The sequence below is a fragment of the Cyphomyrmex costatus genome, unplaced genomic scaffold (genome assembly GCF_001594065.2).
Source record: "Cyphomyrmex costatus isolate MS0001 unplaced genomic scaffold, Ccosl1.0 scaffold666, whole genome shotgun sequence".
Taxonomy (NCBI): Eukaryota; Metazoa; Arthropoda; class Insecta; order Hymenoptera; family Formicidae; genus Cyphomyrmex; species Cyphomyrmex costatus.
This window is the reverse complement of record NW_017280229.1, coordinates 474,409-618,587: the sequence shown is the minus strand read 5'-3', so window position 1 is coordinate 618,587 and position 144,179 is coordinate 474,409. Positions and strand designations below refer to the sequence as shown.

The following is a 144,179-nucleotide window of genomic DNA, read 5'->3' as shown; positions in this document are numbered from 1 at the left end:
TAGTTTTTAAAATATTTATAATATTAATTATAATGATAGGCTTTTTTGATAAGTAAAAAGCTCATCTTTTCTTTCTTTCAAATGTAATGTGATTTTAGAAACAACTTCTATATAATTTTAGATACTGTATAACTTCTATTTTTCATGCTTTTAATTACTAGAAAAGTGCATCTTCTATTTCATTACCAGAGAAACTAATTGATATCGTTCAAAATCATGGCAAAATCTTACTATTAGTTAAGATACTAGCATTTTTGCAAGATTAAGATAATTTTTAACGAATTTAATTAGAATTAATAAAATAGTATTTTTTAATTAATTTTAAATGAATTATTTATTTCAATTCAAAGCTTAGTTACTGCAAATTGTAAATTTTTATTAAAGAAAAATCAATTGTAGATTAAAGCCATTGAAATTGAGATAACTGATTGTACGACACTCTATATTTTCATTTTGTTTCCTCCGTGAATCATTATAATAGCTATATATAAAATATTTGTTTGTTATAAAATTAGAAATGAGCTAATTCTTAAAACTACATTGGCAATTCTCAAATACTTTGCCAAGCAGAATTTGTCCCCTACGAATTACTAGTCCATCGATTAACGATGCAAGATGTCAGTCACTTATCGCGAGAAGAATGAAAGTCTATCTTATTTCGGAAGTGATAATAATGACGTTGCAGAATTCGGCGCGAAAGCATTTTCTCCTTTCTTTTCCTTTCCTTTCATCTTAACGGTATTAAAATTGCCTTGCTTATAAAATACATGTAGATTTTTCATAAAACTAAAGAAATGTTTGTGTGCAAATATTACGATTTACCAATGTGGCTTGAACAGAATTTTTTTAGCCGAGATGTCAATCGTTCGTGGCGGGGCAAACGAGAATCTATTTTATTTCGAAAGTGAGGACGGTGACAACGCAAAAATCGGCGGGCGCGTCCCCCGTCGGCGTCGAAAAGCGAGAGCGAAAAAGAGAGAGTCATTAGCCAGTTAATCATGCGTTATCGTGTGTGCTTAATGTTCCGTCAATGAAGGAGTGACTGGGGAGTGAGCATTGGAAAAGGGACTCCCTTGATATGCGCCCCCGCCTCCACCCCCTTTTTTGCCTTTCCTTGGCTAGCAGTCAATATTGTCAGCGTGCATAGCAGCGTGTGAGCAACAGATCACGCACTACCACACTCGACACGATCTCAACCCTCACCTTTGTCGCGGTTAAAGGGCCCGTTTCTTTTCTAACTAATGGAGGTGACGGGGTAACTTTGGTCGATGCTTTGACGCTAAAGGGCCAATCTCGCTACAGCTTTTACCGCGTTTCTAGGAAGCCCTGAGTGCTCCCAGGAAATCCGATGAGAGATTATGCTGATAAGTACCGATTTCTCGTGTATAACTATAATTGAACTTGAAACATTTGTTTATAATGATTTCGAAAGGTACATATCATTCATGGATCTAATGATCAAGAATTAGAAGAAACAGAAAGTAAAACAGGCTTGTATAATTTATAACTAAATCTCGCGATCTTTAAATTGATCGGTATATGTACCTTTTATATTTTAAGAATCAGAAAACTTAGAGAATACGAAACAATTATTATACATAATTCCATTTTTTAAAAATAAAACAAAATTTTTAATTTGCATATTTCGACAACTGAAAAGGTGAAGATTTAGAGAAATTGTAGATTTATAAGTATATATTTAGTTTAGAGCATTGTAAAATGTTTAGTACATTATTAGATATTAAAATAATTATTAAAAATGTTTATAATATACATAAAATAATTATTAACATATAATTATGATACATATCATTTATATTCATTGTTAATCGAAATTGTATATTTTATTAAAATAATGCGCTTGTAACTTAAAATTATATTATCGGGATGTAGAACGACGCGTAATGTGGAAGTAATTATCTGTGATTCAAATACGAACATTCACAATTGTTCGCAACCCTCCAAATAGAATAATATCTTTGCAGCCAAAGGAGTGCAAACAATAGGCGAGACATCTGCCACATTTTAGGCAAACTAAAATAAGGGATGATTTTGCAATACAGTGCCATCTGTTCAGAAGTTGAAGAAACTTGAGAGAATTTTGCACATAGAAGACAACGTTTCGCTATTGATTCGAAACAGTTTCGCTGAAGATGCTGAGGACGCTCGTATCCAATGCGCTTCCATCGTCATCCTCTTAACCGATCATCGTTAATGTTCTCATCACAGACTACCGACATTTCGTGATCATGTCACGATAAGATTTTTACAACAAGAGATATAATCCACACCATTATAATCGTCTGCAATAATCTGAATTCGGTTATTCAGAACGATTCATAAGATTAAGTTTATTAATTGTTTTGTTACAATTAACTACGATATAAGTTACAGTTGCATGTCACTTTTTTGAATTTGAGGATTGAATAGAACGCAACTTATTATTTAATCCTCGGATTTTGGGAACTTATTTGAACTATCCTTTTCACTTAGTAATAAAACTTTAACTTCAAATTCTGTTAATGCAGCTAGATTTTAATTTAATTAAAGTAAAAATTACGATTTTTTTATCGCAATATGTAAAAAGGATTTATTCAGTCTATTTTTACTTATTTATGATGTTTAATATTTTCTGACTCTCTTCTTAGTCTCTTTACCTTTAGTTTGGAAAAATTTTTTAAACAAGCTATAGTTTTTAACAAGGAGTGAATACTGCTTTACCGTTACATTAGTTCTCCAGGATACTCGGTATTTATCGTGCAATCAAGACCGCTACCGGGGTGCGAGAAAACGCCAAGGCATGCAAGCGCGGCGATCACGGGTGAGAATTAAAATTTATCGCGTAATACGATCTGTCGAGGGCAGGATTTACGAAATCGTGCTCGGTATACGTACGTAGATACATGCACCCTCTTGCGCGAACGCATAATAAACCGCGTCGCAAGGGCGGACCGCTCTCGCGCGAATTTCCGCCGAGTCACGCGGGGGGGATAAAACTTTCTTCCTCGTACTTATATTCTCTCTTCTTTCTTCTCACTGCTTTTCCCCGGTAATATATCTGCACTTACGTATAGCTGTCGTGGTCTCACTCCTTCTGCAGTCGTTCTTCCATATTCTTTCTTCTCTCCTTTTTCGCGGCTTCCCTCTCATGTCTTGCCCCTCTCGCTAGTAATGTTCCTACTAGCACGCTCTCACCAGCCAGACCAGCCGCGGCAGTTAGTGGCTTAACGAGGTTATTTCACGACGTCGGGTGGGTGGGCCATAGGTCGCGCGAGAATGAATAATGATTCGTTCGTGGGGCCGACAAGCGACCTCGCTGCTCCTTGACGTGTACGGGTAATACACGTTGGAAACGCGTGTGCATCGGAGATACGGTGAGGACACGGCGTAAAGCTATAGGGCCTTGAAACGGAAATCCGAAAATCTAGGAATTCCCGGAAGAAATTCACCGAACAATCGACCCGTTTACCTTAAAAGTAACTTCAGCGTAAATTACAACGCTGCAGTCGTGGAACGTAATTGCGATGCGGTTGTAACACTAGATAATTTAATCCGCGTTGACGCGATTTAAGATGCGACGATGAGACAGTAAGAAGATGCATACGAGTGCTGTAATTGATTTAGACACGTATTTACATCGTCCACGATAAAGAAGTTTTCTAAATATTTATATAGAATAATTTTTTAGATTTAATTGTAATATATCATAGTAATGATTGATTTTATATATGTATTTTTAAAAACGTTAGTCTTATTGATTGTTCAATTATTATCAAGAAAGCGTTAATTTTTAAAAATTATTAATGAAACAAACAGTTAATTTTTTGCGCGTGGAGAGCTCTTTGTTGTTAATTCTCAAGGTTTAGTTTTTAATCATATTATGCATACGTGCTATGGAAGCATTATTATTCATCAAATATATACATGTACGTGAAATGATCGTTTGAAGAAGTCGGAAAGAAGAAAAGGGAGAAAGAGAGAGAGAATTTGCGAAGCGAGAGAACCAACGAAGCAGTCCTATCGCGAAGATAAGTAAGGCAGCGGTAGGAGCAACCTGGCCCTTCAAAGCCTCGCGCTACGTTCTTTGTTGCAAAGCGCAATAATTGCGCGGGAGGGCGGCTTGCCAACAGCATCAGGGGGTAGCGGCCAGGCGGTCGACTCTGGAACAGAGAGGGTCCCGGAGGGGGTGACAGCACGCGCCGGAACCGGAACCGAGAGTCGTGTGTCCCCGCCGTTCCCGAGCGGAACTATCATGATTAGTCACGGGGTTTGCAACGAGCCGTAGGAGAACTACGCGAATAGAAAGACGAAACCCCGCGGGGATACCAGAATCGGCCGTGCGCGATCGACCTGAACGACATGAAATGAGAGAAAGGAAAAAACAGTGAGAGAATGAGAGGAAGGAGAGAGAGAGGAGAAAGGAAAAATAAGCAGAGTGACAGAGGGATAAATTATTATTATTTAATAGTGAGGATGTATTATTTATTTCTAATCGTGTGTGTGTGTGTGATATAGACTGTACATACCTATATAAAATTGATAAATTAAATACGTAGTTTTTCTTAAATGAGATAATCTTCCACAGACGAGCAACAAGTTAAATGTTATATATATTTTTTAAAAATTTTGTATCGTTAAAATCAGATTGTTCCACAATAATGAAAGAGAATGAGAAATTTAATTAATCTTAATATTCGAGTATTTTAGGCCGATCATTTGAGAACATTTAATTAATTAATTTAGTTATTAATAGTTCTGAACCAATTATTTGCACGTGTATATTAAACTATCTTAATATGTAAAAATCCGCATATTATTAGTATATCCAATTACTCTCGAGGGTAGAGTTTGCGCCTGGTCCAAGAAAAAATTCTGTACAAGAGCGGAAGTCGAGCCTCGTCTCGCGCCTGAGGGTTCTTAATGTATTCCTTCCATTTTTTAAAAGAGAGACAGTTACGATTCTCTGACCCTTAGTCACCCCCGAACGCTGGGAACGAGGGTGGACTAGTCGCAGTTACCGGTGCCACTGGTAGCGGAAGCGAAGGGGCTCGCAGAGGTTCACGGATAAAGGGCAAAAGGGATCACGCGCAGAGAAAAGCCGAGGGGGTCGTCGGATTGCAGTATAGGGTGTTCGAGACCCATAACCACCCCCTGGGTTAACCGATACCGGCAATTATCAACGCGTCTCGGTCACTGTGATCCTCCCTTCTTCGACGCTAAGTCATAACTACTTAAAATGTTCCTCTAACTTAGTCTCACAAAATTTAATTCTTTATATTTTTATATTATTATACTGTTTAATAAATTTGGAATCGATTTTTTTTATAGAAACTTCCATCAGATTACATATTAAGAACATGTATTCTTAAATACATTTAGCGATATTAGAAATAGGATGAGATTTAAAAAAGTAGAAGGTTCTTTTATATAATATACTGCTATAATACTTTCTCTCGTATAATATATGTACTTATTTTACACAAACTTATACCTTTTTATACAATATATAAATAAAAAACATATATTGCCATAAGATTAATCAGAAAATTTAAATTATAATAAAATATAAAAGCCAGTTTAGAATATAGATACATAATATAAGAAATTCACATGTGACTTAATTTTCAGAGTATTTTCTGACAGAAAATTGGTGATAGTGGAAGGTTATTAAATTTTAACAAATATCTCACATTTTTTATTTGATATACAATTCCATTAAAAAAAAAGCTGAAAATTTAGTTTATGTATCATTTCACGTTTAAACTTTAAATGCCAATGCTTAATATAAGTGAGAACAATGAAAATCAATTTTATCGTCTATAGACGAGTAAATTTCTATAGCAAGGGGTAGATAGGTGGAGCTCTCTTTCATGTAGCACCGTTTAGAACATTCTCTCTCATATATTCCGAGCAATTAGATAGATGAGAGGCAACATTACACCCATACGATACAAAATATCACCGTGTAGAAACTCCTCCGTTAAAGGGTGTTGAAGTGTCGGGGTTGACATCGTCGCTTTGACTTTAACGGTGTCGTTGAATGGTCGTACACTTTAAGTGTAACTACCAGATATATAATTAGCCGCTAATTAAAATAAACTTTTTGTTTTCTTCGAAATATTGTAAAACCAATACTGATTAATTTATTTCTCATTTTTACATATATATATATATTTTATATTTTATGTAACACGTTTAATATGCATGTATAAAATTGCAATAAGCATTTAAGCAATTTAACTAACTTCTTTAATTTGTTTGAGTTTAATGTGAATTTAACTCGAAATATTTGATTGAATGTGCATTTCGAGAGTAGAATAAAGGTTCATAGAAATTAGGCTGTACACCGCACTCGATCCGATGAAATGATGACCGCAAGAGTTAAATTCGTTACGTGCTCGATTTAATGAAATAGATGTGCACCCCTAAGTGCGTCATTTGTTGCTCATGTTAAAAAGGTTAACGCGTGTGCACTGACAAACACGACGTCGGCACGCGTGTCACCTCGTCTTGTCAAACATCAATTACGTGTGCAAACAAGCTATCCGAGGGATGGTGCTCGACCGGTAAACATTAAATACATGCATTACCCTGAGACATGCTGACACAATGACCGACACTTCCGCTGCCCCTCAACTCTGTTGGTGCTAGTGCAGATTATGTGACAAGTTAAAGAAAATAAACGCAGAAAATATTTGTATTTAACATTCAATTATTACTATGAGATGGCATTGAATTTCAATGGAGATGTTTTCTGAAATAATACGCGGAAATAAATTTTCGGCTAAAATTGTTCTGATTTTTTACACTACATGAGGACAAAATTGAACTTCAATTATTTAAGATAATTTTTTTGTTAATATAAAATGTATTATAAATAATTTTTATATCATAAATCATAAAAATAGCCAATAGTGGTAATATTAGCAAGTCTTTCTCTTTGTCTTCTCTTCTATTGAGATAATTAATATAGACATCAAATGAAAATTTGGAAAAGTGTTCACGACCAACAATTAACATTCGCCAATACTTTTCCAAATCTACTCGTCCAATTAAAAAATTATTGTATATAATAATATTGATAACCATTTACTCTCTTTTTGCCCATCTCAGCATTTCGTTTCTCAAGAATTGTACCTTATTTACTTTTCCTTTTACTGTCCCTTTAATTACCATATTAAATTTAATAATCAAGTTTCGCCTGTTTCCTCGACATTCCATTACTAGAGAATTACCGTGCAGCTAAGATACAACGTCGGAGTACATCATTTCGATGTACCATGAGTTCAACGAAGTCGACGGTTTTAATTCTAACGAGGCTTTTGTGCCGCGCGAAATTTGTACTTCGCGTTCGCATCGAAATTCCGTCGCGCGCGAGAGCGAGGGCCGAAATTTCACGGAGAATCCAGCTCCTTTGTCGGCACGTCTGTATCTAGCGAGAATTATAGCCGAGTTGGGTATAGGTGCACGGCACGAAATGGCTCGACTTAAAATCTAAGTAGCCGTGCATCCCCCAGAGTGGGCCGCAGATAGGGGAAGATAGAGCAAGCCCGGTGGATGTAGAGGGTTGCCCGGGATGGCGAAACGCAGGGAGTGAACCACGGGGTGGCAGTGGGTGAGTGAGAAGGGAGCATGCGGGAAGAGGGTAGAAAGGGAGGGATGCTGGGATGCCGAGGGGAGCATCCGGGATCTCGGAGGGTACGTGGGGCGGTCGGTCGTCATGGATACGCTCCCGGCTAACCCTGTAACCGCTCCTCCCTCGTCATTCTACATTTTCGCAACTACCCGCCGCCATCATCGACCCACCATCTTGTCTCGAACCCTACGAGTCCCGTCAAAATTTTGAGACCATCTTTCGAGACACAGACGTGACTAAAGGTTTCCCTTACATTCCCTGAATGACCGTACAGGATGACAGGGTAATGTACGATTGAATAGAATTCCGTGGCATGGACGATTGTCACGATAGCAAAGATGATGAAAAAATTTGAAGAGTTGTAAAGAATAAAATTCAATGTTATTGAATTACGATGCACAGAATTATCTATCTTTGAAGTATTATAACATTATATATTTGTAAGCTATTAGAGTCACAACATGTAATATATACGTTAGATATATGTTATACTCATCTTAAATTAAAAGTTTTTGTACTTTATCTATGTTTTATATAGGTATACATGTATAATAATAAGAGTAGAGTTTGCTTTAAGAAAATATTAAAAACTATATGACAAAAATCCAATTATTTAGGATTAATTTCACTAATAAATAACAAGATGAAATCAATTTTACTTTTATATTGTATTTTGAAATGTAATTTAAAGAAAAGAGAGATATAGCATAAGTTAAAAAATTAATTAGGCTGTGTTCCATTTGTTGCTCACGGTACTCTTGGAATTATTTCATCCTTGTTTATCAAGTATTAAACAATGATAAATGATACTCATAAGCATTGTAAGCGCTAAATGGAACGCACTCTTATGCCTGTTTCCACCAATGCAGATTAACTTTAATCTCGGTTTAACTTACTGTTCATCTTTTTCTAATTTTTAAAATTAGAAAAAGATGAAGAGCAAATAATCTGCATTGGTGGAAATGGGCATTAGTGTTAATAAAACTGTGTTAATATAACAGTTTCATCAATTCAACGTTTTCTGTGTGTGTGAATTGGTATTATATATCCTAAATATGATAACTATTTTGATCGCAACCAAATTATTGACTGAAAGAATATCACGAGTATTTTGCAAATTAATGGATTTCGCTTCGTGACTATGTGGACCACGTATTGTGTGTGACGTTATTGAATAATATAACGTTATCTCAGCCGGTTATTTCAGTGACCTTGCTGTCGCGGCGCGAGATGAATTAACCAGCGGTGAGGAAAAACGTGTTACGGAACGCGAGCGGCAAAAACCGTGCGGCGTAGCCAGCATCCTCGATCGGGATTCGCGTGCGATCCAGGAGGCGGGAGATCGATCGATCGCCTAGGTAAATGCGGGCGACCGCGTCGCGCCGTTAAACGTAGCAACCGGGCGAGACGAAAGTTTCGGGCGAGTCGCCGATAAATTTCGGGAACGGCGAGCAGGATATTGCTGCGGCCGTGGAAAGCAGTCCGACGTGCGCTTTGCTCGGCTGGCAGCGATGCAACACCATCGCATCGTGCAACACGATCCCCGCCGTATTCGAACATCACCTCCCCGATCCTCTCTCCTCCGTTTCCTCATCCACCTCATTCTCCTCCATCTCGTTCTCCTCCTCCTCCTCCTCCTCCTCTTCCTCTGTCGTACTCCCCTTCCGTTCCGCCGTCTCTTCACGGCCCTCGCGGGCGTGGGCGGTAGATAACGTGATTTACACTGGCCGGGTAATTAATGTCCTCGGCGACCGGCGCTTTAAAAAAGCAATCGGAAATCGGCGACAACGAAGAGCAACAGTCAGCCCGCCGCCCGCCGGCTGCTGCTACTGCCGGATGACAAATTATCGCGCGCGAGACCGTTACCCCGGTTTTTTTTTCACGTTTCTCTTGGCACGAGAGGGTATTGCAGTGTGACGCTCATCTTTACCGGTTCTTAATGATTTCGGAAAGAGATACCGTACCGTTATCGAAGGCCCACGTTGCACTTTACGTTTTCTATATAAATTCGATACTGCTTGGGAAAATAGAGACGAGTTAATTAACTCGGTGACTTTATATTACAAATTAGATTTTGTTGTTTGTGCAAAGATTCAATCGACAGAACTATGGCCTTTGTTGTAACACAAGCAAAAATTATCGCAGCATTTCTTCGATATATAACAAATGCATATATAACATTACAGACGGAAAGAATGGCTTTACTAAAATATTAAAAAATTTTATTTAATTTTGTTTAGATTTTAGATCATTAAAATAATTACACGGAAAGAAATTTTTTTCTTAAAATTTACCCTGAAAATATAGTAGTCGTGGGACAATACTGTATTTTGAGGAATTTTATGTAAATCTCTCTCATTAACTAATAAAACTACAATATAAAATAAGTTTGATTAATTTTACTGAATTGGATAGTAAAAATCCTTAAAATATTGTATTATATCACAAATATTATATTTTCAGGATAAATTTTAAGAGAAAATATTCTTTCCGTGTGTATATAGGCACCTTAAATTGTTGTTAGAATGTTAAGACTTTTTACAGCATTGTTGCCAATGTTTAAGTATATTTTACGCAATTATTTTAATGATTCAACAAAATTATTTTTAGATCTACTATCTAACTAAATTTTTACATATTTTAGTAAAACTGTTCTTTTCGTGCAGTTTTATGATAAGCGAATAGTAATATTTTTTTTCCTTATTCGAGAAGTAACAGAAAAGTTTATAGAAATGTTTAATATAAACAATTATCGTTACTCTAGTAATAACCTCTTTCCTATAGTTTCGTACATTTTTTACAAAAAGAGAGTTAAAAATTAGGTCCAAAAATAATTACCCACGTGTGAAAATATATCAGATTACATTTATCGGCATGAGACGAATACGCGAATTGCTGATTCTCAGAATGTATTCGCGATTCAACAAAATCTTAGCGTCGAGTGTTGCTTATCAATGTGGGAAAATAGCAAGGGCTTTTACTCTCATTATTAACCGCATTACGTCATCGCAACGTATATTAGGACCGATCGATGGTATCTCCGTGGCACTTATGCATGCCGGGATAAACTTGCGCGTAATCAGGTTGCGTGTCTTTCCGCACGTACGTGCGTGACTTTACGCTCGGTGTTACGGCAACTATTTTGCATCGCCACGCAATAAGTTGCACTTTTGTGCAAATCTCGCACCTGCCTACTTTCCGTTTGGCGAAGAAAATAATTTCAATCCTGTATTAATATTTTTGCTAGTTGAACATTTTTATATAAGAAGAACTGAGCATTCCCGGTTTTCATTTTGCAAGCTGGGAATATGAAACTTTTGATTTTTGTCTTGTAGATATTAACAAAGTGCTAAAGAAAATAGTGACACTAATGTCGCAATCATAATTTAACGTAACGGAAATACTGAGTAATAAACGGATGCGTGTTTTAAGATGTGTACACGGAAAGAGGACTCGAACGGACCGTATGCGAGAAAATATTCTATATATTTTAAAATCAATGAAAACCGATGAGAACATGCAGATTTGATTATTTTAAACAATATTGTTATAGAAAAAAGCATTCTTTTGAAATTACTCTCTATGAAAATTTATTTGGGCTGATATATCATATATGTATAGATGTATAACCGGTTTTTATGTTTAGGACTATTTTAAGCACAGTCTTAATATATAAACTAATCACAGAACTAATTAGTATTTTAAGACATTAAATATTTAATATTTACATTAAATACTTAATGTAAAATAAATACCGGCCTTAATTTCATACTTTCCAAAGTATGAAAGTGTCAAACTCAGACCAATGCTGAAGATCTCAGTTCCTTTTATAAAAAAGTTATTTGTGTGTGTTAATATAAGGGAGGAAGATTATATAGAGATTAAGGGAAGCTTCGCTTACCGGTGATGGAAGCGGTGGGCGAAATGGCGGACGGGTTGGCGCGCGGAGGCGGCGAAAACGCACCCGCCAGGTAACCACTGCGATCGGCGAGGGCCTGTTTCGCCTTGTCGACGCTTTCTTTGAGTCGTTGAAAGGTGCTGCCGCAAGTGAGGCCGCGGTATGGCCAGTTCTCCTGCTTAACGCCGGCCGCGGTTACACCAGCGGCGGCCGCGGCCGCGGCTCCGGCCCCGGAGGCTCCCTTTAATTCGAGCGCACCTGCGTACGAACAGCTAGCGCTGTCGTACATCACCAAAGAGCCCCTGCAATTTAAGATTGTTTTCTTGAACAATAGAAAGAGCCAATTATTGAGAACAACTTGTCATATTGGAATAGACTATTATACACTCCTCGACAAAATCAGAGCATCATCTGTTCCACCCTGCAAAAATAGGCAAACTTCGAGATAGAATAACTTCGTCAAAAATCATCGTTTTGAGATGTTTAAAAAAGCATTTTAAAGCTTGAAACCTGCGCTTTTCAGAACAGTTATTTAAGAAACGGTCTTGTCGATATTTCATCAAATTATACAAACAAAAATAAAGATGCATCAGATCTTAAAATTTTATACGAAATTTGTGAGGTTACACGGCGCGAATTAAAAATTGTGCACAAATGCGGTTTACAGCTTTCGAAAGACTAAATCTTTATCTTTAATTTGCTTTTTTTCTAACCTTTGTACGATTTTTTTTCACCGAGTTATTCAACGTTGAAGCAGAAGAGGTCATTTTTACTTCAACGTTGAATAACTCGGTGAAAAAAAATCGTACAAAGATTAGAAAAAGAGCAAATTAAAGATAAAGATTTAAAATACAAAATAATGTTATATTGTTATATAAAAGACTAATAAGAGTCAAGCAACAATAAAAGAACCTCCATAATTCAATTAACATAAGTGTATTAAATATAAATATAAAAAACTACAGAAAATAAGAAACGTTCAACGCTACGAAATATAATATATAACATGTTTTGGCTTTATATTTAGGCCCTCTTCAGATGTAGGTATACGAGAATTTTAACGCAGTAAACTAATATTAAGACGTCGACGGTTTTGTGAAATAATAAGATGAGTGTTTGGTCAGAGAAATGGAAAATTGCTTAAATGATTGAATGACCGATTGTGAAAATTTCTCATTGTTCTAGTGAGAACATAAAAAAACATTATATGTTATCAGAACTATAATATAAAAACAAGCACAACACGTCTCTCTGGTAAAAAAAAACTCACTTCTGAGTCTAACAATTGAAAAAATCCATATCAATGTTAAAATAATCGTCAATCAATGATGTCAACGGAAGCGTCCGAAGTATAAAAAAAAAACCGTCTAATTATCTCGACGAATATAACTGTATTGCGAAAGATTTTGGTAATGCAAAATCAAACCTTGTTTATAATCAGAGTATACGATTTATGAAGACCTTCTGTGTCTGTCTGGAGGATAAGACTGTTTCTCTGTTCTATAATATTAAGCATCTCTGAGACAAGACGTTTATTATAACACGGTCCTTTATCTAGAATTTGAATGTAATCGAGGTAAGTGGAGATCTCATAGATGTACGAAATTTCTATTTGTAAAAATCGCCATTAAAGCAAAAATAAGTGGAATTTAATATTAAACGTACAGCGGATAAAATTTCATCTTTCGGAATGTTAACAGATTTTGTTAAAAAAACTCCATTTCTTCGTAATACTATCAACGACCACTTCAATAGGAATATTTGTGAACAGAGATATAACGTCTAGTGAAATTAAAGTAAAGCCAGTTTTCAACTTTGTACCAGACAATTTCTGTATTAAATGGAAATTATTATCAATACTAAACTTTAATAATTATCTTGCTTCAAAATGCCGTTATGTCGATCGGCCGTTACAACGGACGGAAAGTCTGATTTTCGATCACGTTGCAGTGTCCGAGTTTCTTGTAAGGCTTGTAAACTAATGAAAATCATTTGATTTCTAATCAAAATCATGTCCCTGTTGTAATCCATGGTTATTACTGTTATTACCGATTTAGAACTAGTTTAATTCCATCGTATATGATTTTGATGTTCTGAAATCCGTGTTTTAAATTTTTTTCCTGTTTGTCCCACGTAAGATGCATTACAATTATTGCAATTTATCTTACATAAACAACATTAGACTTTGAAAAAGAGTCCAAGGGATCTTTATGCACTTTAATATATTTCCGTAGTTTATTAGAACTAAAATAAGAGACCTTATCGTTTCTATTGAATTTTTCGATTAATATCGGTACAAAAAATATAATAAATCAAGATAGAAAAACCGTTGATTCCTCGTTATTATCTAAATTATTTGTTCATATTGGTTTTTTTCGAGTGATATTTGATTTTATTGTTGATGGTGTTAAAAATAAATTTAAGTAAATAATCATTTTCTATTAAAAAACATATTTATAATAAAAGTTATGTTTTTAGTATAAAAAACGGAATCTGATAACAATAGAGCTCTATCTAAGAATTAAGCCTTTTTCTTGAAAGTCGGATGATTAGAAAAAAAATATTAAAATCTGCCTGAGAAGATGGGTTTATATGATACTAATCAAAAGTCAAATGATTTTCTTTGATGATGATTGAGACATTTAGGAAATTTAACGAATTTTTACCAACTTCTAAAGTAAATTGTAGATAAGGATGGAAAGAATTAAAAACGTTAAGAAAAGAATTTATTTTAGATACTGAAACTGACGCACATAAGTCGTTGACATAACGATAATAAAAAAGTACGTTATCTTTAAACAACATGAAGGCAATTCTTTTTAATCTTTACATTATCAACGGTGAGAAACGATGGTGAACTCATGGCCGTACCAAAATTCTGTTTATAAAATAGTATTGTCAAATATAAAAAAAGATACAAGATTTATATAGTCTTTCGAAAGCTGTAAACCGCATTTGTGCACAATTTGTAATTCGCGCCGTGCAATCTCAAAAATGTCGTATAAAATTTGAAGATTTGATGCATCTTCATTTTTGTTTGTGTAACTTGATGAAATGTCGGTAAGACCGTTTCTTAAATAACTGTTCTGAAAAGTGCAAGTTTCAAGCTTTAAAATGCTTTTTTAAACATCTCGATACGATTTTTGACGAAGTTATTCTATCTCGAAGTTTACCTATTTTTGCAGAGTGGAACAGGTGATGCTTTAATTTTGTTGAATAGTGTATCATATGAAATTGATCATATCGTATAATCCATCTTCAACTTGATAATAAGTCCTTAAACACGTGAATACAATTCTTTTACTTTGTCATTTTTCAGAAACATTTTCGTTCGCAGAATGTAAAAATTTTTTTAATTATATTTTTTTTCTCTTACTGATTTAGCTATATATTAGGAAGAAGTCTCAATGAGAAACATCTGTACGTCGACGTTGAGTCCGTTTCGTTCAATTGAGTACTTCCTGCTGAATATTAACATTGCAACTCTCAGAAATGAAGTTCACGTCACCGTACAAATCAACTAATAGTAGCACTATATAATAAGCTGGCACTTTTTATTGATGGAAACTCAATTCCAGAGCAAAAAGGAATTTTATTATGAACCGTAATAAATAAAAGTTTCCTTTCACGTTATTAAATTCTTTTTTTTTTTTATTAAAATGGACATGGCTAAAATATAATGCAGGGTCGAGTGAAGCAAGCCTACGTTACTTTAGGTTGACAGCACTTATACTCATGCAGATACCGTAGTTGGGATCATTAAAGGACCCTTGAAACATCCGGTAAAGGCATGATCGAATTAAAATAGATGAGCATATTATATATATGCGCGAATATTTCTCATTTTACAATCTCAACTGAAAGACGAATGTCTTTCAATTATCACATTCGAATAGTATCTTTTAATTTTGTTCTAAAATTATTAATTTATATATTTGATTAATTTGTATTAAAGAATTTTCAATTTAAATACGTATTCTTCAATATTAGTCAACTAAGATTATTGTCTCCTAATCTCTGATTTCTTATCATTAAAATCACTTAAATGTAATACGTTTTCTCATTTCGTAAGAGATAAGATAAAGGTTCTATCATTCAATCAATTTTTTTTGTTTTTATCGTTAGATCATTTATGAACCTTGTACGTGTGTTCCCGGGTTAACTGGTCAAAATAACACTTAATAGGTAGGTATATATATACGTCCACCTTCGGTTGCAGCTGGCCATGAATCAACCAAAGCTGCACACCATCAGGAAAACGTTTATTACATTAGCATTCTTATTCATCATTTTGGATGCGATATATATTAGTGGAGAACAAAAGATTACGTCGAATACGCTATTAATCCACAAGAATTAATATTTCATAGACGCTTAAACTGTCTTCTTCCCCTAATCGCAGATGCTATATTTTGCTTCAATTAAACACAGGTATTCTGATAAAAATTAATTTATAAAATTATTGGCAAAATTTAATTTACAAACGCAAATATGAAATGCTTTCTTTATAGTTTTACTTTAATTTGTTTTGTGATACACAATGCATTTATTAAATCTTTGTGTATATATATATATATATATATGTTGCAATTTGATATGCTTTGGATTTCGTTATCGCAAGTCTTTATGGTTCTTCGAAGAGAGGCACAAATACTAGAAACATACATTTGGGAGATAAGTATCATGTAACAACGGAGCACTTCTAATCGAAGTCGCGTAATCTAAAAAACATGCCAGGACGCCTATCATCTACATTTCATCGACGGCGCGGCCTCGAACTTATGGTCCTCAAAATTGCGAAAGCGATCCACAATCGAATTTGCATGAGGCCCGTTACGATCGTATCTCTCCGTAATTCCGCAACGCTAAGAGCGTTGAGATAAGAGACTACCTACATATAATATTGAAGCTTGTCGTTTATCGCGAGTCCGCTTCCGTCTAATCTTGAAAATCTGCCACTTCCGCTATCCCTTCCCATATTACATAAATCATTATTCAAACGAAATGATGCCGCACGATGTTGCCGATCCACGTGTGATTCGCTCAAACACGTGAAATTCTTATCGTGCTATTTTTAAAGTCAGAGAAAATGTGTAGATAATGAAAATTATCATACTGCTGATATTAATATTTAAAAATTATGAATTACGTATCTAGGTATTTTCATATATACTTCGACACAAATTATCGACCCGCTTTCTATTTGACCTTAGTTATTAATAGAAAGCTAAATAGCTACATTTATTTCTAAGGTTATCATTTTCTCGTTAAAATTGATAAATTGATTTATAGTGATTTATATTGCATAAAAAAAGCACTATATTAAGATCAATCCATACTCAAACTGTACGTGTTGTAAAACTTTATTCGAAAAATTTTATACTAAATAGTTAATTTTATATATTTATATTGTTCTATACATAAAACAATATGAATTAAAGACAAGTCAATTTCTAATAAAAACATACAATAAGTACGTATGTACCATGGAATTATTCGAAATGGATTCCGATTGGAATTATTCAATTATTCCCTAAATTTCTATTGCGTTTTCTAGGGAAATCAAAATAATTCTAATCGAGGAATCCATTCCAACTTGTTCCATGATAGATGGACTTCTCTGAAGTCTTTACGATAATGTTATTGTAATCGTAAAAAATCGGGGTTTTTTTTATTTCAATTGTTATTTATTTACCTTCGATCACCGTGACAATTTTCGCGATGGACCTGTACACGTTTCACTGTTGCTGCGTTGATCGTTCAAACATCATCTTTCTTTGAATTGTCCACCAGAATAGTTCAGCAGACAAGATACAGCCTTTTTTTGATTATCTCGAGTCACTTGTTATCGCGAAGCATTCGCTGACATTCAGTCGGGATGGTTAAGGATAAAAGCACTCTCGTGGGTACGTCCGGATGTCCAATGCGTATTGAGGTCAATCTAATCACAAAACTGTCACATAGTCACGCTGTTCCGCGGCACGATAAGCGCGCAGTCGGATTGTCTTTGCGGTTCTGTCTGACAATTTAAAAGCCGAATCGAGCGATCGATCGTCGGAGATACTGTAGTCTGCGGACTGCCTGGGCGGTCGCCATTTTTACGCTGCTAAGAATTTGTTTACTAAAGTGCACTATAGTGCGTGGTTCCCAATCAGTAGTTTCGATTCTAATCTTTTTGCTATTAAATTCTTATTGATATCGATAACGTTAATAAAATTTCCGCAAATATTGACGATGCAATATAAGTGCAAGCTTTAAAATCTACTTTAATTGTAAGATATCTAATTTAAGATAATTTCTTTTTAAAGTAAAAGAATTAGTGTACAAAAATTAAAAAAATATCTTGCTATATCACTCCGTTTCCCTTTCCGACGCGCGGTTCTTAATATTTTATAGTTATCGAAAGTTAGAACCAGCGTAATCTCGATGAACCTAATTTCCAATAGCATAGATTCAGAAAAATGTACCTTATGCCAGTTGTACGACGTCCATTGTCGCCTATAATTCACACTCATTATATCGAACAAAACAACGTCGTGCCAGCGGGCCGCGCGTTCATCATACGAGATAATTACTCTCCTTGACGCGCGTTGACGATTTCCCTTCGCACGCACTCGCACGCGATGGCCGCGTAGTATTGTTTTCCTTATTCGCGCTTTTTCACGACATCACTGCGCGGGTTTTTCGGTCAGGTGTCCGATACGGAGAAGGCTGGCCCACGGTATCAAGAAGAAGGTACTCCGGGCAGGTTGTCTCGCGCAACTGTGGCCGCCGCGGGCAGCAAATTGCCTGCTTCCGGGCCTCATTACATCACTCTGTTACTCTGTTAACGCTCGCCGGAAACCCCTCTGCCTACCTCGTCTAAACTCTCGTCTCGCATATATATGTATATATATATCTACACACACATATCATTTAAACGCATCGTCGCGGACGCGACACAGGCGCGCGATTGCACGCGAGAGGGAGAAAAGGCCGTCCGAGACCACCGGGAAAATGCATCCCGATGTCGTGTGAAAATCATGTCGCCGACGCTTTATTTCCTGTCAAAGAAATCCTCGTGGGGAAACCAAAGATCAATTTCTCAATAGAAGATATTCCTGTTGCAAGCAAAATAGAATAGGATATGAGTATTAAAAATTAAAAGAAATCATAAGAAATAGAAAATAACTGCTTTCTATGAAACATTTTACATGTGATTAAAAAAAAAACCGCTTATTTATGTATAATAAAATTGACATTTCTAGTGATTTATGTGTGTATTATAATAATGAGTTAATTAATGTAAAGAAATTATTTTTTTCGAAGAAGGTCCTTTCTGTATTGTACATTTTTGAGAGCGAAATAATATAAAACTGAGAGATATATGGGTATTTTATATTACATTAAATTATTTTAATTGTATATACTATACTTATACAAAAACCGGAAGCAGAATTATTTTACTTTATAAACAAAAATAAGTTTAATAGACTCGAATAAAATAATACTATTAAAAATACATTTTGATAATATAATGAAATTATTTACGTAAAAAAAGTTTTGCAAGTATTCGAATTATATATGGAAATGTGCGATTTTCTCAGTAAGAATGTTCCAATCATAAACGACGTGCGTATAAAATTGCGTTTTTCCTCGCATGCACGTAAAAAATTCGCGTTTTTCTAAAAGAAGAAAAAAGAATATAAACGGTAATCGCGGTGCGTAACGCGCTAAAGCAAGGGGACGACGTAGCGGTCGGTGGACACGCGCGGTAATTTTGCGTTGGTCAATGCGTGCGCTCGCCGTTTAGCCCGTAAAACGTGCGTGGCGACAGACGCGGAGACGCGTCATGCGTAAGGCACCGTGAACGGAATTATAAGGCCATGTCGCGATGCCGAAGTACTTCCGTTCGCGCGAATTGAATCCTCGAACCTAGCATTGGCATTTATACTAGATCTACTAAATTCTATAATTAATATACTTAAAGATTTCGCGGGTTTGTAAATACAGTTTTAATAGTTTAATTATAAATTTATAGATTATTCTTAAAAATGTTGGTATCTTTGTGTGTGTGCTTATCACATCGTTACCTATTCGGTTATCTTTTTTTATATGGTTGTTATTTGCTGCAGTTATGGATTAAACGAAGCTTGGAATTTCCACACAAGATAGAAAGTAATTACAAATATGACGATTAATTATGGTGCTTAGTATTATATTAATTTAAATTATATTTATAAATTTCTCTCAATTAAAACTATCAAAAAATTAATATGATAAAAATAAAAGTTTTATTATTTTACATTTACGAGATTTATCACAAACTTTATTATAATTTCTCTTATAAATTCTTATTATTTTAATTTAAACAACAACATTACTTAAGACCCTAAACGAGCAAATAATTAATATAAATAAGCAAATAAATTTTTCCATTTCCTTCTTGAATATTATTTTAACTTCTTGTATATTATTCTACTACGATTAGAGTTTTAAAAAGAGGATGGGATACAAATTGATCGAATAGCTAATACACAAAACAAATTATTAATTAATACTGATATAATATAGTAAGAAAAAAGTTACAAGTTCATTTTTATTATTGATATATCAAATGTTTAGTACGTATGTGATAGATTGATTAGTTGAACAACAAATGTGTAGATGAATACCGAATATCGAAGAAAACGCTCGTAAAATCGCCATAAATCCGCGTATAAACAATGCAAAACGATCGCGGTTGCTTTCGGTGTTATCGATATTGTTCCATCGGCGAGAGGCACCGTTGCGACGGAAGCGCGCAGCCGACAATCTTCGGTTTCCTCTTTTCGGGGTGTTTTTCCCCGATACGTTTCTCCAGTACGTAAAACGCTCCGATTTGTGCCGCACTAACCTTGAAAAACGAAACGTCAGGCACTTACCGTCAGTGCGGGGGCCTACGTGGTATCTTGTCCAGTACTGTCACTGATCCAGTTCAATCCCCCGAGATATCTCCCTCGATCACACCGACAATATATTTCGGTGGATCGCGATTCTCGCGTTTCGTCTCCACCGACAACGGCCTTCTAAGATCTCCTCGATCGTTCTAATCAGCTTCACGTTCACTTTAAATATTCACTGTGGCGTCCGTGAAGTCCGGAAAAAATCGAGAGGGATCGTTGACTGCGAAACCGACACTGAGAGTCGCGACGGATGAAGAGCGTGTAACATGCGGGGGAGGATAGATACATGTACTCGCCGGAGCGTGGCTGTCTCTTCGCGGGGATTACCAGACCGGTGACTTCGTTCGATCGCTCGTTCGCTTGCTCGCGGGGATATCCCGAGAGTTTGTCAGCGCGCGTGGACCATCGTGGCAGACTCGGCCGCGGTACGACGGACGCACATTTGGCAGCGTCGTTATCAGTCGCGGTCCGACGATTGGCTGTATCGGAGCCTGCGCCGGTACGTCCTCCGCGGGGGGGAAAAACCGAGCCGGGCGAGAGGGAGACGGAGATATAGAGAGGTGAGGGTGGACAACGAGGGTAGAGAACGGAGAGGGAGAAGAGGACGCGCGGGGTAGATTCCCGCTCTCGCCCCCGAACACGAGCTCTCCGACATGGAGCGGCTCCTTAGAGGCGGGATCATCCACCAGGCTGCTCCTTTCTCTGTCTCCCTCTCTCCCTCTCTCTCTCTCTCTCTCTCTCTCTGTCTCTCGCACACTCGCATACGTACATTCTCTGTTTCTCTCTCTGGTTCCCATTCTCCCTCCGTCTCTCTCGACCGTCTTTCTCCACCCTCGTTCCGCTACTGTCTCCTTCGGCCTCACCCCGCTTCGCGCGTTAGAAGAGCGTAGGTGGGAAACGTGGCGGAAGGCTTCCCGCGGAGCGTCATATGAGACGCGCGCGATATCCCACGGTGCTTTTATTATTATTGATGCCGTGGATACTGGCGTAAGCGTGATAAGCACCCGCAGAGACGAGCGAGAAATGGATTGACGCCGATCGCGCGGTACGTTGTCATGAGTTGATCGCACCGACACCGCAGGCTGGCGGAGTAACCGCGCGAAAAGCGCCTCCTCCGCTCGGAAGGTGCTGAAAGGTAATAATAAAGTACACGTTCCTACACGTACTGCGATCAGGTGCCGTCAGCGATTTTGCCGTAGGCGACACGGATGTGCTTTTGAGGTAACAGCGGCGAGTTTACTTCTTGGAAAAGGGTGGAAACTGAGGGGTAGAGATTGATGGCAATGGAAAGAAATTGATTCTTATTGTGACCGAAGTTTAGGCTGTAAATTAGGAGCTGCTAAAAGAAGAGATTGAGCTTTGTATGAAATTATTTTTCTCTCAATGCAATTTAAACTATTTTTACACATTTCTCTTTAAACTGCACTTATTTTCATAGCTTTCTTAAACTTTTGATTTATAACTATCAAAGTTATGGTATTTCTTGTCTATTACAAAAGAGAGCCACGTATACGATATTTTAGTACCATAGTTACAGAAAGTTAAAATAATTTTGAGATACATCTGTTGTCAAATAAATTTGTATTACATACAAACTCGTTAATTAGAACATAAAGTAAGTAAATTGGTGATACGATTTTGTACTTTGCCTGATCAGAAAATCATTTAACATTCCTTCTATGGACCAAATCCTTGGGTTCGATACCTTTTGCGATTTATTGTACAATGTAAAACTAACATATAAAAATGATGGAGAACAGAGAAGAGAAAGGCAAGCGGAAGAAAGACTAAAGAGACGACTATTGTATACTTTGGAATTAATGAAGAATCTCAGAGAGACAGGGATGGAAAGACAAAATGGATCCATGCCTAGAAAATTATCATGGCTGTTGGTCGATGACACGGTTGAAATGTCCAATTTGTTTGATTAATATATCAGTGATATCGCGTGATCTTCGTGCGAGATCGGTTCGCCGTGCGAATAGTGAGCCTATCTGCTTGTAGTGAAAATTATCTGATCCACGCGGTGGAGTAACAACGGGGGCGCGACAGGCCGGACACGTGCCTGGTATACGATTTTCAAAGGGCAGCCCGGGCATGGGGTAGCATATATTCATACATATCGCGATAATAATGTATCGTTATCGCCACCTTCGTTAACCAACTCGCGCGCCATCGGCAGCGGCGCGGCGGTGGCGATGGCAATGGCGACAAAATCAATGCTTTGATTTAATAGAATTCCGTTTCGTTATAACCCGTACATTGCATAAAATTCGCGATTCGTATAGACACATACGTGCGAATGAGAAAAATTTTCACATTGCTGAAAACCATTGTGTCCTCCACTATATGTTGATACGATAAAAATAATGAAGTTAAATGAAGACGTTTACTAAAAAAAGAAGCAAGAAAACAGAAAAAATAAAATACGGTCATTACAATGCAACGTTTATAATTTGTTGGCTCTAGTTAATTGCAAGTAAAAAAAAAAGGAGGATACCATCTATCGGAAACAGAAGGTTACTTTATCTTTTTAAATTTAACGATACAAAAGTATGTATAGACTAAATTAATAATTGCAATTTATTTCTTTTAATTCAAATTTTACCACATTTAATAAAAAATAAAATAAAATTTATATTTTAAATAGTTTTTCTTGTTTTATTCTAAGGCCGGTATTCATAGTCAGTTCTTATATTTGAGATCATTTTAAGCTCAGTTTTGAGATCTCATAAACCAATCAGAAAGCCGCGCATTAGCGTTTTAAGACATACTTAAGACGATCTTGAAATAAGAATCGACTACGAATACCGGCCTAAATTTCTCCTACTTTTAATAATTTAATATTATTGTATAATTTCTCCTACTTTTGATAATTTAATATTATTGTATAATAAGAGTGTGTAACAATTATATTTACAAGATAGTATCTGTACAGAAAATAATAAGAAATTATTAAATTAAATTATATGAAAAAATATATATCATAAAATGAAGAATAAGATTTATAAGTTAAATGATAAATATATTTTCTATTTCTTAGAACTAGAAAAAGATGAAAAATAAGTTAATTTACAATAGAAATAAATGTAAATTTACTATTTAATTTATTAGTAAATAATCTATTGATTATTTGTATTATTAACCAATTGCGTCATTTTTATCTTTGTATTTAAACTTTTAATACTTTGTATATAAACTTCCATTTTATGTAAAATAAAAAGTTGATTGTAAAATTGAAAGTTTTCCAATTCACTTTAATATTAGAATAGATTTGTATTTTACATGAAAGCTTAATTCTATGGAATTGTTTAAACGGTTCTGTCACAAGCTATTTTTACATATACTTCAGACACTCCTAACGACGGTCATCGCCGTTGTTCCGCTTCCTATGACCGCCATGAATAATGTCGTACCTCTTCGTTCATGCGTAAAGTTTCCGATCGTCGGACGAGAAGCGATGTCAATCGTGCGAGAAACATCAATGCATTGTACATACGACTGATCGTGATCTGCGCGATCCGAAATGCATTGTCATGTAAAAGTCTGATAGTTTTATTCTTCTGCAAACAACAACATGTCCAAGCTGCGCAAGCGAACCGCTTTCAAATAGAAGAGAACTTTGTTGAAATTCTTTTTATTATACAATCGATTTTTTATAACTATATTTTGTAATAAATGTTTTCTAACATTGAGACCTTACTTAACTCTGGACTTTATTTATAATTGTTGTAATTGTACTACTACGCTATATAGAGAAATTATTTTATAAAATATTTCATCTAATTTTTGTTTGTCTTCAATAATAACTTCATTTGTCGTTAAAAAAATATTATATGTCTTGTATCAAAGAAATGGTTTCTGAAGCAGTCTTTTGTATGCTTAACAGCAAAGATGATATACCAAATACATTAGATAACATAATTTGAACGCGTATAATATTATTTTATATACGCTGTTTTATATTTTTACCTTCTAAAAAGTATTTTCATTTATTGCTAAATAAGCGTTAATAAAGGAATTCTTATCGTTCTAGAGTTTAATTTTTTTGTAAAATATATATTTGTGAATCTCCAAACTTGGATGTGGTATATGCCGCGAAAAATATATTGTCCTCGGCGATGTCTTCACCAACGGTAACCGCTTATCACGCACGAGGTTCGCGTATAACCGCGAGGACGAGTCTATCGGCGTTTAGCCGGCTTTCGTGAATGTAAACTAGGCGTTTCCTGCACGTATCGTACAAAGTGCTCGATTCGCTGGTCTTTTTTCACCCAGGCCGATCGATAATGCCATTGCAAACACCCTGTATGTGCTCGGTTAATGTTAATGGCAGGGGCCGGCTCGGTCGAACGGGGTGGGTTGCCCCTTTGCCCGTGAGTTAGAGCTTCCTGAGGCTTTCCTCGCATCCACCGCTCTACCCCGTCCTATCCCGTTCAAGTCTTGCTTGGCTAATGGTAAGGGCAGGAAATATCAAAAGTCGTCTCCACGATCTTTCTTTTTACCTTATTTCTTTCTCTCTTTCTGTTTTTTTTTTCTGTTTTTATTTCTAGTTCTTTCTCACTCTCTTTCTTTTTTAATACATCTAGGTACCTTTACAGTACTTTGTACACGACTTTTAAAGGATAAAAGATATAGATTCAAAATGAATTTAAAATTAAAAATTTTTAATGAGAAAGTTTTAACGAGAGACAATAAACATATGATAAATATCTATCATTCTAATGGTCGAACAAATATTTTCTTATCATAATATAACATTATATTTTATGCGAATTAAGTATGAACAATGACTAGATTGATGAGTTTTTATGAGCGAAAGAAAATTTGTAATTTGAACAAAACGTGACCCTCGTATATTTAAATTAAAAGTAATATAGTACCTAAATATAAAAGGAAATAAAACATATATGTATGTAACAATATGTGTATACACAAATGTAAAGGAAACTCGATATATATTTAATTTATATAACTTCGGTTCATAATGATTTCCTTCTGGAATATATAATTTTTGCATATGCAAAAAAAACTTATGAAAAGATAATAATTACTAAATTAGAGATGAAAAAGATAGGGAGAAAGATATGGAGAAAGTGTGAAAAAGAAAAAGAAATATTACAAGCATAATTTACGTTTGATTTAAATAATAATAAAGATAGAAATTTGTGTTTTTAGTTGTTTTAAACTTATTGTTACAATTAATTAATATAATATATATATTGTTTATTCTTTATATTCAAAATAATTACTTATGTATAAAAAGTATTTGGCAATGTATTTGCAATAATTATTTAAATATTTCGTTGTTACTATAAGAAAAATATTAAATGCTGAAAACAGAATGGAAAACGATGGCGTTTTACAGTGAACCTTAATATCGCGAATTTCTTCTGGGAAGGTCGCAACAGGGTTAATACGCTTATCGTGCGCAAAACGTGATCGTCGAAATGATAAAAGAAAAAATGAATCTGACTCAGGAGAGCAAATGTAATCACTGTTTGTCACGAACAGCAACGCATTCAACAGGTTAAAGCAACACATTAAAAAGAACGCGAATTTATTCGCATGCTTAAAAATCTCTTTCGTATCTCGTGAATTCGGTCACGATATTTCACCGGGATGAACAGTACCAGATACCAGCGTATAAAATAGTAACACGTTAATCTTCTTCTCGCGTGTTCGTGAAAATAAATTACTCTAGAAATGCTACAGATTTACTACAACGGTTTTCTGACGTTACGTGAGTAATTTAGTCTTTTCTTCCTTGGAGGCGTTTATCAAGAATTCTCAGAAAGACCCTCAACGATGCTTGTTCAAGTAAAGAGCCATAATCTTTTAGAATTTTGTCTTTGTGTATAGTAAATTTCTTTTTGTATGATCAGAAATTTTAATAGCTTCTGTTAAAATCTTGTAGAAACATAATATAATGGAAAAATATTATTTAAAAAAGCTTTCTTTTTCTTTAATAAATAAATGGCAAGCACGATATATGTACAGTCTTGACTATAAATATAAAGCAACCTGAATTTATCGCATTTTCTTGAAGAAATAAAAATTAAAGGAAGGCTAACAAAATATTAAAATCGTTATAAAAATGAATTTTTTAGTAGAACTGTTTTTTAAATCTTTTATTAGATATTTTTTGTTAGAACATTCATATAAGTATATTTAAAGCTGTATAACATAGAATAAACAATTGAAATATTAAAATTTTCAATCATTTTATGTCTAAAAATAATTTTTATGAATTTTATAACATATTCCTCGTCTTTTTACGTTATCGAATCACTTTCCTTGTTTTTATTTCTCTTACTAAGTAAATAAAAGAACAGATTGCTTTCAAATTCTGTAATAAAAAACGTAGATGAAAAACGTATAGTATAAGTTTAAAATTTTGACAGATTTGTGCAAGACACGCAAATTATAAGTAGTTGGCCGATTGTTAAGGCCGTTCTCCAAATGTCCTCAACTCAGAGTGGCTGCCGCTTGGTACTTTTGATATAAAAGGAGTGCAATTAGAAGCAACGTGCACACGCGAGACGGGCCGCAGCGGTGAAAAGACGCACAATCGCGGCACGCTTCGTACGTAATGCACGTACGTAAATTCATACCCGAGGGATTCACCGATATATCGCCTGATTTAATTTGTTGCAATTAGGACCAAGGGTCGCTGGAGCGTACATCGATGCAGAACAGAGGAGCGGAACACAGGGAGAGAGAGAGATAGATAGAGGAAGAGCAGTCTCCACCCGTGGCTCACCGCGCCCTGCTATTAATATCAGTTAACGACACGATATGATCACTTGTCTATACCCAGACAGCCAGCTGCCAGCGGCGGCCGTTTGAGCCGAGTCATGACTCGAACCATGTCGACGCGCAGATCGCTTCGACCGTGATTCGAGCTCATCGATTGCGAGCTGACTCATCGGGACGAGCAGTTTCACCTCGATTAATAATTTCGCGAATTCTAATACGCAATTAGATAATCCCATCACGGCTCTCAAATAATTTGTGTTAAGGTTAACTCAGCCAAGCGTCAAATATTGCGCGCAAATGAAAAAAGATAATTCAAAATAGAGAATCTATGATCGCAGAAATGATTTAGGTATGTTTATTATTCGAAAGACATCAAAAACTGCATTTTTCAATATTTTCTGTTATAGCATTACGCATAAAGATACTTTTGAAACTCTTACGTTGCTGATATGCCAACAATAGCAAGTTCGTCCGCGATACGCAAGAAAACGTCATAGGGCCGTTATGGCAGTGGCATACGTACCGATAGCAATGGACGATAGGGAACGGGTTCTATCTAGCAGACATCCGGCCAGCATCGAAACAAGCCGACCGCGCGCGGATTACCATAAGCATTTATATATGCGCCAGCGCATTATACTTGCATACCCGTCGGACGAAGGTGCCCCGTTGTCGACGACGGTAGCGCCTCGTATTAGGCGCGGGTACCGCACAGGGGATGCGTGTAGGTGCCCATCAGACCCGGCTACTTACTTACGTGTACCAGCCGGCCTCACGAGCCGCCGACACGCGAGCCTGATTGACTTGTAGATGAGGCGACACAGTCGATATACTCCGGACTCTATACCGTCCGGCCTCTGGAAATGGCCCCCCCTGGCCGCCACCTACCATCATCGCGGCCACCCCCATAGTTCCATGGTTTGCTAACAGGGATTCCCATGGTCGGCTCATGGTTGCATCGCGCATTCTCTCGCCCCCTGTGATGTTTTCCATCCCTCGTCTCCGGAGCGTTTCTCTCGCTCTCTATTTGACTCTCTTTTTCTCCCTTTCTCTCTTTTTCACCCTTTTTATCCGCTCTCCTCGCCCTCTTTCCCAGTCACCGACCGTTATCTAGTTAATTAATCTCCGCCGACGACGGTAGTCGACTAGCGGGGCGGTAAAACTCCCACCGTCGCTGCCGCCGTAACGAGCCGCGGCGACGAAAGTGTCGAGCGGCCACAACCACCCCCTGTTCTCCGGCACTTCGTTCGCTGGCGTGGCGTTACCCTCCTTTCGTCGGGAAATTTTAATTACGGTGAAAGAAAAACGGACAGGCCTCGTTAGAGTCCGGACGAGTATAGAAAGTTAGTTAGATATTCGTGGGAGTTCGGAGATTCATACGATGGAAAAGATATCAATGGAATAAAGTACGTAAAATACGTGATCTTGAGATTTTAACGAATCTCCATCAGTAAAAAGCTAAATTCGAAATTCGGATGCTTTAATTATATTTTTTTCTTCTATCATATTTTAGCGTTGATAGTCTAAATCTAAAGGCTTAAGATGTTCGCATGGAATGCTAGAGATCCGGATTCAACCCCCGGCTGAGGTAATATTTTTCGCAATAAATTTTATTTAGAGATTACCAGTATATTAAGATTTCTTTAATAGATGCCTATTGAACATCAAAATTTAATTGTGATATTATTTCAGTAATTTAGCTGTGTTTTAATTCTGATACAATTTTTAGTGTGCAGTTTAAAATGACTACAAATATGATACATATGTAAGTACATATACATAATTTGCATTAAATTATTTAAAGCATTAAAGATTCAGCTTCGACCTTTATGGCCAGTATTTCTTATTTCAAATTTGTTGGATGTTTAAATATACAGTTTAATAAGATTCTCATCATTAATATTTTTTGTTTGCATTACCTTTAAGATTTACATCAGATGATTAGTAATAATGATTATAAATAGCTGATTTCTTTAGATGATTCTAAAAAGATAAAAATTAAAAATGTCTTATTTTATAGTTAATTTTGAATAGATTTTGCTTTAGTAAAAAATTTAAATGTAACGTTAATTTCCAAGAAATCTAATGTGATCAAAGCAAAGCAAATAATTTTGCTAAAGCATCTTTTTAAAAAGATTTATCTTCAAATGATTAAAAATTATTCTCTTATTATTAATACTAAAATATTTTATATTTAAAAGAACAATTTTTCAAATATAATTATATACGTATTGTATATTATATCATTATTTTTATAAATATAGATATTAATCGATTTTGAGAAAAATTGATTGATCGTATAATACATATTATAGGTATATAATATCTGCGATCTTTTCATTATTCTTAAATTTTGCAGTATTCTTGTAATATTCACGCCTCAATATTCATATTCCTTCCGTTGATTATTGCTTCGAGCATATATAATCATTTTGAAGACATATCAGTAGAGCTGTAATGACTGGGTAAGGGTAAAATCAGACCGACTGTGTACAGACCAACCCCATAGGCAGTTTCCTGCAGTATTCCTTACCATGGGGTAGAAATTTATCGATCTTGCCATCAATAATGGTTGGTCTACCGATCGGATAGTTAGAACTTGAAGTTTCCATATATAATAGTGCTAACAATTAAGTTTTTAACAATCCCAATTCTTTGAATATTTTCAAATTTTACAGGCTACTGTAAAAACGTACCTCTTCTTCGTAAAACGCATAATGATATTTTAATTAAATAATTAATAACTTTTTTAAATAGATATTTAATAAGATGTCACGCGTCTGATTCAAGTCAGGTTCTTCTACTGTGTGTTCAAATTTTACTCAAACTGTGTTATAACTATATAACAATAGTATTAAATTTGAAATTATTATAAAATGCTATTAGACGCGACAGTCTCGAGAGAAGCAGTTACCTCCACCAACATTTTACCTTTCAGAACGAGAATATCGATTTGCGAGAGCATCCCCAAGTCTCGACGTCGCTCGTACAGATGTCCGCGAACGTCGTCGCTGCGGTTGGCGTCGCCGCCGCCTCCGCCGTCGACGTCGACGCTAGGCGTCACGACGGCGTCGGCAGCGGCGGTGGTGGCGCACACGCTGCTCCCCCTGATGCGGGGTGGGCAAGTATTGATTGGTCGCCGTGGTCGCCGTCGTCGTAGGCGCCGTGCAAAAGGGTGGCGGAATCGCCAGGCGCCATCACGCGGGTCCGCCGCGACCGTGTCGTCGAGAAGGGCGTCTAGCCAGCGTCCGGCCGCGGTCTCGACTCGCCGAAAAGATGGTCATGATGGCTGGTATGGACGACCATGAGCGCAAAGTCGTCCTCGAGTTCTGTCACCTGCTCGAGAAGAGCAAGCAGCTGTTCAACGGGCTGCGCGACCTGCCGCAATACGGGCATAAGCAGTGGCAGGGTTACTTCGGGCGGACTTTCGACGTCTACACGAAGCTGTGGAAGTTCCAACAACAGCACAGGTGAGTAATAAAGATAAGGGCAAGAAAAAGAGAAAGAGAGAGAGAGAAAGAGGGAGCGTGCGCGTTTGTATGCATCCGCTTGTGTATATGTGAGAAAGCGAGGGAAATACATAACTTTGTAGTGAGGTTTCTTTGATCTTTTGGAGCACCCTTGGTACAATGATTTCTCGGAGTTACTTTACCAAGAGATAAATGTTTCTAAATGACACATTGATAAAAAGATCAAAAATATGTGCTGAATATTCTGCAGTGGAAGATCACATTAATTTAATTTCATACATTCGCATGCGTATGATTAAACGATTTCTGTCGATTTCTTTGAATGACCTCCATATCCATCCACGATCTCTCTCTCGATCGAGTAGAAACAGACACATTCGGCACGTTAGTAGTGGTGGCGCTCGACGAGGCATGCCGCAAGATTATGACCATCGTAGAAAATATCGTATGGTATTGTTCTTGGCGTTTTGATGTAGAGTACGATATATAATTTTAGCACGCGAACGTTCGCGATACTGCAGCACGATACTTGATCACGTTTCGCGGGCGCCACGACAGCCGATCCAGATGACGATGACGAAACAAAGGTCTGCGTGGCGAGGTCCACGTGACCAAGTCCTCGTGTGTTGCGCTTTAGACTTTGTATCTGTTCGCTAGTCAGTCTCACGACTTTGCGTTAGTATGAGATCGAATAAATCTCATTTCCGTTTACATAAACTGGTTGATATTCTCACAATAGAACGACTCAATTTCCGCGCATCGTATTGAAATGTTACATATTGGCGGAAAAAGTTTCACTTGTTTTTCTCGCTTCTGTCGTTACTTCATTACAACATGTCATTGCTAATTACGTTATCGTATAATACGTATGTAATGAGCGGATCTTCAATAAAGTGAGAAGCAAACAAAGAAAGTCTTTTAGTCTCTGTTCTTTCTGAAGTCTGTTAATGTTTCTAATTAGGAATGTTGCAATTTTGTGTGTGTGTGTGTGTATATGTATTAGAATATTTAATTTATTGTTTATTTTTATATATTTATTTATTATACATCTATTATTATATACATTTATTTTATTTTTAAAGATGTTAAATAAATTGTATTTTGATTTGACGATTGATCTTTAAGTCATGTAAATTTTATTGTAATGTTCAAATAGATTGTTCTTGATTTAAAAAATAAATATAAGATATTTAAAATGATTAAATTAATTTTGTTGTAAAAGTATTTATATATATTTGGGGAAATATTAATATTCTTTCAAGAAAAATATGTTCTTGAACTCGTAATAATTAATCCGTAAAAATATTTTGTCATATAAATTAACTCCAATGTTCTCAAAACACACATTTTTCAAAAACGATAAAAAAGATCATTGAAAATGAATACCTTAAATATAATTAAATTATCTATATACTGCAGTAGACATAGAAGAATGTATTATAAAAAGTTAATTTTTAGATTTGATAGTAATTCGGCGATTAAAAAATAAAAATAGCACGCTCACGTGTACAGTTTCGCTTTGTTTTTAGAACAATACTGGACACGAAGTATGGCCTCAAGAGGTGGCAGATCGGCGAGATCGCTAGCAAGATCGGCCAGCTCTACTACCACTATTATCTACGTACCAGCGAAACGAGCTACCTGCACGAGGCCTACTCGTTCTACGCGGCGATACGCGGTCGCGCCTATTACAGCCGCGCTGCTAAGGAGGACAGAAGCGATCTGATGGTGAAGAAGCTTAGGTATTACGCTCGCTTCATCGTCGTCTGCCTCTTGCTGAACCGTATGAAGCTTGTGCGGGAGCTTGTGCAGGAGCTCGACGCTCAGATAGCCGATTACACTAGCACCTACGAGCCCGATGATCAGCTCGAGTGGAACCTCGTCCTGGACGAAATCAAAGGCTTCGTAAAGGCCGAGTCCGCGGTCGGTGTCCTGCACTCGGACTCGAACCCCATCGTGCTGACCCACAGGCTCGGTCCGCAGACCTGCCCGCCCGTCGAACGATCGCCACCCATGTGCCTATCTCTCCAAGAGATCCTAATAGTCGGTAATTGCGCCGATCAGGTGAAGTTCAGTGAGTTGTCAATGGACATGTTCAGAATGCTGCAGACGCTCGAGCGGGAGCCCAGAGACGACCCGAATCACCTGCACGACGCCTCGCCGGCCGGCCGGATGCCCTTTAGACCCGGGCCCTATCCTGGACCGGAGAACGGCGCGCCGAGACGTGACAATCCGCACAAGTACCTGCTGTATAGGCCGACCTACAGCCAGGTGCAAGTGTTCCTCGCAAGTGGCTTCAAGGAGCTACCGGCGAACGGCGCGTTACTGCTGTACCTGTCGGCGGACGGCTGCTTCTCCACCGTTAAGCATCCCGAAGAAAGTGAGTGTTTAATCGAGTTTCATATTAACGTTCTTATTGTTCGTTTTATCGCTGTGCTGTCGCAAGTTTATAGGCGTTAGACGCAAATCCCCTTATTTTGTACGGAAGATCTGCTGAAAATAGATCTTGAAGAAAGGGTGACATGCATCTTCTATAAATCGTGCATTTAATTTGTCGCTTGATCGATGGGGCTATTAGTTTGAACAAGCTATATTATTGATAAATTATCTGTACATTACTTGGAAAAGTTAGAAATTTAGTGGCAATGCTTATGCAAATGGACGTTTAAGTAGCTTTCGCTTCGCTACCGAAGGTGACCTATCAATCATAGGTCAATTAATAATATGCGACAAATATCAAGCGGGAGAACGATATTTTTACAAAGAATAAAAATAAGGGATGGAGTATAAAGGGGGGAAGCGCAATCTTGATTGAAAAAGATTAAATTAAATAATTAGAAATCGTTAATTTAGATCATATTTTTATATGAAATTATATAAGTTATTATTCTTATGTGTTATTTTTTCGTTAATTTGATAATGGCCGGTATTCATAGTCGATTCTTGTATTGGAAATTATCTTAAATACAATCTTAAGATGACATAAACCAATTAAAGAGCTGTATTAGCATCTTAAGGAGTCATTTAAAATAAGAACGTACTATGAACATCAGTCAATGAAAACTTTTTATTATAAATATTAGAACGTTCTCATGTAAGATGTTTTACTCTGCGATTCTTATTTACGCGTTAGATATTTTAACATACAAAGGAAATTAAACACATTTTACAAACGTAACATTTAAGTACGCGAATGGAGTATTGATTAATCCTCTAGGAGCGAGTGTGTTGCAAATTTGCAACGTTCACTTTAAAATTAAATTCGGGATAAATTTGAGGTAAATTCGGGATTAGTTGCTCTTAAAAACTGAAGATGGAAATGTATGTGAACTGACAAATAATATTTCTAACTGACAGAAAGACCATGCTGATATATGTATATGGATATATGTATTGCTATTGTAAATATTAATAGATTCTTTACTTTACACAAAAAATCATAACAAAAAAATCAGTAAAAAAATTTTTTTAATAATAAAACAATGCCGTTCCTAGAGAGTTAAAATAAAAAATTATTTTTACATAAAAGTTTATTTATTATATCAAGATACAGATTAAATAATAATCAAGTAAACGCAAGTAGTACTAACATGCAATTAACTCTAATCATACTGTGAAATTGTTTTTTGTTGATATTTGTATATTATATGTGTTAAGAATTTTGTATTAAAGTTTGTAAGTTATAAGTGACAACTAATAGGTTGTCATTCTTGTCTGGACTTTGATACCGCATAAAATTATTTGACTTGCAAATCATTACATCACGCTTAAGCGCTATCAATCGCAAGTATCGAGTCCCGCATTTCACGCCCTGCAATCTCGGGTCCACCAAGTCCATTCCCGCTTTGCTTGAGCCGATTGTGCGCCAGCATAAACGGCGGTCATCCAAAAGTGACTACTGATACAGAGCGGCCCGTTGTACAGTCAAGCGGAGTTAAAGCGAATCACCCGCTCGATGAAGCCGAAGCCGTACGCGTGTCGGTCTTTTCGGTCAGTTTCCCCGGTCGGTAGTCCGGTACTTTGGCAACCGATATCATCGTGAAAGTGGCTGGCTGGCTTTCCCATGTTCTCTGAATTGGAATTGCCATGACACGATAATCCGTGCGACGTCGTTGAGGCCGCAACCACGTGTTTCGTATATACGTGTACGCGATCATCTCCCGAAACATCTCTTTGTATCGAACCGACCGTGTAAAGTGTCCCAGATTGACTGAAAATTTTTCGATGGAGAAAGAGAGAGAGATTCTTCAACAAACTCTGGCTTGATTTTCGCAAGTTTATAGAGGAACTTTTCTAAAAAAATTTTTATTCAATTTGTAGTGTAAATATGTCTTGCCGATTTACTAGCATCGTTGTTATCGTAAGAAAACAGGTTTTTTTATGTAAAAAAAGATTAAATTAAATTATTTTATGTTTTTAATTTTAGTTTTTTATTTAACTGTTTTACACTCATCTTGAATTTATGTAGGATGCATATTTCGTTCATTAATGATGATGAACTAATGATGAACTAATGATGAACTAATAATAATGGAATAGCGATTTCGTGGAGAAATGTTTATAAATGTATACATTTTCTTCTTGTTTATAGATATCGAGACCAGTTTTTGAAAAATGCATGTTCATATATTTTATGCAAAGTGTCTTTGGAAAAAAATTTTTATACATTTAAAATGTAACATATTTGAAGAATGGCTTGAGAAATGCGAACGAATGTTTAATTAATTAAAAATTTTTTAGATGATTTATCAACATTTTAATAGTAATTAATTAATGTTTATTATATTTGGAGATAATGCGGCATGAACGTCGAGTCTCAAGAAAGATTTGCTCTCTGTTTTAACAAAATTTATGTATTATCTTTTTGTTATTATTGTGTCTCATGAATTAGTTTATTTCATTTGCACGTTATTTATGCTGATGGAACAAAATCAAAGTTACTTACAAACAATTTATCTGCATGTAACTTTGACATTGGCTGCGATTTAAGGAGAATTGAACATTACGCCTTAGATCAAGATTACATATCGGTCGCCACTGCAGCGAAGGTCTTTAAAGGAAAATAAAGTATCGCCCTAATATCAAGGCTGCTTCGTAATAAAGATTCCTACGATGGCGAATCCAGCTTTGCAATCAATATCAATGTATTAGAAACCAGGAGTCCATCGATTACAATAATTGGCAAGATAAATAATGCGGAACGGATTCCACGGCTTTTGTTTATTGATAGAACTGCTTAGAAAAGCATATATGAAATTTTTAGAACGTTTGCTTATGCTTAGAATTAAAATAATGGTTGTGGTGAGTGATGGCAACATTGGGGAAAGACAAGTTTCACATATATAAATTGCTATTCATGTCAAGAACGTCTGAAATATTTTAGATGTTCTAAAACAAGAACATTTATTCGTTTATAATGTATTTTAACATGATGAGTATAAGTCTTGAATCAACGAAAATCAAACAATACATTAAATAAATATGAAGAAGAAATAAAGTTTTTATCATTTAATAAAGTCATTCAAGTTGCATCTCGTTTTGAGAAATACATCTGATTTTAATTGTACGTAAATCTTGCGAGATACTTTGTGTCAAATGAATACGGCCGGATTTCCGAGGTTTCCTCAATGTTGCCTAACATCCGTTTGACGGATCGGCGAACGCAGAATTGCACGATGTTGATAAAATTTTGCGATTTTGCAGTGGGGTACGACCTGGGCGGCGTGTCCACGTGCAGCAAGAGGGATCCAGAGCACGGGAAGAGGCCGGCCGGCGGTAAGGAGCCGCACTGCCTGTACCCGGGTGATCTGTATCCCTTCACCAGGAAGCCGCTTTTTGTCGTCGTCGACTCGGACAACAGCTTCGTGTTCCAACAGATACCGCGTTACTTCGGTCAACCCCTGATGGTGCTAATGTCGCCGCAGGACGTGCCGCCGACCCTGCGCGACCTGCGACACGGTGGCAGCCTGTTCACCCTATTTCTTCACGCCCCCCTCGCCGCCTTTTGCCTTATATGCAACGTCGGGAGCCTGCCCGTGCAACATTGGGAGCGCTGCCAGCGTTACATCGAGCGATTCCTTAACGAGGCCAGTCAGCTCGTAACGCGTTCCCGATGCGGTAAGGATACTCGCGACGCATCCAAATTGTCCAAAGCGTCGATCGGACGAAAAGGGCAAAGGAACGAGCGCCATAGTGGAGGACGATGAATGTCAGGAGACCGTCTCTCAATCAGTTTCTCGCTGGTCGGCTAAAAATTCGCATTATTAAAATTAAAAGATGATAATTGAAATTGTAAATTTATATTTAATATCTCTCTTGAAATAGGAGTAATTACCGTTTCATAGACATTAATCATCGAATTCAAATGCTTTCACTTACTATTATTTTAAGAAACAGCTTTTAAAGTATCTATCTTGAATGTTTACCGCAATAATTGAAGGTAGAATATTTCTGTAAGATTGTATCGTGTTCTAAAAAAAGCGCATAGTTATCGAAAAAGATTTATTCAACTTGACCAGTATATCGCGTGGTGCTTGATAGTAACGCGACACTGAGAAGGGCGAACAAAATTACGATTTTATCGTCAAAACGCGAGGTATATTCGTTGTGCGGCAGCAGCCGTCTGGCTTATTGAATGCGACTTACGATCGTGTTACAACAATAAACGCATTTGGCCTAGATCCAAATGAATTTATCGACAAACTCGCATTCTCCGATTTCTGTGTGTCTCTTTATTTTCTAAGTTAAGGGATATCCCTATTACTCTATCGAAATGAACCAATGTTATATAACACATGCTTTCTATTCTAAACATTTATTCAAAATATAATCAAAATATCTTTTTGTCATAAATTTCCTTGAACAAACTTAGTTGTAAAATCGAAAATTAAAGAGTCTCGGCAAGACTCGAAGACATCGCATAACTTTTACATATAGAGGAAAGATAACTGTGCTTTTTCTTTATTCGCCTCCGCGTCACTTCTAGAAAAGCCTGTTTGAAAGCTCGACCCGAGACATCTGAGAAAATTAAGAAGTTGGAGCAATCCTTCGAAGTCTCACCAACAAAGGACTAACTCCAAAGAAAAATATATGCACATTTATTTTAATGTCACAAATTATAAAAAGAACTGACGTTTGAAGTACATCTTCCTCCACTAGATCAAATCGTTCCCGATGTTCGATATCTCACAACTTGATTCGCGATCTTGCAACTCGTAGAGACCAGCGTGCTGCAGTTCTTCGGTGATGACTTCCTGCGGTTGCTGCTGGTGCGCTACGTGTTCTGCGACGTGGTGTTGAATCTGCACCGTTCGTTCAGGGGTCGTCAGCAGAGGCCGCGTTGTCATCCGCCTCTGCCAGATGCTGAAGTCCTCGAGCATCCCACCCTCCACCATCTGGTGCTCGATCTAGCTGCCTGCCTGGATGCCCGCGACCACTTTCCGGAAAGCAACGAGCTCGCCTGACCCCGGCATCTACCCTGCCCGGTCCCCGACACGACGTCCCTGTTACCATCTCACAACCACGATTACGATTACGACTACTGTAATTATAATTGCAACAATAAAATTGCAGCTCTCAGACCTCACTAAACCGCGTCTTCGCAGTAATCGCGTAATTGGCGGGATCGCGTAGCCGTGATAGTGAGAGAATCAGGGATCCGGAGTCCCCAAGAACTTGGACCACGGCACACCGGGAATAACGCGTGCGACAACACCGCGACACGACACAACGCGGCACTAAGGCAGGATAATCGCTCTACCGATTTCGCGCAATCGCCGGACGACGGAACTCGCCTACACCGTCCGATTATAACGACAATGCTGTGACATGGAGAAATCCCAGAGAAATACGATCGGCGATCGAGCGAGTGTTGCTGCTATACGTACCGACGCTTCGGACTGATAATGTAAAGATAAAATTACCGCTTCTGGTTCTTCAAGAGTTACACACTTGAAATGCGTTCGAATGCTTGAACTGTAACATAGGTATATATATACATATATATGTATGTATATGTATATATGTATATATATGAAGTGGCAATATAATTTTCGTACGAATAACACATCCACGATATTTGCATTCTCTCTGTCTCGTACTCGAATATCATGAAAACGCGCTCACCGTCCCCGTTTCGTGCGATTCAAAGCAGAGACGCATCATCTCCGACACTACGTCGCCGTCGCCGTCGTCGTCGTCGTCGTCTTCGTCTTCGTCTTCGTCGTGGTCGCTCGCGATCGGTCAAGCATCACCCACGCGCGCGCGAAAATGTCTCTTCTCCACCTCGCTCGTTTATTTATAAGCAAAAAGTAGAGCGCGGTTTACGAGCTTGACGAGGAGTTTGACGTTAACCGTACGGACGACTCGCACGGGATAAGCGAGCGGCCATGCGAGTCGGAAGATTATCGAAGAAATTACTAGGCGCTCACTTGTACATGCGATCACCCCTTCCTCCTGAATGACACCACACTATATCGGATCTTTAGCGGCCATACGAACGTCGAGCGAACGTCGTTATAGGACTCCTAGCGTAACACAATACATACATACACATACAATGTATTATATATTTACACACACACGACATATACACAACACGTGCTGTATATTCTATATATTTTATAAAGTATTGCAAAAGTATGGAGCGTTTCAGACCTACCGGACCATCTTTCAGTCGCGTGATCGTTGACGTGTTTTCGAGTGGAGTTTTTTCTTTAGCGAGAACTTAAATCGTGCAACACCGTCCGCCATTTAGTTTTATAGATTAAATATTTTGAACGAGCTGAATTAAAAGTTTATCTAAAAGTAAACGTTTACTTAAAGTTAGCTGAAAAACAGCACTTCGTTATTTATTCACACGTTCGTGAAACTTGAACTTCTCATTGTTCATGTCTCAAGAGCTATTGGCATTCTATACCGAGATTCTCTCTCAGTTTAACGTTGACAGTCGAAACGACGTGGTACGTCTGGAACACACTGTATAATACACGACAAATATCGAGAAAAGAATATTATACATAACGTTTATATAACGTTTTATACAGGGTTGTTCCGTAATGAATGGTACAATCGAGAAAGATAAGTGATTCTGTGCACGTAAAAATCAGAAATATAAACTAAACCTTTTTTCCTTTGTAAAAAGCTCTGTTTTGAAAAAAATGGCTTTTAAAAATTGAGGCGTCAATCTATGTATAACGCCTTTCTACTCTCTAAATAATCGCTTTCGATTTATTTTTGTATGTGAAATCAACCCCTCAGTTTTACCATTCGTTATCGAATATTCTGTACAGTATGCAGGGTGTCACAGAATTATCATCGCTTCTACTGCCACTTATTGATTAATTTGAAACCGTTTTTAGTAAAAATGTAGAGTCGTTAATAGTATTCACAAGTTATATGCCAATTTTTATATATTTGCTTTATTTATTGCGATTGAGAATGAATGTAACTGCATTACGAGGATGCAGTCAAAATTGTAGGGGAAGATCAGCTCTCGATCTTAATCTCTCAGTGTGTGTGAAAGATGTGCCGGTAATCTTGGGACACCAAATACACGTGTATATACTGCGGAACATCATCCGTATATACAGAATTACGAACCATATGTACAATTACAAACGTACAGCTTTCAAGAAGAATGCAACGCAGCTGCGTCTTTCTCTACGAATTATTTTTACATTGACCGAGGTGCATTAACAAAGTCGACAGCCGTCTCATCATTAAGCATTGTATCGCGGTGCTGGCATCGAGTGCCAAGATGTGACACAATCGCCGAATCCACGTTGTCGCGCATGACGTTCGTCCGCCTTTATAACTTTCTTTATACGCTCGCGTGCTGCGAGATAATGCGCGTCATTGCAACGAGATTGTTCGAAAGGAAAAAATTTCACTTTCAAATCAAATCACGTAATTTTCGTTTTTATCTCAAATTGAAACACTTTCCTGCTTCGAGAAACATACATATTTTTTATTCACGTTCACATCGAATCGCTCCTGTTTCATTCCAGCTGCAGCAAGGAGGAGGTGCCTCAAGGAATAGTTATTAGGAAAAATTAGTATGAGGAATTATTATTCCTCAAGGAGTAATTATCAAACAAAAATGGAAGTTTCTTATAGTTTGTACGAGCATCTTTCATGAGTACTCGTGTGAGAATTATTTATTTCATCGATTCTTTTTTAATTTCTGGTAGCGCAGAATTTGGTTTTTATAGTCACGAATACATATCGCTCGTGTTAACAGTGGCGAGAAATTCTTAAAGAGAAGTAACTTTTTATATAATTAAATAACAAAATGACTGAGTAGGGCGAAAGCGCTGCCGCCGTCGTATCTTCCTCTAATAATTAAGACACCAATAAGTGGCGCTAACGCAACATAGAATATCGCAGCTGTACCCTAATTTCCTGCTGCATTAGCAGCACTCATCAGCGTCATTTATCGCTGACAGATGCCGACGGTAGCAAGTCCGAGTATAGTTCCGTACGTTTCACAAGTCATGTCAATTCGCTTTCTTCTTATATTGAAACTACCAACGTACACGTTACAGAAATACCGTCGCTTTTGGTACTTAGCCAATCGCGAAATTTTTATTAGTGCAATTTTCTTTATGTTTTTCAAGCCGCTTATCTAACTACATGAAGAAGAAACATCCATCCGGATTTTCCCGCGATCGCGTGGGAATGCACCCGCGACATAATTTGCCGCGATGGTCCGAGTGAACCCGCAGATGCACCAGGTGATTCGAACGGTCCGAGACAGTGTCGTAGCCCGTTAAATACCGAAGGCTGCTATAAATAATCTAATGTCCGTCCCAGTCGCGCTCGCGATGGGCGGCCGAGGGTACGGAAGGGAGTCGCCTAGGAGCCGCTGCAGCGGGCTGCTCTAGCGGGCCGCTCAGCCTCCTCTCTACTCTATCTCTCTCTTTCTCTCTCTCTCTCTCTCCCTCTATCTTTCTCTTTTCTCCTCTTTTTGTCTATCCCGCTTCCCTTTGATTGGGAGGCGAAGGTATTTCGTGAACGACGTTCTGGGAAGAACGACGAAACGTCGTCGTCGTCGTCGTCGTTGTCGTCGTCGTCGTCGTCGTCATCGTTGCTCCTTGGTCGTCGTTCAGGTAGGCGGATAGAGGAAGAGGAGACTGGAGGTGGATTAGTGCCGGACCTCCGTGTGCGGTTGCGGCGTTTCTCCGGGGGTGGGGATGGAGCCGGAGCAACGAGGACGCACTTCGCGGGCGTCGTCAACGTCGAGCCTCGGACGCGAGGTCCGTTGCGGGTGTCAGTACTACCGGAGCGACTCGCTTCTGCCGGAACGACGTGCTCTCCTCGTCAGACCGTCATCCAGGATGATGCAGCAGCCACCTGCGGTCCGCTGCAGGTCAGTATCCCTCTAGACACCGCAATGTTCCGTCAAGTCAAAATCGACGGAAAATACGTTGATCCAGCCTCGGATGGTCAACTACGTAAAGTGGTCCATTCTAGAGATTGTTGTCCATTTTATTGTTGATATCTGTTGCGTATTGTGATAGGTTACACCGTGCGAAATTGTGTCGCGTACCGTCGCAGCTATTTAAGGTTCGCCCGGGTGGCTATAGATAGAAAGCTCGGTCAGCTCCCAAATCCGTCAAGTCCAGTTCCCCGTCCGCGACCCGCGTATCTCGCATCCGTGTACCGGTACACGCGCGCATGCTGCGATGTCCCCAGGGCGAAGCTGGACATCTGACGGAACTGTATCACACTGAACAGAGCGCGTTTACAGCGGATGTTGAGAGTAATGTATATAATTCAACGTCCGAATCCAGGCATTACGGAGAAACAAAATAAGATGTCACTTATTAATCAAAATTATCAGTGCAAGATATATCTCAAACAACATGAAAATATAAGAGAAAGATTGAGAGAAACGGTTTAAAAAATTTAAAACGTCTCAGATATTTTTGCAATATTTGTATCATTTTGGACTTCTTTATATTTGTAGTGCTAAAAATTAAATTCAGCGAACTTATACACACAGTTTACAGTATGAGAAATTTTTAGATACAGTCGTAAATTCTTCACATAGAAAAGTGATGTATTTTCAGTGATTTGTAAAAAGAGATAAAACATTATAGGAGGTCGAAGAGAAACGTGTGGAGTACTACATCCTTTAAAGCAACAATAAAAACATAATCAACTTTTTTGCTCGATTCTAAAAAAAAAATGTGAACATAACGCGAAATGACATGGGAACATGTATCAGTTGATGAGTTTCGTTCGATCGACATGATTTCGATAGGTATCCTATGTAATTTTGCCCTGCATTCGTTTACGGTCTCATGAGATCGGAAGGGGATCGAACATGTAGAGTAATACGTCATATTCGAATTAGAGGAAATAGAAGATATGTGAACAGAAGCCTAGACACATTTGAAATAATTGAATGATGAATTTTGCATTTGATATATAATTTGTTAATTATCGCATATCGTGCACATTGAGAAAACTTGAATTATGATGAACCCAGAAAAACTCGTCTTTTATCGTGCCATTTTCATTATAATTTTCGAATAAAATCTATTTAATTTAACATTTTCGATAGCTGCGATTCAAAAAACGATTCGAAGATATTTACTGTTAACTTATCTGATAATCTTTACTAAACGTGCATTACATTCGATTCCGATTGTTTATTAACTCTACGAGAATAGTAAATAAACTCTGCCTAGACGATAAACTCGAAAATACTGCATTACATTTCGTTAAAAATACGTTAAAAATTTGCAAATAGCAAAGTCATAAGAAGTGAATGTATTCCTTATCGTTATAGTTCTTTATCTAACACGTTGATTATTATAGTGATTATTTACAACCGACGTCTAATTTTTTAAACAGCTAGGTAATAATGTAAAGTAGAACGTTTTATCTCTCTATTCAACAATTAATAATTTTTATTTTTGATTATATTACACATCATTACATGCTGATGGTAATGGCGTAAGACATAGAACAATAGAATAGTCGCTGGGCGAACAACGGGTTAATGATTCCACGCGAGTATGTAGTTTTATTTATATACAATCGGTCTCACGCTATAAACGTGAATTCTCGCTGCAGCGAGCACGACTACGAACCGATCGCGCCGCCGCCGCCGTCGTTACCGCATCCGGCGATGGCACCGGTCGTGCGAATCACCGACACGGACGTGATGCCCGTCGCCGACAGCGACGACAGCATCGACGACCGGGGCCGGCTGCCACCGGAATTGACCGTGGACGGCGACGTGATCCTCCCCCTGGATGGCAAAATCGAGGATAGCGCGATGGAGGGCCGCGAACTCGGTGAAACCGGCGGTGATACCTCCGAGGAACTGGAACCCACGGCACAGCAATTTCAGGATAGGCTTGAGGAGCGATTCCTCGCATCCACTCCCTACACAGAATCCAGAACCGACGGCGAGGTCAACACTAGTCAGGTAGAGTCTACAGTTTGACCTGATATATATACGTATCCACGAGGAAAAAGAATTTATAAGAAAACTCATTGAAGTGTTCTTCTCGTTCTTTTCCGATTTGGATGAATTTTGAATATGTAGTTTTATACGTTGATCAAAATATCTTTTTTCTCATTAGCTTTTTTATAATCGCATTTTTAAAAGATGCAATACCTCTTTGAAGAAAATTGATTTTTCTCTTTAAACGAATATTGTCGATACTTTGTATAACTGTAAGAAAAAGAAAAAACTATTCTGAGTAAAAAATGATATTCGTTTCGAAAGACAACAACCGATTTTCTTTAGAAAGGGTGTTGCACCCTTTAAAAGTGCGATTGGGCCCTGAAAAAAAGAATACGTTCCATTATTTTTGTCTAGAAAATAACATAGTCAAAGTTCATCAAAATCAGAGGGAGTCGCTTATAGGCTTGGTAAATAGGTTTATAGGTCTATAGATTTGGTAAATATGGAAATATTTACGAAACGTGATTGGTAGACATTGATTGGTTAAAATTCATTTAACATAATGTGAGATATAGAATATCTCACATTAGAATGTAGATACATTTTTAAATTAATGAATACAATATAATAATCTTATTTCTCCTTTTTATAAAATTTATTCTTTTATTTTATTTATGAAATTTACGGTTTAATTTTTTTTTATTTAACACAAATTTAACACAAATCGGTAAATCAATATTCATTGGCTGCTGCAAAGGCTCCTCGTTCGCGAATTGAACAAAAGGGAATAAAATAAAAAACGGTTAAATATAGTTGTCGCACGAATCGATAGAGACCCCCGGAATTTAAAAGCTATGAGGCTTGCAGGGCTCGTCTTGTTGTCTTTGGTTTGTTACTCGTGTCGAATATACCGCCTATATTTAGCGAAACTCGCGTGTAAAAAGGAGGCTCAAACGCAAGCGTGTCACTGTCCGATTGTGCAACACCATTGGTTGCAAAACTCTCCAGAAAGCTTGAGCTTTTCCATCGGTGGCGCAATCGGATCCAAGAATATATATGGCGCCGCCAGAATATTAATCATCCCTCGACCTTGCCGATATTTTTCAATGAGGACGTAAAGTCGTTTGCGCGCGCCCCGCGACAGCTCACGAAAGTTTTCGCGATTTATTTCAGTGGATCCGACAATAGAATTGAAATGGATTCCGAATCTCACGATGGCTTACTTCGCGATTAGCTACAGTGGCTAACTACTTCACAGTACTTTAAAATATTCACTTTTAATGCACTTCGCGTGTTTCTAAACGGCATTGCATGTCGAATGCTTCGCACGACACTAATCCATTTTTATTGGTGACCTTAAAGTATTTGTAATATTTTAATTCTAATAGTTTGTTTTATAAACACTAACAGTTTTTGCTGATTATGTTAAATAATAATTTATGATGCAAATGTCTTATGTCTTTCAAATTAATGTATTATATGTTATACATTAAACGGCATAAATTTTAGCGGTATTTTATACAGGAGTATACTTGGAGGAATATTAAATAAGTATCTAGCACTCAGATGAGCTATAAAATTAATGTAGCTGTCATTGGAATGGAAAACATATAAGCACGTTTTATATAACATTAATAATCTAGAAACAAATATATATTTATAATTAATTCGCCCTAATTTAATTATCTTTATTAAATTTAAAATAAAAAAATTAAAAAAAATTTGATTCTATTTCTAATAATCTCTAAAAAAAATATAGTTTGTAATATAATTATATAAAATGATTTTTTAAGAAATAATTCTGAGTATTGCCATATGAGAATGTTTCGTTTCTTTATAGATAAGATACGTATTCCACATTATTTTTCAGAGAAGCATTTATCATTTTAGGTAGACTCGTCAATGGTGGAAGAGTTGCCGCTTCGACGCGGCGCTCGCGGCCTACCTCAACGCCTGAAGACGCAGGCTAGTAAGCTACGCTCTCGGCTCCGTGGTTTCCAGCGGCCCACGTTCTCGTTCTCGCAGAAACGGCAGAAACCCGAAAAAGTAACGACGACAACGACGACGACAAAGACGACGACGAGATCAGCGGCGGCTAGCAGTGGCAAGTCGGACAAGCCCCGTAAGTCCGTGGAGAAGCGGCCCAGCAGAATCGATCGGATAAGAACGTCCATCTCCGAGAAGACAGAGAAATTCAGCATCGATCGGCCGAGGTTCAGTCTGCCAGATAGATCCAAATTTCACCTGCCGGAGAGACCAAAGTTCAATTTCCCGGACAAGTCGCGTTTCCACTTGCCGGATAAGTCGAAGTTCAACATCAAGAAGCCCAACATCCGTCTGCCCGGCGCGCTCACTCGCGTTAAACGGCCGCCTCCTCTGCGCGAGCAGCAACAACAGTATTCGATAGAATCCACTGCCGGCTCCAAGCGTAATATCTTTGATTTCGCCACGTATCCACGCATCTTCGATAAAAAGTCTAAGAAGCGTGGCGAATATGCGACGTCTTCGCCCAAGGACTCTAGGACTCACTCGGAAGAGAGCGCGACCCTTCCTCGCACTCGGAAGGCAAAATCCTTTGGCACTAGGTGGGCGCAACGTTTTGGAGATTCTGCTTACGTTCAGGACCAAGATCGTCCAGAGGAAGCAGCAGGGAGCGAGGGCTCTCCTCCGTGGCATCAAAGTTCAATGGAAGAAGAACCACCGAGATTGTCCGCTAGAACGGAAGAGGAGATAATGGCGGCGGCTCGTGCGATTCCATGGGAAGATACAAATAAAAAGCGAGAACAGTATGACGAAGAGGAGATACAGTATATGGACTACGAACAGGAATCATCAGAGGTGTCGGATCGGCACCCCGCACCTCCGAAAAGATCCTACAAGTCGCGAAGACGGGAGGAGTCGTACGAACACGAGGAAGTAATGGAGGTGGATCCGAAATTATATGATCAAGAGATAAAACAAGTTCACCGAGATGACATCGAAGATAACGAGGATGCGGCAGTACAGGATGATTGGCGAGCAGAACAGCAGATGATGCACAAGGAGAAATTCAGACCGATTCCGAAATCGCGATCGTTGGACGAGGACATGCCACGAGTTCTGGAGCAAGAAAGGTACGAAGGAGCGTTCATGGCGGTGGATCCGAGGCGATTCGGACTGCATAAGACAGCATCCGATGAAGAGGAAGGCGAGGAAGAACACGAACCTTCCTCTATACAGTCTGATCGAGAGCAGCAAGCATCCAGCGGTAGTTCTTGTGATCGAAGGCGTCGTGGAGTGATAGAGGAGATCGACTCGGACGAGTTCTTTTTACGAGAAAGAGGCATCAGTCAGGATGACATGAACCTGGGCAATTATTTGACCGATGAAATTCGAGATGCTCTCAGAGCAGAAGTCATTAATGTATTGCAGGACGACGAGCTTCCGTCTACTCCGCCTCAACGTCCTATAAGAACGCGGACTTTGAGGAAACACAAGGAAGATTTAGCAGAGTCAAATGAGACAGTACCACCGGTCAGACCAAAACGAGAACGATCGGCAGCAGCGCGACGTAGTCGAGAAGTATCGATCGAGATGTTCCGTGAGCGTACTAGAAGTGATTCTAGAAGTGATTCTAGACATCGCGTGGTGTACCAGACGGAGGGAGAACAACCAGAAGCATTACAAGAACTCTTGGACGACATAGTCGTGGTGAAACCTGTGCGTAGAAAATCGAGGTCGTCTTTGCGTAGTCATTCGCAGCCACCAATGGAGACATCGATACTCTCTCCTTCGATACCTATTACTGCTGTACCTGACTCATCCGCTGCTCTTTCAACTGTTCCACCGATCGTACCAGTACGCAGAAAGCGTTCGCATCGCGAAACGGTGATGGACCGAAGAAACGGCGATGTAGACGCACCGATTTGCAACGGTCATCGCGACGACTGGGAAATGGAGATCGTTGAGTCTAGGAAGCCGATGATTCCGGTGAGATCGTCGCGGTCACGACAATCGCTAACCGAGCGATTTGCAAATGGTGACGTTATCATGTCCACGAGTCATGAGGACATCGAGAACTTAGACACACGATTTCAAAGGCAGGACACTGCGCCAGAACCGGTACCGATACCACCGAAAAGACGATCTCGTTCGAGGACTATGTCGGCCGTTGACGATGACAGAACATCGCACGGTGCGGAGTCCCTGCCGGAAGCTGGTTACATCGAGGAGGACATACCGCGAGAAGAGGAGAATAGTTCGGCGCGAGATCTCTTTGGTTATGCCATCGTAGAGAAACGGGAGAAGCCACCCAGACCACCGCCGCCTAGAAGAAAACGCGATAAGTTCGCTACGACGCCGAGACCGACCCCGCCTAAGCGACCTCAACGAGCGTATAGTACTCTAAGACCCACTACAACAAGAGACATTAGCATGACGTCGGATACGATCATCAGTATGACTCTAGCACCATCCGAATCTGCGCCATACATCGAGGTTGGCGCGGATGAGATTGAACATAGAGATCTTCGCAACGGCAAATTGCTCAACAAGATCCAAGGCCGCCCGCTTCCGGCGCCACCACGACCACCCAGAATAAGAAAGGAACATGCGATAACTGGACGACCTCGCACTCCGTTTGAATATGCGGAAACAATGGAAACGACGACAGCGACACAGACCGATCCATTGCCGGACGATATGGTGATTGAAGAAATCACTCAGGCTAAGCTTATAATGACACCTTCCAGATCGGGCTCGCAGATAATAGTATCGATGGAACGTATACCCAGTCCAAGCGGAATGACCACACCTCCCGTACCTCCGTTACCGATCTTACAATTTTTGCGAAAAGAGGAAGAGGAAGAGAAAGAGGAAGAAGAAGAGGAAGAAGAAGAGGAAGAGGAAGAACGGATTCCAAAAGCAGAAGACATTCGGATGGCATATGAGACTGTGTCACTAACGTCACCATCGCCCACAAGAGAAATCGACTTTTATGAGGAATCAAAAAACAAGCACAGATCAGCGCCTCATCTAGAGGAACGTGTCACAGAAGAACCACAATCGCGACCTCAAGTCAGAGGTTTGCTGTCCGATGAGCCACTGAGAATCAGCAGTCTCGAAGTCGGAGATTTAAAAGTTGATCGACTGAGCGTGTCACAGATAGAAGCACACAAGATCGTGGCGTCCGAGGTGGATGCGATGATGATTACAGCGTCGGAATTGAGAGGTGGCGATTCCATGGAGGAAAGCTTGTCGCCGGCCATCATCAGAGAGCTGATAGCGATCAGGAGTCACTTGGAAACCGTGATGACTACCCAAGCACAAGAGAGATATCGCGAGAGCGGAAAGGAATCCGCGAGCCACAAGATAACCGACATTCCCACCACGGATAATAGTTTAGTTCAAGAGCGACAACCTGCGTCGCAGGATGTTCCGACGGAAGCGACGGAGCCCAGCGAGACTGTTGTAAATGAACCAATGTCTACAGAAGATGAGAAGACTGATGCTGGCGAGGATCAAAAGGTTGTTAAAACAAACGTAGTAGATGTCAGGGACAAAGAGATATCACATCCCCTCTCAGTTACTCAAGCCAAAGAATTCCCTCCCCCACAGACACTTACGATAGATGAGTTAGAGATCAAGGGTAAAGAATCTACCACACACTTGTTCACGATCGCTCAAGATAAGTCCTTACGAATTTTAGATTTCGAACATCCCCTAACTTTGAGTCCGCGAACCACGTCGGGCACCCACGTGGATGAATCTCGTGCTTCATATCCTCCATTGGATACGTCTTCAACCCGGCCTTCCGAATCGAGAGAATATTCTCCGTCGGATACGCCTTCAACCCAGCTTTCCGAATCGAGAGAATCGGAGCGCATCGGCGAATCTCCGAGTATCTCTGTCCAGACTACTACTACTACTATTACTACTACTACTACGACTACTACTACTGCTACTACTACTACTACCGAGCTGGGCTCAATGTCTACGGATCTTCGTAGCAGCAAGGACGACGTGTTCGATAGTAAAGAACATACTCCTTGCAAGTCAAGATCTAGATCCTCCTCGCCTACCAAAGGTATCATGCGGCAAACTGCATCTCCGGTTCGTTCCTTGCCACCAGCCATTTCCGTGACCCCTGATACGTCGACTCCCGATTCAACCGTACCAGGACACGGTACCTGTGCGGACGCTAAACCACAGCGTGCCATTATTTCCTATTCTTCGGATACGAAACACGATGTCCCTAAAGACAGTCAACCACAGCGTGCTGTTATTTCCCACTCTTCCGACACGGGACAATCCCTTACTGAAAAGCAAAGGGAGTCCTCTCAATCGCCAATATCTTCCTTTCCTTTGAGCTCGACTCACTTCATCGCCTTTCCAGCTTCTGAAATTCCAGCTCAGTTCTTTTCTCTGAGTGAAACGCCAACAAGTCAACGTTCTGATATAGAACCTGGCGTTATAGATACTACGCAGCAGCTTCTTCGAGCACTCCGATTGGCTGGTATAAAAGCTATGAGGTATTTTATAGGATATTTAGCGTCTACGTTAAGTATGGACGACACGAGAGAGAAGATAAGAGATGTGGAATTAACGATATGCGCCTTGTTACTCCTGATCGCAGGCTTGTTGATATATTATTTCAGTAGCACACGGATTGTAACACATCATCATCATTGGGATTATTTTAATCCTCCTCAATAGCACTTCTACAATCCAGTTTGCCAAACAAATCCATTAATAGTTTATTGGTTTTTAGAAATTAAAATATCATATTGTATAAATCTGTTTTATACAACAATTTTGTCATGAAGGAAATACTAGGATATGACAAAGTAAGGAATTCGAATTGAATTAAAGCTCTTGTACACATGTCAGAATGAAGTGCCAAGTTTGTAAAAAATAAATTGTAATTACATTATTAATATATGCCAAATATACAATTAAAAACTTTAATATTTAAAGAATACTATTTACAATAATTCGTAGTATAATTTAATGTATTATATATATATATATATATACACACGTCAGTCAATAACGTATATAACATTTAAGAAAAAATATTTAATCGAACCTTTATTAATTTATAATTTTCGACAGAGAACACAATTTCTATTCTTTTCTTCAAAAATATAACTTGTTTTCTCTTATATATGTATATAAAATAACATAAATTTAAAGTTTTAGTATGTAGATACTTTCAATATGACTATTAATAATTTAATTCTTTTTTATTATCATGATTTTATGATTTAAAAAAGCTGAAACTATAAGCGAAATGAATGATATCCATTGCGTTTTTCATCTAATCAAAAGAATTGTTAACAAAAAGGCATTTTGTATATAATCTAATTAATTAAATCAATCAATGTAAGAAAACAAAGAAAATGAAAAATTAAGATTCAGCTGGTTTTAAAAAGATTCGTTTATATAATATTTTTTCTTACAGCTATATACTAATGAATATTTCCACACTATTATGAATTTTGTTATAATTATAATAATAAATCAGTTATTACATATAGAGTAGATGTTTGCTATTCAAATTTGTTGATAGATATATTAATTATATTTCTAAATAAGTAGAGATTACAAAATATCATAATATATCATAATAGTATATTGGTAACATAGGTATTTTTTATATACAATATTGCATTTAAAAAATTATTGCCAACAAAAATACCTAGTTACTGGAAGAGATCCTCTTCGTATACTTTAAGTTCCCGTCTGTCTTTATGTGCACTTTTCTGTGAATAATTAGCCGCTATCGGTGACCACATAGAACTGGACATAGTGTCGCTAACCGTCTCTATTATCGGCTGTCTCCTTGCTAATGATACTTTTAATTGGATGGATGAAACCATGCTACCATCCATTTCACTTATGGCTCTCTCAGCTGATTCAGCCTTTTCAAAGGTTATAAACCCATGGCTACACGTAAAAAAAGAACAGAATTGATTATTAATAATTGCATTGAAAATATCTAAAACTTTGAGTGGAGAATAATATAGGTATATAAGAACAAAATGACTTATATTTACTTTTTCTCTTGTTCCATGGAAATATGAACAATATTTCCAAAGCTTTGGAAGTGCTTCTTTAGATAATCCTCTGTTATTTTATAACCACATACATATATTGTATTTCCTGCACGTGGTTTAATTTCTTGTTTAGCAGGAGTTGGAATGTCACTGGTATTTCTTTCCCCAGTGTCTTGAGCACCAACAAAGTTATTATATAAATCTTTGACTTTGGGCCTTACTATCTCCGTTTCTTCTTCTTCCTGCATTGCTGAGAATGGTTGGTAAGAACTAATCGTCTTTTCTGTACTATTTAACTTTCTTTCCAGTCCACGAGATCTCTTGAAAGTTTGCTCCGGTCGCTTAGGAGTTTTTGGGGCTGTGATCACGCCAGACTTAATCAACTTCTTGGCTACTTCGCGAGCATCTCTTGCTTCCGTAGGCCGTTTTGGAGCCTGAGGAATGCGTTCTGCTTCTTGTTTAGGAGCTTTTAGATCTTGTAGCGCTTTTTTCTAGAAAGGGGGAGGAATGATTAATGAAAATCAAAAAGAAAGGTAAGATAACTATATATATACAGATACACAGAAATAATAATTATTAGAAAAAACGATGACCTTTGCATGCAGATTAAACAGAAATTCGAATTTTGCGTTATAAATTAATTGAGAAGTAAATATCTAACAGATAAATTAAATTTTATCGTATATATTTCATACAAAAACATAACCTGTACCTTTCTCTTCAGCTTGCTGAACTTAGTCTGCAGCATCAATTCTTCCTCTGTTAAGTTTGACGGAAAATGTAGGTACACCATATTTTGCATGTAATATGAGCAACAAAGTTTTTTAAGCCCGTTTTAACACGAAGATTGTATATATGTATGTTTTCCTGCAACGTGTACACACACACTTTACGACTCGACAAAATTAGAGAAACACGTTCTACACAGTTCTGCATCCGACTGGTCACTGGTGGGACTGGGATATTTGAATTTTGAATATTTCACCTTATGTACCATACTGCATATTCGTAACTTTTCCAGAATGAGGTAATTGTAAAATAAAATACTGTTTTAAAAAATGTTAAAAAAAATTAAAAAGTCTCATATGACGTAATATTTATCTCATAAAATATTAGCTCGCAAATGTGTATTTGCACCGTAAATAAGGAGCATATATCGCGCATTATTTTATTTATTATAATGTTTTTAAAAGTAAAAATGCAAAATTCAGTTCTTTGATGTCCGAATTTCTGATTGGTAGTCTAATGTGTATTCTGATTGGATGTCCCCTTCTAGGCTATGTTCAGATTCCCACCCGAGTGCCACTCAGATATCCTTCTATCCTTATTGTTTGCCTAATGTTAAACAAGGATGACATGACACCCAGGGAGCACTCGGGTGGGAATCTGAACATGCCGCTAAGTGAAGCAGCTTGTGACTGCTTTTGGACAGCGCGCTATCAGCGCCATTTGTGTATTACTATCCTTGTCTCATGTCTAATGGACGATGAAGATAGAATGACTCAAGTAGTACTACTTGGTAACCGCACTAATCGCAGTTGCTTACAAAGGCTGACAGCTGATACACGTGGTCGTAGAATTTGTATACGTTCATTGCGTGGTATTGTATTATAGTATTTATGATCCTTTAGTTGAGTCAGAAATCCAAGCAGGGAAATTTAAGAAGAATTTGTTATGCGTTTTTTTTTTTGTTACGTATTGAGAGTTAATTCATACGGACTCTTTGTCCAGCATTGATTCCTTGTCATTACGCTTTTACATTAATAGATTTTTAAATTAAGGTATTATTCTTGCTGTAATTTGATTTGTTTTGGTAAACAAATCTTATCGGAGTACGGAGCATGTTTAAACAGAGTTTATGTTTATAACATTGGAGCGGTTCAAATATATCGGCGGTGGAGGTGATGATTGGTATCCGGATTCTGATGGGAGACTGCCACTGGAAGTTCGATTTTGAATCTCTTCTATATACAGGATTCTAGTCACTCCTGTCGATTTTAAAATTTTTTGTGTGTCATGACTTTTCCACCATGCTTGGTAATTGACACTTGACAGTGGCATGATGTATTATGGACAGTGGCGCCAGTAGCTGAGTCAGTCCAAGTTACTCCAAGTCAGTCTGACATCTGACCAAGTCTGACTCTGACATCACTGAGTCCTTGAATGCGTTCCCGCATTTACCGGATTACACCAGATGCTTCCCGAGAGGTTGTCCTCTCGAGAAAGGGAGAACGGTCACGTAGAAATTAGACAAGTGTCAACGCGTGAGTCTCTATTCGTTTAACGCTCCCCTATACCTAGATAAGATGTGCGTATCGGTGACGGCGCTTGGTCGACGAGGATTTACCTCGAGGGATATTATGCGACTCAGCGTTAAACGACCGCATTGCTTCAGTTGCAAATCGTCGATGGATAGTATGCTATCACGACAGTGTCCCACATCATTGTGCGTCGCCGATGTCTCGCGAGTTCTGGGCTGGTTTCACCAGAGCTCGAAAATGTTCTCTTCGGTGAGAACTCCGATTTCCCCCGATGCCATCGTCGATGCCTTGACGAAGCAGCAAGCGAAGGAGTTGGTGTCAAAGCTCTCCTCGGAGGAGCGTGGCTTGTTCTTGACAGCATTGAACGAATGCAAATCAGCAGAGAAGAAGGCTGGTTATGAAGGTAGATATTGCTTGCTCCAATAAATTTGTAATCTTAGACAAACGTTTGATGTTTAACGAAAGGCTAATTCTCATCTTAAAGATTAACAATAAAATTACATATTGATGGAGAAAATATTGATCTCTTATATATTTAGCTTTATATATACATATATCATGAAGAAACATATATGTAAATAAAATTCTTGCATTATAGCAAGTACTTGCTATACTTAACTAGATGAGGCTAAAATCCTGATCTTAATAATGTATAGTAGAAAATAATTATACATTGATCTTCTTTTATATATATTTAGCTTTATACATATATCATAAAGAAACATATAATAAAATGCTTATATTAGACAAGCGTTTGCTTTTTAATTAGAGAATAATACTGATTTTAAAGATTTACAGTAAAAAAAATTTTTTACAAGATTATACACTGATAGGAGAGATATATTGATCTTCTTTGATATATTTAGCTTTATACATATGTCATAAAGAAACAATAAAATTCTTGCGTCTTTGCTAGGTCAATTAGCTGCTATTCGATGGAGGAGCAAGTTAGGTAGACCTAGCAAAATACCATCGTTAGGCGAGGTGGATCCTACAGGAACCTACTGCCCTATGCCAGATGATTGGTTAAACCGCAAGTATGGTAAGGACATTGTTATTTTTATATCTTTTTTTGAATTATACATGTCACGTATTCGTTGAATCATTGGTACTATTAAAGAAAGAAGTATAGGATCATTTAAAATGTCTTTAATGCAGTGTAACAGTTGTTATATTCATGAAACGTTATGAACATTAACTTAGATTTATTACCTATAGATCTCGCAAAATAAAATTAACCTCCCTGTTATTTAATGGTAACTTTGGATATAATGGAATATTTTTCCTGCAATGCGATCTCCATGGATGCTATTCTGTAAGTTTCTCGTTTTTTCTCGATTTCTCTTCAATTCTCTAGCACTCTCTGTGTCTCTTTTTTCCTCTAATTACACTAACTCTCTTGCCTGCTTCTATTCTGACATAACTTTTCGGATGTTTCACGGTCAACCACAGTGCCACAGTTAGGTAATATTTTGGACACTTTTCTCTCTCATTTTTGAAAAAATCTTTTTCTCCAATATGGAAATTAGTCCTTATTATAATTTCTCTCTTTTAAACAAATACATTTTTATAAATTATAGAATTATTTCTTTCATATTTTCTTTTGTATTTCCTGCAAATTTTATTTTTGAAGTAATTATTTGACTAGATTATTTTTCATCCTTAATTAGGCAAAATTGTTTGGATAAAATGATGATTTTTGTTAAGTTTGTTAAATAATTTTTTTTCTTCAATTGTAGAGCTTTTTCTTTATATTTTCCTTATAATAAATTTGTTCTTCATTTGAATTTTCTACAGATTCCTTTTTTATTCATATTCATTAAAAATACGTCACAATATACAATTTTGATGTTTACGAACAATAAAAGTAATTCACTTCATATTGCATTTAATGCTTGCTAGTTTCATTCAAGTAATTATATAATTTCATATTAAATAAGATTAACTTTTTAAATTGAATCTTTTGTGTTTTGCAGTTGAACACGTTGCAGAGCCATCCACGAAAGACTTGGTACTCGGTATGTATTATTTTTAATATCAGAGAATTTATATTCAGAGAATTTATATATTCACTAGCAAGTAATTCGCATTTTTATCTTATTTATCTTTTTTGCTGCTCGTGAAATATAAATTAAATAATACTTTTATTTTCAAAAATTTATCATTACTGCAAAAAGATTTATTAAATGGTATAGATCTATTTTAAGAAAATTCTAATTGGACAAAATATGTAGAAGTTTTACATATGTATAATAATTTAAATATCCATTCCGGTTAAAAATGAATAATGTAGAACGATAATTGTATTTTTGCAGTCGCGATTGCGAATGCAATTCCGTTCGTTGGATTTGGTTTTCTTGACAACTTCATCATGATCGTTGCTGTACGTATCTTACGGGTTTCCATCGTCTCCTATGTGCTGACTTCTTAAGATTGATGTTTCAGGGCGATCAAATTGAATTGATGCTGAACAGAAGGTTTCCTATCTCCACCATGGCAGCAGCAGCGCTGGGCAACACGGTGTCCGATGTCATTGGAATCGGTTCGGTGCATTATGTTGAGATGTTTGCCCAAAAAATCGGCTTTGAAGCTCCTAAATTAACCTTAGCACAACTGAATCTACCTAGGACACGGATAGCTGCGAATGTGGTACAATTGTTATTTCATTATATATAGCATATTTTTTTATTTTATTATTAAGAGTACTATGAAATTTATGTAAAAAAGATTTTTGGATAATTAAAAGGATGGTCTTTTTCAGTGAAATTATTCGAGGTAATTTTTCTGTTGAATACAGGGTCGAGTTATCGGTGTTACGATTGGATGTATTATTGGCATGACACCTATACCGTTAGCCGCGCTTTTCCGCAATGGTAACTGAATTAGCAAAAAAAAAACGACTGAGAAAAACGAATTAATTTAGTAAACTTAGTATGTAGGACAGGCCGCAAATATCCCACAATAAGTATTTTATTTTACACAAATGCCTACAAACTTTTATAATTTTAATGTTCAACTATCGTAAATAACACGATTTCCATCAAATTCAGTATTACAAAATATTTAATATATAAATGTATAGAATGTGTATAGTATAGAATTACATAGATAGGATAAAATTTGTGTGCAATATTATGATTGTTTTTTAAAGATGAAATAGGTTTTTAAACCTATTGTGTTTCACGAGGCTTTAATCCGATGCAAAATCTATTTAAAAAAAGAAGCTTATATGTGTGTGTGATCAGAGTTAAACCAGAATAAAAATTTGTTTTAATATCAGTCTTCCACAAAAACCACTTATTCATTCCCTAGTATGTAATTACTTTTAGATGTAAAACAACATTTGTAGTATGCGCCGACATCGAATATTTATTGAGAAAAACAGATCTGTTAGTATCGAACATTTCACTGCAAAACGTTAGTACAAAAAATATAGGTTTATGTATCTGTTTATATCCTTTGAAAAAGGTTGTCTATAACAGGCAAATTTTTATCAGCAAGCTAATAGTAAATTTTTAATTCTGGTGACTGAAAGATACTTTCGTAATGCGATTGTCTCCAGTTTTGTTCTAACCAGTTTAAAGTTGTGTCTAGTATTTCCTTCCAATTTACGTTGCGATGGTCTTCCGGTGCGAAATCTTCTGTTTTCTCTATTTTCTCCATCTTCCTTATATTTATAGCTTGCGTCGAATTGAATGGAAAGTCGATATTGATAATGCATAATTTGTCAGTGTAATTTATAACTTCGACATTGCTCTCTAAACAATACTCAGGCAGCCAAGTCATCGTTGAGTTTTGCCACCATTTCCAACTGGCTTGTACATCATCATCACCATCATCAGTTTCCACAATTGCAGAATAAACTACAATATTCTCAGAATCAGAAATCGGAAGACCATCATCATTAATTTCCTGGGATTGTGTATTTATCAATGTATCAGTTAGATCGGTTGACGAGAGATTTACTGATAAATTCGTTGGTTGTCTCGAACTAAGCGATATCCCGGGTAAGCAACTTTGCACAATAAAATTGGCAATCAGAGTTGATCCTAGGAGAGTCGCCAATCCAGCAGCATAAGTTGCCAGGCAGATCGAAGACACACTAATTAAGGTTTGTGCAATTCTAATCAACTGAACGGAATTCATCAAACAATTCAATTCTGTATATGTACACCATCTGCGCTTGTGTACTTCTCGAAATGCCACCTTTTTCTCTAGTTCTTGCAACCTTTCCCAAAAGTCTTGGTTCTTTACCAACACTGTCCAGTCCTATGATATAAAAATGACAAAATCTATTTTGATAAATAAATACATAGTCAATTAATAATTAAATTATAAATTATATAAATTTTAGATAATGTACAAAAGATGTTACTTACGATTGCAGCAAGAAAATCTTTTTCCAATTTATTCATTCGAGCTATAGTCACTTGTCCTGAATTTGCCCATTCTTTGTTGAAAACTTCATCTTCTTCACCATCATCGTGCAAAAATTTACTTGCTACCATCTAACAAGCATTAACAAAAATTCACTTAAATGATGTTAAAAGTTGTATCACATTGACATGTCAAAATACAAAAATAATAAATTACCAAAGAAACCAAAAATAGCTCAGACGGCGCTACTTGATGAAGATATTCTAGATTACAATTTTTTAATCTTTCAATATACAGCAAAGCCAACACAAGTGAGCAAGGAGAAACACATGTGTTTCTGGATATTCTGCTTGCTTCCTCGACATCGAGTCTTTCCAATGTATGACTGCTTTTCACCTCTGTAAAAAGTTCGGCTGCCAATTCTAAAAATACAAAAGAAATTAATTTATGAATTATGCTTTATTAATATGTGTATTAGTTAAGATATGTTGAGTTAAGGTAGTGAGAAATATTTATTTTGTGAAAAAAGTACGAATAACACAAGTTTACACATAAAATTAGATGAAAAGACAAGAAAGCTTTTAAACAGGAATTAGATACAAGAGAAAAAGTGATAAAGAAACTTTGAAAAAAAATGGAGAAGAAATTAAGGAAAGATAGAGACAAAAAAAGGAACGTGAGTTATAGATATATAAATTAAAAACAGAATAGCAAATAATATATATAAATACAAAGAAGTAATGTTACAAAAAAATGGATATATAACTATGATAGAAATTAGAATTGTTTGAGAGACAGATAATATATATAAATCAAATCGCTTTCTTAGCTATTGCATGTAAATAAAATTTTTTGTTATTCTTCATAAAATAAAATTATTTTTAGACAGAATAATATTTAAAATTAGAGCACGTATAATAAAATGTTATCAGACTATAAATTTATCAGATCAGATGTTATCAAATTTATAAATTTAATTTAATGAAACTAAAGACAAATATTGAAAATTGATATTTTAGGACTTTTTGTTCCTTAAATCTTTTTTTTAAAGAAATATTTGTATTCATGTAACACAAAAACACTATTCTCTCAGATAAAATAATATATTATAGTAAAAATAGTATATTTAATAACATAAAATTTCTTTTAACCACATTAAAGTGTTACACAAATTTTAATTTATTAGACAATAATGTATCAATTATAAATGATTGTTTATTAATATAAAAGATAACAATTTAAAATGACAAATTATTTTCATGTATCAATAGATTCTAATTGTTAGTTTATAATTTAATGTCATACTGACCTGTAACTGGTAAACTCAAGCAGTTAATCACTGGTAACTTGGAATAATATAATGACTTTCTTATACGTTTCATAAACTCATTATGTTCCAAGTCCTGCAGTAAAATAAATAACAAAATTTATCAAGAATTTTTTTTCCGTTTATTAAACAATGGAAAAAACGAAATTATTCTCAATCAATCTTCAAACATTTTTAAATTTCTGCTCAGTTAATTGTTTTTGATAACAACAGATAATTATTGCAATATATTATATATAATTGTATTTTAAATTGAAAATAATGTTTCAATCATAAATTTGTATATATGTAAGATTTTACCTTTGAATTTGTTGGCATGTTTGTGCCTCGCCAGCTGTTCATCATTGTCGGATATCCGTGAATTTCACCATAAACTTTCTCTGCAATATTTTTATGACACGGTTCGGCTGAAGGAGTTATCGGAAAATGTAATCCAGACAATCACTTCATCGATGTGACGTAAAGTTTTGCAAGAACGTAAATTACTCTGTATCTCTAAGTAGCACGCACAATTAATTTAGGTTAGGCTCATCCTACTCATCCTCGATCACGAACATACAAAATAACGAGATAGTGCAAACAAGCGTAGCAAAATCACTTGATACGAAAACGAATCAACGAATCGTCGTTCGAGGTTGTTATTGGATTTAAAGACGAGAACCAATCAAATACGAGCGACATTTAAAAGTAGCGATCTGTTCACGTTACTTGCACTTTCTGCATCTTCGTCCTTATTTGCTTTTTACGTTAAATATTTTTGGAGATCTCAAATAAAAAGTATAAGCAACGCCAACAGACGTAGTACATGAGTGCAACTACAAAAAATATATGATTAGGGTGCAGCCACAATAGAAGGAATAAGGAATAATACGTTTCGACTTATTAGAAATTGAATACACTGGAATACACGGTTTCTGATAGGTTTAAATTTCTTATTATTCCTAATCTTTATTTCTTCTATTGTGGTTGCACTTTACAGTTGATTACATTTACCCATGGTTGTATACATGTTCCATGATTTACAGAACTCACTAAAACTTTTGAATCTTTAAAATTATTAATTGTGCAAAACTTTAAAAAAGCTATTATTGTATTCATTGTATTTAGATACAACGCTGTTAATAAAGCATGGCTTATCCGTCATGTAATTTAGTGGAGGCGGTCGTTGATGAAGTTGCTTTGGAAGGCTTAGACGGCATTACTTTACAAGGTTATTTGATTTTACTTTTATATATTATATAAATATTATATTATTCTAGATATAAAAGATCAGATTATCATAATAATTTATCTAGTTTTTTTTATTACAATGGACTATGTTAATTATTGTTTAAATCTACATAGTTTTTAAATATATATGTATCTTGTTGATTTAGCTTTATTTTTATCTTTGCATGCTATTCTTTTATTTGTTTGTTATAAATAATGCATTAATACATTTTTTGTTAGTTCCTATTTCTTATTTTTAGCATTGTGGATGCGATTAGCAAACAGGTTCAATGATTCTCTACCATATTCTAAATCCTTCATGGAACAGATATGGTTAATATGCAAGAAAGTGAAGGATTTTCAGTTTTATGAATTGGAGACATCCCGAGATGCACTTGTGATATTCGATCGTTATGAATATGTACATCCTGATCTTGGTATTATACTTGAACCAGTAAGTATATTAAGGTATAATACAATAATTCTTGTATAAATTTATATAAAATATTTTTTTTGTGAAACTTTAAGAAATATTAAACTATTCGCTACTTCATTAAGAAGATTAAGTTATAAAATGATTTTGTGATTACAAAACAATTTGATATCTTAATACTTTAATTCTATTTCAAATTTGACTTGTATTTTTTGTTATTTAAAAATTTTTGTTATATTCTTTTAACTTTTCAAATTTTAGCCAAATGTTCCACTAGATATTTACCCCCATTGTCCTGTTCAAGATCTTAAGACAGGTGTAATGGGATCTTGTTCCACATATTACACAAGAAAAGATATCACAAGTAATGTAAAGAATACAAGTTTAGACAAGGTGACAGAAAAATATGGACGAGGTTTGATAATTGTAGCATCTCAGTGCGTTAGGTCACAAGCTTTGATGGGTGTTGAAGTAAGTCCAATATTGAAACTGAGTATTATGCAGTATTGCTTTTTAGAGAGAGTAGGCCGATCTCGTTATCATGGTGAAGTCACCCAAGGCAAACTCAGCTTAGCTGCGCTTAGACAAGATCCAAAAACCTTGTTCTACCATCGAAAGTTTCTACTGCAGCACAAATTGATCACAAAGCAAATACATCATCAAAAGAGCTCCGGCCATTGCAACAGTGGTAGTCTGTTACATCTACCACGATTCTATGTGGAACGAAAGCCAAAAATGATTTATCTAGCGGAACAGGTGCTTGATATTTTACGATTCAAAGACAATGGCGTGGCTGAGTACGATGAGATTAAAAAGAAGCTTGGAATTGAGAATTCTATCAAGAAACTGTTTAGAACTGCCTTTTTTCAAAAAATCGTAAAGACAGACATCTGTGTACCATATAGAACATTGTATCCTAATGCAGAGCCCAGCGAGTGGCGGCAAAAACAAGATCCTTCAAAAGAGAAAAAGATTAGAGCTGTGCAGGTATTATATCCAGATGTGAATGTTGCTGATATATGGAACAAAGAAGAGAAAGAAGATGATGAAGACCTTGTTGAATTGGATATATCTAATCATTTGGTAAATGTTCCATATCTGAAACAAACAAACGCTATTATTGAAGCTAGTCAAGCAGAAGGTATATCTCAAGGTTAGTAGTAAATCATAGATTTCTGTAATTGACTACATTTGCACAGCATCCTTAATCAGGTTCAATAATATCCATAGTTATATGAAATTGATCAATTGTATATTTATTCTTCTGAAGAATGGAATAACTGGAATTGACTATTTTTATATGTATAACTATGAATTAAACCTAATTAAAGATGTCGTATGATTTGTAAACGTTATTTTAAAATTTTGTTATTTGAGTTTACGAATTTATGCTCAAATTATTGTAATATAGTACAACTCTGTTTATATACATCTGAACATGTTAGAGTACAATTTTGATAACCAATTTGGATAACCAATTTGGATAAGATGTTCAATAACTTTTCTTTCTGTTCAGAAAAACTGAAGTAGAGCAGGTCGAGTACCTATTACCCCAATTATAGCGTTGTAATTTCGGTAATAGCTCAGCTGTAAGTTCGGATATTTAACATGAATTTGTTCGTAATGTCCTAATTTCTTTATCTCTAAATAATTTCATCCAGGAGATATTTCCTAGAAAATGGAGATATTTCCTGAATGAAGTTATCCGCAATTTATTTGGAAGTGAAGAAATTGATTATAAATGAAGTGTATGTATGTGTGTATGTGTGTAAACGGAGTTCTAGTGTATTACAAAAAAAATTAATATATATTATATTTTTTTATTTAATTTTCGAACTACAGGCAAATAGAAATTAAGAAATTTTATATTATATAATTTTTAGCTCAGTTAGGAAAGGAAATGGGTCTTACTAAATTACAATCTAGATCATTTATGAGAAATGTGGTAAAATCGGGTATTGCTGCAACATACATGAATGATGTAGGTCGGCAAAGGATTACAAAATATGTTTCAAAGAAATATGAAGAAAACAGCAAAATGAGTAAGCAATTTAATAAAGAGGTACATAAGATTAAGGAACTCTCCATGAAAATAACCAATAAAACTAAAGAAAATCTGAAGAATAAAACGTCCTTGCAAGCAGAAAATGAAAAGTACCCAGTGATCCATGATCAGACAAGTAAAAACTCCTCTTCTGACCATCACATTGATAAAGTTGATAATGTTGATGCACCAGTTATTGATAAAGATAAGATTCTTGATAAAGAGGAAGATAAATATGCAGATGAAAATTGTCCCAGAAAGGAAACAGAATTAAAGAATTTGTTTTATGTTGTCAATAGAATTCTACACAAGTATCGTTTGTCAAAAATTCGATCTAAATACAGATGCACGACGTCGAAATCTTTATTAATGAGGAGAAAATGTCTTGATACTAATGCGAAGAGAGAGAAGGAAAAAGAAAATTTCGATAATTTAAATACGTCTTTGCAGCAAATAATTAATGATGCTAAAGCTACGTCATTTTATAATAGTATAAAAACAAATTTGATAATGCAAAAGCCCATTCGCACTGCAAAAGGAATTAGTGAAATCTTTGGTTTTATGGAAATTGTGCAGAATAGTGAGAAGAGAAACTCTAATATTACATATAGGTTTGTATAAATATGCAAATAAGCATAAATAAATGGTTAATTAAATTAATAGATAGATTAAATCATTGTTCTTAGAGAGAAATGTATATATTAGTTAAAAAAGAATATATAAATGCTATCTAACTTTTGCATATATAATTTTGTTTATTCTTCTGTAATGTAAATTTTATATTTTTGTAATTTTTGAATATTTTTAAATTTATAGAAATACAAAGACAAATTTTTTCATTGTAGAGATATCAATATTATTAAATATTTTCTATTGATATGTATTTAGATTGTTAAGACGTGCCAATCTGATAATCGAGGCAGTGAAAGAAAATCAAGTGATTGATGATACCGCGAAACTCATGAAGCTGATTTGCGAGGAAGAAGATAAAGAGGGTTACGATGTGAAGATTGACAAGAAGTCTCTCATCAGACTGTTACAGAAACTTGCTAAAGATAACCTGGTGAAGAACATCAAGTTGACCTTGAGTGCAAATGGACGTGAAAAGAATTTAACATTTATTTGCGATCCTAACATTGACACTAATCATACTGTAATTAAGTCAGCTGTTGAGCAAGCAAAGGTCAAGTTTTGCTTATTAGCGTCTCAAAGGAGAGTGCAGGTGAAGAAGACAGATAAGCAAGAGAAAACAGACAAGTCACCTAAGGAGCAATTGCAACTCAATAAGGCAGCGACTAAATCATCTTCCATAAACTACAAGTACGATGCCAAAGCTGGTAGACGTTACGGTTTTAGTCCGAAATTTGTTAGGATGCGAACAATGCATATTCTGCTCTTCTATCTGGTTTACGATCATCCTGGTATACCGATATTATCTCAGGAAAAGCAGGTAGAAATGCTCAGGTCTAATGGATACGAAATCAGCGACGATCTCGTTAAAGAGTTTAGTACCATTTACAACACCGAAGTAAATTGGAAGATGTTTGTTCCACCTTTACCTAAACACAACGGATGGTCCGAAGGCTGGGCGTTGATGTGCGATATTCTGTTAGGGCTGCCCTTGTCGATTTTCACCAAGATACATAATATTACCTTCGTGATCCCGGATTTAGATCGTTATTTAAATCATCCAATCAGACAACATTACCTCGTCAAAAACCTTCCGGTGCGTTTGAAATTCTTGAGGATCTTATACATATTATAGTAAGATTAAAAATATGACTCGATTAAACAGTTTCGAATATTAGTAATCATGATTTTTATTATTCTGCGAATTAACTGAAAGTTAGATATGAGCTTCGATCTTTGAAGATAGAATGCGAGTTATTTTACTGACATTAATGGCTTTTATATCTTTGTATTAATTATCCTTGTTATAAGATTTATGTTTGTGCTTATTGTTTTTAACGATCTTTTTTAAATTTTATTAACAATGCTGATTTTGTTCAAAGACTTTTTTTAAATTTTTAGGTTACCATACGCAATAGTTTGTTACATGCACGGAAGTATATATTTAATATCCATGACACTATCACCAGATTATGCTACCTTGGTCTAGTGCAGTTTGGTCCACAACGACTGAAAGACAAAGATCAAGTGTTCATCTACATTAACCGACGCACAGAACTGATGGACACGACGTCTTCGGCACCGGGCTATCATAAGATCGAAGATAAGACGTATCCAGCGACTAAGTACTTCTTCGATCGCACGCGGGTAATGTTGATTAATATTGTCGTTAAGAATATATAAAAAATATTTAAAAAAAATGTTTAAATCTTCTAAATTTCTATTTTTAATTTTGTGGGATAAATTTAATTCTAAACATCAAGAAATTATATATGATTTTTGTTTTTTTATCTCGAAAAGTACTGCTGTCGAAAATGATAATCATTTATATTATAATCTTTGATTTAAAAAATATATATTGATTATTGGATTCTATTCATATATATCAGTAATCAATTTTCTAGTATAATTTATTTTAAAACTAATTTTTGCTTCATCTTATTATATTACAGTAATATTGTAATTTTTACTATTATAATAAGCAATACTATTTTGTATATGAAAGTCATACAGTCTTTAAAAAACTAAGATTTAATAGATTTAAGTAAATAAATAAAAAGTGTTTTCTATTAATATTTTAAGGACTAATCGAGTTATTCTACAAAAAATGATATCTCATTAATATCTCATTAATAATATTTTATTTCTTTACAGGCCGTTGAAAAATATTGGTATGAAATGTGGACTATTTGTGTTAATACTCTACTTGGCGGTAGGCTGGTGGTACATGGCAAGGATATCCTACTTGAGGATTTAAGTAAAAAGGCTGCTATGATCGAAGCAGTTGCAGCATGCAATCCTAAAGAGGCCGTAGAAAGAGATGTCGGTGTAGTTCCCGGAGATCATAAAGGAGCGGCTGGTACTGATTCAGCTCTCTTTGCTCATTTGAAACGCAATTGGAATTGGTCAAGCAATAGTTATAAACATCCCCAGGTAAAGAGTAAAATCATTTGGGATAGAAAAAAACAATTGATCTTTTTCTTTTTTTAAAGTTTCAGATTTTTTTAGACTAATATATTTTTAATATAAAAAAAAATTTCTAATAAATATTTTTATATTAGATAAGAGATATTTTTATTTATATATAAAAATTTATAAATCTATTGACTAATATCAAGATAAATTAAATCACTATCAGTATATAAATTGTATAGCAATATATTTACTGCAGTATTATTTATGAAATATTTTCTTTGTCAGCAAACTTCTAAGATTCAGAGAAAATCCAGTACAGGCCAACGGGATTTGCATCTATCGAAAATTCAAGTAAAACCAGTTAAGTATACAGAGTATGATGGTTTGAAGAAGATTTCGGGACCACCGCCACCGTCTGCCGTCAGCGCGATCGAATTGCGAAAGAAGGTACAGGATCATCTCAACCTTGCTGGACGGAAGTACGAGGCTCTACCGTCGTCGCATCAATCCAGAAGGCAGAAATCCTTTGTGCGGCATGTAGTGCCGCGCAAGAAAAGTGCACGGGTCAAATTCGACGAGGACGATTATCAGGCAATGCAGCGGATGAATAAGCTGCGAGTGGAATGGGACACTCACGAAGACAACATATTGCTAGTGTGCAAAGTAGCATCGACTTACTTGTCGCCAAATCCACGCAAGCAGATGGTCAGTTTCATAACGGTTCGAGATGTATTGCGAACATACTCTTACAGCTCGTACAATAAGACTTCGCGCGCCTGCCAGCGTAGGTTGATGTATATGTTACGACAACCACGCACGGTGAACAGCGTTGCGTTGGGCATCGAGGAAGTTAAACAGGATCCGTTTGTCGATAAACGATACGGCGGTGCGATAGACAGATTAAAGAGCGAGTGTTCAAGTTCAGCAGAGTATGAGAAGCGAATAATAGAGATTTTTAAAGAGGTTGTAGATTATATCATGAAAAAGTATTACGATATTGCAGAGATTAAACCAAAAAAGCATATGGCGATGCCAAAGACAGTGCAAGAATTTAATCTTTTCTTCGAAGTGGTCCATCCAACGAAGCCACATTATAATAAGGGTTTTACGAAGGATGTGCGAAGCATCACTGACATTCATTCGGCGATTATTAATTCTGTTATACACAGTTCCATGTGCTGTGGGAAGGATAGGCGTTCCTGGGCCTACCAACTCTTTTGGGTATGTAATATAAAATATTTTATTCATGAAGTTAAATCTTTAAATATGTATGTGTTGAATAATATAAAATTAACATTTAATTTTTTTTATCTATTAACAGATATTACACTTAAAGAATAATATTCTTTTTTTTATTTTTATTCCTTCTGTTTATCGTTTATTTTTAGGTAGAGTTTATCTAAAATACAATACACATATAATCAATATGTTAATTTTATATTGCTTACAACTTTCCAAAATTTTTAAATTGTATTACAAGAAATTTTTAATTGGCTAATAACTTATTTTGTTAAAGGTGTATCAACACTATTCGGACGCCCTTCTAAAGCAAGCATTGAATAAGGTCAAATCGGATCAAATGGTGACTGTAAAAAAACATCACTTGGCAACTATTAAGAAATATGGCAACTATATGCCGTTGAGCAGCTCACAGTATCAACTAAGCATTAACTATATTCATAGGTTTCAAACTAAATGGACTTATGATGTTTTTAAAGAATCTTACAATGTCTTTACGAAATTACTGCAGTGGTATTCGGAGCAAAAAAACATTGTCCCCTCACAGGAACAAGAAACATTTAACGGTGTTGAGATTCCAGTTTCTAGTGGCATTGTCGCTGCTATGCATGATCTTTTAGCAAACAATCAAATTGACTTCGACATTGAGATGCCGGATCAAATTATTATGTTAGATGCAAGATATCAAGGTAAAGATGAGACTTATTTCAGAGCTGCCCAAAGATACCAAGATATTTTAACAAGACTTTACCGTTTTAATCTTGAGAGTTTTGAAGACGACGATCAGAATACTGAAATTTCTGGAGTTGGAACTTCTCATAAAACACAAAAAAATTCTTTGAAGAGGAGGAGATCCGTCGAGAACGACAATTTTGAAGAACGAACATCGAAGATCTTTTGTAAAAACGAAGAAAGTAATAAAAGAAAACAAGAAAACCAATATGAGAAAACTGAAGATACATCACTTGACAAGAAGCGATTACTTGATAAAAGTAACAAACACAAAGAGACGAATCCGAAGGATCGTTCTAATGAGCAAAGTAAGAAGAAAACGCGTGCAAATCGTTCTTCAAGAAAGAGATCTAATATTGAGGAAGATTCTACAGACTGCGAAGAGCAGTCGTCGAAGAGAAGAAGATTAAACTCTCTTTCCGAAGATTCGATAGATTTCGAGGACTTAGAAGAAAACGAGGAATCAAAGATGCTTGAAGAAGAATTATGTGAAGATTTTGGAAGCATCGACAACATATTTTTCAATAGCTCCAAATCTCTTAAATCGATGAATGAATTAAAGGAGCAGATGAAGGATGAAGGTGTATTATATTTTTATGATTATAAAATTTTTATCTCTAGAAATAATTAGAAAATAAATAGTTTATATGCAATATTAAATTAAATTGTGATTTCCAATTAAACTTTATAATTGATTTGTTTAAAATAATATATATTGTTTTAATTCCAGATTCTTTGATACAGCCAAACAATATGACCGATATAACTCGGATTTCTCGACGTGTTAGTGAGATTATCAAGAACATATCGCCTAAGATGAATTACTTCAGTTCTTGCAACAAGATAGAGGCTACAAATGACGTCCAAAAGAAATATACTAGAATATCCATGTTGAGAATGAAGGAAGAGCTAAACGATCTTTCGATGACCGACAGTCATCACGCGCACGAATACTTTGTGGTTAATAGCTTCAGGATATTCTATAATTTGGAATTATCATCATCTTCAATTACAGAAACATCAAACAATGTTGAGAATTTTCAAGGTTATTCGGTGCCCAGTCAATTAATACCGCTGAAGATTGAGACTGTAAACGATTTTCTCAGCGAGTTAAATCAGATGGCTGTTTTTCCGAAGAACGGTATTTCTGACAAGGATTACAACGATTTCATGATGAAAAACGAAGAATTAACTAGAGCAATTAACTGGAATTATGTCGATGCAATATATAAATTTGTCCAGGAGAAGAAAGAAATCGGCGTCTGTTCACAGGAGTTGCTGGTAATTTATTCGTTACAGAGAGAGACAGAGAGAGAGAGAGAGCGCGCGCGCGCAATTTTTTTTCTTTTTTTTATTATCTTTCAGCGATTTTTTTACATTTTAAATCAACAGTTTTCCTAAAAATATTTTACTTAATTACTTTAAAAAATCGTTTTTCTTTTATCTTGTTTAGGATAAGTTCTTCAATGAGCAAGGAGAAGACTTGTATAACATCGTTTCGCTTTTAACAAAAAATCGTATATTTTTACGCTCTGGTGTTACTAAACCACGGTATATTCATCATAGTTATCTGGATCCTTGGCTAATTAATTCCTGCAAAATACATCGTCTTGAACAAGAATCCTTAATACCATTTAAGGATAGTATATATTCCACAATGCATCAGGGGAAAATAGTTGAAACAAACGCTGAGATGGATGCAAAAGATATAAATATCCACGATAAAAAAGATGCAAATCAAAAATGTAATATAGTATATTATATTTTTAAATTTCACATGTTTTGCTAAAGCATTTATTTTGTAATAATAAATGAATATTTCAATTTCCATTTATAATAATTATATGAATAAGATATATTTTAGTATTACAACTTCTATATATTCCATTTAAAAAAATTTTTTAAATATAGAGTTTTTATCGTACACAATATTATATTTTAATTATAGTCAATTTGTATTTCATGCTTTACTATACCTTATAGTGTTTCTTGGCATTATAAAATGACAATACTAAAAAATCAACGTCTCCAGATTTGTTGAATTGTTAAATGGATTAAAATATCTGCATTAAATATATTGTTTTTTTTTTAAGATTAACACTTAGAATAAATATATTGCAGGCGAAACAGATAATATGATAGCATCAACATCATCGGACAACCAAGATAGCAAAGAGAAGAAAAACGAGAAAACGGACAATGATATAATTAATGAGAACGATGATAAAAAGGAAGGTAGCGAGATTAACGAGGAAAGCCATTTACGTACAAGAAAAAGAACGCATAAGCAAAGGATACGTTTACTTCCACAAAAGGATATATATAAATCAGCGCAGCAATTAGATTTCACGTATGAAATCACGTATAAAAAAAAAAAGAATTTTTTTCAGAAGTTTTTAAAAAATGATATTTTCTCTTTCAGCAATTTTGAGGAAATAAAAGTTGCGATAAGACCATGGATACGTATAGATGGTGTACTAAATCGCAAAGTTTTAGATCGAATGTTAGGTGCAGTCCTGAATTATTGCATGCTTCATCCTGGGCTCACAATGGCGAAAATTCAAAACAAATTTATTCCCGTTCTACAACCCTATCATACACGTGAATTAGTTGAGGTTCGTTTTATTGATTGTCTATATACTTGTAAATTATATCAGAAGGTTTCCGGGTTATCGGTGCCATTTGGTATTAGCAATGGATGAAAACATGATGATAACCCTTCTGGTATCTTTAAAGATAGTAATAATCCATGAAAGCCTTAAAAGCATACTTGTAAATCGATATTTCTGGATTCGAGACTCGCTCTATTAAAGTTTAGATATAAGTATTATAGAACTTCTACAACTTATTAGTAAAAAAATATACAGTCATATACATTTTCTTCTTGATATTATTGCAAGAAGCTAATTTTTAATGAAAATAATTTTTTGCAGATGCTAATCAGATTGGGCTGTTTAGAGAGTAAGCTCTTGAAGAAAACGCGCGTTACTTTGTTCTCTGCACCACCTACAGTTAACATTAATAATCTAAGTATGTGATCATTATTACTAAAATTGGAAATTTTTAGATTCCTAATACTTGAGAATTGTTAATTAATGTCTGCAGCAACAGTAATATATTCGTATTCTTTATATTAATTATTGTATGCATTCCATGTGACGTTCTCAAAATATTGCAATCTATCTGTGCATAAATATTACTTCATAAATAATTTTTGTACCGACCGTAATATTACTTCATATTTAAAAATTATCTCTATTTTCCTGATTAAACATAAAAAGATGATAATTTATAAAAGATTAACGATATATCTATTTCGATAATATCTCTTGAACATCAAAAATATTTGTATACTAAATTAAAATAACTTGCTTTTTGGTCTTATATAATCTATAAAATTATTTTGATAGAGTACAATTTTATATAATATAATGCGATTTAATTTTATTACAAATGTTACACAGTCTCAGGTAGATAATGGGTACTTACTGTTTGTTGATACAAATTGATACAAGTATTGTTCTATCTTTGTTATTTGTGGAATCTCAAGAAAGATAAAACAAGATGATCATTTATGTCACTAAGTGGAAAATATCCTATGTTATCTTATCCAAAACTTTTGCTGTTTTCTGATATATACTATCTTTTTTATCTGATTTATTTTTTGTTATCAAATTCATTGTGATGCATTCTCACTATATTTTCCTTGTTTAATTTTAGCTACAGATACCGTTGGTTGGTCCATTGAAGATGAAATAATACTTGAACCTGCCATAGACGCTATATTGAAATTCAGTATACTCTTGAGTACATAATACGAGAACATGTAACACAGATTTTATGCCGTAATTATGTATTTTGTAATATACATATATATACCATACATTCAAGGTCCTCAAAAGTCCGGAAACAGTTGAATATCTCGAAAACAAAGTATTTTTAAGAAAAATATTTCAGGAAAAAATTATAGGGTTTAAAATGATGTATTTACTGATCTGGTGTAAATCCAATCAGGCAAACCTCCATGTGGTATACCTTGGGTAATGCTAATGCCGGTGATACTATAACTTTCAAGCTGAAGTTCAAGTTTTATTTACTTAAAATGCTGAACAAAAAACAATTTTATTGTAGTGTTTTGAAAAGCTCTTGACACCCCCCGACTATTATATTTTTGTTTGAAATATTTTTTTCAAAAATGCTTTGTTTTCAACCGTTTCTGGACTTTTTGAGGACCTTATGTTTCTATCGCGTATGTACATGTGTATTGTATAAATCTATAAATGCATGAGTTAGATGGAAACGTACTAGTCATCTATACATCTATTGTATAACTGCATTCAGTTTGGACGCTCTCAGCGCTTGTATCCTTGTTTTGCGTCTAATAAATAAATATATCTGATAAAGACAGAATGATGGTTATAAGCGCTTAAAGCGTGCGAGCATTTACGCGAAGCTTATCTGCTATGTATAATATTATTATAATATAGGAAGATGTGTTTATTTAATACCTTTGTATATATGATATATTTAGAAAAATATTTCCGCATGAAGTTATTATAGTACTTATGATTCTATATTTTTTTATATAAAATACTTTGTATTTTTATTATTTAATTTTTTTCAGTAATAAGATTGTAATAAAGATACCTTGAAGTTAATAGTAATGTGATTTTCAACAAAGTTTTGCGAAAACTTTTAAACATTTTGGATCAAAAGACAACCATTTTTGAAATTGCCGCGTATTCAATGTAACAGCAATTGGCTGATGATAGGTCAACCAATGGAATCTATTATGTTCAACTTTGACGGTTTTTTTACAAACACGCGCATCGCTTCGCGCGAAATCGTTTCTCATTTGTTAAAAGTGATAGACAGGATTCCTCTAATCCTCTTCTGCGTATTTTTCTGTGATTTCTTTTCCTCACCTTTTTATTCCTTTGGAATCCGAAAACGCGGTTACTTCCGTTTTTTCTTCTCCACGACGGTTTAATCTAACGGATCATTTGTTTATCTCCGAAAAGTTGCATAAAAAAGAAAGCGGGAATTGAGAAATGGGAAGAGCCGTTCGTGTATCGACAGGATGCGACGTGAAAAACTTGAGACGAATACAAAGTTTTATTCACGAAAATTGAAGGATTTATCATTCGTGAGTTGTTATAGAATTCACAACCTCCCTTCAAGTAATTCCATGAACAAGGTGTGTCATCTGCTGTCCTGATTAAGGTAAATATTCCCTAAAATTTCTCTCGCATTTATGGAAAATACAAAAAGATATGAGTGACCAAATCTTTACAAATGGCAGTGTATGTTAACTAAATTAAAACTTATTGTAAGATAATGCTTGTAAATTAAATATGCAATTTTATGGATAACTTGTAACAATTTTACACAGATTTTGTATACATTTGGAAGTAAGTAGATAAAAAATAGTAAGCAAAGCTGTGAGAAATTATTGAATGACAGTTTATTAAATTTGAGTTTTGCTGCTAAATAATAAAAGAATAATTTAAAACATAATATTGACTATTTAATAGAGAGAAATTAATTATATTTTAACAAATATATTTTGTGCAGTTTTTTTATTTATAATTGTGTTATTTCTAAGATATAATATTGCAGATCTTTATGTGTATTAATTAAACTGTTTTTTATAAAAAATTTAGTTTAATTTCTTAATAAATTCTTATTATAAAAAACTGACTGACAGTTATATGCTACTTATATATTTCAAAGCTATGTTATATAAAATTATATAGTAACATTGTGTATGATATTTTTGTGATTAAAATATTTAAAATTTGCAAATTAAGTTTTATAATATTAAATATAAAACTTGCAGACTTAAAAATATTAATATACTTTATTATATTAATTTAATATACTTTGTTTAATGTATAAAACATAAGATTAATAAGATATTTACAATGATTAAACTTATATTTATGCCTATACTTTAGCTTTCCAAATAGAAAATCAATTGCAGTGTGTTAAATAATATTGCATTAAAAAGAATGGATGGAACTGGAACTAACACTCGTTGGTGCTCTGCACCAGGTTGTATGTTGAATATAAAAATAACGAGACGACATTTCTTTCGATTTCCGAAAGATAGAAAAAGGTATTTGTGTGTATCTAATCTAGACCATAAAGCTTTCTGTCTACAATGCTAGAAATTGCTTTAAGATTTTAGATAGAAAAGAGATGACTAATTATACATAAGTTAATTGACCTTTTATTCAGATATAACTTGTCTTTTATTTCTAGCATCTATTAGATACAAGGCTTAATGTGATGCATTTATATGTACGAATTTTAACATCTCTTTTTTTACTTTTATATTCTTTAAAAATTAATTTTATGCTTGTATACGAAATAAATCTGAATATATCTTTAAATTTATGTTCTATAGTATGTTTAATATATAATATATTCATTGTCAGATTTATATTTAAAATTATATAATTTCAGATGGTTAGAATGGATTAAAGCATGTGATAGAATGGATTTGGTGACACTAGGCCCAGAATTATCAAATCGATATTATCGATTATGCCATTTACATTTTCGAGTAGAAATGTTTCGAAATATAGAAGGACGAATTTATCTCAGCAAAGAAGCTGTGCCATCAATATTTTTGAAACCATTACAACAGACAGGAGAGTGAGTAAATATTTATATATCTAGCTGTTACAATCTACAGTTATACGATATTGCTAGAAATCATTTTTAAACAGACTATCAGATTTTAAAATTATATTTAAGAATTAAAAATATAATTCTTTCCTTTTTTCTTTTAGTAATAATTCATCTACGACTTTGTTTCAACCGATTTCTTTTGTAACTATATTTTTGAAGCCTGAGAACAGAAACAAGTTAGTTCGCAAGTTTTACTTGAATTTTCTCGCTAACTTTTTACTCAAAGATTAGAATAGTTACTAAATGCTCGCGATTCTCTTTCAGAAACTGTATAGATTTATCACAATCCGAAGCATCTGAAACACATTCTATGAAACCTGATGAAAAGTGAGTTTCTATTTTGCCATAAAAATAACATAATATTAATAATTAAAGTAAATTTGTATATACATATATTATATACCTATATACTTAATTTATAACAGACATAATAAACGTTTTGTTGCATGAAATTATATTTTTTTTTATTTATTGAAGATCTTCATTTATTAAATAAAAATAATTTCTTGATGTAGAGACAAGGCCATGATTGCACCAGTACAAGCACTTTTCTCGAGAGCCACTTTAAAACAGACTTATGAAGATAGGTAACTTCCGTTTGCTTTGATATGTTTCTAACTCAGTTTTTAACTTGTTTTATGTTTTAACAGTTAAACAATTTAATTTTTATCAGAAACGTATCATCGGCTCAAACCGTGCTAGACATGAAGCCAGAAAATGATAACAGGTGAGCTAGAGATGTAGAGATGTTAGAAATGTATGTCAATTGGAACGCGCGTTTGAATATATTATTTCCAAAAAATATCTAACTTTTCAATTAATATTCAGCAATTTCTTATTTATTCCTATTTTATTAATAATAAATTTAATGTAAATAAAATCTTTATTTACAATATGAGAAAAAAATAAAATAACTAAATTAAATAACGTATATCCATATGTATGGATGGAACTGGAACTAACACTCGTTGGTGTTCGGCACCAGGTTGTATGTTGAATATAAAAATAATGAGCCGATATTTCTTTCGATTTCCGAAAGATAGAAAAAGGTATTTGTGTGTATCTAATCTAAACTATAAAGCCTTCTGTCTACAATGTTAGAAATCGCTTAATAACGTATCTATAAATAAAAAAATAAAATAACGAAAAAAATAAAAATACTAAAAATGCATTTTGTTAATAGGGATACTTCCGCGGAAATACAATTTATCAAAGAATCAGATACGAATGTAGAATCAGCACCAATGTTGTCACGAATATTTCCAAAAGACGAATGCAGTAATACGTAAGTTACGATTTTACAATCACAACTTGTATAGCGTCATTTATAATCGTTGAATACAAAAAGGTTTTTCTTTTTTAAATAGAGATATTATAGATTTAACGTCTACGGACTATCCAGTGCCAACAACGTCGAAAACAGTATCGGTTTGTACAACACCATCAAAAACAGTATCGATTTGTACAACGTCGTCGAAAATGGTATCGATATGTACAACGTCATCAAAAACAGTATCAGTTCATACAACTCAACAAAATGGTGACAAGTAAACATCACTATCAAGGATTGATATTATTACTAAAGATGCTAAAATTTTGTGAAAATTTATTTGAGCGATTAATGTTAGATTATTACACTAAAATAAAAAGAACCGATAAAATAATTAAAGATAAATTTTGTCAAATGTTACAGGACATCAAAAAGAAAACATTGGAATATTTCGACACAGACACCAGAATCTTGGATTTCTTTAGTTCGAGGGAAGAGACCTATGGAAAAATCTGATGCCGACGGTTTGGTTATAAAGCGAAAGAAAACGTTCGACGCGGAAAATGAAGATAGTTGCCTGAACATGGATCAATTTAAAACTGCGTGTGTAGACTTACTACCGCGTAATTCCGCCATGTTAGTCTCAGCGTGCATCAACGCTTGCGAGAAACCTAAGACTAAAAAGAGCTTTAAGGACAAACAATTCGCGCTCGAGTTATTCTTCATGGCATTGGGCGCATACAGATTTTACCGGCCGTTATGTTTGCTACCTACAACGCGTCAGTTGTGGGGACACATCCGCAGTTGGGACATACCTCCTGGCTTGAATGATAACGTACTTAATGCATTGCGTTTGAAGATCAAATCTCTGCCATCGGCAGAGAGACATTGCTGCCTGTCTGTGAATGAGATGCAACTAAGGCCACATCTCTTCTATAATCTGACGCGCGACAGAATCGTTGGTTTTCATGATATCGGTATAGAGAAGCGGCGTACGTTGGCAAGAAAGGTTTTGGTAATAATGGCGTGTAGTTTAGTTGGCGACTGGGAACAACCCATCGCCTATTACTTCCATGGGAACAAGTGTCGCACCGATATCTTGAAGAATCTGATATTCCAAGTAATAACTAGATTAAAGAGTATCAATGCGACCGTGCATGTTTTAATTACCAATACATCACCACCGTTTCTGCGACTATCACGACTACTAGGGATTTCTGCGGATCACCCATCATTCCTGGTGAACGACGAAAAAGTGTTTTACGTTTTTGATGTTGCACGACTAATAAGAACGACCAGAAACGTGTTCAGAACTCATGATTTCCGCTTTTGCGAGAAAAGGGCTTCTTGGACGGATATCGAGCTCTTTTTCAGGCGCGACAGTCAGATGCGATTGCCATTGGCCCCTGAATTATCTTTGAATCATTTAGAGCCTAACGGATGTCAAAAAACGGAAACTAAGTATGCCGTTGAAATATTCAGTAATAGCATAGCTGCAGGTCTAAGCGCGCAAATTGCATCCGGTGAATTACCCCTAGAAACGATCGGTACGATGGAGTTCATACGCAGTTTTAATCAGCTACTCGATATCCTCAACTCTTCTGCATCGACCAAATCAAATGCTAAAAATTTTGAGCAAACTTTTTCGGGTAGTATGCACGAAATGAGTTTCTTACAGCAATCACTTGACTTTTTAAAGTCGATTAAGATAGTGAACAGAAATGGCACGTGCGTCAAGTCGATCAAATGCTTCGATCGTTGGCAGATTACGATCAACGCGATTATTCAACTGTGGAACGTGTTGAAACAGCACCAGCTCCCTTCTCTTTATACGAGAAAATTGAATCTAGGGAGCATCGAGAGCATTTTTCGTTCTATTAGACGACAAAGTGGAAATCGCGTTAGACCCACGCCTATCTTGTTTACTTACGCATTCAAGAATCTTGTCAGCAAACACTTCCTTGAGCATTCAAGCAGGGGCGATTCTACTGTGAACGGACGGAAGATACTCAAGCGAATAGAGACAGCCTCAACCCCGTCGGTATCCTCTTTAGCTAACGAAGTCCCGCCAGCTACTCAAGTAGTTTTGAATATCTCGGCGACGAATTATCGTGATATTGATTTGCGGCTGCCCGAGAAAAGCGCATTTAAACGCGTGTGCGAGTTTCTGCTCAACGAGTGTCTGCAGACGCATGTTAATTGCAACGTATGCATTGCTTATGCTACCAAAGAGAACAGCTCGTCCAGCAAAGACGCATCAAGCTCTTTTCATCTCTACGTTTCCAGCCTCGAAGACACGTTCATGCACAATTTCGAGAAACTTTCTATCGAGGAGAATCTCGGAGTACAGATGCTGCAGCTCGCGCAGCAAGTCGATTATAAACCACCCTGTCCGGACTTCCCAGTCATCTTCCTGATCAAACTGTTTCTACGTATGCGAATATATTTTACGTTGTCGCGACATAACAAGATCTGCAAAGGCATAGAATCACGCAGCTCCTTAAATGTGATACAGTTATAAATTGGTCTGCCTTTATTGCATTATCTACGTTCAGGTTTTATTGTTTGTATTGATTAATATTTTATTAATTAGTATTTTCTTTATATATTCTTTATATATTATATGGCGCTGAAATGCAAAAATTTAACGTCGTATTTCCACGTTGAAAAAATAATCCCACAAATTTTCTGACTTCCATGATTAACAATATTCAATTTTCCATGATTAATTTGGAAAAAAGCGCGTTTCGTATTAAGCAAATAGATTCGTGTTGAATATAAATTTTCACTGAGAGTAAGTTGCCAGATGTCAACCTACATGTTTTAACTATAATTTTGTAGTAGCCCCTTTTGACATTGGTTTTATTTGATTAAGTAATCATTAACAATTATTCTGTTGCGTTTAATCGAATAGATTTTATTCGTGTATTATTAGATTATATATTAGACATATTTAAAGTACTTAATACGAAATTACGATTTATAGATCATTAATATTATTTTACTTTTAATTTAGTTGTTTATGAAAGAAGAGTATTCTTTTAATGGAAGGATTATATTGGTATTGAAAACTTTGAATTTTGTTTTAAATATTCAGAATAAGTTTTTAGATTTATAACAAAGTTACAATTTAGCAATGTTCAAGGAAATCTTTAATGCATGATTATCAATTTTATTGCAGAGAAAAAAGTATATTTTTAATTTTATATCTTTCGTTTTATTTTCTTCTCTGTTACGAGATCAAATATTCTTATATTTCCTTCATTATAAGAATAAAAAATAGAAGAAAATAAAACTGAAAAGTGCATACAATTCTTAAAATTGATTTTAAATTCTACTTCAATAAACTGAATTTTATATAAAAATGCCCGATTAATTATTATATCAGTAGTTTCTATTCTTTATTTATTTTATTCATCCATCACTAATAAAAGTACATATTTTTTATTTTATTACATGATTGTACAGGAATACGTAATTGACATAACAGTTAATATCTTTTTCAATCAGCTTGGAATCAGTACAACGACCAAATAACATGGTACGTGATGACCTTTTTTCGTCATAGAACTAAGGGTTAAGTGCCTCACTGTGTTATATATATATATATATATATATGTGTGTGTATGTGTGTGTGTATATATAATATATAAGAACGTCCAACGTTACAAGTAGGTCAAGCTATGACGCGCAACGGCAATCGATATAATCTAAATACGATGAGTATATTCGCGAGGGGTGAAGTAATGCCATGAAATAAACGTGCTTTGCTAAATACGGAAGCAGATTGGATTGTCCACCAGTGGTACCCATATCGAGCATTTATTGCTGTCGCGCGTTAACCGAATTTTAACGTGCAATATCATGGAATAATACATTTCGAGAAAATTCTAAAAGAACTTGCACGGTTTTTCTTCTTTTTTTTTTTTGTAGCGTTCTAAATTGTATTGTTTGAAGTACAGGAAATGTAGGGCACTTAAGTTGAAGGCGAACTCGTGTATGTATAGATACAAAAATTAGAATGTCTCCAGAACAATAAAGGTGAGAGAAAAGTATATAAATTCATAATACATAGATTAACAATATAGAAAAAAAAAAAAACGAGGCATAAATTTCTCAGAAACTCAATTTATCAATTCCATTTTTTTAGAAACTTAAATAAAATTTAAACCACACAGCATACATATAATCAATTTATAATTTTATTAATTTGTTCCGTTTATTATCGTATGAAAATTAGCTTTTTGGAGACAGAATATGCAGCAAGCAGAAGCTTTTCACTACATTCCACTTTTCTTTTATAGATGTTTTTATAGATGATTTTTTTTTTACAGATTTAATTGCTTCGTACACACGAATAAGACTGCAGGTATATTAAGACACGCAGATTATTGAGAAACTCTGTATCGAGGCAGGTGAAGGAATCGATCCAATACTCTCTTCGGTACACGTGATCCGCGCGCGCGCGCACGTTGTTCACGCGGACTCCGGCGGCGGGTTACCTAGGACACCGCGTACATACGAGGAGGGCCGCGTTGCGGGCGACATTTCCGGCACAGTCGTGTCCTCGGTGACGGCGTCGACGGGGCCATGCACGTCGACGTCCGCGTCGCGACGTCCGACTCGAGTGCATTGTGCGACAGTTTCACGAAGTCGATCCACAGGGACGAGTCGAGGATGTGAACGCCGTCGAGGACTCGTCGAGGAGCGTGGAACGTCGTGAGATGTGCGTGAGACGTTTCTTTCCGTTTTTCTGCGAACATGCGCTGAAAGAGGGTTCGAACGCTCTATGATATGTGATGCGTAAAAGACGCTTGAAGGATTCAGCAAAATGAAATTAATTTGATACTCCTAAATTCTTTGGAGTGGAATCCCACTCTAAAGAATAAAAATTGAGTCAGTTTTGAAAAAGAGTAACTTAATTTTAATCTTTAAGAGCGTGAGAGTCACTCTAAAGCCGGTATTCGTGTCTTGTAAGACAAATATATTCTTAGAATGTGTTACATGAATATTAAAAAGGATAAATAATATTCATATAACATTCCAGGAATACTGTGTGCTTATAGTAGTCTGTTTTTATTTCAAGACTGTTTTAAGTAATTTAAGATTTATCATGATATCTTAAGACTGTACTGAAGACAGTTTTAAATAGAAAAATCGACTATACTAACGTAAAGTTTGAGGACATATTTTAAAAAAAATTATCTTTTTTCACTTGAATTGAATCTTATTCGATTTCAATCCAGTCGCCGAACGCAATAATTTAAATTCTCGTTGTTCTTCAGATCGTTGTATGTTATCCTTTATAATCCTTATAGAAACCCTTATAGAAATTTAATAGATAGTATTGGCCAGTTTTTTAATTTATATTAACAATTATTAATATTATTAACAATACTTTTAATACTGAAAATAAGTGATTAACAGGCCAGTATTATAATATTAAATTTTATAAGAGTTTAACATGAATAACAAAAGTGATACCTGGACGACTCGGAAATTTGAACAGAGCCCAAGTAAATCGAATACATCGCGAGAACACCGAAATCGATAAGCCGGAAGGAACGAGGGAGGAAAACTCGACGTCGCTTTTCGAATCTTGGTTTTCCTAAACGCGCGGTCCTCTACTAGAATGAATCATCGCTTCTCTCTGGCGCGCCCTTATATTTCGACGAGATACTCAATGGAGTGTACACGCTTATCTCTCGATACGAAGATAAAATTATTTTACCCGCGCGCGCGCAAAAGAGAGAGAGAGAGAAAGAGATAGGGAGGGAGAGAAAAGAGAGAGAGAGAGCCTCGAGTGGCTTTCTCTCGGTTGTATGCACCGGTAATGGCGCCGCGAGACCTTGCCGCAGCCTTGCGTTTTCGCCCCGAGGCTGAGAACGCTATTTAAATATACACGTACATACCATGTCGCGCAGGTGTAGAGGGAACTATGCTCGTAACTCCTCACTCTCTCTTTCTCTCTCTCTGCAGCGTCGATAATCCCTTCTAGCAAGGTATATTGAGCGCCGGAATCACAGTCAAGGTGCGTGCTGAACGTTTAAAAACCGATCGTGTTCTTCTTTCAAAGAGTCATCATTTAAAATGAGTGGAACGTGGAATGTAAGGAGAGAGTGACAGAAGTGTAAACGAAGCTTCTAAGAGGCGAAAATTGAGACAAAGAAATATAAAAGAAGCATAAACATCTCTTTTACGTTTCCTTGTCTCAATTTTCGCCTCAGAAGCTTCTGTCACTTCCGCTACATTCGTATGTATGCTTCAAATTTTATTTTTGCCAGGGTATCTCAGATCGAATCGTCAGAATGGACGAACGAGAAATTCTGGATCGCCTTGATTCCCCTTGAGTTCCTGTTCCGTCTTCCTCAAGGCTCCTCCGTTGGAGTCAATGTTCTTCTCTTTCATCTCTCCTTTTCATTCGCGATTTTTTTTTTCGATAACTCAAACGAGACGCAAAAGGTCACGAAGAGGAATGGCTGCTTAGGAATGAAGGAGTAGGGATAAGCTTTTGTATTTGTTTATTCTTGATCCTTGAAGGTTTCCGGCCCCTCATTGTAGTCATACTTGAAGGAGTTGAAGGGTTAAATTTCTTGGAATATGATTATATTATAAGTGCGCAGTCCGTTGACCGCGCATAACGAGAAAACAACGTGTATCTCGGATCTGGAAATCGATTGTGTATATATCTGGGAATGAGATAAAAATTACAAGAGTGAACAAAATTTACTAGGTGTTGATCAATAAAATTATAAATATTCTAATTTTTTTTTGTGTGTGTTCACATGTAATTCACGGTTTAAAAAATTTAGGTTTCTTTAATATTATTTATAAATATTTCAGTGAATTTGATCATTTTTGTAATTGTTTAATTCCAAGTACACATAATTAATTTTCGGTAATTTCATTTATCGAATGAATATTTTTTAATTTTTTTTCATTTGTCATTTTATTACCGATATCTTTTATAGAAATTTAATACTAACCAATTTTTAATTATCTATTCTTATTTTGGACACTGAAAATACTAACAGTACTGTTATTTTGATTATTGAAAAAATATTGCTAACGATACTTTTAATGCCAAAAATAAGTGATTAAATTGGCCAGTACTGTAGTATTAAATTTCTACTATAGACAGCATCCAGAGAAAAGTTATGTTTAAATTGAAAAAATTATTTCTTTCCTTGATGTTTGTAAATTGAAATGAAAATAGGATCCTTGAGGGAGATAAAAATTTACTTGATTTTTCAAGAAATGACGTTCAAATAAGATTAAAGAAACTTTTCTTTCACCGTATAACAATACAAAAATTTTTTGTCATTCGAACTAGATTTTTTTTAATCGAAGAAACTTTTTTGGTGAAGACAGGCTACCATCGCGTCCCACGTCACTTTCGTTCTAACGTTGTTAAGTTGTTCGACGGATGTTTTCATACAGGTCAGCGTGAACAATCACGGGAACCTGAGAAGCGACGACCCGTCATTCCGTGACTCGACGAGCCGGCATGCTCCTACGTCGTCCTCCGGACTGAGCTTCCTGGTACGTGAGTCAGGATCACCGGAACAGCCGTGCGGCCCGGTGGCCTCGTGGCGAGGATGAGCGCCAAGATATCGGCGGTCGGCCGCGACAGCACGGCACAGTCAACGACGAGCCATCGTGCCGCGAGATCGTCGTCCGTCAAGAGATCGCTGTCGCCGGGTAAGTGACACGACACGTTGACAATGACAGGCGTCGCTCATAGATCTTCACCGTGGATTTTCACTCGTAAAATTAGATTTGCAGCTGACGCTGTTGAAACCTGGATTTTCATTAAGCGAACGATTTGTCTAATATCCTTTTATTTTCATAATCTAAATAGTCTATTTGAGTTGTAATAGTTTATTTGAGTTATAATGTGCTGTTAATAAAAAAGTTTGTTAATAAAAAAGTTTCTGTGACACACACCGTGAATAGAATTTAGGCAGACGAATTTATTATGTGACGTTTGAATTAGTGATTGTTTGACTTTTGTAAATCAAAATAATGTGTGAAGAATGAGAAGTATGTTTGTTTACAAAATATAAATCTTTTAAAGTGGACAAATTGGATTTTATTGATTTCGTTTTTTTTTATTTATTAATCGTTACGACTTTAAAGTTAATAATTCGTTCTTAAATTTTCTAGCTTTTTGTGTGAAAGTACAAATTTATTAATTTTATTTATAATACTATATGTGACATTTTGAATTCGCGAAAAATAATTTAGGCAGTAAAAGCCTAATGTTTCTTACACAATTTGTATAAAGACATCGTTAATGTAATAAGAAAATTATTGCTTTCTTTATTATTATTTAAATTTAAATATTGATTATTTTGAATTAATAATAGATAATCCATTAAAGTCTATCTGTGCACAATTTTGTAATTAGCATTGACAAATGTAACATTAATTATTATACAGAAATTTATCGAAATTAGTAAGATTTTTATATTATAATACATATTTTTTTATAATTAAAGATTACGTTTAGGTTTCCTTTTTTTTTTTAATTTGATAATTGCAAGTCATATTATAATTAACATTGATAACGTTTATTATACAGAAATATATTGAAATTGGTTGGACTTTTATATTAAAACAAGTTTTCCTATTTGTAATTCAAGGTCTATTTTTTTTAAATCGATAGTTGCATTCGAAAATCAAGAATACAGATTATTTTTTAATCACTAATTTTTTCTACTATTTTTATTAATGTTACTATTTAAAATTTTTTAGTTAGTAGATGTGAGCATTTTTTAATAAAGAATTCCATTTTTTTTAAAGAATGAGGTCAAGATATTTCATAAGTATTGGATTTTCTTAATCATTAATTGTATGACTCAGCTGCAATCTCAGATCACTGATGAGTTTTATATTGATAATTTGACATTTATTGACTACGTATACATATATTGTAAAAATGTATGATTCAAAACATAAGAAAAGACAAGATGAAAAAAGAAGAAACTTGAAATAAATAAAAAGTAAAATTGAGATTACACCGTATTATTCATTGTATTATAATTTAAAATAATATAATTGGATAAATTTAAGAAAAATGTTTTTATATAAAAAATGCAATCTATAATATAAAATTGTATCAAAAATTTGTTGAGAAAATTTTTTGAAGATTTTGAAATTTTTTCAGATATCTTCCATATATCAAAAACATGTAAACATGTAATCAAAAACATTTTATAATATATTAATAATTTATGCATAGAAAACAGTGTACCTCTCTAAGTTACAATAATTTATAACATTATTCTTTTGATTAAAATGCTCTGTCGCAATGGTTTTTAAAATTCAGGTATAAATAATGTTTTATTCGATAAAAGGATCTGATAGTGGATAATTTATAAATAGATACATATATACGGAAAGCATACAGATTCGGCTTGTTTGCTCATGTGAAAATATAGAGATTGTGCAACGATATCGACATTGATTATTAAAAAAAGTGCTGTCACACTAAGCAATATGTAAAGTTTTGCAATCCGCATACTGGAGCAATGACACACACGATGACACCTAATGATGACGCACCATCGTCCACGTCAGGAGATTGCACGCAGTCAGTCAACTCAAACAAAGGATGTATATACCTGGCTCCATGGTTCTTTTTTTCATTTCGCAGAGACCAGTGGCACAGAGAGATCGCCGAAGCGTGCAGCCGTTTTGGAGCTAAAATCGTCCTCGAACGGAACTTCTGGCCGATCGTCATCTGAAGAAGTCAATGAGATGCCGGTTCTAACGAGAGTTTGCTCTCCTGCGACATTACCGAGGCTAAAGAGAATCCGATTTCGACCCACTGATGGTGAGTCGTGTTTCTTTTATCAAATCTTCGTCGATTAGCTACATTTAACATAAAAAACAGTTTTACAACTGTTCTTTAATGTGGTTGGTTTATACATTTAAATTTAGTGAGAAACTAGAGAGAGACATGAACAGTTTATATTAAAGAATCTTAGCAAATTGCAAAGTTGCTTTTTCTGTTGAATGCAACCATTTAGTAATTTATAACTCTCGATTTTTTAATTTGACAAAATATCCAGTTTTTAAGAATTAAAAAAATTTTACAAATTTTAAATGCTTATATATATAATATATTCTTGTATTCTTCGGATTCTTGAACCTTTAAATATTTGATTACGTTTTAATTTGTCTGATTGTGACTTTATATGAATCTTTAACGTTAGCGTACATTGAATAGAATACTTATATTTTTAGAATACTTATACTTTTTCATTTTTAAGTTTTATTAAAAAAATATTAAAGTTTAAAATATTTTAAATACTAATGTCTTCAAAATATTGAAATATTATAATATTTAATAGTAATTTCGTAAAATATTAGCAATTAAAAATATCAAGTTTTATATTTTGACTAAAAAGTTGTAAAATCATTCCAAGCAATAATTGCATTATAACAAAATAAATTAGTTTTTGCTATTATTAAATCATGATTTTCCTTGAAAAATGACTTGCATTTTTAGAAAAAAAAAACTTGATAACATTTTTAAAGAGCGTATCATACACACGTAAGAAAACATTAAAGATCACCAAATATAAAAAAAAATTTAATAAAAATTTTATTTAATTCCTTTTTTGTAAAAACTTTCTGACGTTTTAATATTTTTAGCAAAAAATTACAAACTTTTTTTTGTATTAAAATTTTGTCGAACTTTTATGAAAAATGCGTCATTCCTTAAAAATTATTATGTAAATACATATATCTGCATAATTAAATATATTATGCACATATATGCGCATACATACGCACATGTACATAAATAACAATCGCTAATTTTCTTTAAAATTAAAAAAGCGCTTTTTTTAATTATCTGAATCTGTAATCTGGTTATAGTAACACATCAATTGAATTAGAGTGACATTTAATTATAATTCTGTTTATATGAAATTAAATTAAATCGTTTAAGGAAAAATCGAGAAAAGGACATTCTCGAAAATCGCATGTTACTTCGACGCTATCGATAATTGCGTGACAGATTATATTGCGCGTATATTATCTTGTATATCGTACTTGAACGAATCGTATTTTATCAAGCTGATTTCGTGACGTCTACCGATATAGTATGTACAAAGGCGCCTTATCAGTAACAGCAGCGGGTGTTACGTGTTACTATAAAGCTGCCGTATCCGAGCTCGTGTAAATCGCCATTATTCTCGGTAAACAATAAACCCTCGAGGCGATACGTACTCGAGACTCGAGAAAAGTCAAGAAATCAGGGCGTTTAACTTTTACGTTTGCTGGTACAATCATTACTTAAATAAACAATCAACACAAGCGTAACAATTAAATTTTCTCTCAAGAGCTAACGAGAACATCGCATCTCAACAGGAAAGGTTTGTAAGATACATTAAAGAGACTGTAAAAAAATTAGAGAAAATTCAGGAGATAAAGTTATACTTTTATTTAAAAAAAAAAAGGTAAAAGTTATAAAATATATATCTTGAAATTATTTTATCTTTTTCATATAGTTTTACGTCATAAAGAATATAGTACATGTAGATTTAATGATAAGATTTCTAGAGCGTTCCAAGCAAGTTTATTTTATCTGACTACAATAGTTTCATTGAGGAAAAACCGTTTCAAGGCACTGTTTCGCTTATTTTTCCGTTTTTAATGACATGACTTGAGATAACTGATATGACTGTCGGGGTGATTCCTAATTAGCGTTATTCATCGTTGAATACATCGCCGCCTTTTTGAAATCATAACAAGTCTTCGAATTTCAGAGCCAGAATATTCGGTCTTCATATCAGCGTCTTTATATCTTTGGAAGTCTTTCTAGTCTGTAAATCTTTGGATCTACACGAATGTTATTTTCGAGTCGCGCGAGAACGTTCGTAGTTACCAAACTGTTTACGTGCTTGTCGTCAATGTCATCTCGTTCTCATCTAAGAATTCGTAAAAAGATTAACGAGTAAGATACGCGCCAAAATTTCAGCACTACATAGTTATGTTAGTTACGTTTTTATAATTATAACTGAAAATTTGTGCTTCCTCGGCATGTCGGCGGAAGCGCGTAGCAAACACAGTCGTTGAGATATGAAGAGAAATAAGAGAAAGAGCAGAATCACACGCCCTGCGGCATCGGTGGGTGCATCGATCGATCAAGGCAGTTGTACAAGTGATAAACTGGAATCTTCCGCATACGAGGACACCGTGTGCGAGTACATATGTTTATCGCTCGTTCGACCCGACTGATGCCCGTGTGTATGATGTCAGACTCTATCTTTGGTGGACGGAGTAGATGAATATACGCACGAACACAAGCGAACGTACTTGCGTGCGCGGAACTTTCCGGGGAGGGCTGGACCCTTAAATTTCTGGATTCTTAGATTTTCTAGATGTTCTTGAGTCCCTAAATTCTCGAATTCTTAAACTTTCCTATCTCTTTTTCGCTGCATCTTCGATGTTTCAAACTTTACAATCGTGAAATCTTGCTTTTTCAAAAAGAGAGCATTTTTATATTATGTTTTGGAGTCCTCCTTTTATATATTTTCTGAGAGTTATCATTTGGACGTTTGTGTGCAATTTTTCATTTTGAATCCTTCAAGCTGCTTCACTCAAAATGATACGAAACATATTTTCATATTTTTAGGAATTTAGCGTCAACACCGTTATAAATCTTCTAGATTTTGTGAATTTTTAAATTGTAATATGACGTCAAATGAATTATTGTGAGAAGAAGGAACATAAATAACGAGATATGAATTTGCGTCAGAAATTAATGAAAGTGATTTCATCGTTTATTTAGGAATAATCTTTTTTTTTTGTTGAGAGAGAGAGAGAGAGAGAGCGTGCGTTGCATAGGCGTCGCGGAATAGTTGATTAAATTTTCAGAAACAGTTATCATGCGAGTACGAAAGCGTCAATGCCATCATATAACGCTAGCAATCTTATCTCTCTTGGTCAGATTAATGGGAACCTCTAAGAGAACACACCGATTAATTACATTAAACAGACATCCGACGCTCCATTCCCTCTTTGGAGAAGATCGAGAGCACGCATGTCTAAGTGAGGCTGCTGAGATAAAAAAAAAAGTTAAATAGCTATTACATAAATGAAATTTGTCGCGGATTCACCTGAGAAAACAATACATATGTGTTAATGATTGCTCTTGACTTTTTTTATCAGCTTGCACACACATAACATACGAAAAAGTTGTCTCGTTTGCGTGACAAAATTATCGCGCGTACCGAAATAAAGCAGTTGATTAACGTCAACAAGTGCTACACAATGTTGATTATCCGAAGTACATAATTGACGAATAATTGATTTACATTTATCGAGCGAAACCGAGAAACTGTATGATACACGGTAAAATAAGCTACTTCTTTACACTATTCGTAATTATTCATACTTCAGTCCTATAATACTTTTAGATCGTTCTCCCTATTTAAACAGCTTTTTTTATCTTTCTAGTTTACTCTGATGTATTTTCTACGATTACTTTTTTCGTCGAAGAGCACGAAATTGACATTGACCATCTTTTGTGCTAATTTTGGCTCGTAACTGGTAAAAGAAAATGTTTTTATATGCGTGATTTTTCAAAAGTTTAATTTGACATATTATATGTGATACATATAATAGACGAAAAAAAATTATATCATTAAGAAATATTTGAAATTTTGTGTTTCAATACTTCAATTTTTATTGAATCTTGAAATTCTTTACGCGCGCGGAATTCAGAATAATGGTTTGTTTTGTACTACTTATTTCTAAATTTAATTGATTCTTAAATTTATAATATGTTCGTTTGACGACACATTGTAGATCGTATCACTTATTTACGCAAGCCTGTGCACCGATTGTCACTGAGCAAATACAATGCACAATATAAATTCTGATACGAAATTACCTGAGAAGAAATTCTCTTTAATCACATCTGCTTGAATAACACTTTTCCGTCTCTCCTTTTGTACATGAAACGCTTCAAAATCTCTCAACTCTCTTGGTTATAATTGTACGTTAATTCAGAGAAATATCAAAGTGAAAAGCACTACGTGCTTTTTTTGAGTTAAATATCGGCGAAAAATCGTTAGAAACAGAAAGATGCTGACGCGATGAAGAACCCTGTGAGACTATTCGGTATTAATATTTAAGACGTTGGCGATTAATATTGTATTATCGATCATGGAAGTCTCTTTACGCTCCATTGCTATAGTTCTCACGCGCGATCTTAGTGATACTATTAATATTCAAAATACCGAGACTGACATCGATCGAGCGTGCGCCAGCAACTCTTTTCTCGGTACGGCAGTGTCGCTGTGGCGTAATGTATATCTCGAGACACCGGTCGTGAACGTACATACAAGTGTATACAATACGTGCGTGTGCATACACACGTAAAGCGCGTGTGCTTGCGCCGTCAACGGATGAGTCATCGCGCGCGCGTTGCGCGTTGCACGCACGATGGCGCAGAACTTCCTTTTTTTTTTTTTTTTTCGTTATTGCCGATAGTCAATATTGCATATACGAGTGTATATTATATGAGTCGGAAGAATCTGGATTGAGCAGTTCTAAGATACGAGAGACTTTTACTTTACGGATTACGTGACACATTTACGAGAAGCTTGAAACTCGAAAATTTACGAGGATCCTGCATTCACAGGACGTAATAAGGATGTTACAGATACGAGAATCTAAGAGTCAATTGTGAACTATATTAAGATATGTGAAGGTCATATCGAAAATTAACGATAATATTAAATTGAAATACAAATGAAATGGAAATATAACAAAAATAAAAGTTCCAGTACAGTTTTTTTAATCATTGCTAATAGATTTTCTAATTAAGATCTTAACACAGAAAATTGATTTTAAATTTAAAATTTATACGCAAATTTTTTTTAGAATATGAATCAAATCTGAAATTAAAGGTGAAATAGAAAGATGATTTAAATTGTGAAATGAAACTTAAATTAAAATTAAATTTTGTACTTTATATTTTTTACGAGTATATTACTCGAATATACAAATAATATATTAATATAAATTTTTTTCGTTTTCTGAATAACTTAACAAATTTTTAATTATCTTACTCAATCAGAGTTTTATTCACTACGGGTTTAAGTGGAGGAATCGATTGAAAACTTTATTACAAATGTGATTTTTAGTTTTCATGGATATACCAACTTATAATAGCAAAATTCTGTCAAAACAGGTATTTTCCATCAAAAGTTTTTAAAAAAGTTTCTTCCCTGAAGGGGAAATCACGCAGTACTGTTTCTCATACTTTCAATAGAGAAAATAGAATAAGAGAACAAATATATAAAATGACGAATAGTAGTTTAACCTCGTATTTAAAATAATAATTCAGAAAAATGTTTCAAAGTATATTATTTTTAATAAATAGAATATTATGAATTTTTTTTGTATAACAAATCGTACTTCTTCTGTAAATATTATACATAAACGATCTTTCTCGTTGAACAAAAACGGAATTTTTTTACGAGCTTTCTTCTCGCGGAAATTTCGAAACAGACGCGGTGTCGTATAATACAGTCAACGAAAGGATACAGATATAGGATCGCAATTACCTTTTTACGAAATATCGTATTTATAATATTGTTTTTTTTCTCCGGGAAAAAAAACTAGCGCTCCAAAGGTTAAAAACACGTATTGCGATGTGCGTTTGGTATGAGGGGTTAAATTACGCTCCTGCGCAGAGCTCCGGCGGTGACCCCCGTCCTCCGCCGCGCCGGCAGCGTTCTCCACTCTCCTCGAATGTTCTCCGCTCTCCTCGTCGCCGGCGAACTCGTCGTCGTCGTTGCCGTCGTCGCCGCGTTTTAGCGGCGAGCCAGGCTTCTCCTCAGTCTTCACTCGCCGGCCGTTGGCAGGGGATCCCGCATTGATCGCTCTCCCGCGGCTGTAGATCTCCCGTGTACCGTACACCTCGCGCATTGCCGTTCCCGCAGGGAACATGCTGGCCCGACGTGAGCATCGCGGGGCCCCCCGGGTCCGCGTGATCGCGCTCTCTTGAGACCCGTGACGTCAGTCCGACGGTTTGTCTCACCACGTTTCACCCTTCCTTATCCTCCCTCTTCTCTCCCGGTTCCTTAATCCTCGATAAGATCGCACACTCGCGGATGGTATCGTGTCGGGAGTGCGTAACCGGGGGGCTGTTCTTTCGAATGTAATATTCCACGGGTCTCTTCCGGAACGTGTAGACCGAGAACTAGAACTACTGCTTGGAGCACTGTCGCTGGATTTCTAGCCATCGGACCGGACTTCTCGGTTTCTGGATATGTAGATGCAAGGTGTGTAATCGTGATTCTTCGAGTTTTCCAATCACCTAGCGCCTACATGACGTAGGTTTTCGATTGGGATGCGTGTGTTTCTTGCATTTCCTGGATTTGTATATTGCTGTTTTGCAATTGAAATGCGTTTGTATATCTTTTGATTTATAACGCCTTTGATGGTGTAAGTCGGGAATTAAAACACTTGGGATGCCTCGAGCTTTAGATTGTTCTATTTCTACGTGGGCGTTTAATTGAGCTGTATCTTCGGATATTTTCCATGAGTCTCTATAAATTGCTCGTGTTACATAGATGTTTTTTTAATACGAAAGGGGAAAATTCATTTTTTCACTATTCTTAAGCTTTTATATCTTTGGATCTTGAACTTTTCGTAGGACTTTTTAAATTCGTAATATTTGATTCCGATACGTGTTTATGAGTTTTGTACAAATAGTTTTCCTGAACTTTTACACTTTCAGTAAGAGGCAATTTTATAGAAATTGTTTTTAAAAAATTCTGTTTCTTTTTGTAAATTTAACTGCAATCGTTATCTGTGCTATTTGAATTTTGCTGCTTCTAAAGTCCTTTGGTATCTAATTAAAATAAGTTATTTGAAATGCTAGAAAATTTTAGATAATAAAAATTTACATTTTATGTTAAGCATAAAAAATATATAACTAGAATAATTGTATTTTTAATTGTTTGCAAATGAACCGGATATTTTAATTAGTTGTGTTAGTTAATTGTTACCGAATGTAGATCAGGATTATAATAGTGATGATGTAAATGAGAAATCTAACCGATCTGCTTATGGTCTACTATTGTTTAAATTAAAATGTAAATTAGAATTAGAATTTTAGACGTATTTTTAAATTACTGAATTTTTTAAGTGACGAGTGTTTATATCCAGTTGTGGCAGTCGAGATAGATGTTAGAGTGTTCTGTGTTCTCAAATATTGGATTATGTTTTAATTCTGAATTTGCAAACTTTTAAATTCATGCATTCTTAAACTTTTTTTAGTTTATGCATTTAAAAATCCTCTTTGTACAAGTATATAACTTACCATATCTGCAATCCAAAATATTCGGCAAATATTACGATTATTCTTGAAGATGAAATAATGAGATGAATATATAAAAGATTCCAGATTAATCCGGAGAAACTATCATGTTTTTTTCAAGTGAATGGGAGAATGCAGAGCGACGTGTTCCGTACGATGGCAGGTGTCGGTGTTACACCTGTCCGCAGGCTGAATGCTCCGGTCAGGTTGCGAGTAGCGATAGTTTCAAACAAATATCTCTTTATCTTTTTATTTTAGTCAGTATGACTAAATAAATTACTTTATTTACGTCGTAACTCGTTCCATGAATATCGTGTTAGTTCTCAATGACGAACTCTTTAAAAAATGCGAGGCGGACTTTCCCTTAGCGTAAGCGCGTTCATTATACTTTGCGATTTGTAGTATATCGCGGATAGTAAAGTTACGATTATAAAGCTTGTTTATATAAAGCTTAATCTTTTAATTTTCATTGAAGAAAAATCAATAGTAAATTAACGAGAAAATTTAAAAACTTTTTTCGTTAATAAATAACACGAATATTTTTTAGATGGTTTATAACTTATAACGTGTAATAACGAAAATTATACCGCGTATATACTTAATGTAATAAAAATTGTTACAAACCATTCAAATAAACAAAAAAATATATACTGAGTTTTTAATTAATTTTTCTCTTATTGAAGTTATTTGGAAATGAAATAATTTATTTTCGGATTTTAAAGCTTTTAATTTGTAATTTTTTAAATTATTTATGAATAACACGCTTCAGTTAAATCTCTATTGAAATTTTTTTGCTAAAACTATAGGAAGCGAAATATATTTCGTATTCTCATTTTTATTATTATTGAATAATTTTATGTACGCTTTATGTACGTCTGTAAAAAGTAATTGCAATATTCAAAGACTTTTTTCTTAGAAAGTTTCTATATGTTGATTTTGTGCAAATTAAAATATCCGTCAATGATGTTTCGTGAGTAAACGTATCTCTTCAACGATTTTCTCGGATCGTTTGATAATACCTCTTTGTACGACCGCGTTTGCGAAAGATATCGATAGGTACTGCGAAGGTATCAGGCCCATCGCTAGTCGCGGGGTCCCACTTGCTGCTCGAAGCGTCGAATTCCACAGCGTTTACTCATACAAAAGAACGAACTCGAAGACTTCTCGGGACCGAAGAGAAACTTCGATGGCGGAAGAGAAGTGGGAGAGTGGTCGCGAGAGAGAGAGAGAGAGAGAGAGCGAGAGAAAGAGAGAGAGGAAGAGAGAGGGAAAGAGTAACCGATAGTTTCCCGTTTAATCGGCCGTTGATTCTGACCAAGGTATCATTTGATTCGATCTAATTCTATTAATATTTTAGAATTTAACGAACAAATCCGATTTTATTGAGAAGTAAACATCACATGAACGTGTAAACAAAAGTACAAATCTCATCATTGAATCATAATCTGATGTTTTCGAAATTTAAAGATTGAATTCAGATATTAGAATTCCTTTTTAAATCCAAATGACGTAGCAACTTGCGTATAATGGAAGTGCTTTTCGTAAGTTTATATGATTATTTTCGATATATGGATTTTAAGAAGTTATAAAAAAGATATCAAAGCAAAAATTAGTAAATGACTAAGTCCAAGGATCTAGGAATTTAAGACGAAACGACACGCGGGTAAAGTACGCGGCGTTATTTATAAAAACAAACAAATCGCATGCTAGCGAATCCCGGGTGTATCACGTAATTTCTAAGTTAGTACATCGTCGCTTACAACAGATCTTTCGTAACTCTTGGGACATTGGTCGACATCCAACTGCCAAATTAGAATTGTAACCGACTAAAAGAACGCAAGGATACGAGAATTTGAAGACATGGCAATCTATACTTGAAATATGAGTATGGAGCTATTTTCGAATTATTTAAATATTGTGCATAGAGAAATTAGAAGACTTTAATTCTGAGGCGTACTGAACTTTACACTTATTTATTAATTTTATTCAATTACTATCCTCCGTAGTTTTAAGTATTTGCAGCCAAGAGATAAGATTACTAACTTTTAGCATGTTGTAAAAAAAAAAACAGAACTTTTTGAATTCTAATCTATAATTTACATAATTCAAGAAAGCCTGAGAAAGCATTAGAAATTTTACAAAATTATTGTGAACTATAAATTGCAAATATAGAAAATGAAAGCGTGATAATATTAATTTTAATAAAAATAAATAAGATAACTGGACCTTATATAGCTTAGCACTATAATCTACTCGCTGTTTGTCGATAATTACAGTAAATTTAAGTTAATTTAGTAAGACTGTTCGTTTGACTTGATTGTATCAGTTTATTGCTCAATTTGTTTATTCTATTATTAGTAAAGCAAAATGCAAAACGTTGTAACGTAATATTTTGTAGGTAAGTTAGTTGCTTTCTATAATTATACTTAAAGATGATTATTAATTTTTATAATTTATATTACTATATATGTATAGCTCTGAATATAACGATTTTTTTTGTATACTTTTGTTATTTTAGATTATTGATTATAACTTATTTGCTAAACTCTGTTGAATCTGATCTTGTATCAGTTTTTAATTTTGGATTTAGTAAAATTTAGAATAAAATCACAAAGCTTAGGTAGGCCATACAGGGTCCGGTTAACTTATCATAACGAAGAGAAGTAAAAATATTGTTTGTTTATATATATTTATTTTGCTGTTACATAAAAATTACCCTATTTTTAGAACTAATTAATAATTAAAGATAATTTTTATTTCTTAACATTTATTTTAATATTTGCGAACATACGAATTTGTGGAAACCAATGGCGATCCGCAAGAAATACGCGAATAAGGAATGCGCGAATGGAGCGTCTATTGTATCAACTGACGTAAGGAGAAAAGAGTGAAAAAAACTGCTGATATATCTCGATCGTTAACGTTTCAGCGCCGACCGCAGGACCGTGCCACGACGTAAGCACTATCGACGTGAGCTCCAACAATCACCACCACCATCACCACCAACATCACTGCGGACACAATCAGCACGACCATCGGCCTCAAGACCGAATTCCATCGTCCTCCTCGATGTCTACCTTGCTATGCTGCGAGCCAGTATCGGCTGGCCGGCCTCGGGCCAATCTAAAGCTTGTGCTGAACCGCAGCCTGAGCGAGCCAGGACCGAGTCCCTGCGCCTTCCCAGCATCACCGACCACTTCGTCGATCGTTAACAACAGTAACAACAATCCCACCGAACCGCCCTCGATCGTGATCAGCGAGGAGGTGAACGGCGACGAAGACGACGACGTTCACCGTCGTGGCTTCCATCATCTCCATTACCATCACCATCATCATCACCACCATTTTCACCATCATCAGCATCTATCGGTGACTACGAAGCGTTGCAAACTGGAGACTGCCAGCCTGCCTACCAGCCCCTGCTCCGAGAACGGCCTTCATCGCCAATTAGTGCTAAGCAAGACTCGCGTCATCACCGCGGGCGACCTTGCTCAACGTCTTGTGCATCTTGAGCGATCCTCCGCCGTTCCACCAGTGATTCTGGATTGCAGACCGTTTACATTGTACAATGTCAATCATGTACGCGGTGCCATTAACGTCACCTGTTCGGATCGCTTCAACCGACGCAGACTCCAGCTGGGGAAGGCCACCCTCGCCGATCTCGCATCCGCTCGCGAGGGCAAAGAGCTGCTTAGGAAAAGACAGTTCAAGGAAGTCATAGTGTACGACGAAGGTACCGACAACTTGGAGCATCTAACCGCTCAGAATCCATTATTCCTGGTACTTGCTGCACTCGTGGACGACGATCGAGAGCCGGCTGTGCTAATCGGTGAGCACTTTTTAATGTTTTTCTTTTTACATCTTTGATCAATATGTTGATTTATAAATTTATACAAATGGAGATGTGCTCAAATAATCTCGATTATTTTTTTGCACCGAATTCCTCCATTGAAGAACAAAAGTTTTAATTAAAAAAGAAACCGAATATACATATTTATTTAAACTTATGTTATCTTGTCCGAAAGCAAATTACAAAATGAAACTGAATATTTGAATGGAAAACTAGTTATTTCTATATACAACTGCTATTACATTGGCTGTAATTTAATTTGTTAGCTAAGTATGATTCTTGTGCTATCAAATATAGTACAACTGATAGTGGCAAGATAATGGTATCCAAAGATATCCTACGCATGGATGACCCACACGTATTAGCAATACATCTTAGACAAATTTTTCAGTAGATATTACGTATTATTTTAAAGATACACAGTAATAGATATCGCGTATTATTGTTCGATGATACACAGAGCTAAAAAGTTTTACGATTCAAATCTGTTAATATATAAGATAATACGATAAATTGAATTGGTAAACCGCATTTATTAAAAGGGATATTAACACAAATAATTGAGAAATATAATCTAAAAGTCCTGAAATTTAGCGATACAATGATTCTTTGATCAGAATGAGGTTTACAAAGTTATGACAAATTATCACAATGTTTTTTACACGCAAACCACTACCGATAATCAATCTTCACTGGCCTGTCCTTCATCTTTTTTTTCTTATAACGCGATATTTGTTTACAAAAGCGAGAAGCGGCCGCGAAACAGCATACTGTTTGTCGTCTATCCGGTCCTCGACGTGGGAGTCGAGTCTCTGGTTTTCGGAAATAACGATGATGCGAGCGCGATATTTCTGCCGGCCGCCAATCGCGCGTCGAAACTTTTACGTCGATCATTCTCCGCTACCATTTTTGCATTTATATATTGTATACTATTAACTCTCTCTAGTCTTTCACTTTTTCGTTTTTTTGTGATATAATATTATTAAATCAAATTTCTCAGAAGTGTCTTCTGTAGTTCCCGTCAATTTCACGTTTTTATCATTAATCTTCTTTTTCTTCATAAATCTTGCTTTATTACGAAGAGCTGTTCAAGCTGAAACGAAAGAAGACGAATGGCCAAAAATAATCCGTTTAAAAAAGCAACATTCAGTATCGGAAAGGTTAAATTTACTTTTTTATAACCGCGCGTCTTGTGTGTTTTTGCAAGATAATTTTTTTAGTCTCTGATATTTACTGAAGGAAAATAATCGTGATTTAATATTATTTTACATTTCTTTTTCTCTCCGGTTGTCCTTTATCTGCTTCATATTTTCCACTTCACTTCTTTTTCATAAATCAGCATTGGCATAATTTTATTTTAGATGCGCGCGTCCTTCTGACGTAAAAACTGTTCGTGAGAATTTAAGAATGACGTAGATAGTCTTAACATAATTTAAAGATCCAAGTGGCCATTTACATGCAAAATACTAGACTTAAATAGAACATATTCCATTGAAAAGCGAAGGAAACGTTGTCTCTGTACGGAAAATCTCAATTGACATTTAAAGTTGCGTTGTCACGTAAATAACATTTAGATAGATTCGAGCGGACAACGATAAATACAACCTTCATCTATTATACAATAGACTCCTAGACCTAAATGTTATGCTACGCGAATGTGAAAATTAGGAAGATTGCTGAGGGTGGTGAATCATGTTCTCGTTGATCATTTTCCACGTGAATGGAATTTGTCGCGAGATAATGGGGACTGAAGATTCAGAGGGCCTCGAAGGAAGAGAACGCGGATGGAGAGATCCGTTCGAATGGATCGCGTGGCTACGACGACGACGACGACGACGACATCGTGTGCTCGCATCGTCGGCGCGTACGAAGGCGAAAGGTGGGGATCTATTCATAGGAGTGACTCACGTCGGAGATGACGCCGCGAATAGTCGGACAGATTTTGCGCGCCGCGATCTGCGCTTTCGCCGTATTTTCGCGAAGCCGCGCAGGGGGAGATGAATTATAGCGGAGCATTATGGCAGATTTGTCCAGAGTTTACACGCTAATCGTGTCGAATTAAATATTAAGTCCACATTTAACGTATATACTCATCGCTAGATATGGCCACGTGATTTTCTGCGACGTAACGTATAGGCTTCGCGATAACGGTATCGTCAACGCTCCAGCGATAAAATTTCCAAAGTTGAAGGATATAAATATACAGCACGTCACAATGCTCAAAATAAAGGATCAACACGTAAGAATCTAACGCTATAAAGACAGAGATTTTAAATCTATATTTTTACATCATTTTTTTTAAATTGTCGCCTCCTGAAATCCATTAGAATCGCAAAATTATTTTAATATAAAAGTTATCAAACCAATTAAAGGCACGATAATAATAAAATTTGAAGACAGGAAAAAAAAGGAAAAAAAATAATAATATAATGGACAATTTTATTTTTTTTTATTATTCTCACAGACATTTCTTTCTTCGTTATTCAGCAACGAGCACATCTATAGACGTCACTCTTGTCACTCGTGTCTGGTTATTACATAATTAGTAACGATTCGCGGCCGCCTATATAGGAGACCAAAGCATCGTGTGGCTCATTTTGGCGAGGCTAATGTGCGCGTCTGGTCTCCCGGTCGGTCCCGATCGCATTTTTCTCAGACAACTACGACGACGACGACGACAACTGACTGCGACGTTGAAGGCATGAGTCACCGTGTATATCGACCCTACGGCATGTTTACGCTGGCTAAGCGCACGAACAGCCATATGTCAAAATCACGATTGCATAACGTATCCCCTGCGTTGTCGCCGTTGCGTCTCTCGTTCTCTTGCGAGATATTTAGATGTGAGTCAGTTGTACTGGCTACGAGATTTTCCTATCGCCACGACCTTAACCCTTTCAGGTGCGTCCGCTCTTCCGTACCTCCTCCATCGTGCTGCGACTCGACTTTCGCTCGGGAAAGAGGCTAAAAAATTGCTTGAATAAAGACTTAAAAGGAACGAAGCGGAACGATTGCGTCCGTTTGTAAGATCGCGCATATCTTGGAATATTGTATTTTGTATTCGAGCACTTTCTAATAGTTTATTACAAGAATTCGATCGCTAAAAGCTATTCGTTTTAACTATTCAAAAATAGTAAAATGTACATGTTGTGCCATTTTTTATTAAAATATGTATGCATAAAACACAGTTGCAGCAAATGTATCACTACTGCAGTGTCAGTCTAGCCGACATTTCAATTATTTCACGGTTATATCTTTCTAGTTCTAGTTGTTTCAACTTCTGAACTACGTAGTATAACTTGTATTTTAAGACGAAGAGTTTTAAAGTTATACGATTCTATTTACAAAGTTACAGAAAAGAGAATGTGGATAGAAGATAATAAAAAGATCATACACAGAAATATTTTTTTAATGATATGCGAATCCATATTGATTAACAATCTAATAATAATTAATAATAATCAGAAGAAATTATAATATACATAAAATTTAAACTTTTATAATATATAATGAACATATAATAAATTAATTTAATAAATTTGATATTGTAACAATTATATTAAAAGTAATTATGAGATTACATATAGATTTATTATTGCTCTTATTATCTATATATAGATAATAAGAGCAATAATAAATTTATGTAAATTACATAATAATCTCAAAAAACATTTAAATACATATTTTAATATATGGGCAAACGTTTTGGAGTGTTTAGAGTTAATAAATGAAGCTGAATTCAAAGCTTAATGAATTAGTCATCGCTCTCTGAAGCCGGGGGTTGCTGTATTTTTTCCATTGTACCGCTTTTTCATCCCCCTTCCGTTTAAGGGTGCGACGAGAAGGTGGTCTAATCGAGGGGGAGCGTGTGCCTCAGAACAACGTACAACGCATCTGGATCAGCTGTCGATGACGATTATTACATATGAGTCATCCGATACACAGCTCGCTTTAAAATGTATCAATGACTAACGCGCGTCCAGCTCACAATCGCTTCAAGCTCCCTCCTCACCCCATCACCCTTCAGGTCCCTTTGTGTCGTATCGGCGTGATTCAAGTACTACTAGGATCGTGATGAAGGATCTAAAAATATGGGGTGTCCGATGACTCTAGCCGTGTCTCATAATCACTCGAGAACTTATTTCTATGGTATCGACGTAAATATATGAGGTTTCGATGATATAAGCTAAAGAGGATTTTCACAAGCGTGCTGGAATGATTCTATATAAAACGGTAACGTAAAAAACGTGGAGAATTTTTCTCTATCTTGATACTTTATGTTTAAGGGAATTGAATTTGAACATGCAAGGAGTGGTAATGTCACTTTATTTTTATTTTAAGCTTATATTGCTGTCACGACATCGCGTGTTATAGATTAATAAATTTGTTTCGACAACTATTTTATCGGTGTCGAGTGTAAACTTTCTTTTTGTTTCATACCGTGGTTGTTAAAATATATTGAATTTAGATTTTAGATCGCAAGTTAAATTGAAATTTAAACTTAATTTATAAATGACATTACAAAGTAAACACTATAATTTAAAAAAAAATGTGCTTTTTAAAAATTTCTTTAACTAGACAAAGTGTTTTTTATGGATTTTTAGATATTGAAAATGATGCCATAAGTCAAATTTTACCAATATGTCGGGTTTCCGAAGTAATCCAAGTTGTACCACAAACGACTTTTTCGAGATATTTGTCTTCTTTTATAAAAAAAAATAATCTCAAACGTTATTTTAAAATTCTGATCAGAAATAATGAATGTAGGTATTGTTCATCCCTTATCAAATGCATTTTTTAAAGTTCAATATTTTTTAACCATATTATGAAGAATTTATATACAGGATTTTCTTAAAATCCGGCTATATATATGACGATAAAGTCATATATATTTATAATTTCTAGTATGTGTACCAGTAGTCACAAACTAGAAATTATAAGTATGTGTATATGACTTCATCATTTCATGTTATGTATAGCTTCATATAAAAGCGACTCGTAACTGACAGGACGCAAGTTTAAATTCCGGATACTGTATATACGAAAAAATTTTATAATCTGTACTAACTTAGAGAGAGAAAAAACCTGATGTATTGATAAAATTTGGCTTGTGGTATTGTTTTCAGCATCCAAAAATCTATTTATAAGGAACATCTTCACTGATTCAAAGTAATGTTTTACTGCTAGTGTAACTCTTTCATGTTTTATTAGGTCAATCTAAAAGTTTCGTCCGTTTTTTTGCATCAATCAAAATATTGTCCATCGTTAGCAATGACTTTTTTCCATCGTTCGGGCAGCAAGCGAATTCCGCGGCGAAAAAATGACTCATCCTTGGAGGCTATTCAGTTAGAGACCCATTTTTCGACATCTTCATAAGAATTGAAGCGTTTCTCAGCAAGTGCATGTGCCATCGACCGAAACAAGTGGTAGTCGAAAGGGGCATAGTCTAGTGAATAAGCCGCATGGGGTAGCACTTCCCAGCGAAGTGCTTCCAACGTTTCCTTAAAAGCCTTAGTGACGTGAGATCGAGCGTTGTCATGAAGCAAAATCATTTTATGCTGTCTTGTTTTATATTCTTGTCGTTTTTCACGCAATGCTTGGCTCAAACGGATTATTTGTTCTCAGTAGAGATCTCCTGTGACTGTTTCACCAGATTTCAACAGCTCATGGTACATTACTCCCTTCTGGTCTCACCAAATACAGAGCATGGCCTTCTTCCTACGAATATTGTGTTTTGGTCGATGTCGATGGTTAGCCTAGATCGCAAATAGTTCTTTTGGTGTTTGGGATTATCGAAATAGATCCACTTTTTATCGCCAGTCACAATTCGATGCAAAAATCCCTTTGTTGCCTAGCAAACAAAATTTCGCAGGTGGTTTTTCGCCTTTCAATGGCTCTTGGCTTCAGTTCATATGGGATCCACTTTCCTTCCTCGTAGACCTTTCCTGAGGCTTTTAAACGATCGGAAATAACAGATTGAGCACAATTTAATGCTTCTGCAAGTTATTTTTGCGTTTGACATGGGTCTTCATCCACCAATGCCTGTAATTCTTCGTCTTCAAATGCTCTTGGCCATTTAGAACGCTCTTTGTCCTCCACATCAAAATTACCATTTTGAAAGCGTCGAAATCAGCATGTTTTATCGGAAGGAGCACTATCACCATAAACTTCTACAAGCATTCGATGAGCTTCAGCTGCAGTTTTCTTCCATTTGAAGCAAAAGATTCACGCAAAGGACGCTTATTTGGTTCAAATTTCGACATTTTTAATGCAGCAAGAAACAATGTTATTGATGCAAACGTATACTTTTATATACTGAATTTTAATGACAGATGGTGAAACTAAAAAATTAAGCTTGATTTAGACATTAGAGTTATTGACAGTTCCAGCTATAGTTACCCGCCGCTAGATAGACGGAACTTTTCGATTGACCTAATAATAATTTTTTTTAAAGCAAAATCTTGTACAAAAAGAAATTTTAGTCAACACGTTCAATTTTTTCTCGTTCAGATTGAATTATTTAATATTTATACACAACAAATGAATGGCGGCTGAAATAGAGTTATAGGATTATCACTTGATCCGCTACTGTGTATCTGTAATGTTCTTCCCTGAGAAATGTAAACAGTGCATTGGCAGTTAATGATACGACGCATGTTACAACGCAGTACACTGGTTTATGTTTCATGTGATCTGCTGGTTATTACGTATAGAAAAGTAAAATTCTTATAAATTGCGACACGGAATGTACATTTTACAAGGATACAAAAAATTGCAAGGACGTAAAAATTATAAATAAAAAGTCTAAATATTAATAGCAACGCAAATTTTAAAACTTAGAAAAGTAAATTAAAATTTATTGTAGTTTTTTCTTAGTTATTTAAATACATACCTGCATAAAATTATATTATACGTTATTTTTTTCTAAGATCTAAGATTCAGAAAATAAGTATGTAAAGTCGAAAGACTCAAAGCCGTTGCATAAAAGAAAAAATGTAAGTTGTAAAAGTGAAATTATTTAATAATTAAATTTAACATAATTGATCGATGAATTGATGATTCATAGAGAATAATAAAGAGATCACATGATATACGAAAAACTTGAAGTGGTAAACAATGAACGAATTACTCAATCATTTTCCTCGATCTGACTTACCTGTTCGAGAATGTCGGACTGTGAGTAATCTGTTTGCTTATTGCTTAAGTTTCATTGCTTACGTTTCTCTTATGCTTTTGTACTTTATAATAACAGTAAAAAAATCATAAATTTACAAAATGTATTCTTTAACATAATGAAATAGATCGAACGTGATAAACGATATAAGGCTAATAAAACATGTTTTGCAAGACTCGTATTTAATTTGTGCAATTTCGTCCTCTGTCGAATTTTCGCTGAAGTGAAACATAGCAAACTCCGTAGTAACCTGCAGATGTGTATCTTACACCATGGTATTACAATCGATACCACTATCCCCAGGCTCAAAGTGTTAATCGACCATCGCGAACAACACATTCAGACATCCGGTCATTGACTCGGATTCCCTCTGAAAATATCGGATGCAAGAGAGGGCTGGAGGGAGACGGATGGCCGCAGAAAGAGAAAGAAAGAAAGGGAAGAAAAGGAGAGAGAAAGAAATGAGGGTCGCATGGGGTTATTAGCGCGAGATGAATCAGCGCGAGCACGCGGACAAGACAAAACGAGCGACCGTACGTCCTTCGAACTCGTCGGAATTTCCTTGAGACTGGACGAGAGCAAGCGAGCGAACGAGCCATGCTGTGCCGTGCTATGGTTTCCTACTACGTTTCATGCAGATGAGTCAGTCAGTCGGTATGATTCCGCGGGTTATTCGTGGCGGGAGCGGAGACAGCGTGTAGCGCTCCCCGCATTACACCCGTCAGCCCAAAACGCCCAAAATAAGGCCCGCGGCCGAATCCACGCGCGAGTCTTGGGTACCATCTCTGCCAAGTTGAATTTCACCCTCCGACGCACCCTTCTCCCTCATCCGACAGACCGATTTTACGCTTATAGCAATATCACCATTAGCCAGATTGTCCGTGAAGTCGTGGAAAATTATCGTTTAGGTCTCGTGCCGGCGTTAGACTTGAGTTACAATCGGCATGACTTGCTCGCGATTTATCTGCGACTCTCTTTCTTCCTTTGTCTATTTATTAAGCTGCAAAAGGAGAAGATAGCGGAGTCGATTAGGTGTTAATGACAGTGTCATCCATGCGCCATGAACGAGGATACATTCCGATATTATTATCATAATGCCCACAATTGGCAATTAGATGACATCAGTCTTTTTGCGGTGGTTAAAGTTCTTGAAAGCGTACAGTACTTCCCGAATTCGAACGACTAATTGTAAACACGTATGATTAGTCATAATAATCACCGGTTAGGTCTTAGTCCGATTCGCCAATGACAATATTACTTGCGTCATACTATGGAAATTCATGGAAAAATACGTCGTATAAATATGGGTTTTACTGATGATAAAATAAAAGACGAATAATATCCTTTTTTCGAATCGATTATCCTTGAAAACTAAGAATTTTTTAATTTAAAAATACTAAAGAAGGAATGTATTATACAAATGTTCAAATAAGAGTAGATCAGACTTTTGAAGGTTTTAGAATTTTCGAGAATCTGAGAAAATTAAATCTAACGACAGTGGAATCTAACAAATGTAGAATTTAGAATTAACATTTTGAATCTGATCTAAGAAAGCTTCCACTACAATGCCTTACTGATGAGTCCAGTAGTGGAAGCTGGAACGAAACGCCAAAGTTACATGACATTCTTCGCAATATATTAGAATAATTTAAAAACATTTTAACGAGATTATTGGCTCATTGCCCTATTATTTCTTTATATATTAGTTTTAAAAACTTTATTGAGTCTTCTTATTAACAATCTAATCTAAGAAATTTCTAATATCTAAAGAAATATCAAAATGCTTTATTAAGAATATATATAATATACACACACACACACACACACACACACATTCTGGAATTATACACCCGAGAATATATAATTTTTAAATGATATATGATTAAGATTACACAATTAAGATTTAATTTTTGCTATAAAAAGAGACCTATGAAAGATTCTATGCGTGCAAACATTTTATAACAGATAAATTGAAATTTTATTTGTTTCTGTTGAATAAATATCTTTCTGAATTCTTCTCGAATAAGATACACAGAATACTTTAGGTTACTCGCATTTCCTTTTGTCTATGCAGTTATTCTAGAAGGAAGCAAAACCAAGATGATCTTAAGAAAGGCGTAAAGATAAAAGGAAAATCTCAAGCATCTCGTGTTTGCGATAAAATTTATGAATTAAAAAAATGCAGTAGATATTAGATACGTGATAATAGTTTTTATTAGCTAAATACTTATATATTATATACATTCATTGTGTCAAAGAAAAATATAATAGTTTTAAATTATATATGGGATATTCAGTAAAGACCGTAATAACATTTAAAGATAGATTTTTGAGATCATTTTGAGACAAAAATTCTAATACCAAAATGTTGAAGTTTTAATAACTTTAGAATTATAAGCACTTGAAGTTACCGAATTATACCGCCTATAAGTTTGCTTATTCAGATGTGATACAACGGAAAATCCAATTACACTTAAGCGCGCGAACTTTAAATCGTATGATTTATTAACTTTAAATGCTCATATATAATTCAAAAATTATTATACCATCGACATTTTGGTATTAGAATCTTCTTCTCAGAAATCTCAGAAATCTATGTGTTGTTGCGGTCATTAACGAACACCCATAGTTGAATAAACTAATATGCTTGATTGAATAAATTATTTTATAGTTACAATAACTGTAAAATATAATAGTTTATTCAAGATTCAACTAATTCTAACTGTGCATTAATTTTATATATAAAACTTGTATAGTTGTTATTTTTATAATTGATATCACAATGTTTCTTCTTTGAGTGTGTAATAATACAATATTTATTTAATACAAAGCTTATTTCTATCAGTAATGATTATATAATGCAGTTCATAAAATTGAGTTTTTCGAAAATGAGAGAAGCAAGGCTCGATGGACTGGGCTTAAAAGTAATTTTTCTATTTTGAACGTTTCCTTGTAACGTTAGTTAAAATAGATCATTTCAAAGTCGGTTTGTATGCGGATACTTTATTCTATACGTATTAACATTTCTGCAGGAGGAATTACATTTTTTTTACATTGTATTTACATTTCCATCTTTCGCGCGCGCTTCCGACATCATAATTCATTATTACGAAAGAAGATCCTTAACAATAGCGTGCTTTATATAGCATTCAGTGGTGTCATCGATGAGCGAAGGGTGACAATTGATGGCGTTCGAAAGATAGTTAGTGACTGTGTTGATCGAATGCGGACGATACGACAATCCGTAACTCAGGGTCGCACGTAGTGCTCCGACAGTGAGTCATGCTCAACCGCATCGGGCGTCGATATCAACGACATTTACGAGCATATGTTCGACACGCGTCCTTCCATTGGTCATCGAATGACGTATGATTGAAAACGATCGGAAGGAGTCAGGCGGGACGCGGGAAAGAACTTCATTTTGAAAATTCATCCTTGTGAGAAGAAACGTTTAGCCCTCTCCACGTGATGATCGTAAAGGAACGCACGTGCCTTCTCCGCGCTGCAAAAAAAAAAAACGCGTTTATGATCGCGTCAGCGTGCTGGACGTCTTGGCGCGTCCTTGTACGCGTGACGTGCGACACTCGCGAGCTGTTACTTTATTGTTGTTACGCCTATGATATGCGTATAACAATATATTATTACGTTGTCGCGTGCATACGATTGATATGTTTATGTACCTATTATATATCCATCTTACATCTATCTATTGCATCGATATCGACTTGTTTTTTTTATTGCAAACTGCGTCGTAATATGTTAAACGCTCTTGATAAGAATCCGCGCATAGAAGAGAGAGAAAAATTCAAATCGCTCTTAAATAATTTCCGCGAGTCTCTTCCGAGTTGTTCGTCATAAAAAATATTCGACTTGCTTAGTCATTAATTAAATCTTCGAGTGATATACGATTACATAATAATTTGCAATGGAAAAATGCGCGACTCGATGAAACAGTAGCTGGGAAATCGAAGAACTGGGCATTTATCTGTAATCTGTCTGATTCTAGACATATAGACGTTCGTCATATTGTAAACGGGACACTGTAAACAAAATTTTTACTAAATACCAGTGATTCATGATATATATCGTAATCTTGTCCCCGCTCTTTTTTTCTCTTGTGTATCTGCGTAGATACTACGCAGATCTTATCTTTGGATGAATTGTACGTCATTCCTGGTGTATAATGAATTGGCACTTGCTTCACGTTCGCCGTATTTTAGTGCATAGTCGTGAAAACAAATGCATAAGTTGGCGAGGGTCGGGCCTGTTAATTTTGTCATTGCACTTTCTCGCATCTAAAATAATTCACGAAATTCTCGATTATAGTCTCTCACTTGGATGGACTGTCTAAATCACGATATTTATATTTGTTTCGTCATTTGTTGTCTGATTTAAAATATAAATAATTTTACTATTAATCTAATAATAAGACTGAAATCTAAATGTTCAGAATCTAAAGTTTTTTTTAGAAACTGGACTTTTTAAAATTATAACAAGATCAATGATTCTAAAGCCACCAGCCATGATGCAGTTTTCTTGCTTGATCACCTGCATTCTAGTAAATCATGCGTTCTGTGTGGTGCAAAATTCTAGTAATTTTCTAGAATATAAGCAATTCAGCAAGAAAATATATGTCATGTGCCGCTGTTTTTAATTTTTTTTAAAATACTGTACCTTATAGTTTTTTTTGTTAAATATAAATTTACTATTTACTCATTAAATTGATATAGATAGCTATCATTTATAGCTATTTACTTAATTGATATAGATAGCTATTTTATTTATTAAATAATCGACAAATATTTACTTACTATAAAGTAATATTTACTTACTTAAATATATAGATTTATGTAAAATCTTCTTTTCTCTCTTTTATTGAATAGCAGTAAATTAAGTCTTTGAAGATTATTAACAAATCTTTATTATAGATACAGAAATAGATTTAATTTTAATAATTTGCAAATCCAAGACATTTCTTCTGTAGAAGAACTGTGCATACTGCAATATTTGAAATTTATTCTTAGCAAATAATTTACCGAGAGGAAAAGGAAGATAGAAGCGACGAAACTTCCCGGTAATAAAATCATATGGTGATTGCACGTTTTCCGGCTCTCGTTAAACTACTCTAGACATTTAAGAATCCAAGATCCGTGAACTTGAGAACTCAAGAAGGGAAAAATCCTAAAACTTTATCCTGAAGTTTAAAAAAAAAAAACGATTTAAAGATCTCTCTCTCTCTCTCTCTCTCTCTCTCTCTCTCTTAAAAGCTGTGAAAATCTGTAAATTTGAAAATGCGCAAACATCCCTTCAAGAAACAAATTAACTGCAGTTTTTATAAGCAAACAAATTGCAATTTATTTTGATATTGAGAAAGATAAGAATCGAACGTTGAATAGGGAAGACTATCAAGATTCGTAAATTTTCTGTAAGACATCCCAGAATCTGGGTTCAAAAAATCAAAATTTGGTACAGTTGTTACACAAGATAATTTTCTGGATATTAAAGAAATAAGAATCGACCATTTAATTAGGGAAGAATGTCAAGATTTCGCACTCCTTCTGAGAGAACTCCGAATTTGGATTCAAGACTCTAAATGCATATATACCGTGTGTCACTTGAATGAAACGTGCATGCCGGAAAGGTTTACAAATTCCGCTCTGGAATTGCACGACGTCACCCGCATGTATGCAATGACGCGATCCTAAGGATCCTTGATCACCGATCGTGATCTAGCGTCTCGCGGAAGACCTTGAAATTGCGATAAAAAGAAAGAACAGGATGACGTTTCGTCGGAAGCATAATAAACGTTTCGCTCTAAGCAAACGGTTAGTCATTGGCACCGAAGGAATTTCCATGTGTGTAGATCTTTCGATGTTTAGACCTTTAGATCATTCGTTCCTGGAGTCTGAATCCGCAGGCTTAATCCGAACGGATCCGATTATCTGATTCCGATGATGACAATGTGTCGCAGCTTTGATATTTAAATCATTTCTATAAATAGAAGAGACGTTTGTGTGAAATAGAAAAAATAAGAATCTCGAAAGTTTGGAAATTTTATTTCCATACGCGGAAAGAACAATTTTAACTGAAGTATCTAAAAATTCAGCTACACATACAGATCGGAAAATAATTTTATTGAACCATCACACACACACATACACACACAAAGTAATTACATAGAAAACTCAAGCATAATAAAACGCTGCGAAAATTTTGATATTATAGCAACCATTTTGAATCTCTTATACAATTGTTATGATGGTCTAACAAAATTATTTTCAGATCTAGCTAAATTTTTAGATATTTTAACAAAATACAATACTTCTTTCCGTGTACGGCACAGAAGCTTGCATCAACATTGTTGCAACGTTTGCAATATTATTGCAATATTACTGGAACGTCGCAATGTTGCTAGAATGATCTGTACTACATAAATTCCGACGAACAAAAAATTTCAAACTATTAATATTATTTTTTTCTAATAAAAATAGTGTCTTCGCAAAAGTTAAAAGCATGTTATACTGGAAAAAAAATTTGCTACTAAATGTTGAATGAAATAATTTCAATCCATTATTCGATTAATGTAACTGAAAACAATTTTCTAAATATTTAATAATCATTACCGAACATGGTAATATAAGTAACTGTTCGATAATAATTACAAAATATTGAAAAAAGTACAATTATTTTTGGTTACATCAACCGAACGTTAGATTGAAATGATTTCATTCAATATTTAGCAGTTATTGCTACACTCTTTTTTTCGAGATGCGGGCAAGAGGCAACGCCGTATGGCACGGCGTTTGACGAACCACCCAGTATATCGATGCATGAAAGAATCAACTGGCCGCATCGTCGCGGCACGGCACGCGTAAAGAATCGTCGTACACACTCGCCATCACGTCGCGTACGTTCGAGAACGATCGGCCACGATTCACCAACGTCACGGAGCGGCGGCTACGGCGACGGCCGTCCAATCGACGTGCCGCGTGGTGACTCATCTGCGGACGGGGCCTCATGTAAACTCTCTCGTGCCGTTCAGCTCGCAGTCTCCCGCCAATCGTGGTACCGTCGCGAGAAGTGCTTCGCACTCGAGGAAATACGAAGTAGAGAGCGCGTTGAAAAAAAAAAATTATATATATATCTTGCGCCACGCGATTGGCGTGTCCTTGCACTGAAGATTGTCCGTCTCGTTGAACGTTCTGTGTCAAATGGTGCGGTGAGATCAGGCGGCCGGGACAGTCTGCATCCAGGATTAATTTTAAATAAACATGAGGATCAGGAAGGACGCACCTTGCCTCGTACTCCGGCTGGTGCCGCTCGAGAATCTCGATTCTTGGAGTAAGTTAGATTGATTCCCGTTAGTCACGAACCATTGTTATTTTTTTTTCAATGGATTTCCTTTTTGAATATGAATATAAGATACCGTTCGCGCGCATAAGTGTGCGCATGACATCATAGCGCCCCGGGGAAAGTCCCTCGAGGACTTGTGATAAATAAAAACATAAAAGTATTTCAAATGCATCGATACTAATTGTAACTCTTTGAGATTATTAATCATTTAATAAAACAACCGGACCAACGACGAAGAATGCAATCTAACTAGGTAAAAAAAAGTGCCGTTTGATCAATTAAATTTTGATTGATCAAAACGCGACGATTTTTTTTTTACTTATGATTATATTAATTTACATTCTTCATCAGTTAGTTCAGTTGTTGTTTTGATTGTTATTACTAAGTGATTACTATTTTGACTTTGTATTTCTGAATCATCGTCTTGATGATGTCATACTTGGTCCAGCGGAATGTGGATATTATTTTGTCAGAGTTTTTCTAATATATATAAAATAATGTTTCTGTTAATTAAATTGGCAAATTCTTTACAGGATATCTCCAAAGTAAGGTATACTAGCAAAAATATTTTATTTTTTGTGTAATGTTTATAGCGAAACTTGCATGTAAATTTTAAGCACTAAAATTTGTGGATAAAATTTGGATTATTCGTCTAAAAAATTAAAAATTTCTATTTTGGTTGAATAGATTTAAATTTTGATACTTTCGTATGTATAATTCTTGAAAAATTATAGATCTTGTCTTTTAAGGTTGTTTCAAAAGATTTTATTTTTACGTATGTAAAATTTTAAATTCTTGAAGAAATTTTTTGTAAACATGTTTATACAAATGCTTATCGTTCTTCCTTTCAACTTGTTTTTGATTCTTAATCATTTTTGACGATGATTTTTCCAATTAAACTGTATGATTAAAACTACAAATTACTGAATATAGTTGGCATATTTCAATTTGTAAAGAAAAAAAATTTATAAAAATATATTTATTAATATCTCTCAATCAATACTTAATTAACTAATTATGTCATAAATGTTATTAATCGCAAAAAGCTGCATTCGTTTATTCTACATATACAAAAAATTAATTATGTTATTTATTTATATTGATTTTTGCGTAAAAAGCATGCTAAAATTATTTCAGATGGTTTTTTAAAACTAGGTCTTATATTGTATTATTTTTTCTTTTTTGTATTAAAAAAAATAATGATAAAAAATATTGTTTCCAAATCTCAGATTATATACTTCTACTAAAGTTAGCAAAAAATTAACTTCGTTTAAAAACTGTCCTTTAATTATTCAGCTTAATAATTATCAACATTAAATCAATTGCGTTCTCTTATTAATTTTGCTGTTTTTTTTGTCTGTAATTTTGACTTGGTGTTGATGATCATCGAGCTACAAAAAATTAGCGGCTCTTTATTATTAACCAAACTTCTTCGCTAACTTTAGCAGAATCTTAATCTGAGAGAATTATGAAACTGATATTTTTCTTGTACCTACTTACTTTGTATCTCGCGTAAATATTCGATTACTCTTGCTTTCATTGGGATTTCTTCACGGTTGTATTCTCGGCATTCTCCCTTTTTCGATAAGATCGTAATATAATCGCAAAAATTCTTGGGATCAATAAAAACTTGAATTCCACAGCTGTAAACGAGAACGTTTCCGCGTGTGAAATCGCTGTTTCAAATTCTTGCTTAAGAACGTTGTGTTTAAGTAACAGGATTTCCATCGGGTGCGACGACCGTTGCGCGATCATCGTATAAATCGCACCACCGGCACCGTCTCGATCGCTATACCGACCTAAATAAAGTAACCCACATTTGACTTTTCCGTGACGATCATACGACTTATCGCTTTGAATGTTTAATCTCTTATATTCGATTCAACTTCATCCTCCAATTTCTTCTTTTTATAGCAATATGTCGTTAAGTTCTTGCTTTTTTATTTTTATGAAATGTCACATCTTACTCGCAATAAATGTTTCAGATATATCACTAAAAATTTAATTGAAAGTTTATATTTAATTGCAGACTTCTTGCTTCCAACATTTAATATCTCATTGCTTAAGAATTTTATATTAATTTTATTAAATAAAGTTTAATTTATTATGCCGCGCGAAATATTTATATTAGCAATTAGATTTTGTTTAATAAAGTTAATTAGTAATTTATGAAATTTGCGATTTATTGCACATAAATTACAAAGAATGCGTAGTATCAATAATGTATGGCGTCGTAGCATGAAAATTCACAGACCAGTGAAAGCTAGATATACGGAAACTAGATCAATGGAAGTTGCAGAATAGAAATTACATATATGTTCTTTTAAATAATTATTTTTTAAAAGTGATGTTTTATATGTTATATATCAGTATAATTCGTTTTTTTAATAATAATCTTTGTCGCGCGGAAATTATGAAATCGGATTTCTGCTAATATTGGAACAACGAAATTTTCTTCTATTTTTGGGAATCTTTCGGAAAATCGTTTCAAAACACAGACCATTTTGCACAGTATTAGTCATATAGTATCGCGAGCTGGATTTGAAATCGGAAAGGAGCTTTGCCAACGTTGGAATAATGATTGGCGACGACAGTTTGGGGTTGGTGGCCGCGAGAGCCAACCGACTGGTGGGGGGGAAGGGAGACGAGAGGGGCTAACGAGTGAGTCATCGTTGAGCCAGGCCTTAGCAGCCGCAGGTCAGGAGAGGAAGACACTTTTAGCCCACATTTCTTCCTCGCCTTCTCTCTCCTTTTCGCGTTCACGGCGTTTTTTTATTTTTATCCGCCGCCGTTTATTCTTGGCCCGTCGTTTCTTCCTTTCCGCCCATTTTTTCCGCGCCATCGCGTTATCTCACTCCCTCCTTTTTATCTGTGTATCGCTGTCACAAACTGGAAGTCTTCAGATGTATCACCCTCTGAGATTCATCTTGGATCTTGCTTCTGTGACTTTTACAATTGACGTTTACGTAAGCCGTAGAGAATAATTCATAAAAGTCTAGCACTTCGGATTTTTCTTTTGTTATATAAATATATACATACATTTTGGAATCTTTTATTCTCTTGATATAAATATATATATATATATATACATTTCGGAGTCTCTTCAAGTTTCCAAGATCTCGTCTTGAAATATAAAAGATGTAAGCTAAACCGTTTTATGAATTGACTTTCCACGAAATGAAAGATAATTGCGCTACTATTAATTGTAATATACGCAACAATTGCGACGTAGACTCTTCTTTTCTCCGTATTTATTAATTGCGGAGTGCCTTTACTGCAGAGAGTCCTCTCTCTGCGAAATTTATAGCTTTTCTAATCCGTTAGATATCCATATGAGACTTTGCACTCTGCTCGAATATCTCGGTCGTTTGATCTCGAGATAATTAAATTTTGACTCTTTGTATTTTTAGATTTCTAGAGTCTTAATCGTTTCTTGTATCTTTTGATCTTCTTCCAAATGCTTCACATTTCTAGAATTTCAAACAATGAATGTCAGGTTTTCAAGATTCTATAATTAGCGCAATGACTGACTTTCTGAAGTTTTAGATTCTTTGAGATTTATAAGGATTTTCATAGTCCGTTCTTATTTTAAGATCGTCTTAAGTAATATCTTAAGATACTAATACAGTCCTCTGAGTGGCTCATGATATTTTAAAACAATACTTAAGACAGTTTTAAATATAACAATCGAATATTATGAATATCAAGATTTTTAAGATTTCTGATTTTCTAGATATATAGACGAGACGCTTAAGATGTGTCTTTATAATCCAATAAATAAATTAATTAATTTATCTCATTGATCGTTCATTAAATATTTATCTTGATTTCCATATGTGGTTTAAGATTATACACCTTTCCAGATATACAAATAAATACCAACGCGAGATAACGTCAAGCTGACGATGCGAAAAATTGATATTGTTTTTTTTCTCTCATATTTTTTACCAAAAGAAAAAAACATCTATATTTGTAAAACTCTGAAGATTATGAATGATGATTCTCTAGACGATTTATAAGATCTGCAAATATATATAGCGAGAACCGCACGAGTGTGTTATAATTATTTAGGAATACGGAACGTGTATATCCGAGTTAATCAATAAGTTGGCTCTCGACGTTTCTCCTAGTATTTGTAACAGATATAGAATCGTGACCGACCATGTACTCATTGTTTATCGACGACCAGCGTTGTATATGTTCCATATATACTTTCGAAAGCAAGTACGTTTGACTTCGTTCGCATTAATTTTCGTATTGTGCGAATTTAGGAATGGAACTGTTCTTTTGAAAACGCAAGAGGTACCCATGGAATATTTTAATATCCTTCAACAATTGAACCAAAATAAAAAAGATATTCTTAAAAACGAGCTGCTTACGAGACTAAGTAATAGCCTTCTTAAACAAAAATTAAAAAATATCGATCGATGTCTCATTTTCTCTCACATTTATCATGAGTCTAAATTTTAAGCACTAAGATTTTGAATCAGCATAAATATATATCGACGTATATTATATATTGTATTATTATATATATTACATAAACAACAAGAATATATGAAGAGTCACTAAAAATACGGTCAAACATATTTATATAATATACATAATAAAACGATATATCTTTTATTAATTAATTATCGAATATTTTAGGTGGACACCGGGAGTTTCACAGGCGGCACCGAGAGCTGTGCGAGGATACACTTCTGCCAAACGGCGCCGCCGCTGCTGCAGCTGCTGCCGCCGCAGCCGCAGATCCGTCGACGACGACGGTGAGCGGCTGCACGAGCCCTGGACCGGGTTGTCCCGTGCTGAGCATCTCCGGCCCGCCGACGCCGCAGCCGGCTGATATCGACAGCCACCCGGCGTCCCGCGTGCTGCCGTTTCTGTACCTCGGTAACGGCAGAGATGCCGCCGATCTGCAGCTACTACGTGCTCTCGGCGCCACCCGGGTGCTGAACGTCACCTCACAATTGCCCGGCTACCACGAGGAGCGGGGTATCACGTACAGGCAGATACCCGCCTCGGACTCCGGCCATCAGAACCTCAAGCAGTACTTCGAAGAAGCGTTCGAATTTATCGGTGAGTGTAAAATTTGTTGTTTCGATTGTTTTAAGTTTTTCTCTTTTATTTAAATAAGAGTTTAAATTTAAACGAAAAAACTGTTACTTTTTTTAGAATCCGAAACGTAATAAATACCCAAATAACAAGTATGTTCAAAAAGGAGACATAAGATGTCTTACAGATGTTTTGAGGATATTTTTATATGTTTTGTTAGAAAACATCTTGCTCCATTAGAGAGAATTGAACATATCGTAGTGTCTCTCTTCAATTCTATCAACATTTTTCGTCTATTTTTACAGAGAAAGCTATTTCTTTTTAAACCAATAGTGGTAACTTTATAGGAATGCGTAGACTATTTTCACGTGTTTATACTTCAATTGCAAAGCATCACGATGGTATTTGACATTAGTGTCATTTCTGTTTGATTTCTTAAAAACGACAGACTTTGTAATTTGAAAGAATTCGAAGAAAGTTGTCGAGAAAGTGACTGTCGTTCTACCAATTGTTCAGGAACATTTTCTTTCTATGTGAAACGCAATTTAAAAACATTAACTAATTCAAAGTCGACGCGCCATTCCTTGATTCACGATATCGCGAATCCATGCGATGATCGTCGCAATTTCCACGATTACACAGACGGCACACTTCCTGCCGTCCTTCTTCCGGTCGCTCTCTCCGTTGCGTTCATTCCGTTATTTTGCGGCAAGCAGTAGTAGGCCCATGGACGGAAACAGGGTGTAACCAGGCGTTTCCGGTGGACCATTGAACCAGAGCGCCCGAACGGCAGGAGACCAGAAGAACCTTCCATTCATGAAGGCATGAGTCATGCGCGCGCGCGCGCGCATTTGTGAAACGTAAGAGATCTCCCCCTTCACCCTTTGACCCTGCTGTTTTCTCTCTCTTCCTTTATCCTTGATGTTGATTCCTTCTCTCGTGCGTTTACGCGCTGTTCTACGCGTGCACCGCATATCGTGGAGAAGAGAAGAGAGGAAAGGAGAGTGAAAGGAATTACGCATGGAAGGGAAGCAGAGCGGCAGTCGTGCGTGGCGATTGTAAGGGCTCGAAAAGGGACAACAGAGAGAAAGAGAGAGAGAGAGAGGGATGGAAACGAGACGGAGAGGGAAAACTGGCCTCCCTCTGAACGTGCAACTGGTGGAATGCCGGTTGAATAAACCGACTCTGCACCCCGTTGCTGTCGGCATTCGATTCTGAAGTTTACTTTCGAGAAACTCATTCCTTCACGCATCGTGATTCACTTAATCGCAAATTCGAGTAGTCATTTTTTTTTCTTTTCTTTTGTCCAAACTTGCGATTTTTTTACTGTATATTTTTTCACGTGTTAAACACAAATTAACAATTACATCGATATTATAATTTTCTACTCATCGATATAAATATGATATAATAATATTAAAACGTAAAGAAATTTAAAGAATATTTTTCTTCCTCTTTTATTACAATAGACTTAAAAGTATTCAGATTATTGTTAAAATTGTAAGTCTAATAAGAGATTCAAAGTTACGTAATTATCTTTCTTCCTTTTTCATTTTCTAGACCATGTAATTTTTTGCAACACGTGGCTGTTCAAGAAAACGTAGAAAATATCTTTTTTTTTTAAGATTGATTTAAACTTTATTAGAGGGACTCTATTTTTTTCTTACAGCTTTTGCTTGAGTAAGATTTATTATATTTTATTGTATTTCTCGTCTCAAAATATGATACTGTTTCTCAACGTCACTACAATAGCTTTCCTATCCTGTAAATATTAAAAGCGTTCGGATTGTTATCAAGGTCTAGTAAAATTTCGAAATGCAAGGTTAAAGTCTATCTTTCGAAAGATGCGGTCAACTCTTGACATATGCAGTCGAATTTTCTCGCGATGCGAACGACATAACGTTTGCATAGTCTGCATAGGATCCGGGCGATGCAGTGACTCACGCTGGCGATACGATAGCGTCCCCCATATATTGCATAACCTGAGTCGGTCGTTCAGGTTTCATGACTGTTTCGCTTCAACGTTTATGAGCTCGACTTGTTCATATTTTTCAAAAGTATGCGTTGCACAAAGCAATCCAGTGAATCTTGAAACCCTTTTAAATCCCAAACTAAACATAAACGTAAACTTTCAACACTGCAATAAAGCGACAACGTATATTTGGTGTTATTCTACGTCTTGTAGATTAACGTCGAATATATGTTCTTAATCGCTATACATGTATCTTGAATAATTACGGATGCAATAAAGCATCTGAAAATATTTATTACTATTTTTTATTTTGGATTAAAAAGAAATTAAATCCAATAATTTCCAAATGTATACTATTGTTTTTTTTCTTTGTGTTGATTTTTTTAAGAGAAGTTAAGATTATTAAATTAGAAATAAATCATAGCAGTTACTTTTTTATTGTAATTGAAAATTGATAGTATTTTTTAATTAGAATTTTGATGGGTTTTTTCCTTTGATGCTCGAATAATTTTTGCATTAACATTGTTATCAAAAAAAAGAAAAAGAAAACACGCATTTATATCATTTCGTAATTTGTCTTTTATTCCAGAGGAAGCGCGGAAAGCCGGAAGCAGCGTATTGGTGCACTGTCAAGCTGGTGTGTCGCGCAGCGCAACAATTGCGATTGCTTATATAATGCGACACAAAGGCCTGTCGATGGTGGAGGCGTACAAACTGGTGAAGAACGCGCGTCCGATCATCAGCCCGAACCTGAACTTCATGGGTCAGCTGTTGGAGCTCGAGCAGGGTCTGCGAGCGTCCGGTGACGTCGTTAACTCTGCGCCAGAGGAGACCACAACGACGACGGCAACGTCAACGACGACGACGACGTCGACAACGACGACGACGACGACGGGTAGTTGTCACCAGTGCAGGTGGAGTCATCAGCCGAACAGCGAGGAGGTGGTCACCTCTGGCTGCAGCGTCTGAGACCACTCTCTTCTCTCGTATCTTCTTTTTCTGGTTTCTCTCGAGAGTACCGGAATCGGTGCGTCGCGAAGACGCAAACATATCCCGAATGAACGAATGTTGATGTCTTTCCTGCGTTTCTTCGCGACAAACCTGAATAATGAATGCAGTTCGCGGGATCATCGATCGCCTGAAGATACTGGATTCAACTTTAGGAAGATTCAAATATGAACACTGGTGCCCTCGGCATCTTTTCTCGATACCCCGAAACGCGGAATTTTCAGTTTTCCCAATCTTCACGTTGCACAACATTTGGGTTGTCACATTTTTCAACTCAGGCTCTTTAGCCTAGAAATTATTGGCTCTTAAACTTTTTTTTAAATTAGTACATTTTTTCCCGAATTCCGGTCTTCGAAACGACCATTCAATTAAAAATGGTGAAGTCAAACTGCCGAACTGACAAATCGCGACTTATTAAGGGACTCGAAGGGATACAAAGTGTGAAGAAGATACTCGTATTTTTATAAAAATTTTGATTTCTCTCTATGAATGATTATATTATTTTTTTATTTTCTATTAGTGCCAATGCAAATTAGTCCGTACGATTCATATACAAGAATAAATCAGTTTGTAAACGTTACGAAAATGCGATGTACCTTCTTCATACATACATTAAAAAAAAAAGATAGTTACGGGTTAGATTCTCTACTGCGGAGAGACAAAATATATGGCAGGGAGCGTATTTCACGTAAAAAGAATTTAACCACGCTCGCTTCCAGCTTCGATAACGAGCAGCAGCGCGTCGCGATTATTTATTTTTAAATGACGTTCGCGCGAACAGTGAACATAACTTGTACTTACGACACACAGTGTTCCATAATACCTGGTCGAGTCAATAGGGAGGCAAGTGAAACGTATATAATGCTCGCCTACGAGCTTCTCATTAAACGATTGACTATCGTCTAGCATTATTTATGCAAGAAAATGCGAGGAAGGAAGATACGAAATCGGCGGAAATGACTATTCCAATGATTATATAGGCAGCTCGTATACCACTGAAAGAAACTCAGGACAAAACGTTAAAAATTTATTTGTATGGTTTCTAATGTCGATCGTTAGAAATTTCTGAGTTTCTATTGGAATAATATATTAAACATACATAATTATTCATGAATAGTTAGCACTGATTTCTTACGAAATTTTTAAACTTCAAAAGTGTAATTTTTATATATTAATGTAAAGAGACAGGTTAAGTCTCTCTGCGTAGCACGCACAAAAAGTAAATGAATCAAAATTGGTAAAACCAATGTTCTTCATCTTCCTACTAGGCGTAATATACTTTTACAATTTTTAATTAATAAAACACACGCTTGCCTCTCAATTGACCCCTGCAAATCGGGCATGAATTTTTAGTAAAAGAATTATTTTCCGTATGGAGAAGATAAAATCGTCGATATGTACGGGGTGTCGCGAGGACAATATCGCGAGATTCTAGTCTCTCGACTAACAATAATGCTTTTGCAATGATAGTCTCATCTCAGGTAATTCTATTTCCGGTATATGTATTTTCTATTAAGTCACGTTAATGAGAACAGTAACAATTCAATTAATTTTCAATGCCGGATTGATAAACGTGGAATCGATAAACGTTAAACATGATAGATACACGACTGCATGTTCGAAGAAATTTTGTTAGAGACATATTTCGATGCAAAAACAATATTCCAAGAGAAATATATTTTTATAGTATTATAGTTGTTCTTAGCTGGCATTTTATTTTGTGTGGACAAATAAAGAATTATTTTGTATTATTTTCAAAAATTTTATTTAGAGTGGAATGTATCTCATAAAATATGAAATGTATGCGATTATGGCGAAGAAAGCAGAATTTTTTTCGAGTATGCGCATTTCTGCTACTATTACAATATCGCTCATAAATATTTGCCCATTTACTAAATTTTTTAATTACAGTATCTCGCTGTGCAATATTACAGAAATATTGTAGAGATGGAATTAAAATATCCGAACAAAGCAGCAGCATTGCAACATTGCAATCTAATAAAAAAAATATTTTACCAATTTTTCTATGTTTAACGGATATTTTTCTCAAAGGCGAGGACTTTTTACCTTAAACATCTTTTTACCTGACAGTAAAGAGCAATTGATAAATGCAATTGATACTTTATTATCTATTTTATTCTTAAATAAAGTACGATTGTTTTTTTATTCTAAAATAAGATGATCTATATTTAGAAAAAAAGGTTGTAAATTTTGTAGTAGGCAAATACTTTTGAGCTGTAGTGTATTTCTTCTCTCGAGGCACCCTGTACATCAGTATCACGTAAAATGGAATGTTAATTTATAATGATAAGTCTTCTATGGAAGAAAGGAACTGTTCGAAGTAAAATCGAAACAATAACGTTAACAATTATACATGCAGACAAATTAAAAAACGATGGTGAGAGAAAGAGAGAGAACGCTATGATGGCGGGAGAAAAGAACAATAGGTATAATAAAGCGTATCGATCGAGACTATTAATCGAGAGCGAGGGAGTTCGCCTGTCCGCGTCTGCATTTTCGATTTGCGGCGCGGTTGATATTTGATAAAGAAGAAATAATAATATATCGTTCACTGAGAATAGCTTAGTTCGTTAAGCTCCCTTAGCATTTAAGGATCTGGTTGAGGTCCAACCATCGTGATCTAGTCGTTTGTTGGGATGATGATACGTACGATGATGCGAATGAGACGAGCACGTGAAGTGCCAAGATGCTCTTGTAGTCTACGATAATGGGAAGAGTAATCGCGTAAAACGTATGTAATTATTAGACGGTAAGACGCAAGGAATTCTGTTTGCAAAGATAGGAATTGAAGGACCAGTTTCTAGTTGGATTTGTACATGAGCGCTCCATGCACATTTGTCCAGACAAATATTGCTCTTAAAAATACGACCAAACACGATGCAAGCGAATGCTCCAAAACGAAGGTGCGTCAACTTTTACAGCTCAGTTTGCAGTGGTAGACGAGAATTACTGCCGTGCAAACAATAATCTCGCGATTCGACCAATGAAATATCACGTGGTCGCGGGTGGCGCCTTGTTATAATGACTTAATTACAGCCGACAATAACTTCGTGATGAAGCTAATATCGCGAATCGCGGGAGGAGAGTTGCGAATGACGATGGAAAGAGAGAACCAAGTTCCTTAGGATTTTGTCTACGAAACGACGAATTCGGTTAATTAATTCAATCTTGAAACAAAACGGTACATATCAGCGAAGCGTTGCCTTGCGATAAACGACAGAGAACTGAAAAAAAATAGTCGTAGAGGCGCACGGTATAGACAATTAAACGATATAAACAATTAGTTACCTTGCCAGCGATACGGAGAAAAGATGGTTGATATAATAGAAGCGTAGTACCTGTTGCATCACAAAGTGTGCATGTGTTTTATCGAGACACTGGCAATATATAATTAGTACGACGACTTGTGATAAATTATAGCGTTTTTCATTAATCGAACGGCAGCGTGATCAAAACGGTTAATTATTAATCGACCGTTTGAATTCTTTGAAACGCGATTTATTTCTCCCTTGAAGCTCGTTGTAGCGAATGGACAGAATAACTGGAGAATAAATCAGATTTTTTTTAATTTAAAAATGCACTTGTTAATACTTTTGCTTATTTTGTCGACTTTTAGTCGATAAAACTCATTTTTTTTAAAGGTTTTTTCTCAGTCTGATTTAATTTCCGGTTTCATTCATTATTATTTTTTATTACGTATCTTATTTATTTACAAATTTTACTGGAATTTTATTTAGTCTTTGAAATCCAATCGACATTTTTGCATTAACTGCTAATTAAAAAATTATAGTCTTCTTGAGAGGCTTTAGAAAATATTTTAGAATTTTAGTATCAACCTTGAAAAATATTCTTTTATAGTTAGATACATTTGTCATATAAACAATCAAACTAGCAATTATTTATTGCATGTCGTCGTATTTTTTTATTGTTAATAAAGGATGTGTGCGAAGGGCCGCTTGCCCTTTCGAGATGTTTGCGCCTTTTGGAAGTATCTTCTTGCGAACCAATCGATATATTTCTCTTTAAATGCGACATAAAGTATTTTAACAAAGTTTTATACAACGTTTTGGAAAATCATACGTCGTAAAGCTTTACGGGTCGAACTGTTTCCGGGGTCTTTTAGTGAAATAAGTTACGATAACGGGATACACAGATCCCCGAAAGATCAAAGCGTACATTTCGAAAGGATAAGAGCAAAGGGCGAACATATAAGTATATAGGGACGGATTTGAGGGTGAGAAAGACCCCAAATGTATGATCGGATCCCAACGATTTGTAATGTACAGCTATATATGTAGTGATTAGGAAACATTAGCGTAAAGATGTAACTATATTGCGTATGTGCGTGCAAGTATTGTATTATATTAAAAATTTATTTAGTTATTTTATGAATAAAAAATGCAAACTCTTTTTGCCGGTTCACATTGGGGACTGTTTCAATGCCACATTTCCGTGTACGTCACTGATCGGGCGATTCTCTATCTTATCTCACTTTAAACCATACAACTTAAATGGAAATTAAATAGTTAAAAGGCAATTATTCATGCAGAATGATTATATCAATGAGTGTACCAGAAAAACAAATGCGAGAAACTTACCTCTTTTTTAAATGAGCCTTTACTTATCTTTAATACGTCAAAGGAACGAGGACTGGAGTACGATAAATCACTGAATGGCTGGCAATAAAAGTTTTTCTTTAAACAATTTTACATATTTTCGTTACATTGTCCCGCGTATTACATACAAGTTCATCGCGGAAGTTTCTCCTAATCAAATGCATCGCTATAGAATTATCTGCGTGTCTATATGTACATAGAACTTTGTACGGCTCGTGGTATAATAATATTAATAGTAATAAAATAATAAAATAATTAATAATCTTACATTATATCATGTGTTGCAAGTATAAAATTTACATAGAACGTACATTCTTAATTATTACAATAGAAAACAGTTCAAATTGTTTATGTCGTAATCGGCACTTTCACATGATTTCAATATATATCTGTTGCATTTATCTAGCTTTTGCTTGATTGAAAACATATTGAAACAAAAAAATGGCAATTAATAGGCAATAAAGATAGCAAATATATCAATAATAAACGTGCGATCTGTGCCTGCGATTGAAGCTCTGCAAGTGATTTAATCGTCATATAATATCTTTACAAGATCGAGGATTGCTATTGCTTTTTACAAAATGTAACTTGCATTGCAGCTTGTAAAGACATATTTATACTTTCTGCAGCTAACATTGTGATTAGAGAATTATCTGTTTATTTATAATGACTCAATTTGTGATACGCACTAAAGTTAGGTTTACTCTACTTAGGTATAGCTTCCTTATTGCCTAGGATGATCCATAAATCATGCATCAGAAGAAAAGATCAATTACCACGAATGCAATGCAAATATATTCTCTTTTAGTTTTATTAAATTAGATATCTCTAAATTTTATCACTATCAATTTAAGTTTCTTTAACTTTCATTACACAAGCTAATTCGCGTTTACATATTTTAAATTCTCAGCCTTTTATTAAAAAAAAAAAAAAATAGGACTCGATAATGTATTACTTTTAGTTATCTTACGGCTTTATAATCACCAATAAGAGGAAAAAGAAGCATGACAAAGAATTTTTCTGTACCATTTTTCTTCCTCATTTAGACTTCACTTTTTATAAAAACTGAAAATATAAATCGTACATACATAAAAAAAGCTTTAAAAAAACTTGATAAAGGAAAAATGAATCCTTAAATAATTTTATCGAATAAAAGAAATCAAACAGTATATCACAAAAATAATTTAAATATTTGGTGTATATAATTTTTACTTTGATAAATTTGATGATTTTCCATAAATCCAAATGTATAATGAGATTCTATTATTAATTTAACATTGAATAGAGAAAGCAATACATCATTCTTCAATTATTTTGTATTTCATATTACATAAATATACTATATGTATACAATATCAACAATGATTAAAATAGTTAACGTAATACCGAATTTTCAGTCATTCAGCCTATGGCTGCTGCTAACAATCAAGAATTGGGATACGATGCAAAAATTAAATTTCCGTAGGATAAGAAAATCGTTTTTGCAAATAAAACAAAAATAACTAGGAATAATAATAAAGGGATCAGCAAGGTGCGCGACTTATGGCTCATCCTGCAGCTCGGCGATTATCGTAAAGAGCAAAGAGCCAAAAAGGCGTGATCTTTACTACGAAGAGGATTAGTTACTGGCTAATGCTGCCATTGCGCGAATCAACGTAGCATTTTCCTCGCGAAGTCGATCTCGTTCTAGAGTCAACTCATGCTGTTGCTTTAAAAGACGAGCCTCGAGCGCCATTATTTTATGGTCCCGATCTTCCAGAAGAGACAGCAGCCTTCTGTTTTCCTCTTGCGCTCGTTCAATCAACTATAAATCGCATATTTGATTATCGTTGTCAAGCTACACGATTAATTAATACAATAGAAAACAAGTCTAGAATAATAAAATTTCGAAATGTGTTCCTTTCGTAAAATTAATTTAGTTTATGCACGATTGCGCATATTTTGTCTTAAGTTATTAATGACTCACTTCGTGCGGGTTGTCGCCTGTTGGCGTTGGTAATCGCGGTCTAACAGTCGTATTGACAGACGTCTGTGGTTCATGATTGCCATGATCCGATTGATTAATGCTGTCGGATTGATTAAGAGAATCGAACTCTTCATCGTCGGCCTCCAAATCAGAATGACTAAAACGTCAATGATCGCATGTAAATCATATTTCATTTATCGTACCGATATTAATTATTAGTTTTCATTAGTATCATTTATACTACTATTTATAAATCGCATTAGGCACGACCATCAATGCAGATACAAAGAATATTGCAATTACAAATATTGTATTTTATTATGTGTTGTAATTTTAGTATAAATATATGTTGCTTTTTTGTTTATTTCAAAACTTTTAAAGAATCTCGTAACATTGGTATAGTAAGCACATAAGATTTTACAAGTAAATATCTGACTGAAGATATTAATTATTACTTAAAATATTTGTACTAAATTATATATAAATGAAACAAAAAAATATCTCGTAATTTTGATTTAGATGACTTAATATATTTTATCCTGAGCTATTCATTTTATAATTACTGCAATCAAGTTTTCAAAAATTTATTATATTCAATTTATGATGCTAATAGAAAAAAAAACGAGTAATTTTATTTCTCAACTATTACAATAATAATATAAACTGACAATATAAACTGTTACATAACGTGACTGTTAAATATATTTCTTATTAATTAAAGAAAAGTTAAACTTTTCTCAACTCTTTTTGTCTTAAATACATTTAAGATCAATTATCTCGTGTTTTATATTCTTTGTATTGCAACAAGTCTTTTACATTTGAATTTTACTTTTGTGAATTTTACTTTATCATGTTACTATTACTGTTTTATATTGCTGTCAATATATATTTGGAGTATTATCAGTTGAGAATGCAAATTAGGAATGCACTTGGGAATATACATTGGTTTTCGGAAAATGTATTAGATTAAGTAATTTGTTAGTCAATTAATCAAGCATTCTACTAGCTCTATCGTACTTCATACAGGTCGTGCCTAATTATGGTTTTTCCGATACGACGTAGCGCACTTACCAACTGTGCCTAACTATACATGACCTGTATGAAGTACGGTAGTGCCTAGAAATCAGTTAAGATTCATTAAAAAAGATAGTTAAAGATAGCCATTGCACTATGATAAAAATGCTAATTTCTCAATTATCATTATTATTAATTACACGTGAATTTGAGTGAAATACCTTTTGTTTCGCCTTTGTGTATATATTCTGGCATTCCGCTCCTGCAAAAATGCATATATTTATAAATAACTTTAAAACATCAATAACTTCGTAAGAATAGGAAATTTTAATAAGAATTTTAGCTTGCTGCTATTTTAGTATTTCTCTTTGCTTACCATGTATCATTACATATATCGTTAGTTTTAGAAAAGCCATTATTCGGAGGCGTTATTAAAAGTTCGCGTTTTATTGAAACTTCTGTTGTGCAATTTTTAGTTGCAACTAAATTATTTCGAGATAGTCAGAAATTGACTTTTTGACTTAATGACTTTTTCTCGATTGTTTATAACGACAATACATAAAATAAATAATAATTTTTAATAACAAATTAACTCTCAACTTTTAATTACAAAAAAAAATGTACATCAAAAACTGTGTAAACTAATTTCGGTCTTCTCATACAAATCTTTTCCAATGTGCGCATTTGTCAGAACATTCTGCATAAAAAGTAAAAAATGGAATTGACTGCACTTACTTCTATTAATTCGTGATCAAGAAATTCATTGTGATGCGTGTTGTGCTTAGTTTCAAGGCAAGTGCCGCTAAGCTCCTCCTCGTCTTCCCCCGTACTACCTCCAGTGCTCTGAGAAATTATGCGTTTTACCAAATGTCCGAGATATTTTTACAATGTTTAAACATTCAAAACTAATGATCTATATCCCATAAGTAGTAATGATGCTAAACTTACTATAATTAATGACAAATTTTTACCTATTTAAATTAATATTTTTATGAATGTAACTACAAGAAATTGCAGTAACCTGACGGTTATTTCATTGAGAATTTTATGACCTAAACATAATAATTTGCTTTCATCTATGGACTTTTTCTAATACATGAGATCAATTTTTCTTTATTAAAAGCTTGGTAAGCAAAAAAGAAAAAAATAGCAATTTGAATATTTTTTTTTTAATTATCAAATATTTTAACTAAAATGCTAAAAATCTAGAATTTGATTCTAGATATAAAAGAACAAAATTGTGTATGTGTATGTATGTGTGTGTGTGTGTGTATCTGTATAGAAATTTAAGAATAACTAAAAAAAAATCTCAAAATTTAAAAAATCTAGAAATACTAGATCGTAAAATGCAAAGTTTTAATAACGTATGTATCCAGAAGTTCAATAATTTACAAATCCGCAGCTCAGTATAAAAATTCAATAATTTTGAAGACCAAATATAATTGAACAATTTTTTCAAAATTTTAGAAGCATTATGATTATTATAACTCCCGTTATAATTTGATCGGTTACTTATGGGCTGATTGATGATAACAATGGCGAACCTCTGTCGACGGTAAATGTACGACCCCTGTGCTACGCCGTTTTTCTCGCAGTTTCCGTCGATCACGTTGCTGCTTCCCCTTGTTTATATGCGTTGGCCTGTGCAAACAGGATACGACACTAAAGACACTAGAACCAGATCCAGAAAGTATATTAGGCAATTACGTAAAGATCCGTGCATCAAAGATGCTGTTGGCTAATGGACACTCCAAGCGCGACAATAAGTTTCTATTGGTTTTCTATCAGCTTTGTAAGCGCATGCGATCGCGATTTACATACCGGCCGGTCACACGTTTATCCTGTTTCCTTATTATGAGTTTGCTTTGTGGGTTTTCATGTTCGGGCAGAAGCACGGGGTTTGTATCGTAAGCGCCTTGTGATTCCTCCACATCAGGTGTATTTTCTGTAAATAGAAAACACCAGAAGTAGATTTATAAGATTATACATTAATATTTGATTACACGTGATTTCTTGAATCATCTTTCTATTGAGTCAAATCATTATTGAGTATTTAGCTCGTATTATTGATATATGCATAGAATTATTCCAAAGCTATTAGCACTAATAACTATTCTAATGAAAATAGCTGTTTGATTACCACTTTATACTGTTACGAAATAAAATCCAAACATATTTTCTTAGTGCTAAATATGCATTAAGAATAGATACTTTTTATATTTAACTTTTAGATACCTAATTTAAAATAAATTAATTTGTAAAAATTTATATTAAAAAAAATATATATGTACACTTTTGTGAAGCTTCCACAGATATTTATTTTAAAGAGGGTTTGCGAGTTATCGTGATGTTGTGATCCATTGCTAATTGAATTAGCAATGGATCATGACACGATGACCCACAAACCTTCTGATACCTTTGAAATTTATATATTTTATTTATATTTTAAATCTAATAAAGACGTTTATTAGATTTAGATTTATTATCATATAAAATATATATGTACTTATTTATTTAAATTTTAAACAATCTAACAGAAATCTTAAATTGTATGTTCGTAGATACTTCGGCAACCATCAACACGTACTTTGAAAGCTTATGGAAGACGCATCTCCTGTCCTCGCCGGGCCCACCCTGGCCCTAGCAGTCCTGATCCTAGATCTTCTGGACGTCAACTCAAAATCGTTGTCGAAGTCTTCCTGGCTGACGGAACTAGACGCCATGCCGGTGATATCGCTGTAATGCAAGAATCCGGTTTATAATGCATATTTATCGCGCGCTCATGGGACGTAAGCAGCACTACCCGCTGTAAGAATGTGCGTGTCGTGCAAAGAGAAAAAAAAAAAAGAGTCCTTACAAAAAATACCTGGACATCTGAACAAAGGGTAGGTTGCGACGTGCGCGGTATCTGCGGGAGGGCTTGGTCTCGTTCCGTGCGGGTGTCCGTGAAGTTTAATAGCACTCAATCTATGCTACTGTCTCGTGGGATTCTCGTCTGAGAAAAAGGGAGAGGAGAAGAAGTCGAGAGGACAGCATCTTTGAAAAACGAAATTACGAGGAGAGAAACGAAAAAACGCAAAAAAAAAAAGAAAAAAGAAAGAAAGAATAAAAAGAACAGGAAGACACAACGTGCGCAGGTAGTGAAATCCGTAACCGAGATAATCGAGGGATCACCTGAGGTGGTCCTCGGCTGCCGATTCGATGACTCACTGATGACTCGAACAAGGGATTGACAGCTGTCAGCCGACGTGAACAACGACCATAAACATTGGCCGGAACAGGCGCATAGCTGGAGCGTGGCCGCGAGTTCGGCGTATCGATCGTCGTGTCCGTGGCAAGTAAATTGAAACCAAAGAAGCTGTCTCGACAACGATATTCACCGTTCACCGTCCGGCTGTGATTCACCGTCGACCGTGGGGCTCGTTGAGTTGCTAGCGAGAAGCACTGATGACCGCAACACCGCAAGTAAGTAGTAGTAACTGCTATGATGCTCTCTTTGCTTGTATTCAGTGCACTAAACCCCCCCCCACCTTTGGCATGAACACGATGCGTAGTACGTCAGGTGACAGACAGCACGGAGACTGGGAAATTGGGAATGCGTTCAGAAAACGCAGCCAATCGTGCGACCGCTTCAGCCATAGACATAACGTGAATTGAGAAAGGATACGAGAGTCGAGAAATGTATAGAGAGAGAAAGAGATATCTAAGCTTCTGAGAGAGATCCTCTAGTAAGGAATGAGACAACGCGTGTGCAAGCTGCGGATTGGTCGCCACCATTCGAAGGACACACTTCCGTGCTTTAAACGAAAAGTGCTCGCCAAGTTGATTTGTACGTAATTAGAATACCCCTTCCCCCTAAAACCTTAATAAAAATGTACTCATTCGACGCGTATTCACTCAAAACGAAATCTGTCATCCCGCCATATGATACAGTGCTATATAGCTCGAATAGCGCGCCGCAATTCTTTCAGGCCCTCGAATGGCGGCACATCCGGCGCGTTGTCTCATTCCTTACTAGAGAATCTTTATGCGTTTTACACCCATCTTTCTTTCTTAGATTGAAGAAAGAAAAATAAGACCAGTATTCATAGTCGATCCGTTCTTATTTTAACACGTTTTAGGTAATATCTTAAGGATTATTTATAATGACCGTAATCTGTTAACTTATGTCGTAATCTAGAAAAGACTTGACCAATCACAGTCAAATGAAAAGGGAATAATCAACTTCAATTTGTACAAATTATCGCCAGTATAAATGATTCTTTAAGTGTTGACAATTTACGGTCGATACAAAAATTAGTTAAATACTTAAGATGTTATGAACTAATTAAAAAGCTGTATTAGCATCTTAAGATGACATCACTTGAAACGGTCTTAAAATAATAAGAGGGGATGGGAGGGAAAAAGACCGCCTAGATTCCTACACTTGGTTTAGCTTTGCTTTCTTTAGTGAGCATTGTTACCACAATCAATTTCATACGTCAACTTGTTTGATCAATTCATTTCCGACCGACTACATTCAGAAAATATAGCAGCTGTGCCATTTTGCTCTCATTTCGTAATTTAAAATGGCTGAAGCAATGAAGATAAATAATTTAAATTTTGTTTGCAATAAATTGTGCGCTATATAAATAAATTTTTTTTCAATTATTTAAGAAATACAATTATCAGAAGCTAATATTGACAAATAATTTAAATTTAATTATTCACATTTTTTATACTGTTTTTACATTTCTTTCCTTCTTCTCCCCTCATAAGATTTTACATATAATATACATATAAAATAATAATATACATAAAAGTAAAATAATTATAAAAAAGTAAAGTAAGTCCATAACATTTATTCTTTTTTAATAAAAATAGAGAAATAATTATTAATAATTTTACAAATATAAACAATGTTGCATATAATAGTATTATGATACATATTTCATACGCAAAAATGTAACAATATATAATATTTATGTAAAAAAATCTCTAATTTATTTTAAAGAAACTTTATTGTTTACACATCTAATGTTATATCATTTAATACAAACATTCACAAAGGTTTCTCTCACATATAATTAAGTGTCTAAACGTTAAATGTCTGCTTACAAACTTTCTTTAAATGTAAACTATATTGATTGTATTTTTTATCTAATAACACATAAAAAGCTTTAGTGTTACATTAGAAAAAATTAATCTTTTTTTTATAACTAATTCTTACAAACAATAAATAATCAAGCTGACATGGAATAGTTTAGATAGCTTTAAAATAAAATATTGTTAATATAAAAAGCATACATATCAGAAAGCATGGTAGTGACTCGGCACTAGGATAAGCGTGTTATTTTAAAATATTGTTTTTTATAGCAATAAGATAACACAACTTTAATTAAATAAATTCTTGGACGAAATTGAAACCAATTTGTATGTAACAAAAAATAGAAAGCATTTCGAATTAAAACTTGATAATCAAAAGTGTTATTTTCTTTTATAAAAGAAAAAGTTTAATCTTGTGTCACAGAAACGAAATTTCATGGAATAGATAAAGATCATACTACTTGATTAACTTAGAAAACGGTCTCCTTTTTTGATAAAATTTTAATTTTTGAAAATGTTAAAATATTTTAATGTTTAACTTTCACTTTTAGAAGGAAGTATATTTCAACGAATTAATAAAATTTAATATTTTAATATATATAAAATTAATAATTAAAAAAATAAGATCAAAATGGGTACAGTTTATCTTGTCTACTGCCACCATCATTTCTAAAGAATTTTTATGCCGCATATTGTTCTTGTTCATTATTCATTTGCTCAAACATTTTACCTCAAAGTGATTTGGTTTATTACATCGAGAGCATGTGTGTCCTTGCGCAGGGCACATAGATATAGCGTGATTTTTACCACATCTAAGACAATTTTTTACAATAGGGATTTTACACAACCAAGAGAAATGGTTCATCTTACCACAATTTACGCATGTTTGGCCGAAAGCGTAACAACGTGACTGAATGTGATTCATTCCACATTTAGTACAGTTAGACACGTATTTTCCTTTACACTTATTCGTAAAGTGATTGTATCCTTTACAATTATCACATTGTAATCCATGAGCTGGACAACGATTCCTATTATGACAAGTACCACAGCGAATGCATTCCAATTCAATAAACTTCAGATTAGAAGAAGACTGCATTTGTGTATCTTCGTCATTCCTTGGTGACATTAATTTTTCGCAATGTTTCCAAAATAGCGTAATTTTATGAAGCTCCAACAATTGTAAATATGATTCTAGACCTTCTCCCTTCGATTGTATAAAAAGCATAGCTTGTCCCGTAAAATTGTAATTTTTAATATCTTTTATGACTTTCTCCTTTACAATATTTACAGGATTACTGTGATTGCTTGTCTGTGCAACAAACTATAAAAGAACGTACAATATTTATGAATATATATTATTAACAAGAATTAAAAAAGAAAAAAAATACAAAAATAATTTTATTTACATTTTTAATGTTTACATAAGTAATTAGTTATCATTTCTTTTAGTCATAAATTCTTTTGTCAATATGATTAATATCTATTATACTTTTATAAAGATATAAATAATTTATGATTACATGAAACGATTAGAAAACTTGGAAGTTTTAGGTAAAAGTAAATTTAAGATATATAAAATAAGAAGACAATAAAAAAGAAAATATGATTTTTTAGAGAGAAAGGAAGAGAGAGAGAGTTTAGTATATTACATTTCTTATAACTATTTTAACTAAGTATAAAATACATAAAAGTACAACTAATTCTGTATTTGTTGTGTTGTAATTTTAACATGTTATAATCGTATTTTAACAATGTGCATTGTAAAAAATTATTTCAATTTACCATTAAGCTGTCAATATATTGGTCGATACTTTCATTTTTCTGCTTTTCTTTAAATCCAAAAATGAAGAATGCATCTAATTTAAGTAAAACTGTTTCTAGCTCTTTTGTATTATCATTTTGAAAAAGTCTGTTATAAACTTCTTTTCCATGTGGTCCAATTAACATTAACAATATAACTATCCATTGATTCTTATATATTTGTTTGGCATCTTCTTTTTGCAGAAAAGATAAAAATTTCTGTTTCCATGCACACCAATTTCTACCAATGTCACATCCTGTGACATCTAATGGTGGAAAGTTTTGCATTTTGTTAAATATATCCAATGTTTGAATTCCATTGTCTGCTATAAAGATAATAATGTATAACTTATATGTATTATCATATTGAAAGAATATTGCATTACTTACCCATATTTATTTTATAAATGTTTTTTTGCTTCTTTATATTTTCTTGTTATATTTTTTTCTTATTTATTTTTAATTTCTTTTACTTGATAGTGTAAATATCACAATAACTCTGTGTGCCATATATCATTTCTTTAATGGCTTAATAAAACTTTTTTTCTTACATTTATTTCATTATCTTATATAAAAAATATTGTATAAAAACAATAAAATTAATTATATATAAATTAATTCTAACCAAATATTATTTTTACAGGAGAAATTTTTTGCTGTAAAGAGAAGAGACAGTATATATAATATACTCTCTAAAACTAAATCAGTATATTATCACTGACTTCAGTGCTATATACTTATAACTGTAATATTAGCGAATATTTACTGTTTTTCAGTAATAATACACTGATTCATTTTGAGAAATGATGATTCATAGCCTTGAAATTATAACCTCTAAGAGTAAATTAGTATATTATTACTGAAAAAACAGTAAAATATTCACTATAATGACTACATCAGTTATAAGTATAGCACTGAAGTCAGTGATAATACACTGATTTAAATAGAGAATATAGTTTTAAGATGGAATTAATAAATGTGTGTCATTTAAAAATATATGCTGTCAGTAATGACAATTACATATAAGAAAACAAAATTTTAGAAATCAAATCTATTTAAGACTCAAATGCGATTAATATCTGTTATTTTTTTATATTAAAAAGCTTATACTTACGGAAGTCACAAAGTGATAAATTCAGCCGCTACGCAAATGTCTGTCGGGGATTCCTTGAAGAGAAATAGAATATCACACGTCACGTATTGCGTCACATCTTTAACTTGATCGCGTATTATATTAATCTTTATTATTGTTAATACTTAACGAAAGAGATGTATTATTATTAATGATATCTGTGTTTTTTCACTTTTAAATAAATCAAAATAACTGCTCATATGGGTACTTTACAGTAGCTTTCACATCAGTTTCTTCATCACGTCGGAGGTTCTCCATTAGACAAAAGAACTTTGCTGATCTCAACTGAGACTGAGGGCTTTATCGTTTGACCAGTGTTGCCAAGTTGATACATTAAAAATTTTTATCAGTAAACATCTTTACACTTATAACTATATGTACACATATATATATATATTTCTAAACGCAGAAGTAATTAAACGTCTCACAGTTTTTGAACATGGCCGGAGACGCTACCGCGTCTCCTGATAAATGTTTTAATTGTTTTCATGTATTAGCAAATTCTTTTAAATATTACGTTCTTGTGATTTTATCACAATTTGATAGTTTATTTTCCAATTAATGCTTTTTGTTATAAATATTAAAAATATATAAATATTCATATAACATTTAAAGAATATTGTATGCTTGATCAGTAACTTGATTAAAAACTTTTATTTCTGAACAAACCTTTTATATTGGTATCTCTTTCTCTCTTTATCTCTCTGTTATACACACACACACACACACCAAACAAAATTTTTTAAACTTACTTTCTGGATGTTCTTTTAATGTTTACAGCGTCTTTGCTTTTTAAAAATTTAGTTTTAAAAGATAAAGTAGATGGAAATATCCTACTTATTAATTAATTCTAAATAAATATTAAAAAAAATGTTAATTGTTATTTTTATAGTTATATTATAAAGACAATTAATATATGTTTAAAATTTAACGAGTTTAATAAATAATAACTTTTCTTGGTATTTTATGAAATAAAAAATCGAAATGAAGTATTACATTCTTTCTTGTTTATACTCGGGGGACAAGAAAGAATGATCCATGATGATTCATGCTACGTTCTTTTCGTTGAAACGATAAGATTATAAATGTAAACGCATACACTATATTATACGATGATCAATGGCATTCGAGAATAATATTTGAAGCTTTTTTATATGTTTTTATACTACTCAGATAGCAAGCAGATGTTATTGTTGTCATTTAAATTATTTAAAATGTCAAAATATCGTTATAATAGTGTCATTTCATGTCAGCTTGCTGTCTAGATATGTTTTAACAATTTAATATTATAATACAATTATAATTAATTAAAATGAGAACGTTTCTAATATTTCGTCATTAACATGTTTTTTATTTTATTTACTGTAATAATGTAAAGAAACAAAAAGAACAGACGTGACGCAAAAAATGAAATCAATATATTAGATATCAGAATTAAAAGAATTAGAGGCAACAAAAAAATGAGAATCTTAATAGAGAGATTAAAGATTGTTACACCAATAAAAAAGACGTTATTATACATCAACGTCTTTCGAAATATACACGTAACTGCCCATCATCCGAGAATGGATTAAAATCGATTTTTATATTTCATTTTATCTATTCGAATTCGTATTTTAAACAGCGAAAACTTTTTTTGGATTCAATTGGATTCAATTAGATTCATTGGATGCAACTGGATTGAAAAACTGCGTTTCCTATTCAAAATTTCGAATTGTACAGTATTCACTATGGTCACAAACGCATTGAAAAAGCTGATATTATTTAAAATGTTTGTGATAAGGCTCAATATGTATTAAACAACTAATATAAAGAGATAAGGGCAATGAGCCAATAATTTCGTTAAAATCTTTAAATTAATCTAATATATATTGCAAAGAATATATCACGTAATTATGGCGTTTCGTCCCAGCTTCCCCAACTACTGGACTCATCAGTAAGGCATTGTAGTGGAAGTCTACCTTAGACGCCTGTTTAAGTTATTAAATCGAGATTCTATATATACAGATATACGCGTATCAAAGCACTTGCGAGAATTTTTGCGAATATCTATAGACCTCTGATGGCGGGTCGACGTAGTAATATTCTTCGCAATATTTATTTAAAGTAATATATGTATTCCCCTCCCACCCCCCATGGGGTGATATTATTTTTTGATTGAAAGGTATACAGATATGCTCCATGCAATTCCTATAAATGAATAAAAACATATTCGGATTGAAAAGAATTCATTTTAACATTCATGAATCCGTATTTTTGAAAATCTGAATCCATTTTAATCCATTATTTCAATCCATTCTCAGATACTGGGTCTTGAGTAATTTCTGAACTCGTAAATATTTCTTTGTACAATAATAAGCTTATCGCTTTTACATTGATCAGAAAAGTATATAATCCTACTGACGGTAAGGATGTAAATTTTTTTCGTATGGTTATATATACAGCATATATTTTTGAAATTTAGAAATCGTAACATTTGCAAGAAACAAATATAAACAGGTTTCGAGCGGTTTGTCTGCAATAAAAATAACTATTTTTATTATAGACTCAGATTTTTGTAATGTAACTTTTTTTAGAATATAATTACTGCGTTACAATATTATTTACTATTTTATTATCGAAAATTAACATGAATCTGTGAGTACGAATGGTTTGTAATCATGGAAATAACTTCATATCGCTTGAGGCGGAAGTGTGGTTTGTACTAATAATTATTTTAATGTGTATTTCTCGTTAATTAAGACACGTCGAAATATTATGATACGAAATAGAAGCACTACGCACTTCAAGTAGTTCTCTAATATCCACATTTGCCTTCGCGATATTATTTACTCTGCTTTTATGTTTACACATGCGCTCGCAAAGTACATAATTCAATCTGCTCTTAAAATTGTATTACGACTATTAATTTCATATGATGGCAAGTAAGGTTGCAGCTCGTTATGAAATTACTCGATGTTGATTATTGCGCTTTAGATCAGTAGGACTATAGGTCTTGTTGTCCTTTTTAGTTAGCTGTCAATTTTTTTTAAACAATATAATATAGAAACATTTATATAATTTATATAATTCGCAATTTTTTTAACTTTAATTAAAAATTCAAAATAGATAATCTACGTAAAAATAATTTTAGAAAATATATTTCATTAAAATTCTTATTTTTTGAGGAACTCAAAGAAACATTATTTTATTAATTTATGATATATCAAGATAATTAACATTAATATAGATAATATAAAAGCGTTGTATGTGTTCATATCGTTTTTTTAATTAGAATAGAGTTTTAATATATAAATATTTAGTTTATTATTCTCAAACGATATTATCTCAATAAAACCTTTTAATTGGTCTCGACATATCATACTTTCTATATTGCACCAGAAGTGTATTTCAACTGTTATTCAAAGTGAAACTCTTCATTAATTCTGTAGTCCATCCTTGTCACGGATTAGGCGCTATTTGCCACTTGAAATGAAATCTCTATTTCTCGAAGTCGCTGGGTTCTCTCCTCTCGCCGGCCCTGGTCTCGCGGGTCGATAAAGCCTCTCACTCTCTCCCGCTTCCACATCGCGCATCCTCGACGAGAGACGAGGAGGACGAAGAACAGCCGAGTAGGACGGAAAATCGCGGAGTTCTGTCAGTGGCCTCTCGGACACGGTAGCATTGAAAGTGGAGAACGTCTGCGGTAGAACGTTCTTTGTGTCCCTTGATGTCCCGAGGCCGCGCGCACGGAGATTCGCGCGATAATTAATTAATCGCGAACACGGATCTCTCTCGCGGGCTCGCGGACGTTGATGTGCGCGGAAAACGTATACGGTTAGTGGTAACACATCCTGTTCCAAGCCACGCTCGACGTACCGCCGACGTACCGTGACGTTCGTGTGCGTTCACGTGTCGACATCGTAAGACGTCGAACTGAACGTTCGATCAGTTCTTTTTCTTACAAGCACCCCTTTTCCCGCACGAGAAAGACGCAGTTATTTTCATTCCGAATTAATCACGGATCTGTGGATGTACCATTCCTCCCAGCATCTCCGAAAGACGTCCGGAAAAACGTTCGGCGTGTGTGACATCCTCAGCATGACATAACGGATCACGAGGTGTCATTTTTGCCAAAGTCAATGAGAGCATGGCGAGCAATATATATCTTTTATTTATTCATGTTAGTCGATTTTCTAGTTACTATGTCACTCAGATTTTTATCTTCTTCAATACTAGGCACTCAATGACAGTCAATATTAGCTTGATGTGCAAGAGCTCTTTGAAAAATACTTTTAAAGGATAAAGGAGATGTGGACATCGACATTGCGCGTTGACGCGATCTCCTTACAAGCTTCTTCTACAGCTCATTTTACACAAGAGTATCTGAAGTTTCTAGCATTTTCTTTCATCTCTTTGATCAAATATATAATCATCTTTTCTTTTACACTTCTTAGGCACAGGCGCGTTGATATTGTTATTTCACAAAGAAGACAAATATCGGAATATTCACAATTTTAGAATTACAAGCAATTAAAATAAAAATCTTTGATACGAGAAATGAAAAAACAAGGAAGCCTTATTTTCAAGTTAATCTAGATAGACCAAACCTAATTAGTGAAAATTTAATTAAATGGTATCAATTTCCAGAACTTAAAATCGCTTTGACAGTTTAGATATCTAATATCTAATAACTGATCAAAATATTGAAATGTGTAAATAGAATTAAAATAGAATTATTAATTTCTTTTTTTATTTTATAGAAGAGCATAATTTTTTTAGAGAAAATATTGATTGATTTTTAAATGCGCTTGCATCTCAGAAAGTTGATTGTCCAATATTTTTGTTAAAAGAATTCGGTTGTAATTCAAGAGTTCTGAATGAAAGCACACGCTAAAAGAAATCCACTATAAATACTTTCAAAAGGTTTTCATACTTTGGCCGACGACTTGAGAGAGTCATTAAAAACAAATTAATTGAGAGTATATCGCGTGACACTTCTCAATGCTGGCAAATTGCAATTTTATACAGCTTCATCATTTTCTTCATGCTTTTAACACATGCCAGTGAACTATTTGATCGTTATTTGTGCCCTACAGAAAAATGTTAACGGCCAGCAGGTCACGATGTCGCGGAGCTGCCAAGGCTATAGATCCCTATTATGCTTACATATCTATTGTTAGATATGGGTATTTAATTCTCATGACATTGACTGCGATTTTCACAGCAACCGAACAAAGCTAAAAACTCGGACTACTGCACCTGGCATTAAATGTGAGATACAAATGCGGGCTGTCTGTAAAGTCGAGTGGAACATATGCTCGTGAAAATGAAGCCATTCGTTTTTTCTGTAACTCTTGAAAATTAATATGGAATATTAATGACATATCAACACATGAAATGTCTATGAAATTTAATTTAGTCTTTTGTAAAATAAAATGGAATAAAGTATTTTCATAATATTTAGCTTTATTACAGTAAAAAGGTTATGAGATACATTGAATATTAATGTAGAAGTAGAATATGTAGTGATAAACGTATCATCTTTTTTTTTACACGGTTTTTAACTCATATAATATAATATCGCTCTTTTACTTCAAAAGTGACACAACTCAAAGGTATGAGTTTCGAGTTTTTATAATGAATAAATTCAATAAACATTATCCTATCAATCATTAAAAGTGAATTAACTTAACTTCACAAAAAAAGTCATCAAAATTATCATAATTTAAAAAGAATGATATTTTAAAGATTAAAACAAAAAGTATATTTTATCATTTTGAAAATATATTCTTTCTGCCAATATTAGTTAATCATTTTCTGTTAAGTTAAAAAATAATTTTTTCATATTTTTGCGAAGTTTAAGTTTTTAGTTGTATTATTACTTTTATATTATAAAAGAATGATATTGTTAATGTTTTGATCACACATCCGATATTAAAGTCATAAGATTACGCGCCAATAATTAAAGATCAAATAAAAAAAGTAGAGAAAAATGTGTGGGTACATGTATAATTAATATATCATCGTTAATTTTTAATTTTAAAAGTTGTTTATGCATGTTGTATTATTTCAGCTACCGTTAATAAGGAACAATAATAATTAACATAAAAAGATCAAAGGTGTAGAAATTTGCAAAAGTTTTTTAATCAGACGCGTTATTGATCCTAACTACCCGAAGATTCGTTCGCGCGTCTTAACTTGAACTCGCTCACCTTGTGGGGGAACTTATTAAATTCATAACGAACAAACGGGTGAAAAGTTAAATCTGAAATGAAAATATGGCGCACCGGACGGACGCGAATATCGGTGCACTGAAACGAAACTGATAGCGCTGAAACGAGGTTGTGGTTTATCGCCTGCGTAAAGGTTACCGCAAGTTCCGCGAGTAATTACGCCGCTGGAATAACTTTGCACAGATGATCTAAGAAATTAGGATTGAAAATACAGATGGGGTCGGTCAAAATCGCAGTGAAATCGGTAAAGTCTTTTGCGTGCCAAAACACATCGAGAAAGTGCAATAATTTTGTTTTCGTACGGGATATTTGTTTTCGAGGAAATTGAGGACGCGAGTGTTAATAAAAGATACCATACATATATACATATATATATATATATATCTCTCTCTCTCTTTTTAAAAGATCTTCAATAAGTTTATGTAATACATTGTGTTTCACTGAAATAAAAAGAAAAATAAGAAGAGAATAAAGAAAATAAACTATTGTTTTCTTTTTCAATAAAAAGTTGTTTCATATATTGCTGAAAAAGAATCTGAAAATGGGAATCCTAAAAAGTAATTCATTTTATTTTTCGAACGAGACCAGACAGGCGAAAAATAGATCTATATGAGTATTGAGATAGAGATGCCCCCGTCTTGATTCAAGAATATGTTTTTTTGTATGATTGCTTATGCGCTTTGACTTTCAAATCAAATGAAATCTTTCAAATGTCAAAAATATAATTTGAAGATCATTCATCGGTTTGATATTTTCTGAAATAATCCGACCGTTAAATAACACAAACTTTTGAAATTGTAATATACATTTTTTGTCGAGAATTTATTCAGATGTATTTTTATTATTGAGCTGACTAAACCTACGTGATCGGATTAGAAGATATACACACACACACACACACAAATGCAATTTACAGAAGCGATATAACAAACTGTTTAAATATGTATTAATAAAGTTGGTGTTTGCATTTTTACTTTGATTATTGCTGAAGACTTTGAAAATCCGTTCAAAAATAACTTCATATTTAACATAAAGCATAAATTAATCGAGATAAATAAAAATATAGAGGAGATAAAGAAAACATAACACGTACTTCGAAATATATTGGGTTTTAACTCACGTTTCAACTTACTTGAACTTTTAGAATGCTTCATTAATTGTGTTTAAGTTTTTAATTGTTTATCAAGTTGAAACTAAAGTATAGTTCAATAGTTTTTTCTTTGAAAAAGAAGTACTGTACAATATTTATCATTAAATTTAGAAGTTCAAGAATTAAATATCAAAAATAAAAAATAAAGTTTACATTTTTCTTTCTCCAAATATTGTATTTTACAACTTTATGTTCTCTAATTTAAAATACAAATATTTACTAATTTTTATTTTATTTTTCTGATTTCTTAATTATTTTTATACTTGGAATATTTATATAGTAAATTATTTTTCTTTACTTTTTATGTGATATCGATTATCACTAATTTTTATTCAAGTTTTGCATTATGAAATTAAAGTATTCTTTGTATATATTAATGCATCAGTAACATGCAATTACGCGTGGAAAAGCGTAGTTAAAGTAATGTGCGCTGGCAATTACTGTAATTAAACCTGTGCGCGCGACAGTATGGCGTGCTTTCTATTGATGGTGTATATCGATCGATTTGTTTTAATTATTTGATAAATTTTTACGGTTTTACGACACTACACCTGAAAAACTTTCAGAATTTCTCGCGAAAAAATTATATTTTTTATAACATCTCAAAATTATGACGCACAAAATTATACTATTAAC

The 144,179-nt window shown here is 34.7% G+C and overlaps 10 protein-coding genes across 17 annotated transcripts in view; 6 read left to right on the top strand and 4 right to left on the bottom strand.

The window, feature by feature from the left end:
* Ets65A (DNA-binding protein D-ETS-3) overlaps positions 1–11,829 on the bottom strand; it is a 46,418-nt gene extending 34,589 nt beyond the window's left edge. Inside the window, exon 1 of the mRNA XM_018547653.1 lies at positions 11,538–11,829. Within this exon, the coding sequence (XP_018403155.1) occupies positions 11,538–11,823 (286 nt within the window). The 5' untranslated portion in view covers positions 11,824–11,829. The remainder of the gene's footprint in view (positions 1–11,537) is intronic.
* Positions 11,830–30,493: 18,664 nt separating this feature from the next.
* On the top strand, positions 30,494–38,173 carry LOC108780073 (protein SCAI). Its single transcript, XM_018547660.1, has 4 exons — positions 30,494–30,687; positions 32,217–33,067; positions 36,391–36,804; positions 37,906–38,173. Exons 1-4 carry the CDS (start codon positions 30,494–30,496, stop codon positions 38,148–38,150), a joined length of 1,704 nt encoding a protein of 567 aa, XP_018403162.1. The 3' UTR covers positions 38,151–38,173.
* Positions 38,174–41,826: 3,653 nt separating this feature from the next.
* Positions 41,827–51,029, top strand: LOC108780072 (uncharacterized). Its single transcript, XM_018547659.1, has 3 exons — positions 41,827–42,055; positions 43,771–44,128; positions 46,001–51,029. The coding sequence occupies exons 1-3, from the start codon at positions 41,880–41,882 to the stop codon at positions 50,801–50,803; spliced, it is 5,337 nt and encodes a 1,778-aa protein (XP_018403161.1). The 5' UTR covers positions 41,827–41,879; the 3' UTR covers positions 50,804–51,029.
* Positions 51,030–51,714: 685 nt separating this feature from the next.
* Nelf-E (negative elongation factor E) lies at positions 51,715–53,155 on the bottom strand. Its single transcript, XM_018547647.1, has 4 exons — positions 53,132–53,155; positions 52,859–53,013; positions 52,147–52,637; positions 51,715–52,036 (listed from the first exon to the last, which is right to left on the bottom strand). Exons 2-4 carry the CDS (start codon positions 52,946–52,948, stop codon positions 51,793–51,795), a joined length of 825 nt encoding a protein of 274 aa, XP_018403149.1. The 5' UTR covers positions 52,949–53,013; positions 53,132–53,155; the 3' UTR covers positions 51,715–51,792.
* Positions 53,156–53,953: 798 nt separating this feature from the next.
* Positions 53,954–57,433, top strand: LOC108780051 (uncharacterized). 4 transcript variants are annotated; one of them, XM_018547637.1, is made up of 8 exons: positions 53,957–54,410; positions 54,542–54,810; positions 55,324–55,449; positions 55,860–55,871; positions 56,384–56,425; positions 56,723–56,790; positions 56,853–57,056; positions 57,205–57,433. In XM_018547637.1, the coding sequence occupies exons 2-8, from the start codon at positions 54,555–54,557 to the stop codon at positions 57,286–57,288; spliced, it is 792 nt and encodes a 263-aa protein (XP_018403139.1). In that variant the 5' UTR covers positions 53,957–54,410; positions 54,542–54,554; the 3' UTR covers positions 57,289–57,433. The 4 variants fall into 4 exon arrangements, with proteins under 4 accessions (XP_018403136.1, XP_018403137.1, XP_018403139.1 ...); XM_018547634.1 differs by having other exon boundaries at positions 53,954–54,810; XM_018547635.1 differs by lacking the exon at positions 55,860–55,871 and having other exon boundaries at positions 53,956–54,810.
* Positions 57,434–57,848: 415 nt separating this feature from the next.
* On the bottom strand, positions 57,849–60,648 carry LOC108780059 (protein CNPPD1). Its single transcript, XM_018547645.1, has 5 exons — positions 60,412–60,648; positions 60,094–60,187; positions 59,001–59,206; positions 58,787–58,915; positions 57,849–58,676 (listed from the first exon to the last, which is right to left on the bottom strand). Exons 1-5 carry the CDS (start codon positions 60,454–60,456, stop codon positions 57,909–57,911), a joined length of 1,242 nt encoding a protein of 413 aa, XP_018403147.1. The 5' UTR covers positions 60,457–60,648; the 3' UTR covers positions 57,849–57,908.
* Positions 60,649–61,239: 591 nt separating this feature from the next.
* On the top strand, positions 61,240–73,299 carry LOC108780041 (general transcription factor 3C polypeptide 1). The gene is made up of 15 exons (XM_018547617.1): positions 61,240–61,321; positions 61,581–61,774; positions 62,015–62,906; positions 63,637–64,408; positions 64,686–65,523; positions 65,829–66,074; positions 66,582–66,860; positions 67,128–68,063; positions 68,359–69,394; positions 69,544–70,094; positions 70,267–70,558; positions 70,935–71,163; positions 71,236–71,428; positions 71,747–71,843; positions 72,534–73,299. Exons 1-15 carry the CDS (start codon positions 61,240–61,242, stop codon positions 72,626–72,628), a joined length of 6,732 nt encoding a protein of 2,243 aa, XP_018403119.1. The 3' UTR covers positions 72,629–73,299.
* Positions 73,300–74,824: 1,525 nt separating this feature from the next.
* LOC108780032 (uncharacterized) lies at positions 74,825–81,572 on the top strand. The gene is made up of 10 exons (XM_018547603.1): positions 74,825–74,931; positions 75,282–75,473; positions 75,611–75,685; positions 75,774–75,836; positions 76,183–76,236; positions 76,693–76,794; positions 76,877–77,056; positions 77,203–77,402; positions 81,195–81,413; positions 81,451–81,572. Exons 1-10 carry the CDS (start codon positions 74,825–74,827, stop codon positions 81,570–81,572), a joined length of 1,314 nt encoding a protein of 437 aa, XP_018403105.1.
* An 11,387-nt stretch (positions 81,573–92,959) lies between these two features.
* Positions 92,960–121,545, top strand: LOC108780046 (dual specificity protein phosphatase 10). The gene is made up of 4 exons (XM_018547624.1): positions 92,960–93,089; positions 97,059–97,958; positions 117,157–117,585; positions 120,123–121,545. Exons 1-4 carry the CDS (start codon positions 93,083–93,085, stop codon positions 120,500–120,502), a joined length of 1,716 nt encoding a protein of 571 aa, XP_018403126.1. The 5' UTR covers positions 92,960–93,082; the 3' UTR covers positions 120,503–121,545.
* Positions 121,546–126,594: 5,049 nt separating this feature from the next.
* LOC108780050 (PRKC apoptosis WT1 regulator protein) lies at positions 126,595–131,675 on the bottom strand. Of its 5 annotated transcripts, XM_018547630.1 has the most exons (9): positions 131,333–131,675; positions 131,016–131,153; positions 130,746–130,894; positions 129,980–130,103; positions 129,703–129,829; positions 128,894–129,001; positions 128,380–128,420; positions 127,145–127,301; positions 126,595–126,982 (listed from the first exon to the last, which is right to left on the bottom strand). In XM_018547630.1, the coding sequence occupies exons 2-9, from the start codon at positions 131,030–131,032 to the stop codon at positions 126,797–126,799; spliced, it is 909 nt and encodes a 302-aa protein (XP_018403132.1). In that variant the 5' UTR covers positions 131,033–131,153; positions 131,333–131,675; the 3' UTR covers positions 126,595–126,796. The 5 variants fall into 5 exon arrangements, with proteins under 5 accessions (XP_018403132.1, XP_018403131.1, XP_018403134.1 ...); XM_018547629.1 differs by having other exon boundaries at positions 131,016–131,675; XM_018547632.1 differs by having other exon boundaries at positions 129,703–129,799; positions 131,016–131,675.
* Between the last annotated feature and the right edge of the window lie 12,504 nt (positions 131,676–144,179).

What these genes read in the sequence shown, in the direction of transcription:
- LOC108780072 (XM_018547659.1), top strand. Translation starts at nt 41,880, where the DNA reads ATGGAGCCGGAGCAACGAGGACGCACTTCGCGGGCGTCGTCAACGTCG. An exon ending in CCACCTGCGGTCCGCTGCAG is followed by an intron (nt 42,056 to 43,770) that starts GTCAGTATCCCT and finishes TTCTCGCTGCAG; the next exon opens with CGAGCACGACTACGAACCGA. An exon ending in GCGAGGTCAACACTAGTCAG is followed by an intron (nt 44,129 to 46,000) that starts GTAGAGTCTACA and finishes TTATCATTTTAG; the next exon opens with GTAGACTCGTCAATGGTGGA.
- LOC108780051 (XM_018547634.1), top strand. Translation starts at nt 54,453, where the DNA reads ATGTGCGTATCGGTGACGGCGCTTGGTCGACGAGGATTTACCTCGAGG. An exon ending in CACGAAAGACTTGGTACTCG is followed by an intron (nt 56,426 to 56,722) that starts GTATGTATTATT and finishes GTATTTTTGCAG; the next exon opens with TCGCGATTGCGAATGCAATT. An exon ending in CACGGATAGCTGCGAATGTG is followed by an intron (nt 57,057 to 57,204) that starts GTACAATTGTTA and finishes TGTTGAATACAG; the next exon opens with GGTCGAGTTATCGGTGTTAC.
- LOC108780073 (XM_018547660.1), top strand. Translation starts at nt 30,494, where the DNA reads ATGGTCATGATGGCTGGTATGGACGACCATGAGCGCAAAGTCGTCCTC. An exon ending in CGTTAAGCATCCCGAAGAAA is followed by an intron (nt 33,068 to 36,390) that starts GTGAGTGTTTAA and finishes GCGATTTTGCAG; the next exon opens with TGGGGTACGACCTGGGCGGC. An exon ending in CGTAACGCGTTCCCGATGCG is followed by an intron (nt 36,805 to 37,905) that starts GTAAGGATACTC and finishes TGCAACTCGTAG; the next exon opens with AGACCAGCGTGCTGCAGTTC.
- Nelf-E (XM_018547647.1), bottom strand. Translation starts at nt 52,948, where the DNA reads ATGCAAAATATGGTGTACCTACATTTTCCGTCAAACTTAACAGAGGAA. An exon ending in TCAGCAAGCTGAAGAGAAAG is followed by an intron (nt 52,638 to 52,858) that starts GTACAGGTTATG and finishes CCCCCTTTCTAG; the next exon opens with AAAAAAGCGCTACAAGATCT. An exon ending in TCCATGGAACAAGAGAAAAA is followed by an intron (nt 52,037 to 52,146) that starts GTAAATATAAGT and finishes TTTTACGTGTAG; the next exon opens with CCATGGGTTTATAACCTTTG.
- LOC108780032 (XM_018547603.1), top strand. Translation starts at nt 74,825, where the DNA reads ATGGATGGAACTGGAACTAACACTCGTTGGTGCTCTGCACCAGGTTGT. An exon ending in CCATTACAACAGACAGGAGA is followed by an intron (nt 75,474 to 75,610) that starts GTGAGTAAATAT and finishes TTTTTCTTTTAG; the next exon opens with TAATAATTCATCTACGACTT. An exon ending in GTGTGTAGACTTACTACCGC is followed by an intron (nt 77,403 to 81,194) that starts GTAATTCCGCCA and finishes GTATCGAGGCAG; the next exon opens with GTGAAGGAATCGATCCAATA.
- LOC108780046 (XM_018547624.1), top strand. An exon ending in AGAGCCGGCTGTGCTAATCG is followed by an intron (nt 97,959 to 117,156) that starts GTGAGCACTTTT and finishes CGAATATTTTAG; the next exon opens with GTGGACACCGGGAGTTTCAC. An exon ending in AGAAGCGTTCGAATTTATCG is followed by an intron (nt 117,586 to 120,122) that starts GTGAGTGTAAAA and finishes CTTTTATTCCAG; the next exon opens with AGGAAGCGCGGAAAGCCGGA.
- LOC108780059 (XM_018547645.1), bottom strand. Translation starts at nt 60,456, where the DNA reads ATGATGAACAGCTGGCGAGGCACAAACATGCCAACAAATTCAAAG. An exon ending in ACATGCCAACAAATTCAAAG is followed by an intron (nt 60,188 to 60,411) that starts GTAAAATCTTAC and finishes ATTTTACTGCAG; the next exon opens with GACTTGGAACATAATGAGTT. An exon ending in AAGATTTTCTTGCTGCAATC is followed by an intron (nt 58,677 to 58,786) that starts GTAAGTAACATC and finishes TTTATATCATAG; the next exon opens with GACTGGACAGTGTTGGTAAA.
- LOC108780041 (XM_018547617.1), top strand. Translation starts at nt 61,240, where the DNA reads ATGGCTTATCCGTCATGTAATTTAGTGGAGGCGGTCGTTGATGAAGTT. An exon ending in GGGCCTACCAACTCTTTTGG is followed by an intron (nt 68,064 to 68,358) that starts GTATGTAATATA and finishes ATTTTGTTAAAG; the next exon opens with GTGTATCAACACTATTCGGA. An exon ending in TCTGTTCACAGGAGTTGCTG is followed by an intron (nt 70,095 to 70,266) that starts GTAATTTATTCG and finishes TATCTTGTTTAG; the next exon opens with GATAAGTTCTTCAATGAGCA.
- LOC108780050 (XM_018547629.1), bottom strand. An exon ending in GATAAACGTGTGACCGGCCG is followed by an intron (nt 129,830 to 129,979) that starts GTATGTAAATCG and finishes ATCTGGTTCTAG; the next exon opens with TGTCTTTAGTGTCGTATCCT. An exon ending in TACATTTACCGTCGACAGAG is followed by an intron (nt 129,002 to 129,702) that starts GTTCGCCATTGT and finishes ATAATTTCTCAG; the next exon opens with AGCACTGGAGGTAGTACGGG.